A 144,179-nucleotide genomic window follows, 5' to 3' on the forward strand; every position below is an offset into this window, starting at 1 on the left:
TGCGTGTCCTCCCTCCACACTGTCTGACTGGCATGTCTCCAGTTTAATGTGGATTGGCATGATAATCCAGCAGATAGGATTAAGTTTTCAGTAAAAGCAGACTACCTCCAACTATGAACTAGGGCTTCACATTTTCAAAAATTCAAGTTTGAAAAAATGACAACTAACATAGTTTGTTTGAATGCATTCAAATGCGCCCCAAGTAGCCTAATCCTAAACTTACATTACTGTACAACTGATGTTCCTCCTGTACATTCATGTTGCCTCTGCTGCTTCACTTGAGTAACGAACCTACAGGTGACTCAGTTGTGTTGTGGTGATATTGTTACTGTACAGCAGTAGCACTATGAAGAGTTTGCAAACTGTATTACCTTTATCAAAAAAAACTCTTAAATGTTGAATCCAAAATGTTCCCTGTCATGTCTGGTTTCCTCCAGACATGACACTTAGAATTAAGACCAAACAGTTCAACCTTGGTTTCATGAGACCAGAGATTCTTGTTTCTAACAGTCTGAGAATAATTTAAGTGCTTTTTTTCTAGCTTTCACTGAGAAAATAAAATCTTCCGTCTGGCCACTCGGCCATAATGCCCCAATCGGTGTAGTGCTGCAGTGATGGTTGTCCTTCTGCATGTTTCTCCCATCACCACACAGGATCTCTGGAGCTCAGCCAGTGTGAGCATCAGGTTCTTGGTCACCTCTCTTACCAAGGCCCTTCTCCCCCGATTGCTCAGTTTGGCCGGGCGGCCAGCTCTAGGAAGAGTCCTGGTTGTTCCAAACTTCTTCCACTGAAGAATTATTGAGGCCACTGTGCTCTTGGGAACCTTCAACGTAGCAGAACTTTTTTTTGTAGCCTTCATCAGATCTGTGCCTCGGGGTATTGAGTGTAGGTTGACGAGGGAAAATGTGAATTTAAGTTAATTTAGCATCAGGCTGCAACATAACAAAATGTTAAAAAAATTGAGGGGGCCTTAATACTTTTTGAATGCACTGTATACTACCTAATTGGCATAATATTCCCACATTGTGTAGCCACAACTTTATTAAAGCGAGTGCTTTTGGACACCATCATTGTCATAGGGTAAAACACTTTGGTTTGACAAAAAGAAGGTATAAAGTATGTAGGTAATATGTAATGTAGAAAAGGACGTCGACCAGAATTCCTTCCTTATGCATTTAGAAATTTTGCATGAGTTAAGCCTAACCTCTGTATTTGTTCTTCGTGCATGATTTCAAAGATATATTCTTGATATATTTGGTGCAAATAATATGTTTTCAAAATTGTCTTAACAATGTATCGAAACCACAGCAACCATCAACAACAAACTAGTACTTTGTGTGCAACCACAACCCTGTAAAAAAGGGGAGTGGGAAATAAATTGTCTATTTCTCATTGGCCACAATGCCGGTGGTCGTTCATTTTTCTATTTCCATCTTTATTTTTTCCTTTTTTTTTTTTGTAACAGGGGAGGTTCGGGTGGGCATATCGTTAATAACGGAATAGTGATTCATCATTTAATTATGATTTGACAAATGCTTGCGCCTTCCCCATTCTCGGCATCCTCCTCCCTTTCAATTCTCCGCTCTGCCAAACTGTCACGCACTCCCCCCGTGGGATTAATTCGAGCTGTCTGTCTTTGTGAGGCTGCCGGCACTCTCGGGGCGGCGGGTGCACGACACTGTCAATGAACAGAGAGCCTGACACTTCCAGGGAGCCGCACACCGACGCACGCTCCCCGCTCCCCTTGTTATTGTTTTCACCTTAACCCCTTCCTGCCTGCTTCCCTGCCTGGGCGTATGTGTGTGCACCTTCCTCCCCTCCCATTTCCTCTCTTCTGTCTCCGTGTCCTGCCTCCTTACCTAGCTTTCTTTGCCCCTGTCTTTCTCTTTTCTGTCTTTCTCCTGTTTCCTGTCTACTGCTCATCATCCTCCCTCCCTCCTACCCACCCAGCCTCTCTCATTCTCTCCCAGCCCTTACAGAGAGAGGGACAACGGCATCAGGAGGAAATCTCACACAAAGGAAACGGGGGCTGTTGCTCCATTGGAGAGGCCATGTGAGCATCATGGGGAAAAGTTAATATAAATCAATTAAAATGTTTATCTTCATGCATATAAAATTTAAGGGACACACTGTATATATTCTAAGACTTGGTAACCAGCCACAGCAGGTGCAAACTAAAAACTCAACAGACCCATTCTAAACCACATCAAGCCTCCTGGTGACAAGCGATGCTAATGGGTGGCCATTAAAACAAGGCATGTTTGGGTCGAACTGGAGCGCCTGCGTGGCCAAATCCAGCAGGCCTTAGCCCCAGCTGGAGAGATAAGGTTTAATACCAGGCACAGGGCCTGGCCTTATCTCCCCTACTGATAGAGAGAGCACGGAGAAGAGGGGAGGAGAGGGGAGGGGAAGGCCAGGCGAGGAGAGAAAACAAGAGGGACAAAAACAAGTGTCTTGAAGGGACCCTGGCTGGCTGGCTGTGTGAGTGCGTCCTCTCGCCGTTGGCATAGAAACTAATCCACGTTCACATTTAGCACCTGACTCGTTTTTTTTCTTTTTTTTCCACCTCTCTCTTTCCATGGCCATGGTGAAGTGGGAGGTGGGGGGGAGGGGGTATCCGTGAGCTTTCTCCCTCTCATAATGAGGCCCGTAGGAGGAAGGGGGGGGGGGGGCAGCGAAGGAGGGAGGGTGAGGCGACTGGCTGGTTGGCTGGCTGACACCCTTGGCCTGGAGGAACAAGCTGTGTCTCTGTAGGACACAAACATGCTCACACACACCTAATTCCTCACTACCGCTGCTGTTCTACATCCTCTTGTTACACACCTGGAGGACAGAAGACAGTATTGGAAACGCTATTGATTGACGAGGATAAACACACATAAACTAGCTGCTGGGAATCACGAATTAGTTTTGGGGCAGCGTTTGATTTTCCCCAGTGGTTTGTTTACCCTGTCATGTTTCACATTCGTTCATTACAACACACAGTAGGCATTGCTGTCCAAGCGCGCCACACTTTACGCTCAACTTCACTTTTCCTCTCATGCACACAAGGAAACGGATTATTGTGAATACCCAGATCGACGTAATAGTTCAGTTAAGGTGCTCACATTGTTCACTGTAACTTAATTTTTCCTGTAACCCTGTAGTTCATATGATTTGTTTATAATCATATATGTGTCTGGAGGTATATCTGGTGCCATAAAGAAACCATAAGGAGAATTCGTTTATACAAATCTTCTTAGAATAAAAGAGTACTCCACTGATATAGCAAGTTGCCCTTTTAACATTCTCGGACTCACGATAGACAGTTTTAAAAGGTGCTATATGTACTTTTTTTTCTGCCGCCAAACGTGTTTTTTTTGTCGGGAGTGGGTGTTGGTGGTGGTGGTGGTCAGAGCTTTGACCATTGTTGCATTTACAAGACAAGAGGTTGGAATATGCCCTCTTGGCAGCGCCACTTCTTCATTCTCTCATGTTGAACTGAGGGCAGACTGGACGCTACGATGTCTCGCTAACACAAAGTAATGTGATGAGATGGGACGGGCTGGGGCTAGTTAGCATGCTGACTTCAGTAGTAGAAAGGAAGTGATAGAAATAGAAGCAAATCGAGTTAACATTGGCTTTTGTTTTTCACCGCTGGAGAAAACTCTCGGTGAGTAAAGGAAGGCAGGAAGTTTGATGCGGAATATGCAACTCCTCCTCTAAACTGGTAAGTAAACAGCTGTTGATGCTAAAATTGGCTATATAGCAAAAGCAAAAACGTACATATAGGTCCTTTTAAAAAAAAGGATCAAAGCCGATGGGGCAGAAGAAGAGATACCATTTTTCATATTCAGTGCATTCTTCTTCCTTGTCAAAACATGGACCCTATATTACCCCAAATTAGGGCTGGGTATTGTTCAAAAATTTTCGAAACGAATACCGGTACCCATACTTTGACTTGAAGACATGACCGGTTCCAGAACAATACTTTTTTTTTTTTTTTATACCAATTGTATAAAATTAATTTTAACAAAAAGAAAATGACATTACACATTACAGTACAAATCCTTAGTTTTATTTTTCAGCACCTTGGCATTTTTCCACTCAAAGCAGTTTTACAACATAAGAAAAAGACCGATTCACCTCAGTTTGAAATAGTCTATTAACATAATATCAATAAATGAAAATGGAAAAAAAAAAGAATCAAACTGGGAACCGTCAGATAACCAGAGGACTGCTGTACTTCCTGAACCACCAGCATTTCAGCTTTTGATTTAGCTAGCTATCTACCCACAAGCTAAAGCTACACACAAACAATATCTAGCGTTACATAGGGGTCCCAGTTTATGTAACTGCACCTATTTCACTGACCTTAAAATTAGTAAAGAACCATACACAAGTTGGCCAATTTTTTTTGTTTGCAAAAGGCAACTTTTTGCTCTTACATTTGTTAAATGGAGGTTCAACTATTTCATCAAAATCGCAGTGTTGTCGGTCTAGGCAGCAATGACCTTTTTGCAGGCATTGCATCACAAGCTATGGCATCGAGCCTGATAAAATGGAGCGATACTTTTGATCTCTTAGACATTTTTACACCTACTATGCAATGCACACTGTAGTCAAGCCTCTTAGAATCAACAGCCAACACAGCCACATCCCTGGCCGTTTTTCCTGTATGCTTCTACGACGTGTTTGTGTAACATTATGTATGACAGCCGATCACCAGAATTATCAGATTTTGATACAAGCATGCGGCATGCTTATCGGCTCACTGACGCTGATGAGATTTACTCCTTAGGTATCGAAATTAGGTACCGAATGACAAGGCTGGCTGTCTGGGTAAATGGATCTGTTGCAATATGATGACCTAAGCCAGCCCACTGGGCTGTGCGCCACAGTGCCAGTAAAGTTAGGACAAAAACCTTTAGCCGCCTCTAACTTTCTCTGTGGTTGTTCATTTTAAATGACAGAATAGCTTGATAAACAAAAGAAAGCTGTTGTCATAAACCTGATTTGGTTAGCTGGGCTGTCTGTCCCACTTCTTGCCAAATGTTGGCTGTGATGCGCAGCTTTGTTGTATGCCAAATGAAAAGGGCGAAGAAGTAGCAATTTAGCCGTTTTTATGTTGTTCAATTGTTTCTGTGGACAGAGCTCTGTATAAAAACAACATGGAAACACACTGTGGACACAAATTATTTTCACATAAAAGAGACATTTTCAAATTTAGATGGTTAATGTAGACATGGTCTAAGTGTAACTGACTTTTAAGCACACCTAATATATAAAATGTCTTTGAGTAAGGTTACTGTAAAATGTACTAATTTCTTGTAGGGGTTACAGGAGCTGCAGAGGTACCGCGTGCAGAACTGTATTGAACACAAAACCTGTGATTATTCAGCTTGGGCTGCGGCGTCTTTTCTTTTTCCAGTGCCAGTGGAGAATGTTTACAGTGAAGACGACATGAAGCATTTTCACGAAAGGCTCAGTGATCATCCCCTTTTCAGTAACATCTAGCAAAGCCATCTCCACTGCAAACCTTCTTCTCACCATGATCACTGTTCCATATCACAGCGAATAAAACAACAGAAATCGCAGTAAGCAATTGCACTGCAGTAGTCTCCTATTCATTGATGAAATAGAAATGACTTGTGTGTAACCCCACTTCTAATACACCTCACATGCATAGATCTGACACGATTTACCATGTAAATTAGAGAATTTAAACACTACTATGTGCGATACATCCATGTAATGTTGCTGTAGTGTTATCGACAGGTGAAATCTGATTTTCAAATATAAATCAAAACCTACAACATAAGCATCTACAGTTTGACTTCTTTTAACTCCCAGCATCAAGTATAAGCCCAGCTACTATACTGACCTGATCAACACTTTCATCTTAAGATGAGTTGCAATCATAATACCATTTTATAATCGAGGCCTGAGAATTTTCCAGTTCATCTGAAGGTGGAGGTCTTTGTTTTTTTGAAACATGAGAAAATCCAAATGGTTGCTTTCTGCCACAGTGTCTTCTTCCATATTACCACTGGAGGGCACCAAAGACAGAGATTTTTGAATTCCAGAAAATACTGGCTTTAACTGGGTTGTAGTTAAATTTATAGAGCACTTTAAAACAGATGGATATTTCTGGCCGAGAATGTCCAGTAGAATAAAATGGGTTTGAAATGGGTGCTTTAAATCAATCAATGTAATTGAACCACCATCTAACTTGATAGTCCGTCACCGAGACATATTTCCAAGTGAACTCATTAAGCTGCAATGTGGCGCAAAGACGACAACAACAGAATGTGACGCCGACATAAACACAGACCGATTTCATGTTGTGTATATACAATTGCAAGCATACGCACGTGAGCACAGCCTGATGGGCTTAGCAAGGTGTTTATTTTCTTCCCTTGACGTGGGTTGCACTCTCACGTCACTCACTGGTTTTTTTTTACCCCCCAATGGTGCAGCTCCCCCTCTCAGTCTCTCCCTGTGACATCAGTCAATGAGCTGGAAGAAGGATAAGAAGAGAAGAGGCAGCTGGAGCACCATCTCACTTCTACCCCCTACTCCACCCCACCTCTCTTTCATTTGTATGTGTGTGTGTGTGTGTGTGTGTGTGTGTGTGTGTGTGTGTGTGTGTGTGTGTGTGTGTGTGTGTGTGTGTGTGTGTGTGTGTGTGTGCTGGTACGCTCACACAACAATCTCTTAAGGTTTTTGGAGGATGCCATGTAAGAGGATCGTGAGGTGCTTTTCTGTGGCTGTCCTTCAACTCCTCACTTACCCCGCAGAAGAGCACTCTGCCTCTGCGCTGCCCCTTTCACAGCCATTGTCCCTAATTAGAGATACAGGACCCAAGCCCATTCAATTAATGTGCAGCCACAATGCAACACGGATTCACCCCACTCCTCACCCCTCCCTTTAGCCCTAAAAAGCCCTCTCCAACTCCTTTCTGCAGCAGCAGCACTTTATAGAGGCTGAAATAAAAAGGACATCAGTTTTGAGAGTACAGGGAAGATTTTTAGCAAATTCAAAGGATCAAACTAGAGCTAGTTTGGCAAAAAAAAAAAAAAAAAAGACGTTAAATCGAAAAAAAAGTAACATTCATGTCATGACTGACTGCAAAAGGCTACACAGTTACAATAAAATCATGACCAAATATGCTCTTATACCTGAATTGAAGGAGGATAATGACTTTTTCGCTTTTCTCACAGTGCATGATTATGACTTAATGAAGAGGTCTGATGTATACAGTCCTACTCTATTTGCATAAAGGCAGCTGAAGCCATGCTACACTGGTAGCACAAAAGCTTAGAAATAAATGGGCTCGCATCCATTATGTCACCAGTTTAAGTACCTGGACTGTTGGACCTGGAAAAATCTGGGCAGGGCGATGAGAATGAGAGAGTGTCTGCAACTACAGTGCCATCATTTCACCTTCCAGCAAGGCACTTAACCCCCAGCTGCTCTGATAAAACAGCTCAGTGGCCAACAGACTGTGGTCCTACTTAAAGCTCACCATGCTGTCTCACTCTGGCCGGCTCTTATATCACAATGGCAAATAAACCTTTCAAAAGGTACAATCAAAGTTTTCCTTAAGCCTATTTGGGAGTAAACATCAACACACAATGTATTACTCCAGATAAAGGGGTTTTATGGTGGGTAACATGAAGTCCGAAGATTTATTAAACTATTAATTTAACTTCACCCTGTCCCTTGGTGGTGCTAGAGGAAAAGTCAGGGGATCAGCAGAGTTATTAGGATTCATCCTCTGGGAACCATGAATGTCTGTATCAAATTTCACAGCAATTCATCAGACAGTTATTAAGACATTTCACTAAAAGCCAAAATTGTCAATCTCATGGTGATGCTAGAGGGAAATTTAGGGGATCACCTAAGTCAGACGGCTTAATCCTCTGGGGAACACAAATGTCTGGACAAAATTTCCTAACAATCCCCCAAATAGCTGTCAAGATATTTCAGTCTGGACCAATGTAGACAGACTGAAATATCTCCAATGGTTTGTCTATCCAAAATTGGCCAAAATATCTCACCATACAGTAGGTATACACTAAAATATGTTACCACAGACTCTCAGACTCTGTCAGGACACCGCCAAGAGAGTGATATTTATCTTTCTTCTGTGTCAAATGATTCAATTACTTGCACTCACCCAGACAGGAAATTAGGGATTTTATGTATGAAGTATTTTGCAGGGGTAGGAGGCGTGAACAGGCTTCTTAATGAAGCAAGCCTGCCTGAGTTCATAATGAACATATCTGAGCAGTTGGAGAATTATTGCCACCTGACCTGTAGACCTGCAAGACACACACACACACACACACACACACACAGACACACACACACAGACACACACACACACACACACACACACACACACACACACACACACACATGCACACACATACATACACAAAGGAAGGATCTAATGATTGAGCACAGGTAGGCAAACTCAAGCTTCAGTATTCAGAAATATTTTTATTAATTTACTACATTTTACTGACTCAAAAACCAAAAGTATGCTACACTGATCCCACTTTATCACTAAAGACACAAATAAATAAATAAACAAATTAATATATTATGTATTTTCTGTATTTACATGTACTGTACGTACAAGAACGTTAAAGGGATGACACGGTGGAAAAGTGGTCCAGATTGCATTTCTAGAAAATACGCCATCAGTGTGAATCTAATGGGTCTTCTTTGACCCATGAGATTAAAAGAACACCCATTAGACCATTTTTTCTCTCTTCCCACATTTCCTGTCTCTTTCTAAATAGAAAACACGTACAGTCCTTGAATGCTTGAATATGTTGTAGTTTGAGATGGACTGGGTGTTTTTTTTAGGTCTTTTTGCTTCCTTTATAACATCAGAAGCGCTGCAGCAGAAAAGAAGTATAAACAGTATTAGTGGTGAAAAACTACAATCTACTATTCAAGTTTTGTAGTTCGTGACGCTGTGGGATCTAGGAGGAGGTTGTTTTTTTTACATTCGCATGCAAGCTTTGAAAGTTGTGTAACTGTACTTAATGAATCTAGAAAAAAAACAAAAACGTAACAATGATTTATGCTTCGATTTCACATGAGATTTCAGTATCAAAAACTGTGTCAGTTTATGCATTATTTCAAAACCAGTACTAAACATGAAGTATCCATTGATGTACAGCATATGACCAGAAAGCACATTAAATAAATAGGATTAATAGATTAATAGATAATAGATAAATAGATTCTGACAGTGAATGCAGCAAAGGGAATATGATCGAACATACATACTAATGCCCACACTCATTGCAGCTGCTGTCATTATATTTGAAGCTTTTCTTTTATTTTCCACACAACTTGTGAAGGGTAATAGCTTAATTCTAAGTGGAATACATTTATCCTTCACAAATGTCAAACTGTTGTTGTCACGGCGTTGTTGCTACAACAGCCATGGTGTGTGGCAAGCAATTGCCCCATGGGCATATCACGCAAGCACACAAATGCAGAGGCATGAAACAGCCACGCATGCCCACACACATACGAACACACCTGTATACATATACCGTGTGCTGGTATGTCAGCAACTGTCTCCTCCTCTCATCACATCCATATACACATCTCCTCCTCTTCCTCCCTCCTCCTGCCTCCTCTCCCACCCCAACCTCCAATCCACACGCATAGCCTCACCCGATGTTGTGGCCTGCCCATGACAGTAATTGAGGGAAGCTGGCCGGAACAGTGCAGAGATGGGGGAGGAAAAACAGGGAGGATGGGAGGAGAGAGAGATGAGAAGAGGAAGGGTGGGGGAAACCATTCATCTGGGACCCATGGATGTGGAATGGCATATTACAGGTCTAATGTGTAATTAGATAGATAGGGAATAAGGTCAGTGTGCTCTGAGATGGGGAAAATCACTGTCGGCACAGTGCCATCTAGTGGTGCAGAGGTAAACAGGAAGCGTCATCCTCAGGTGGACGGTTGTGGAATGAATATGGATCAATTTAGAAGTTGACAAGGATTTATGACTATTCTTCGGCATCTGCAAGTGGACATTCTTGTGCGATTGTTTTCCTCTCCAACTGAGTGCAGTGTTGCTGTCACATGTAGTGCCAGACAATGAGGCATTTGTTCCTTTTGGTCATGTGAATGTTGCACTGTTGAAACAGCTGATTTAAAGATGATCAAATTTTGATCTCTCTTAATTCGAAACAAATATGATTCGGGTAAATTGTTTGGACTGGCTGAAGGAAAAGTGGCAAACACGTATTTTTATTCTAGATCGTGGGGCAGACAGACAGCCAGAGACACGTGAACACAAGAGACAGACGGGTAGACAGTGTCTTTGTATGTCTGCCTGCCTGTGTTCATGCTTGTGTTTACATGTTTGCTATGATAATGCTGCAGTCCCCAATGAGAGATCCAGGTCTCCCCTCCCTGCTTCCTGACAACAGGTGTTTTGGTCCAGACCTCTCGAAAACAAGCCGATCACGTGACAGGAAGCTGCTAAAGCTGCCGGGCCAGTAGTAAACACAGAAATAACTGCCTTGGGGACAGGGCAAATTCCCTCCCTGCATTTACAAGCCCCATGTAATACATGTTTGTGCACCTTTAAGCAGTCTGTCTGTAAAACTACAGATATGTGTTCATTAAGTTATTATTTCAGTAAGGATCATGGCTTTCTGATGTCATGGTGTGTACCTATGAAAATGATTTATTAGTGTGTGCACAGAAACCATATGTCGGTGTGTACCATTATAGACAGATGTTAAGATTTTTTGTTTGTTTCATGTGTCACTGCTGAGTAAAGCAAGGTCATATGTGCATTATATATAAACTCATGTTACTCTATAACATTAACACTCCACAACATTGCAGTGTGTACCTTTTCAGGCAATGCATAGTTACACTTTCCATATCCAATTCTACTACACATAATGCCTGTCCAACTCACAGGAATACAGCTTTTGTGAAGTCTTTTACTGAGCTTGAATGAGCTCATAGACTGTGGGCAGATGTTATGAAAGAGAAACTGAATAAAAACAGAGATTATTTCACACACTTGTTTAGACCATTAAGTTTTATTATTCAAGCATGAATGTCAGAGTGAAATGTAACCATTTAACTCGTTGTGGTTTCTGTTGTGGTACTTGTTGTTTCCTAAGTCAGTATGGATAATGCACTTGCCTGTTGTGTGTTGTGCTGACAATTCAGCTGACAGCATTTTTTTTTTTTACCTGATAAATCATTGGAGTTTGTTCCCAATCAAAAATGCTAAACACTTACCGGCTCCAGCTTCTCAATTGATGATTTGCTGAGTTTCTCTCTTTTATACCAATGCAATTTGAGTATGTTTGGGTTTTGTACTGTTGGTCAAAGAAAAAAAAAAAAACTATTTAAAGATGTCACCTCAGGCTCTGGGAAATTGTGATGGGCATTTTTCAAAATGTTTTCTAGACTTAATTGGTAACTTAAAAAATAAGAAGTCATTAGTTGCAGTCCCACTTGTGTCTGCATTGCTTTAATCATTGCTTTTATCATTTCTGTTTGAGCTGTATTTTCTGTGACACACTTTGTACTGTCATTTGGAAAAGTTATTTTATTACACTTAAATTTATCCCCCCAAAAATAATCATGTGGCAAAACACAGAGAGAACTAAAAGGAAGGATATAATTACTGCCAAAATTAATGCTCTGCTGTCTAAACACTGCCAAATCAAACCGCTCAGCATATTCACATGTAACTTACAAACGTGTGTGTGCATGTGTGTGTGCATGTCCATGTTGGCACACTCCTCTGTCGTTCTATTACATGGGCCAGTGACTGCGCCATCTCTCCGGTTTCACCCCTCTGCTCTCTTAGACGTCTCATATTGCCCGGAGGGATGGTGTTGATGTGGGAGGAGGAAGGGGGTGGGTGACTACACACATTATCTGTCTGAGAGCAACTCGAACCGCGCAGCCTCTATCTCCTCTCTCCTGCCTTCAACATCTAACATTTGGTCCCAATAATCTCACCACACTTCTTTCGTTCACTGGGTCCTGGTAATTATTCATCCTGATAGCCAATAACTACATTATTCACTGTGACAAAGTGAGTGAAATGGCAGTGAGGCAAGATACAAATGTGCAAATATCTCAGTAGCTTACAGTCTGGTATCATGTTCAATTATAAGCATTAAGAGGTTTAAGCCTTTTGAGATTATGTGGCAAACCTTATGCATGTGGGTCTCCATGTGGTGTTTGTCAATCTTACTTATCTAAGAAATATATTCACCCGCAGATCATTTTATGAGGACAATTCTTTTGTCTTCTATTTAACACAGTTGTGGGAAAAAAAAACAGCCGAACATTTGACTACAAATCAATCCGATGTCCTTCAATTTAGAATCAATTCTGCCCCCTGGTGGTGACATGACACAAACCCACAAACTCGACTACAGTTGAACTGAGGAGAAGATAAGGTATGCTGATTGTAAAATAATGATCATAAAGATAATTGCCATTTAAAATGTAATGATTGTTGTAAGGGCATTTTATACTCATCTAAACACGTGTCCTTATCAAAAAGCAAAGGTCTGCCATTAAAGTTACACAGTGCCGCCGCAATGGCATGAAACTTATGAGTCATAGTGCCTTCATAGGCAATCATAAAGCTTATAATTGGCTTATCATGTGATGTTATTTGTCTGATAGTTTCCTTTTTCTGTTCATCTTACTGGCCAAACAATCACAAGAAACCTTAGGATTATTTAAACGTTCTAAGGAATGTTTGTGGGGATGGAAACTATTTATTCGTGGTGTTTGTCAGCCTCTTATAGACCTTTTCTTCACACTTCCTCTGCGGCTGACAGCATTTTTAAGGGTCTATCAGGAACCGGACCACACTGTATCTCCACTCAGTAATCGTCTAAAAATCCATTCAGTACACCCCCGCACCACCGCCCCCCCAAACAATACACAGGAAGTCTTCATACAGTACTGGCGTATGTGTGGAACTGGATTTTCTCTGGGGCGAATATTTTCATGTGGTCAAAATTCACAGCGAGAAAATTGGAAACTTTTACTCCACGGGCTTCAAGATCCATCGGCCCAGGAGCAGAGTCCCAATTCTCAGGGCATGAAAAAACAACAGGGGCAGAGACAACTGACCTCACACTCTGCACAGAGCAAAAACACGTCTGCTGGAGCTCACCTTTTTATCAAAGCGGCATATTATCTCTCTATGCTCTGTTCTGTAAATATGAAAACACACTGGGTGTTCTTTTATATCTCTATTAAAAGTTGAGAGTATGATTACTATAATTAAACACGGGTATCAGAATTCTGAAGCATCATGAAATCTTGCAGTTTCAGCTTTCTATTAATTTTCAATTTTTTTTATTTTTACTAATCTCTCTTTTCTATAACTGTCACAGATTTCAATCAAGCTGGTTCTCAGCTGAGCGTGAAGGCATTTTGGCCACCCACACACCTCTGAGAGCAGACATGACTAGCTTCAGCCGGAACTCATTTAGGGGAAGAGCTGATCTGATGTAACAGAAAAAGAAAAAGCTCAAGATAGTTTTACATCTGTCAGACTGTGGAAGAAAATGCTGATTCCATGCACTACAATTATTTGAAAGGCATCCTGTGTGGATAATTGTTGACATATTAGGAGAACCGTGTCTTTAACTTCACAGTGTTGAATATAGGTTTTTAATGAATTAACACAAAATTATAACTTAGAAATAAGGTGAGGAACAGTGAAAAAGGTGACATTAGGGTCACATAGTACCAACATGAGACTAACGTTGCTGTGTTGAGTCACACATAACTTTTTTCTTTACGCACTTCTCCCTGGCGCTTCTCTGCTTAACAGCCTGATGACACTAAATGTCTGTATGCCCTAAAATCAACCTTAAGCAAGGCCATAAACCGACAACTCTGCCACAAACAGACGCCATGTGAGAATCGGTCTTGTTGTATTATCACAAATAAAACACAAAAGGAGTATAGTTTTTCCCCCAAAAAAATTTGCTTTCATGCATACAATATGTTGGCACAATATGAAAAAAAGACCTTCTCAAGGTGTTTCCACTAGGTAATAAAATCATATAAAGCCACTGTTTTTGTCTCTGTAAGCATATCTTCAGTTGCTGCCCGTAATCACTGTCATAATAAGGAGGAATGATGTCACGTCCTTGTTAATCATTATCCGACCATGGAAGTACTCAAATGCTGCCTTTATTACCCAGGCTGTAGGAGTGTGTTTTCATCCTGTCCACAACCTGGAAAAATAAACCGCTGTAAACTGACTATACAGTACATTTTAATATCTCCAGACAGAATAAAGGGACATCTCAGCATTAGCATGTGCCCTAACTCTGACCCCAGGCAGACACTTTTTGTCAATGCACAATAGAGTACTTGTTATAGCAAACTAAGTCAACTATTTAGCTGCTGTAAAAACTGTATGTTAGCCTTTTGACAGTTAATTCTTTCCCCTATGCTTTCTCATTGTTTCCATTTGTCTGTCTATTTTCCAATGACTATCGAGGTGGCCCAGTGGCTCGAGGCATTCATATGTATGTGGGCGGTGGCTGATCCATGTGCATGTGACTGGCACAACAAGAAAACGGCAGCGGAAGCAAAGCCTGAGTGCTCTCGGCTACCTCCCTCCCTCCGCGCTCTGAAGCCAAGTCCCTGAAAATCTGTGGCCTTGTATGCCTCTGACACACTCACAAACAGCTTATCAATTTCATGTGTGTGTGATGAAATGAGACCAAGGATTGTGCGCACGCACGCGCACACACACACACACACAAACAGCACTGAGTTGTTACAATCAGCAGTGCCCTGCTTACCAGACAAAATCACATACAAACACTGGGATGTACTGTGTTTCATAAGCGATCACCACACATACTATGTGGGTGTAGAGACTATGAATTAATATGCGCAATAAACTGTCAATACTTTATTATATTTAAGAAAGCAAGACCGGTAGTCATTTCAAAAGACACCACTAAAGCTAGCTTTCCTTTTTCACAAACACGATAATGACAGGCTTATTTTTGTAAGAAGTGAAAACACATTTCCAGCCAAACCATCAGAAACATTAAGACGTAATGTATCACACCACCACGTATTAAACCAAATTCATAAGAACGTGTTAAATTGGAGACGTTTACAGAAATGTGAAACCACTTCAGTTACCATGAGAGTATGATTCAGCATTTACCAAGAGGCCAGATAACCTTTCCATCATGCTCGGCATTAAGTGCCTAATGAGCACAACAGATGCAGGAAAATGTATACTAAAATATAACAGAATATCACAGTAGCGTCCGGTGGATAGTAAATGTGTCACTGTCGTTTACACTCAGCAATACAGTGTATTCAGAAAGTGTTCAGACCCCTTCCTTTTTTTTCACATTATGTTGCAGCCTGATGCTAAAATCACTTTTCATAAATTTTTCCCTTCATCAATCTACACTCAGTTCCCCATAGTGACAAAGCAAAAACAGAACTTTAGAATTTTTTTCAAATTTATTAAAAAGGCAAAACTGAAATATCACATTGACATTAAGTATTCAGACCCTTTGCTGTGACACTTGAAATGTAGCGCAGGTGCCTCCCATTTCTCTTGATCATCTTTGAGATGTTTCTACACATTGACTGGAGTCCACCTGTGATAAATTCACTTGATAGGACGTGATTTGGAAAGGCACACACCTGTCTGTATAAGGTGTCACAGCTGATAATACAGATAAGAGCAAAAACCAAGCCATGGGGTCGAAGGAACTGGCCCCAGAGCTCAAATACAGAATTGTGTTGAGGCACAGATCTGGAGAAGGCTACAAAAAAAAAAAAAAAAAAAAAGGTTCCCAAGAGCAGAGTGGCCTGAAAATTCTTAAATAGAAAGCAAGTGGAAAAGTTTGGAACAACCAGGACTCTTCCTAGAGCCGGCCACCCAGCAAGACTGAGAAGCTGGGGGAGAAGGGCCTTGGTAAGAGTGGTGACCAAGAACCTGATGCTCACTCTGGCTGAGCTCCGGAGATCCTGTGTGGAGATGGCAGAAACTTCCAGAAGGACAACCATCACTGCAGCACTCCACCGATCGGGGCTTTATGGCAGAGTGGGCAGACGGAAGCAGGGTGGTGGCAGCATCCTGCAGTGGGGGTGTTTATCAGCAGCAGGGACAGGGAGACTGGTCAGGGCTGAGGGAAAGGTCAACGGAGCAAAGTACAGAGATACCCATAATGAAAACGTGGTCCAGAGCGCTCAGGACCTCAGACTGAGCCGAAGTTTCACCTTCCAACAGGACAACGGCCCTCAGCACGCAGCCAAGACAACGCAGGAGTGGCTTAGGGACGACTGAATGTCCTTGAGTGGCTGAGCCAGAGCCCTGACTTGAACCTAATGGAACATCTCTGGACAGACCTGAAAATGGCAACTAAGTATTGAGTAAAGGGTCTGAATACATATGTCAGTGTGATATTTCAGTTTTTCCTTTGTAATAAATTTGCAAAAAATTTCAAAAATTATTTTTTGGCTTTGTCATTGTGGGGTATTGAGTGTTTATTGATGAGGGAAAACGTGAATTTAAATGATTTTAGCATATGGCTGCAACGTAACAAAATGTGAAAAAAAGTGAAGGGGTGTGAAGACTTTCTGAATGCACTGTCCACTGAATCATCAAGCTGATTTTTGTCATAAAGTATGAAAGCATCTCTCTAAATTGTGATAAAAATCCTAAGCATGTCATGAATCTCCTACTTAGATTTGAGTAGCCTTAATTAAAATGTAATGCATCACAAACACACACACAAAAAAAAACACACTGCGGTTAGATAACCAGATTTATATTTAGAGATATTTTTTCACAGAATGAGGCCACTCTGGTTTGAGAATAATTTGAGAGGGGATCTTTAAATCCAATACATGCTGTGGTTTTACTATTAGGTATAAGAAAAGCTTCTGCTTGTTAAAATTCTTTACATAAAATTGCATTCAGTATAAAACCTCTCGGATCCAGTGCAGTAACCAGTGGAAATGTCTCGCTTTTGCCAAACCGTTGGTGAAACTCAACAACGGTTGAGTTTCGATAAGCATAGCAAGGTCAAACTGGCCTCAAAAAAGCAACACAAAGCATTTACTGATCTGAGGCCACTTCCTCTTAGATAAATTATTTTCATCGGTCTACACTATTAGATAATTAAGAATTGCAACACTGCATTGTAAATATAAATTGTTGAGGGAATGTTCAATAAATTATTGAATTTCTGTTCAGCATATAGTGTGATAACCTCTACTGAACTTTTGTTTTGCAAGATGAGCAAAGAAGAGAGACTGCAAGTGTAGCTGCATATTATGACTGAATGAAAGGATCAATTATGAGGGTATTAAAAAGTAACCTCAAGTGTAAAACAAAACCCTACCTCTGTCTGGCTGTTCACCCTCTGCTGACAAGAGGACTTCAAAGCAAAAATGCCAACATAACAAAAGGCTTTATCAGCAATACAGTATACTGAATTGTGTGTATTTAACCTAAGTCACAGTTTGTGATGCGCCTTTGATGCAATGTGCGGTCTGCAAATAGTGGAGGAAGGGCTGGAGCAGCGCGTAGGTCTTCTCAGGATATATGAGTCAAACTGAACCATAACACGGCACTTCACCGAAATGTTGTGCAATTTAAACTGGTTGTGAAGATCACAGATACACCGCCGGTCTGAAAACAGTGTGTATTAATCGTTTTAATTCTCTGGGAAGTGTCAGAGTAGGATAAGACACAAATAACGTCAGGCGGGTGCAATTAGAAATAGAACAATGTGAAAGGACAGTGTGTAAGTAGGGCAGGGCCTCTATTCATCACAGCAGGGTGAAATACCACATATCGTGTAGAATTGCTTACCAGTAATGAGAGGCTATCAACAGAAGAGTGTTTCTACGTGACTTATAGAAAACTAGCTCCATAGTGGCTGCTGATACCACTGAGTGGAGGCAAAACTAAGTTGAAGTATAATAGCTATAGGCAAAGTTCTCATTTTGCTAAATTTGTTTACATACTGCTTCTCTGAAGAGGCTGAAATATAAAATTTCATCTCATACTATACTATTTGACTTTTAATAGTCAATGTGCTTTATAAAAATGACATTTTCTGTATCCACAAACCTTGTCTTTGATGTGGAAATGACAGAGAAAGAGTAAACAGAATAAGAAAAAAAAACACCCTATCTTACTAAGAATTGAAAGTGTTCTGTCTCTGCAATTGTACATTTTAAACTAGATTTAGTGGCACTGCATGTAATTACACTAATCATGTTTGTGTAAATCTGTGAAGTGCCAAGTATTAGATTCCTTTAGCAATCAAAAGGCCAGACAATAAAACCATTTAAAACAAGTAATAAAAGGGGAATTTCAAATGAACAGTCAGCAGGAGGTGATTTCATTCACTGGGAATCAGAGCGTAGGTATTCCCCTTCTCGGCTGTCGAGGACAGTGGTTTGGACGGCATAAAAAAGCGTTAGTATGCAAAGCCCAATTTGGTGCACAGTGAAGTGTGAATGATAAAAAAAAATTTGAAAAATAAGAGGTGAACTTCCAAATCAGGGTAAAGGTTTCATTTGTTCATTCTCAGAAGTCATAAGCTGCAACATCAAAATACCGAGCGCCCGACTGCTGTACTGAGGTATGTAACTCCGAGAAAGGTTCTGTGAGAAACACCATATAAATCTGACAGATTACAATGATGCCCACATTTCTATTGACCACTTTCCTCCAAACTAAGCTGCTAAATTTAGCAATGAAGAGGAGGACTTTCTTCCTAAAGCATTTTTCTGACCAAAAGAGCGTTCCAAATGCACTGATGTCATCAAGTCAAGCCCTACAAAGAAAAACCGCTGAGTAAGAGATGTTTGATGATGGCCTTGGTTGTTATTAAAAGCAAGCTTTAATTGTCCCCTACAAAGTCCCTCTTTTTCTGTGTAAGATTCTGACCTGTTTACTCTTCCATACTTTAAACAGAACATAAAAGCCCTAACGTCTGTAATCACTCGCAGTGCCCTTTTTCTCATACGAAACACACACACACACACACACACACACACACACACACACACACAAAAACACACAAGCACACATGCATGCGCACACAGGGGACTTCCAGAACAACACACCTCCACCCACACTCAGCCTCCATCGCTACAGGCTGTGAACCCCAAGACAAACACACATTCCACAAAGGTCTTCTCGCATTTACACAGATAAACTGAGAATTAAGACGACTGACACACAGCGCTACACACCGCACACATTACTTCCGTACGCTGTATGACCTAAGACACATAGAGCTGCAGCTCCATCAGAAAATTAGTGTTATATCAAGTCAGCTCACTGCTGATGAGCTGGGAAGTCATGTGACGATCAGTCATTTGCATAATTTCATTGCACTCCAAAAAATGATAACTATGTGTTTAGTATGAACTACCCAGCATACAGTATACAACATCTGTAGAGTAGTTAAAATTAGCTCCATCTTGACCAGCTTTAACATTGAATTCTGTTTATGTAATAATGTATAGTAATAATAATAATAATAATAATAATAATAATAATAATAATAATACAATAAAATAATATATAATAACCTAACTCTGACAAAGGCCATCCTGTTGCATAATGAGAACTTTTTTTTTTTTTTAATCTGATATTGCTACAATGTTGACTGCAGAACTATTAGGTCTACAAGGGTATTTCTACATTGTGGTAGGACTACTTCCGATTACTGCTTCCACCACTGGTTAAAACAAAATTTTAAAAAAGGAGCCTTCAGCATTTAGAAAAAACGCTGAATAATCAACATCAACCGTCAGAATCACACATCTAATCACAAGATGTGTTTTGACAGAAACCGGCCTTTTCCTATTCCTCAAAAGTTATGGGCCGAGCAGCTCAACTGGCATGACACCTGACAGCGGCAGACACCTCGCTAGCACTGCCCATGCCGAGTGCATACAGGCGAGCCGTAGTCAAGCCAGTGCAGGGTTGAATAAACAAGGTGGGGGGAAACATATTTGTCTGAAATTAATCCAGAACATCTTTTAACCCTGTTTTAGTTAAAAAGTAAGACGCTGCCGTGAATCACATTCAAGGTCCCAAATTTCCAGTCTAGCACTCTAAGCCCTGTGTCATCCCTTGTTCGATCTGATGGTTTACGTGATGTATCTTATTTTGATACAGGGGCATAGCTAGTGACCATTATTCCATCTGCGAGAGACAATCAGTCTATTTATGCTCACCTCACACAACACACATTTCATTTACTGATCAATTATAGGACACATTCCTAACAGAGGCTTTGCATACACAGTTTGTGTGGACGTCTCTCCTCCATCATTTACCGCAGTGGTTAAAAAAAATTGAGAAGCATAACATTACAGTTTCACTATGACGTGTTAACACACATTTATAACGTTTGCTTCTATATTTCTTATACATTAACACATTTAGCAGCCTTTTTTTTTTTTAACCTACAATAGCTGCTCTTCGGATGTAGTGACTTCCAACAAATAGCATTCCAGTCATTTGGTGAAAGGCATCTATTGACATGATGAATCTGATCCACTACAATGTTAATACAAATCAGCTGTCAAAAACAGGACCCAATTAAAAATCTATTTTAGTCTGCACAGCAAACACTGACCTGATTTTTATTCTCGATTGTTCCAGTTGTTCACAGATGATCTAAAACAGCTGCTGTGTCTCGTATTGTTCAGAATTTTGTCTGATGTTTTGCATATCTCAGGAATTTTGGAGAGGACACTGAGCCTTGATTACCAACCAAGCGAACCCTCCGACTGCCCAGGTCTCCAGGGGCCCCCGAAAAGCTCCAGGCTTTCTGTGTGTCACCTGGTTTTTATTAATTTAAATGAGAATATGTTTGTGAATATGCATCACTGAAGTGCAACTGACATGATAATGGCCTTAGGATGCGGCCTGCTTTACTACCTAAAGCACTGATTTCCATGTCAATATTTTTCCTCTACCATATGACCCCTGGGGGGACTCCGCATCATAGTATAAACTGTTTTGGTGCCAGATAAGCCGTCAAAATGATGGATGTGTTTTCTCAAACTGGCCTTTGCGGGTCATATTTCATCACCAATACCTGAAAAAAAATACATAAATAAATAAAAAAAAATGCGCTGCCATCAGCACCTGCTCTTGCGGTTTTTGAATCCAGGAAAATGAATCCAGCCATGGCAGAGTTTTAGGGAGACTCCTCCTGCTCGGGTCCTCACCCCTTGTGCCCCTACTATATAATTTCTGTTGTCATATTATCCTGTCGTTTTGCAATGAAAGTAAATAATTAATAGGCCTACTGCTCTCCTTACAGTTAGCCGTCACACTTCATCGACTTTACAAACAAATCATTTACAGTTGACAAAACAATCTCACCCAAAGGTCTGCTTGGTAGCTGTTCTGGGACATGATCTTCATCAACTGATTGGATTATGCCCAGTTGCCATAGAACCGTAGATGCTCAAATTTCCTTTTTTTTTTCCCCTGTGCCCTTTAAGGACTTCTTGTTAACGATGGATCAAAGTTCAGTGAAAAAAATGTAAATTTGAACATCTGTTCCATGACAACTGAGCAAACTCCATCTGCTGATAACGACAACGATATGATTGAAAGCTCCAGAACTGCTATTAAATAGACCTTAGGTGAGATTGTTTAGTCAGCTGCCGTTTCCGGGGTCAAGACTGAATTTTGAGACTCCAGATTGGTCACAATATCCATAGCATACATGTGCAGCTGCCAGTGGTGGAGGAAGTACTCAGATCTTTAACTCAAGTACAGGCAGCAATGCAACAGCGTAGCAATACTTTGTTACAGGTAAATGTCCTGCATTACCATTTTTACTCAAGTTAAAAACACAAAAATATGAGAATCAAAATATACTTACAGTACCAAAAGTAAATGTATGTGGGCCTATGCACAACCGCCCATTTCAGAATAATGTCTATTATTAGTTTATAGCCTATTAACTGATGCATTAATGTCTGCATCACTCTAATGTTGCACTTGGTCAAGGTGGGGCTCACCGTAATTACTTGGTCGATGCTGGAGAACTTGTGAATTTTCACCACCTGGATCAATAAAGTTTTGTCTTAACCTACAATAACACGACGTACTTTATTCGTTGGTGATATATATATATATTTTTTTATTGTTAATCTGAATCTGCAAAGAACTAAAGTTACCCAAAAAAAATGTAGTGGAGTAAAAAGTTCAATAATCCCCCCCCCCCTGAAATGCAGTCGACGTATAAAGTAGTAGAGAACTGAAATAAAGTAAAGTACAAGTACCTCAAAATTGTTCCTTAAGTAGGCTATAATACTTGTACCTAGAAACCCTTCCTCCGCCGGCAGACGCGTTCTTACAATAAAATTCAAGAAGCGGTTTGATACCGCTGGGATTTATTTTTTTTTGTCGTGTTTGGCTTCCGTCCCCTCGCGGCTCTGCGGAGGTAAATGCTCGCGCGGGTGTCCAGCGCCGGCGGAGGAAAAGCAGAGCGCGCTTCCACCGCCGCTGTCAAGAAAGAAAGAAAGAAAAAAAAAAAAAAAAACAGTTGCAGCAGCGCATGCGCACGATCGCGCCACTGCAGCAACAGACAATGACGTCACCCATTCAAAACACTGGCAAGCCCAGACACACACCAGCGACCGACCGCTGGCCAGCCAATGCACGGTTCACTTACCCGACCGAGACAACCGGTGGCCTGGACAAACTGACCAGCCGGGGACGGTTGAGGACCAACCGCCACACATCAGCACCAAGCAGTGATTGTCCAACGCGCACTCTCCGGCGTGTTTTGTCTTTCTTTTCTCTCTTTCTTTCCCTCTCTCTTTCTTTCTTTCTCTCTTGAAGCTGTTCCCTTTCCTCCAATAAGCATCAAGGCACCGGGCTACCTGTCAGAGCGGTCTGTCACCGGAGGTGATCGCTGCAGATTTTCTGGAGACGACAATGACTCTCGGGGACGATCTGACAACAGCCGCAGCGAAGGGGAACACGGCAGATGTGGAGTGTCTTCTGCAGGCAGGAGCTGAAGTTAACGGGGTGAACTGTTTTGGACAAACCGCTCTACAGGTCAGTGTCAACCAGATGCGCTTCCTCGGCCGATAAAAGCACCTTTTTTATTTTATTTTTTATTTTTTTTTCCACTTAAATGCGTTTCAAGGACAGAGTTAACATCATAAACCTCTACAGATGACAACCAGTGTCGTCCACAGGGAAGGAACTTTCAACCTGGCTATTTAGGGTATTTTTATTTATTTAGCCCTACTGCAAAAGCAACGCATCTCAAAATGACGCGCAGTCCCGTGAGTCCTTGTGCACTGATCAAATTTCGGCATTTTGTTGTTTTGTTTTGTTTTGTTTTTTTTAATCGGGTGAAAACACTGAGCAGCTTTTTCTGTCGAGTTAATGTCTTAGAATGTCTCATCAAGCTTAAATGACACAAAACCAGAGGTTTTTAATGGAGCCCTTAGATCCGTGCACGGGCTACAATACACGCCGAGTGTTGTGACTTTGGCCCTGCTCTTTCGTCGCACTTCATCGTTTTGAATCAGGCCAGAAACGATGCATTGAAATACTGTAACTACAGGTGGGGACCAGCCTGGTATTATTAGTATTATTGCTGCGTTAGAAGTGGAAAATCTATTTTATAATAATGCTCCCAGTTCCTCATAACTGACTCCCCAGTTCACAGAAAAGAAAAGAAAAAATCTCTCATCCATGTGAGACTTATCCTGTCCTTTCTCTCTAAAATAGGCTGTTACAGCAACAAATGAGCAACATTAACATCGCAAGAGCCGTGGCGCACCACCCTGAACCAGAATTCCCTCTGTTTTCTTTTTACATTTTCCCTCAATTAAAAAAAAAAAAAAAAAAAAAAGGCTGAAGCATCTCAAAATGCAGACGAAGTCCCTTTGTATCTTGTAGCAATCAGGCTTGTACCATACTGAGGAAAAAACACATCTCCCCCCCTTCCCTCCTTTCGAGACAGTTTAATCAAATATAATTTCTCTTTAGGATAAAAGAAAACGAAACTAAAGTTGTACCGAGCCTCTAAAAGCCTGCTGCGCAAGTCGCAGCAGACGTGTACCTGTGAGAGGCATTGTGCGCGGTTTTGGTTAAATGAGGAAAAGCAGGCCTGCCGCTTCCAGCGGACCGCCACTCCCGGTATTTCCACTCAAGAAATGCGAGTTCAGATCAAGTTAATTGCGGTGGACGTGGGACCACGTCCCAACCTTGTGCTGTGCTCCATTAAGTCTTTGATGCGGGGCGTCAGTTCCCTGGGTTCCTTAATGGCGAGTTGCTTCGGAGTGTGATTTACCGCAGGTTTTCCAAATGCGCAAACAGCCACTGGCCATATCTGAGTAAACATAATTATTGGGACAGTGTTTTTTATTAACATTTTATTGCGGGTCAAACCATCCCTCTTCTGGCCCTTGCTGCTCTTCTCTGATATCTGTAGCCTAAGGCTTCCATACAAATAAATTGTTCTTTGTGCTTTTTAAAGGAGTAGGAGAACCAAATTAATTCGATTTGGATCCGACACTCACGATTCCGGTTTTTTTTTTTAATTTCAATTTTATTTTTATTTTTTTCTATGAAGGTGATGATGATGGGGAGCACACCGGTGGCTAAGGTGTTGCTGAAGTACGGAGGGGACCCCAACGTGGCGGACAGGAGCACCGGGGCCACCCCGCTGCACGACGCGGCCAGGGCGGGCTTTCTGGACACTGTGCGGCTGCTGGTGGAATACCTGGCTGACCCAGAGGCCAGGGACAATACGAACTGTCGGCCGATTGATGTGGCCAGGGGAAACGGCCACGAAGGTGTGGTTGCTTTCCTGGAGTCTCTGTGAAAAAAAAAAAAAAAAGGAGGAGGAAAACCCCTGTGATGCTGTGTGATTTGTATTTCCTACTGCTCGCTCTGAGCGGGGATGCAGGGCTGAGGACCGGGGCCCGAGGAGGCCTGCAGCCTAAATTCAGCAACGACTGCTCTTCTGTAAAATGTACTTTTATTTATTTGTCTGCTTCTGGCGGAGTGGACGTCATGTTTTGTTTTGTTTTTTTTTTGTTTTGTTTTGTTTTTTGTTTGAACGAAATCGAGGTTATCGACAGGCAAAGAGTCGCTGCTGAGACAAATAACACGAGATAAGTACAATACAGTTACAACGATCTAAATGCTACCCAGGCTACTCACTACCGCAGTGTTCAGAGACCATTAGCGCGTTTTAATCCAGTCTCCACTTCCGTTGTATCATCGAAATATTCCGATAAGCCTATAAACAACCCGTCTCTCAGTCTATCGTGTACAGTTTTTTTTTTTACTGTAGTATTTCTACAGCGTTGTGTTTTTAGAGCAGGGTTCTGGTTCGTTTTCGTCAGGAAACTAACGAGATTGCCGAATTTGGAAAGTTTCCCGTGTCAAATATTTAACAACAACAACAAAACAAAAAAAAAGCCACTGAAATTTGTTCGTTTGCACGTTTGAACATTAGTGTCTGACCGATGCGTTGTCTCCACGCCGCAGAGACACGGAGTCCCGTTTCCGTTTGTACAAATGATGTCCAAGATCTCGGATCGTATGCACTTTAATAAAATGTCAGCTCTTCGAATTTGTTTTTAACCGTTTTTTTTAAAAAAAGGTAGGAAGCAGGTTAGAGGCAAAAGTTATCTGGTTGCGCTCCACATAACGTCTGAATGACTGATTTACTGTTAGGTACCGGAGGCTAAAAAAAAAAAAGAAAGAAGAAGAGAAAAAAAAAAGAAAAGGAATCGAGATATGATTTTTTTGATTTTGTGTTTGAGTTCAGTTGGGAGTTTAACCACGTTTGAAAAACTAACAATGTCAATCGAGCAATGTGCAACCCCCTGGGAAACTTTACTCTTTTTTTTTTTTTTTTTTTTGGATGACTTTTTAAAATATTTACAAACAGATCAGAAACAGAACAAAAACTTTTCCCGAGCAATGCACGGTGAATACCGGCTGAAGGTTCATCATCATATTATACTGAAGCTCTGGGCTCAGGGGGCTCCACTTTTAAAACACACCAGTCAGAACAATGCTGATGCAACCATTCATTGATTTATTTTCACTGAAATTTTTGAGGCAATTTCAATTCATGTGGGACTAAAACATGCTTCTACACATTTTTAACATTGTAATTCATGGAATATATTTGACATATGTTTGTTGAATTTTTCGGAAGGTACGGAAATGAACCACTGTTTTTTCTTTTCGTTTTTGTTTGTTTTGTTTTTTTGCAACATAAGTATAAAAAGTACTTTTCTACAAACAGGAAGTCAGGTTACATTTGCACATGGGACTGACTGCAGTTAGGAGTTAATGTGCAATGCATGACTGCCTTGCAGTAGTAAGAATATGGCAGAGAAAAAAAAATATTAAACATAGGATTCATGAAACAAGCAACAGTATGCATCTGCCGTTTCTTGAGTTAAACATTAGCTTAGTTTATTCTGAACCAAGCCATCTTTATGGCTTCATGCACCCAACGTGAGGTTTGGCAAAACACAGAAAATCCCCCAAAGTCATGAGGGGCATACCACTGCTGCTTCATCTCTTTTGAAGTGGAGGTTAACATCCTGCATGGGTCTCGTACACAGCATTATTAGCCTGATATTTTAACACTAGAATGGCAAACCGCTTTTGTAACAACGGTAAAATCATTTTAAAGTCAGTCCATCATATGTCAAACATGAGGCTGTTTTTAAATTGTAATTATATAATGAAATAAATGGCAAATTTATTTCCAAACAGTCATGCTTCAGCAATTCAGAAATTCAAATGTGAACTTGCAATGCAAGAGGCTATAAATACCATTACGTTAACCTTTAAGTTTCTTTTTTCTCATTTTTATTTTTAACTCTTCTAATTATCACTCTTTATAATACACTTGCCTTTTTTTTTTGTGCAGGCTCAAGAGTATGCCACCCTGTATTTCACTACACATATTGAATGAGCATGTGACAAATAAAACTGCAAATGGTGATATGTTTACTAACAGCTTCAAAACATGACCTCACCTCTTTGAATGTAAAAATCTCCGTAGTCTCTACTGAGTCATTTTATGTTATGTTTATAATTTTGAGACAAAGCAACAAAAAGGAAATACAAGGAGACAAATTTTTTTTTTTTTGACAGTGTGCAGTGTGATGAATTTCAGTTGCAGCAAATGCAGATAGGAAAAAAGAAACCGCATGGCCCAGCACTCCTACAAAAATGCTAATTTCATTAGATGATGATGATTCTTACAGTATACCAAACATTTTAGGTGTGCAAAAATGTATCTCGTCTGTGTCGGTGTCAAATGCAGTCAGTATGTGTTTCTCAAAAGTATTACAAACACTGCCAATTAACTGATTCGATGATAGCTAGAAAAGTTAGCATGTACCTCGCAGATCCGATCTGTAAAAGACATGCTGTTAAGTTTTGACTAATGAAGCACATAAAAAAGTCATGAGGAACAAATAAAAATGAAAGTACGCCATAAAATATAAGAAATGTGCCCTGATAAGCAAATATAAAAAATAAAAAAAACCAAAGAAAAAAAAAACAAAACATTCCCGGTAATGATAATAAGACTTTTATCCTAACTACATTTTGCTGAAGTGTATGCAGGCATTTCAAAGTGTTTACTTGAGCAATGAATATGTTCAAGACATCAGATTCAACCTTTAGTTATGACTAAAGGCAGTAACAAAGTATTTATGTGCTAAAGCAGCAAAGCATTTTGATTATATCCTGCATAAAACAGCAATACATGGTTTACTGGGAACAAAATATATAAATGTTTACAGACCACAAAAAATATAAATCCACAAAAAGTAATCCCTAGCATAATCATAGGAGGATTTGAAATCTTTTGTCGATCTTCTGAACTGTGTTGTACCTAAACATGTGATTGGATTGGTCAGTTATGACAGTGTTCCAGAGCAAAAGGGTGACGTGTTAATCAGTAGAGGGAGGGGGTTGTTTATACGTCTATTCTGAGTCAAGAAAAAACACTCAAAACTCCAGCTGGAGACACAGTACATGCATTATTTATGTGAGGCACTTTCTTGTGAATCACTGATGACAAATCCACAGGCAGCCGAGTCTGTTGTCCGTGTCGGGGTCTGGGTCGGTGTTGGTGGTGTCTGGGATCCGTATCCTTTCCTACTTTATTGATTTCTACACCCTTAGTGTTTTGGCAACATTACTGAAGATTGTGCCATTGACTGCAAGAGAAGGAACAAAAGAGTTTTGTTTTTTTTTCTCCCCCGTGTATGTCTCAGATATATACAGCGACAGTGACTGTGTTTAGATCATATGAAAGTTGTCTAGCCTTTGTTTCAGGCTAAACGTTTCCAGGAGGTAAGTTAACTTCCCTTAGAAGGTTGAAGAGAAAAACAGAGGACATAATCAAAAGTGATGTGGCTGTCATCGTTACCCAAATTCTAACACAACAAATGAAATATTAGGGAGTTTCAATGCCACACTTTTTCAGCAAGTGTAAGTGTTTCCCACAAACCAAGATACGTTCTGAATAGAAATTTAACTGCTTACCTTACTGCAAGCTCAAAGTACTTCAAACAAAATTATTGTTGCAAATGGATGCAGAGGCTGCACCCAGTATAAATACACTCGTCACGTTAGACATGTGGTATCATACCTTTGAGCAAATGTGAAATGTTTATTATCGCACATATAATATGTTTATTACCAAATATACTGCGGTGAGACAGTAATATGCGTTACTGTATGTGTTATGGTGCATATCAAGTTGGAAAGATGAGTAATGACAGTGTCTGAGCCAGCCTCACATTCGAGGTAATTGTCATTGCTCACTTCTGGCGCTTAGACCTCATGGCAATAATCACACCTTCATAAAATGGATAGTGTTCTGAAAGTGGTCACGCTCCAGACGGTTTGATTACTCTTTTGTTAAAGACTTTAAGAGGTGGTGCAGTGAAACAGAAGACATTATAAATGAGATGTCAGCTCAGGATAGGCAGCTAGAAGGTAAACAGACCCTCTTTCACAACTTCTCCTGAGACTTGCTGAGTGGAAATGATTCATCATAAAAAGATGACAACTTACTTTCAAAGTCTTCATTGTCTGAGCCCAGTCCATCTGACTAAGCTGGGGTATTGCAGTTAGCAGGATACTGCTGGCTTTGTTGGCGTTCTCTTTCATCGTCTTCATTACGTTGTCAACACAGACCTAGGACAAGAGTAGAAAAACAGCTGTCCTGTGATAAGAATCACTTCATAGCGATGCAAATTTCACTTCCTATTGTAACAGTCACTTTGTATTTCCCAATAATGTATCTTTAAATATATCCTTCCTTAATTGTGCTAAGGAGAATGTTTGCGCTGTGAATAACATTGCACAGAATGGACATATCTGGCAGCAATGCATGATGTAAAGGAAGACATCCTGTGAATTCAGAGCTGCTGCTGCTGTGAATACACTATCAGATGTGTTTATACTATTTTATATATTCTACATGCAGTATTCCTCTCAATTACTTTCAAGGATAAAGATGGTGATATTCTATACTGTATATTTGTTCTAACAAAAACCAAAACCAACAGTGTGTTAGTGTGTCAATACTTTCCGAACTCCCAAGCTTGTCGGTGGCAATCAGCCACAAGCCCACTGTGTACTGAAGACTTAAATACTTGAAAATGGGTTAATGATACGTACATTTATTTTTAAATAATTTCCTAAAGCAGCTGGGCACTTTAGCTTCTAGCAAATGACAAACCGCAGTAAATAGTGCATTTGTTGGGGAATTTTATCCTCAGTGGAATAATACGCATTAGTGAGCATTTGCAGCGGTGCCCCATCATCATCGTAATCAAGGAGCATATCACCCAGTTAAAGGGTGTGGCTCCTTCATGTGTTTTTAATAGATTGAAATGAAAGTCTACAGCACAGAGGAATAAGTTATTTATTTGGCTACACAAGGAGTCAAATATGTATATTACATATATTTGAGCCTACTAACAAGTACAAGGAAGTACTTGTTCTTCCTTGTACTTAATACTTAAAATTAGGGATTGGCGATATGGTTAAAATCATGAAAACAATATCAATAATGAATAATAAAATGAGTCGATCATGTCATCATTTAAAACTCCACAAAAAGCTGATTAATGATATTGAATTATCAGTCCACGCTGAATTTCTATTCAAGAAAATACAAACACACCGTACTGCACATGTAACATGTCAAGTTAAGTTACAACTCAACCCTGGACGCCAAGGTGAGCACGTGAAAGTGAAAGTTTTATCTCGAGTTTATTCAAATCACCATCACAACAGGACCTGTGAGCAAGCGACAGAAATAGTCGTCAAATTCAACAACAACTCACCCAAGTGCAGATGTAAAGAGCAGGTTATTGGTTTTCTAGCAGCCAGCTGTGCCCTGTAAGCCCGTGTCTCATTAAGCGGTATTAATGAGGCACTGAATGTTAAGCTATTTCATCTGCCATGTCTAGGAAACTGGCAGTTATCATCATCATCATCATCATCATTTACATGACTAGCACCACTAAAAGATTGGGTAATTAAAAATCATAATGTGAATGCGGCCTCTGCTGTAGTCACAGCAGATAAATAAGCATCAGTCACACTGAGAACTCAGTCATAGAATATTTGTGTGCCTAGCGTGACATTATGTAATAATATCTAATAGATAATTTTATATAATTACTCCGTGTGTTTATAATGTATATTTAATTACACATTACAAATACACGAATGTACAGTGTACATTACAGTAAGTTACAACATCATTTTCATCCTGTGCTCATTTTTACCTCCTGTAGCCTTCATTAACCCGTCCCTTGAGTGCTTTGTTTTCATGCTACACTCAATGACTAGGTTCATGTTTTTGCGGTGTTTGCCAGGATGAAGACAGTGAAGCTGATGACTCAGGGTGAGTCAACCTCCTCTGGCAGGGCTTCCACCGGAGGCTGGCAGGCAAGCTGCCTGGGGGGGGGGGTTTAAGGAGGGGGAGGCCAGGAGGTAGTATGAGGCTTGGAAGGAGCAAGGGGGGGGGGGCGGAAGGATGTGGCGAGCGTTCTGCAACAGGAGGGGGAAGAGGTCAGCTGCAGGAACTCGGAAGTTGAGTTGTGAGTTGGGCTGGATCGGTGACAAATAAGCCAAAACTCGCTCCCACGCAGTGTATCAACTTCATTATCCAGAGTGCCTAACAGAGGGTAGGTCACTCAGAAGTCATAAGAAGCCACAGATACTCTAGTCTTCTTATGGAGCACGGATTGCAACGATCTCTGTGGAGAGCCCATCATACTAATAAACATGAACAATATCTAGTCCACAAACATTTTTTTCTTAGTGATATTAAGTTTTAATAATGTGTATCTTTAAACAAAATAGAAAGTTCAACATGGTATTTCAGGTAACTGAAATTCATTACGATTATAAATGCTCTTCTGTTTCCACCTACAAGTTAACACTCTTCTGCCAATCAGCTGCAAGAGAAAGGCAGAAAAGTTCAACTTCGAACAGGACTGCCTTGAATGTGACACAGCTATTTCATCAAAAATGTTTGTTTTTGTTTTCCTGAACACAAAAATTATGTTTATTATTTACGTGTTTTGTTAAATATTCTGGAACAATATACTTATCACCATATAATACTATATATTATAAATTTTTAACAAAATAAAAGCTGTTTTTCGCCAACGTGTACTAGAACAATAGGTAATTACTTATTTAATCAATAGATTTACAGTGATCAAAAAGTAGCATGCTCTGTGGCAAAATGTAAGGAGGATCTCACGTACCCAAACTTTGTTGCCTTTCCTGTTATATGAAGACACTGAACACTGTCGTTTACAGTAAACAAGGTCCTTTTGTGAAAAGCTCAGCTCAGAAAACCTTCCAGTCATATTAAGTGAGAATAAAAACAAGCTCGTGATTACTGTATGCATCAAAGCACCAAAGTCCATCTATGTAGGTTCAATATATAATCAAATAGAGAAAATATTTATGTTCATTCTTTGTTTGTTTTAAGAAAAAAATTAAAAGTCTTAGTACAGCAACTAAAGAAGATGTCTAAGTTTTGTTTTGCTCATAGTAAAGAGACTTTCGGTCTGCTACGTGTTTTTCAAGATATGACCATCTGGCTGACATCATTTTTTTATCCATGTGACCAGTGATTATTAGCTTGATGTGCTGTGTCGCAATCATATCAGAGCATGGAACAGCTCAGAGCTACGTGGTAGGATAGCATTTAATTGTGCAATAATTATTTTATTGCAAAGCTTGGCACAAGTGGACCACACCTGCGCATTTTAATGACACAGCACAATATTATCTGAAGGAATTACTATGCAGAGCCAAGTTATGCGTCATAGGCTTTCGGGGGTTGCCGGACCCGAAATTGGGAACCAATGGTATGAAGTGGCCTGGCTGAGAGTGTGCCAACAGTTTAGAAAATCAGCTGTGTGTTTAGAGAGAATGGAGTAAATAAATCCCTCAGAGAACTGGTCAACCGTAAAGTTTGGTAAATACTATTATCCCTGATAGCAGTTATGAGAAGTCATCAATACTTTGGCAATTTTTCTGTTGCCATTTCTCTGGCTACAGCACAGAAGGATGATGCCCCCATTCTTAATTCTGCCCACAAAACTCTCATTGGCTCAGTTTTACCAGTAACAGTAAATCATTACTGGAAGAAAATAAACAAAAACAAAATGATGTGGGAAGTGATTCAGTGGTCTGGAACCTGGTTACAATACTCCATGTGGAAAGTTGGGTGATTGCTTAGTAAAGATGAAGTAGAAAACCAGATGGCCAGTTGTGATGACATATATAGCCGATATGCCATGTTTAGCTAACATTATTAGCATCCTGGTACCCTGCCAATAGCTTTTTGCCCAAATGTTCTCCAGCGAGTTTGGTAAGTTTAAGGTTAAAAATAAAGATAACTTCAAGTGTGATGCAATTAAAAATTTGACAGTGGTTGTTGTACAATAAAACAAAGATCGGGAAGGATGCGATGTCACCCAAAGTGCCCCAACACTGCATCCCCCATGGCCAACACTGACTCGCACAAGACACAACAAGGACACTGGAAACACAGTAGTAATAGAATTGGCTGTTTGGGCCTCCAGGCTGCCACTCACCGCCTCCTCATGTTCCTTCCAACAGTCGTAGTCTGTCGCCATGGCGATGCTGGCGTAGCACAAGCCGGCCTCCTTGGCGAGGACCACCTCTGGCACAGTGGTCATATTGATGACGTCAGCATCCCACTGACGGAACATCAGGCTCTCTGCCCGTGAGGAAAAGCGGGGCCCCTCGATAGTCAGCATGGTCCCTCGCACATGGCACTTGATGCCCAGACTCCGTGCCACCTCCACCAAAACCTGCACCAGGATAGAAGAGCTGTTCACATGTTTTGAATAGGGATTTATCTCATCTTCTAGACTGTGGTGTGGTCATTTTTGCAACCAACAAATACTGTTTTCAAAATAAACAAACTGGAAATTGAAAAAAAAACAAAACAAAAAAAAAAAACTGTAGCTCAACTGTAATCTCACTTTTGGTACTTTATTTTAAAAATGGAAAAATAATAATTTACATCATTATGGTAGTAAGAAAAGAAATAAAATCTGTATAATAATCACCACAATAATTTACGTAGTCATAAAACACAAGCCAAAAAAACATTACTAAATGTGTTTCATATGATGTAAAATACTTAACCAGTTCATATATTTTATTTATAAATGTCTAAGATTTTTATTTTCATGAAATGAATCCTGTTTGGGTATTATTACATTTTGCTTGCTACATCCTGAACATGAGGTCTAAACTGTATGAATGTTTCATCGTTTACTATTTCTGACACAAGGCCCCAGTGACATTTTTTTCCATATGTTTCATGTACTGTATGTATGTATTATGAACTTAACTACCATTTGTAATTTTATTTTATCTATTTATTTTAATTATTTTTTGTAAAATGCATCCGTTTAATGTTGATCAGAGGTGGTTCAGCTGTCAGCCATTTTGACTCACTGTTTCAGTGTCCACAGGCTGTGTGAACTGCGCAGCTTTTTTGTCCTCCCCACTGACTCAAGCAGAAATTTTGGGTAACACAAAATTAGAAGTAAACAAAAAAATATTAGAAAGTCAACTAAAAAGTTTAATTTTAGAGTAAATAAATGTACAACAGCTCAGAAAGTACAGGAAATGACATCTACGAAATGTGATATACAGGTACAGGTATTTGTGGACTCACCTCTCTGGTTCTGTTGCAGAAAGGCTCAGCCATGGGGATGTGACACACACCTGGAGGACTGGTTGGCTGTCCATCATACAGCGTCTGAGCTCTCTTGGTTGTCCTGGCAAAAAGGAGCAAAAAGAAGTACTGAAAGTTATTGTAAAGGCAACCCAGGCAAATTACAGACACTCTTGTTGGATTCAGTTGTTGCAAATTAGCCAGATCAATATAAAGTAATGATTTAGTTTGATTTGTTTTGAAAATATCTAACTAATGCTTATGTGAAAATAAATAATGGACCATTTTACATTTTTATGAAAAACATCCAGCTTTATTTATTCAAGATGAGCAACTAAAAAAAAAAAAAAAAAAAAAGAAAGAAAGAAAAGAAAAGTTGAAATAACTACCTGAGAAGACAGAAAACTGACATACAGAAACAGTAAAGTAGTAAAAAGCCTGAGTGGACAGAAAAATTATAGGAAATATAGTCAAGCTGAACACTAATGATATCACAAACCAAGCAGCAACATCAAAGTAATTTGTGTGATAATTATAATTTCAGCCACAGTTTTAGTGATAAACTACACGTTTACTGTCTCTATTATTAACCTATTTAAAATGTGAACAGGCCTTTCACAGCTAACTAGGACTATAAAAGCATTAACAGTGAACAGCAGCACCATGGTCTCTATCTTCATGCCAACAACTTTCCTCCAGTTTCCACCCCTGCTGAGTCAGTGGGGTTCCACCAGGCTCAGCGCGAGCCTGTCTCCCCCCAGCTCTTCATGGAGGCGGGTCAAGAGTACACAAGAGACTGACTCACTTATCCCAGTGACCTGAGAGGATCAGGTTTTCCTGCAGCCTGCAGCCTCTCAGCTTCTTTTTTTTTTTTTTTTTTTTTAAAAACACTGAATTCTATGAGGGTTTGGTTATATCAAGGTATATAGATCGTTATGTAATCGGGATATCAAAAAAAAAAAAAAAAAAAATGGTGCTGTGTTGCTGATTCGTGCCACAACTTTGTATTCCTTATAGTTTCCCAGGGATTAGCAAGTCATAGCAATTACCTCAGACATCCAAAATATGCATCTTTCCGTCGACAGTAATCTATTAAATTGTTGCCCAACCCTATCTCTTACTCATAACCCTGGCACTGGAGGACTAAATCACTCACATATTTTTAGTAAGATGCAGCTCCACCCTGCTGAACAATCAATAACAGTGGTGTGTGGGATAAACCATGAGCTGAGTACAATGCTTGTTTATGCTATAAAAGAGAAGTTGTTCTGGCCTGGCACTTCATTAGCCGTGTCATTTCAGAATCACTGTTGCAAAGCATGGCTCCCACAGCCTATAATTATCCAATATTTAAAATTATTCCTAAAATGCAAAAAGGATTTGCTACAGAAACCTATGTATTAGATAAACACTGCCAATCCTCCAGCATCCATTTCAACCACACTTCCATGTGTCAGATCGCAAGTACAGCTTGTAACGTGATAGATCTACAAGCTTTGGGAAATCAAAGCACTATTCAGATTTTATTACCAATGACTACGGTTTGTAAAAAGGATATTACCCATGAACCCATGCTGGATTGAATCCTTGTCTTTGTTTTGGTTTCCTTCAGTTTTGTTTTTCGTTTTGTGACTATTTTGACGAAAGGTGCTATGTGCACGTTGTTTATTTAAAGAATAAACTGAGATCACTATAAGATGTAAGTAAAGTGGATTGAGACTTTTAAAAATGCTTTTTAAAATGAGAATGTACAAAAAACATTTTACTAGATGAGGTCAATTTGGTTTATCTAGAATTTAACCCAGGACTACTTTAAGTTATCTGAAGTCTTTAATATACATTATATTGTTTACTTTTTTTAATTACTTACATTCTTTTAAATAGAGATGTTGACATGAAAATCAGATCAACTAAATGTCAGTGTTGAGATGCTACATGACCAATTCAATTCAGCACTTTCTTTTGATAGTACAAAGCAAAGTGAAAATGAAAACCAGAGAATCGAAATCTAAGGTCAAACTAGGAGGATTTGGAACCTCTGTGCAAGCAGCATTTTAAAGAGGCCTGTGTGTGAGACTGTAAAGCTTAAAGATCAACAAAGCTAGTAGCACTAACCTACATATTTAGTAATCAAGTGTTTGGTTTGGGGTAGCCAAAAAAAGACAAGTAAGTAGAGGTGATGACAACAGTTGTGGCATCAATAAAGTGAAGCCTTCAGAAACATGCTGTAACATGTTGTGGGACAAGTCTGAGCAGGTCCCAGAAAGCAACTTCCTCATTTCTGATAAATAGATCTTGTCTGTGCTCGATTCTGGTAGCTGGGCTATTCATTGCCTTCACCAAGCAAAACCACAGGCAACGTGACAAACTTGTGTACTAGTGTACAGGGCAACACACTGACACAACTGTGGGAAGGCAGTGTACTACTCAATTCAATCTCAATTCAGCCAGTCGTATGCCTGCAACTCATTGGTCACGAATTAGCCATCCAATTTAAAAAGAAACTCTCACTGCACATATTGAGTTATTGAATGGAATTTGTGCAATCAGCCGACGGAGGGCACAACACTCCCACAGGCACATGCTCCTTGTATGCACATGACACATAATAACATATGGGTAAGCGCTGATGTCAGGTACTGCTGAGAAAGTATGCTTTCCCATGGAAAGCTGTTCTCAGGTTTAGCAGCAAGTGTTTTTAACGCTAAGGAGGAATTATTCATCTTCTGATGCAATCTGAGCCACTGAGACAGAAAGCCTGGTGTGTTCATGTCCTGTGATCACTAGAAAGCTGTGAACGAGTGTGGAAGCACGGGATTATTTCTGAAGGTTTTATTGTGACTGAGGAAATGGTCAAAAACAACAACAACAACAACAACAACAACAACAACAAGGGGTATTCGCGGCAATCAGTCAACCTGGTAAATTTGTGGTCAACCCAACATTAACTTAGACCTCCACTCGAGGGCAGCAGAAACAACATGTCAACATAATGTTCATAATGTTTAAGTTGATCTGGCGAACTTGTTGCTTAATTACATATCCAGCAGTTATGGAGCAACATTACTATCCATCTGGGGTCGCAATTGTGGCCACGTAGTAAACAGAAAGTCCAATATTCACTCTCTTAGCTCTGGTTTTTGGTCTTTACCAACTCCTGAGGTAAATACCAGGCTCTTTAGCTGCTAAATGTTCCCCTATGTTGTTATGTTCACCAGCTGTGAACATGTGGGTTTTTAGTCCTTACTGAAAATGGCTGTCTGCTACAGCTAAAAATGACACTATGAGAGCAGTGAGAGTGAAAACAGTAAAGTCGCAGGTCAGACAGCTAAACAGTGAGCATTCTCTAAACACTGTCAGATTTTCATTTGATATATTGTAATAAAAAAAATATAAATTACAGCCAGTTTAAGTAGTTAGACCATAACAGCAACAACATAGTCAAAGCCCATATTACATACATTAAAAACAATTCATTTTCAAAACTGAATGATTAAAAATTTATCAATATAAACAAAAGTTCACATGACAGCCATTAACAGATGATGGTGGATATTAGCTCAGTAAAAAGAAACAAATGAGAACTGATGGCTCACAAGCCAGATGGTGATATACTAAATAGAACATGGACAGACAGGAAGGAACCCCGACTGTTCACAAAAATATCTCTGTAGCAAAGTTCATGCTCCAGACGCTCTGTCACCATATTGGTTTTAACTGTTTCCATAGGTGGAATGTCACAGTGACTACAGTTTTAATTCTCACAGAAGCCCTGAGCACATTGTGACACTTGAGAGCTCAACAAATATCAGAAGTTTACGGCCTTCCCCACTGAACAGGATAGCAAACAAATATTGGCTTTGACAACTGTGTCAAAACACAGTGAGTAAAGCTCTTCCCCCTTTGGTACTCAGCTATCTGGACACTCTTGTCACACGGTAACATGAAGCCTGTCAGTGAGATCCGTGAGAAGTAGCTTGAATTTTTGTACAGTAGCCCTCTCGTACCACTCTCACGGAACAACACCCATTGACAACTTTTGACAGAAGTTCAAACTAATTAAAAAGTAACACAGTTAGCAGTAACAGCTTTATTTTACAGAGTTTAATTCATAAAAGCAAACAATGTAGCCATTTTATTCACATAAATAAACTCTTTACTCTGGAAAATTTCTAACCAGACTGAAACCCTCAAAATGTCAATCTGTTTAATTAAGCAGTTAACACATTTATGGCCGTTCTGTCATGTACATTATGTTATGATGCTGTATTTTATTGTAATTTTACAAAGACCAAAGCAGTTGGATGAGAATGCCAGTCACAGGAAATACAGCTCTTAAATAATTTAACAGAGAAGTGTGACTGGGCAGACTGAAAGTTCCCTTAAATTCCCGTTCTCCTGCTCTTTCACATTTGGACAGGGGCGGTCTGCTTTACGCAGTTTCTGTATATTTTACCTGGGATTGGCCGTATGTGCACTAGTGTGAAAATGAACAGTGTTCTCCAGCTGCTTAACAAATAATTTGCCCTCAAATCAGCCCCAGTTCTTCATGTCATGGATTCGTCAAGGTGTTGGGACACATTACTTTGAGATTCTGGTCCATTTTGACATGATTGTATCACATAATTTCTGCACATCTGTAAGCCAGTCAGTCAGTCTGCAAATCTCCCATTCTACCACATCCCAAAGGTATTCTACTAGATTCAGATCCGGTGACTGGGGAGGCCACTGAAGTACATTGAATTCATTGCTATGTTCATGAAACCAGTTTGAGACACTTTTGCTTCTTGACATGGTGCATTACCATGCTGGAAGTGACCATTAGGAGATGGTAAACTGTGGCCATAAAGGGATGCACCGGGTCAGCGACAATGGCGGCATTCAGCAGTGCAGTGGCGTCTCCAGCTCCTGGTTATGGTGTCAAGTTTAGTGTTGAGTAAGTGTGCAGATAATGCACAAGTACGACTAGGCACTAGTGCAACTGGTCCAAAAAGCTACAGTCAAACCGAACTTCTGTATCTCAACAACAACTCACCCACCTCACTTCCACCGAAGCAGAGGTCAGCATACTGCAGCTCCTGAAGCAACAATGCCCTGCGGCAGCGGTCTGGTGTAGCAGACTATAACGGCTCAGAGGCAAGAGGAAGCAGTCTGCATTAAGCAGAGGATGGGCAAGCGGGCCTGTCTGTTAGCCAAACTAAAAGCTAACACGAACACCGCAGCTATTTCATCGCTCTTTCTGGCCAACATTCGCTCTTTGGATAGCAATGTTTTTGGAACTATTGTGTTTTTCCTCCTGACTGAGACATGGCTAGATAACAACATGCCAGAATTGGCTTTTCACTTGACAGGTTGTTACTCTTCTGAACAGATTGGAATCATCTGTCGGGGAAAACTGAAAGAGGTGGTCTCTGCACATATATTAAAAAAGAAAAAAAAGGCTGGTGCACAAACTGTTCCCTGGTTATCAGCCATTGCTCTGAAACAGCAGAATACTTAAAATACCGGTCGCACTATTTGCTGTGGGAGTTCACAGCACGGTCCGTCATTGCTGTTTACCACCCCCGAGTGCAAATGCTAATGACCCGCTAAGGGATATTCATGACAAACATCTCCTCACTACAAAACAAGCACCCAGAGGCACTCTACATGTTTGTGGGTAACTTAAACCATACCAACCTGACAGATGTTTTTCAAAGTTTCAACAGCACATCACCACTGCCATCCAAGAAACGAACAAGCATGTACACAAACAAACAGGGAACATACAGGGCCATTCCCCACCCCCACCTCTCCGACCACATTTCCATCATGTTGGTCCAGTAAAAAAAAACAAAAAAACAACAAAGACCACTACTGTGTGGACCGGTGATGCTGCATCCATGCTCCGGTACTGTTTTGAATGTGCTGATTGCCAGATATTCAGAGAGGCAGAAACAAGCGAGTGCTGGTGATGTCAACCTGGAGTATGCGTCATCCATCATTGGTTAAATCAGCGAAGGGGTGGATGATGTTACCACCACCAGAAAAAAAAAAAAAAAAAAAAAATCACCATCCACCCCAGCCAGAAACCCTGGCTGAATGCAGAGGTCCGCTCTCTGCTGAGAACCTCTGACTCCCCTTTCAGGTCAGGTGACACATCTGCACTCAGAGCAGCAAGGAGAAACCTCACTGCGGTCATAAAGAGGGCCAGAGCTACCTGTACTCTCAAAATCCAGGGTCGCTTCTTCACCAATGCATGGGGACAGGCACCAACTACCACCCAGGATACAGCATGCCATAGGGGTCCCATTCTTCCTTGCTCATTTACCTTTTTGGATTTACCTCTTTTTATGCTGGCTCTCTCCTCCCCCACCCCCCCTCCCCCCCCAGCTGCCCCCCAGCCTCAGTTCAGCGCAGCAGCAGCATGACCGCAGCAAGGCACCCAACCTGGGCTGCCCTGCAGGCAGGCCCAGAGGCTGACAGGCCTAGTCCTAGCAACAACACTCACAAGTCAAGTGTGCTGACGTGGACTTAGTAGTCCCCAACACCACCCAACCTGCCCCCTCTACTTTTTTCCCCCCCCCAATCAACAGCGAGATTTGACTTTTTAAGTAGCACTAACCCCAAGGTCAAAAAAATTGCTCAAGTGCTTCAAATGGGCACACATTAAGAAACACTGGCGTTAGAGGAGACCCCCAACAGTACACATACAGATAGAACCGCTCCACTGCAGATGATTGGCTGATTGGATAATTGCATGAATAAGCAGATGGACAGGGTTTCTTTAAGTGCTTTGTGGTCAGTGTAGTAGTGTGTAGTGGCTCATGTTACCTCCTTAAAAAAAAAGAAAATTTTCTTTTTTTTTTTTTTTTTTTTTCAATCAATCATCTCAGGTCCTTTTTTTTAGCTCTTAATGAGACTTACACTTCTCAACTAGTCTGTGGCCTTCTGCTCTCTTCTTGCAGACTGCTCTCTCTCTTCTCAGGGATTGATGGATGCCTTCTCCCAACTGCGAGTTTCAGCTTCTTTCACAGATGTTCAATTGGATTAAGATCAGGGCTCTCAGCAGGCCACTGCAGAGCTGTCCAATGTTTTCTTTTCATCCATGCTTGGATGCTTTTAGATGTATGTTTCGTGTCATTATCCTGTTGGAGGAGCTTTGACCGGCGACTGAGACAGAGCCTTTTGACACAGGACAGCATGTTTCATTCCAGAATGCCTTGATAATCTTCGGATTTTACTTTGCCTTTTACAGATTCAAGAAACCCTGTGCTGGATGCAGCAAAGCAACCCCATAACATAATTGAGCCTCCATTTTTCACAGTGGGGATGGTGTTCTTTTTTGGAAAGCTTAATTTTTTCTTCTGTGAACGTAGAACTGATGTGACTTATCAAAAAGCATTAAATTTGTTTCATCTGTCCGAAGGACAGTCTCCCAGAAGCATTGTGGCTTGTCAATATGCATTTTACCAAACACCAGTCAGGCTTTTTTATTTTTTCTCTTTCAAAACGCGGGGTCTACTTCTGTGGAACCCACGCTCATTCAGAAATCAGCATATCGCTGCTGTACCTTGATCTTGGAGGTCAACTTGCATCTGTTTCGCAGTTTTCCTTGGTTCCTTTTCCACCATTCCTACCATCTTTCAGTTCAATCTGAGGACAATTTTACTGTTGAGGCCACACCAAGGGAGGTTGGCTATGGTCTCATGGACAACTTTACACCTTACACTCAAACTACTTGGAGATGGTCTTGTAGCCTTGAACATGTTTGGCAAATATTTTATTCCTTATCTCCTCAGACAACTCTTTTCTTTCTCTTGTCCATGTTCAGTATAGTGCACACAATGACACCAAACAGAACAATGAGGAATTTTCTCAGTTTAAATAGGGTAAATGACTGGTTGTAAGATTAAAGACACCTGTGATAATAATTGAAGACAACAGTCTGCCTGAAATATCACTATAATCCACTTGCTTATAACAACATCTAAGGAGTACCAATCATTTTGTCCAGGCTATTTTAGAAGAAGATCTTTGTAGAATAAGCAAGAATTTGCTTTTTTTTCCCCCACAGCTTTTTTCATGCTATGGAAAAACCAAAGGTATGCAGGCATGTATGACAAATGAGATTTTATTTTCAACACTTTCCAGGAATAACGGAGTTTTGTTTCAATGAGGTATAAGGGTACCAACACTTTCAGCCATATCTGTACCTTTAGCATCCCACTTAAAAGAACTTCCTTTCATGTATAGCCAGGTGACAGTGAGCCAAAAAGATCACAATAAAATGCACATGTGAGTGTGTTAGTCTAACAAGGCTGTTATGTTCTTATAATAGGTTGTTTTTAGGTTTGTTTTTTTTTAAATATGGGGAACATGATGATTGGTTAAGTTTATTTTCAAAATGTGTATAGAGGAGAGTTCTACTCTAAATTGCTATCTGAAATCTCTGCAATGTCTTCAGCATTCAGTATACTAGCAGGCGACATTAACTGTGCCAAGGATCCTGAGACAGACCACAACTTCTAAGATGAGAGAGGCCACTAAGGAGGTATATTCAGACTTAGTTGTTTGACACAGAGTCCTCCACCCTGGAGCGAGGGATTACACATTTCTCACCCACATCAAAGCTTGTCCTGAAGAGATTACTTTTATATCTCAAGGATGGTACTAGATAGAGTGGAGGAATGTGCTATAGGCACTCGTCTGTTATCTGACTACATAGATACATATATCAAATTTTCCCCACCCTCTCCTCACCCACCTCACACCACTGGCATCTAAACCCTTCATTTTTAAATAATCCCTCACTTGTGTACCTTATGAAAGACCAAACTGAACTTGTTCTGTCAATCAATGATAGCGAAGACATAAATCCATCAACACTTTGGGATGCGCTTTGCTTAAGGCCTACTTGAGGGGAGCCACAATAATCCAAGGCTGTCTTCCTCTAAAGGATGGAGCTGGAAGAAACCATTATAAGACCCAAATATTAATAGAGATAATGAAAAACCTTTACTTAAATAAATAAATAAATTAAATAAAAAATAAAAAAAACCTCTATACCTCAGAGTTCACTGCGCCCCTGCACTGTATACAGGGTTTTTTATGAAAAGCTTAAACTTCTGTCACTTTCAGAGAAGGATAAGACTGCTAAAGAAGGCCAATAACCAGTGAGGAGATCATAAATGTAATTAACTCCCTTTAGAGTGGACCAGATGGATATGGCCCTGAGTTCTACAAAACATTCAAGGATTTATTAAGTGTCCCGCTTTTAAAAATGTACCTACATTTCAGTTGAGAAAGGTTCTCTCCCTTATCCTTGTGTTCAGCAAATATATTGTTAATTGATAAGAAAAACAAACCCCCTGACAAATGCAGCTGCTATTATCCCATTAGTTTAAGAAAATGTAGACGGAAGAACTCTCTCTAAACTACTGGCAAAAAAAGACCCTAGGGTTACCTGCTACTCTTAACTAGGCAAGATCATACAGGTTCGATCAGAAATAGAATCTCTCACCGACATAAGGAAATTGCTCATCATTCAGCACACAAACACTAATCAGGTTAATTTGCCTGTACACAGCAGTAACTGAGAGATGGTCAGGATAAATGTGTCTTGACAGTGTAAAGAAATGCTAATGTATACAAGTGTATATATTCATTGATTCATTGATCTGTTTTTTAATTTTTGTTTATTCCCTTCTTTGCTTCATCTTTCAGTTTTATTTTTGTTTCTTCTCAGTAGCTCAGGCCCATGACCAATACTGAATGGATGTATGCACTACTGTGATGCAAAATGATGAAATTAAAAATCTGATTATGAAAAATACACATGTGAATGGATTTATGACATTTTGAAAACAAAGACATTTTTTTGAAAACTATAATAATAGAACAGTTGAAATCCTGTGAGAACCTCAGTTTATTACCCTGTTCTTTCCTGTTTCTCTTCCTATTCCTTTTCCTTTTGGACAACACATCTATCCTGGTAAGAATATCAAGTGCTGGGAGTAAATGGAAGAAAAAGCAAATATCTGAACCTTAACCTGCTGATGCGGTCAAATCACACTCACCTGTCAATGAACTGATCGATTATGACAATGTCTCCTGGCTGAATCTCCTCCCGGAGTGAGCCACAGGCCGTGGTGACCAACAGATGTGTACAGCCCTCTTCTCTCAGTGCCCAAATGTTAGCCTGGTAATTCACATTGGATGGCATTATGGTGTGTTGTCTCCCATGCCTAAGGATAGGAAAAGGCAGCGTTCAAGATATACAGGTTTACAATGACTTTTAGGTCAATTTCAGAAGCTTGGCTTTAACGTGAACCTCATTTTAAAATGGAGTGAAATATTGTGTGAAGAGATGCAGATAATGCACATTTTCCAGGATATTTGACAAGTGCAAATTTTTTCCACTAGATGGTGGAAACAGAACACTGTCACAATTCACATTTTAAAGTGACTTGTGCAGTGGCCTTTCAAAATGTGCTTGTTACTCAATAGTTATGTAATCATCATCATCATCATCATCTAATTTCCATGTCACTGCTGTGTTATGACATTGACAATAAGAATCAGATCTGACAATTTTGTCAGATATCTGAGCAAGAAATACTGGATCACAAATTCAAAAGGACTGCTTTGACACATATGCTCACTTTCCAATTTATTAGGTACACCCAGATAAGACTAATACAGTATAATACAACAGGCCTGCAATAAACCCTCCCTTCATGACAGTTATAGTATTCTATTTTATTGAATCTGTTTGAAAGAGGCGTTGATTTATTTTAATGGTCATTCTGGAGTCTGTAATTTGTGGTGCGATTGAACTGTACTGGTTATACTGAGAGGTGTTCCTTATATTTAATCCATCCCATTTCTATGAATTCAGGATGACAAAATAATCTTTAAATAAATCTTTGCATCAACAATGAAAATATTTGAAACAATTTAACGACAATTTAAGACATTTTCTCTCTTATACATGGCCATTAAAGAAAACAGAAAATATACAACAGTCGAACAACAACGTCAGATGATGCGTTGTGTAAAATTACTTTACCATAACAGCTGCATTGCAGAAATTACTTGTTCCACCTGTTAATAATCCTAATATATCATGCTTGGGTGGGGATAAAAAGTAAACAAAAATGGTGCTGTCTTGCTGTCGCTGCATCTTAAACAAAGTACTCCTGGATGCTTTTGCTTCAAGTGACCATGCATATCAGTTGTACTGCTGTGATAAGTAATTTCCAATTGGCAGAGCACAGGTCTCTGTCTAAAATAGTCCCACATTGTACACGATCCTGTGCCAGGTTCTGTAGTTGCAGCTTGTTTTCTGGGGAATCGATGCTTTTGATCGGGCGCAGCCATCGTTGCGACACGCTGTTGTCTTAATCATTGACATCAGTTGCATGGATGACTCGCCCCAGCCCTTAACTATTGTTGTTTAAATTTTTATTTTATTTTATTTTATTTTATTTTATCTTTTTAGGTTTCTCAAACTAATCGAAAAAAAATAAAAAAAAAACGAAGTTTGAAGACGATCAGAAGAGGGGTTGTCAAGAAAATCAAGGGACAGGCAGAAACACAGAGAGACTCCTCCATTTATACTTAAAAGTAAAACACCCTTTCTTACCTTGCAAGGAGCACACATTCCACATTTTTTATCCTCCCCAGTATCAGCGCATCAGATGGCTGTACAAGAAGAGCAGGATAATCAAATTATACATAAAACAGTAATGTAAGGAATTAATTTACTAGCATGATAGGCACGAATGCCAGTAGAGCTTACCGTTTAGACTGCTCTGTTAGAGAAGCAGTTTTAAAGAAAATTTTGGTCTACAAATTCACTAACCTTTCCATACGGTGTATCAACATAACGCTCAGTCCTTCCCTCCAAGATGTCTGGATCATCAAGGCCTGAACCACCAATTATTCCAATCTAGACAAAAAAAAAAAAAAAAAAAAAAAGTCAGACTACCTAATCAGAGTTAATATCTGACCAAAAATGTGCTTTTCATACAGTATAGGGAAAATAGAGTACGGATAAAAAGACAAAATAGCAAAATAATCTAGTGTTTCAAATTATATGAGCACACATTCAAATCAGTCAAATTTATTACCAACTGGCAAACTCCTCCGATGACAAGACAAAATGCTGTTATTTTCCTCTAAAAGGGAGGAATCTGTCTGTATGTGTGCATACTATATTTACTGTTTATAGTCAGTTAACAGCAGTGCTAAAAGGTAATTCTATTTACTCAAGTAAAGTACTTATACTTAAGCTTCACTACCTTTCACAGGCAAATATTTTTAGGGTGCACCTAACGATTATTTTCATCATCAATTAATCAAATTATTTTCCGGATTAAATCGATGAATCATTTTGTCTGTAAATTTAAAATCGTGAAAAAAGTTACTGGCACAACTTCCCACAGTCCGAGGTAACGTGTCCACGTCTTTTTTTTTTTTTTTTTTTTGTCCTACAGACAGTGCAAAACTTTCATGAAAAGCATCGAATTCTCTCATATGAGAGGCTGCAGACAAGCAAATACTGAAATTTTTGCTTAAAAAAATAAATAAATAAAAATAAATAAATGCTAAAACTGTTATTCAATTATCAAAATAGTTGGGATAATTAAGTAATGGCTGCAGTTCTTGAAATAGTCTTCTTTTAATTTTCCTCCACTACATTTACACCCAGCTAAAACTAATGCAGTCTAATACAACAGTCCTGCAACTAAATCCTCCCTTCATTAAAGTTAAAATGTTCAGTTTCACTTGGAGGAGGTGTTGGTTCAACTGCGTGGTCATTTTGAAGGGTGCAGTTTGAGATGCTGTTAAACCCTATTGCGTTATAGGGAGGCGTTTCGGTCGTTCAATCTACCCTCGCCGATATAAGTGGGCTCGACGAAATAACAAACACCTGTCAGCACAACTCAATACAACTCAGCAGCAAAGTGATCATGGAGATGACTCAACACCTCTGTCAAACGGTTTCAACGACAAACTGAACAGTAGAGCCATCGTGAGGGTAGGGTTCATTTCACGACTGCTGTGTTACACCGCGTTAGTTTCAGCTGTTTTTAACCGGATCAACTGGCAGCTGCATGTCTGACTATGTAACACAGACAAAGGCCGATCTGCCAGTGCAATGCCTACTTTCCATTTCGGCTGAGTAGTTATGCAAAGCGTTCGGGCTTTGTTCAGTTTTCGCTACTTCTCCTGAAAGGGTAGGGAAATAGATGCTTCTCCCACCACTGGTTTAAAACCGCCTGCCGCCGGGCTGTCACGGGTCAAAAGCGGCAGGGCGAACACGTGCAACAGCGACCGCACTTGGGATGGTTCCTCAACGGTCGCGCACTTCCACAGAAACCTTGCGGTTAGCCTGCAAATGTTAGCTTCTGGTTCTCTCTTGGCTGTTGGCCATTTACTTTAGAGCCTTCACGCTCTACGTACAGCTTCGCTAAAACGATGCTAACATACAACTGCTTTTTTTATTCCCCCCCCGCCGCATTTCAGGTTTGTTACTGCTGCACATCTGGCATTGAATTACCCAGCTATGCTTTCTCATTGATTCCCCTCTTTCGGCGTGTTCAAGCACACAGTGTTCAGTGAGTAAGGCTCGCAATGAGACATTACATCGGAGTTTATTACCTTAACGGGCACCGTTGAAGCCATGACGATTGTATTCTTGTCTATAAAAGTGAAGCTTTAACCAAATCCTGAGGAGGACGCTTTATAGCCACTGTCGTTAATATCCGTCAGGACAACGGACATCAAACATTTCTCTTCCTGTCTGATTTTTTTGCTTTCAAAATAAAAGCATTTAACCGTTTTTCGTTTTTTTTTTTAGTTGATTATCCATTCCATTTCACTGCTGACCATTCCCCAAAACAAACTATTTATTTCTCTTTTTATTTACTTACTTTACTGACTACAATAGTAAATGGACCCGATGCTTGAAGTGTCCTGTAATCCATCTGTGAACAATCTGCTTATTGTTTGTATTTTTTTTGTCCAAGTAGTAAAGTGAAGATTTTTCTACTTAGTCTGCACTTCCGGCATTATTTACCATTAAACTATAACACTTAAATAACTGAATACTCTGTCCTATTTACGTGTCTAAGACAGGTTGACACTGATAGGATTCCAAAGAAAACCTCTCTCTCTCTCTCTCTCACACACACACACATTTGACTGGAAGTAAAGAAAATACTTTTCCTGCCTAATACATTATAATGGTTACACATACTTCAGGGATGGTAGAATAGCAATAAATATATATATTCACACACATACAGAGCTTTCAGAGATGTTCCCTGTCACAGTCCAAATTGAAGATATATTACATCCTGATTTGCTGACCTACACACATTAAAAATATCAAAGTGTGTCTGTATTTAACGTTTTTTTTTTTAATTCAATAAAAAATTAAGTTTTGTATCCAATAGGCCTACACTGAAGACGAGGGAAATCCGCCTAGCACTTGGCAAGTCTGCATTGTAGATCAGTAGAATTACCAGAAGAAAGAAAAGGTTTTTTTCTAACGAAATGGAAACTTAACTCTGGCCACAGCCATTGGCCTGTTTTCAAAGGTACAAAGACCAGACAGGAAACTGGAGTTTGCAATGTCATGACTACTTGTTTAGCTCATTATGCTAATAATCAATGCAGGGAAATTTATGTATATTTTATTTACTTCCTTCTTTCATATCTTAGCTCCATCTTGCTTTGCACCTTTTACTCGTTTGAAGCTGTAAAATGAGACAATAAAGGGGGTTGGATATTCTCTCCACACATTATACTGTGCATAACTCTCCTCTTTTCGCAGACGTCGTTGTAAAATTTTATTTCATGGCACATTTGTAATGCACATTAATGTCTTGCTTTGTCTGAATAACAGTCCAAAACCCAAAGAGTTCACTATTATGCATAACAAAGAAAAGCAGCAAATCCTCTGTTGTGAAGCTGGGACCAGCAAACTTTTCTGCATTTTTGCTTAAAAAATGATTACACCGATTATTTTATTATAAAAATAGTTGCCGATCGATTAATCAATGAATTGACTAATCGTTGCAGCTCTAATTGGAATACGTTATTTACCTAGGTTTTAGTACCAAAATATTTTTACCACATGAACTGTCTACAAAACACCATCATTCTGTAATTATTGGCAATTTTCCAATCATTATATAATTAATCATCAATGTAAACATGCTTACACTGTTATGTAACAAATCTACAGCCTAACTATAGGCCATACTTAGATAGGCCTGACCAACTCAAGTCTGGGCATACCTGAAATGAACAAAAAACCAACATTACTAAAATAAAACACACAGTTGGCCATTACAATTTATTTTTAAATAAAATTCAATACAAAAGATCCCATTATGAAACTTTAAACACCATCTGCAGATAAGTTCTACTCCATGAGCAGCAGGTAGAAATTGTTTTGTCTCAAGAATACAGGTGAGTTATGATACCAAAAAGGGAAAAAAAAATCACTGTACTCAACATTATCCCTGAGAGCACTTTGGAAATAAAATACATCCATTAAAAGAAAATGAATTTCCAGAATAAGAATTGACACTTGAAGAAGATGTGAGACTCTCGATATTATTCCTTTTTGCCTTGTTAAGTAGTGGCACGATGCACGTAAAATAGTATTGTTTTAGGTGTTAGTTAACACAGTCAAAAACTAAAACTTAAACAGTCATTTATCCAATGATCACCACTCTCCAGTTCAGCACGGATACCTCTGTCTGTCTGTCTGTGAGTCCAATGGGCAAATCACTGTAGCAAAAACTTGCCATGGTATTTAAAAGGATACATGTATTCACTATATCCTTCAGGGTCTGGTGACCTTCATGATATTAAACATTGTTCGCAGCTGACAGTGAATCCATCGGTTCCCACCACACACAGCGGGAATCTGGACTTCCATATAACTACGCCAGAGAGGCCAGAGCGGCAGGGTCTACTTGGTCATCTGTGGTACTGTCAATAGGGTTGTCTTTATTAGTGCTGCTGGCCTGAGTGACACTGTCATTAGCAAAAGAATCACTCTCACTGTCACTGTCAATGGTGATGACAGTGAGTGAGCACTTCTCTGTGCGCTCATTACTCTTGTGCCTTTTACTTTTCTTCTTGTGTTTCTTCTTTTTCTTATGGTGGCGTTTGCTTCGTTCATGTGAATTTTCCTCGTTGACGAGCTCCACACTGAGGCTCCTGCTAGTCTTTCTTGACATCTCTTTGGATTTTTTACGATGCTTCTCTTTGCTCTTTTTCTTGTGTTTTGTTAATGATGTGGAGGAGTCACCTTCACGATATGATTTTGAAAGTGTGTTTTCGGATGGTTCCTCCAAATGTCTTGTTTTGTATTTCCTCTTTCCACCGGGCTTGTCGTGGTGGGATCTCCTTTTTGCTGAAGGAGAGCGACTGGTGGAAAAAGATCGAGAATACCTCCTGTCCCGTCTCCGTGAGTCTCTGCTGCGGCTCCTGGAGCGAGAGTACAAGTGCCTATCTGAGTACTTGTGACTACTGTAATAGTATGACCGCCTCTCTGTATAATGCATCCCACTCTCATTTTTCTCTGGGCTGTAATGTCTGTATGACTGATAGCTCTGATAATTATCCCTCCTTTTATAATTACTGTCACGTTTTGAGTACAAGTCTCTGCTGCCGAGGTAAAAATAACTTCTTTCCCTTGAAAGAGTGCTGACACTGCTCTGGGAGATCGCTGGGCTCCTGCTAGAGTGCCTGCACTCTCTACTCCTTGACCTCCTTCTTCTCCTATGGTCTCTGTCCTTTGACCTGTGCCTCTCCCTAGATCTCTCATTACCATCAAAACCTTGATCTGTGTCTTTTCTGTCTGACTTACTGGATGTCTTGTGTCTGCTAGATGTTGAAGAGCTACTTCTTTCTTTTGAATCCAACTGATGATAGTAGTCTGTGTCTACATTTTCTGACCGTCCAGCACCACTTGGATCGCTACTCTGTGAAGCGGGAGGACTGAGACTGGAGAAGCGGATGTGTTGAGGTAAAAGAGGCACTTCCTTAGTATCTTCACTACCAGACTCATCTGAGTCAGAGGAGAGCTGAACCAGCTCAGGAGTCCTCTCTGCTGTTGGCTTGACAAAGCCTACAATGACACAGTCGTCACCATCAGAAGATAAAAACTCCTCGTTGTTAACTTCACCCTGAGTTATGTCTGTTTGGTTATGGGAACTCAGTTGGCGTGGAGAGGCCCCAAACTCTTGTGTCTCCTCCTCTAAACTGCTGTCTGAGTCTGAGTCAAGGACTGACAGACACTCTGCCCTCCTCTGCTCCGCTGTCGTAGAATACGATGGCCCAGGTGTCTCATCATCCCACACAGAGTGACTCAGACTAGACATGGAATCTCCAGGGGGGTCCAAGTCCATGGAGTGTTCCTCATCCTCTGAAATAGCTATTACAGATGAGTTGGAGCTGCTGTCTTCATTTGAGGAAGGGGCTGGACAGTCGTACACAGCATGCTGGTCATAGGCCTCCATATTGAAGGGGGACTGTGCAAAGCTGATGAACTCGTGCAGAAAGTGCTCCGTGCGCCCCTGGATGAACGGCCTAAGCTCCTCCTGAATAGCTCCATCCTCCATGTCATAACGTGTAATGCGTGACATGATGATGTGCTGAACTATGTTGACCAAAGAGCCGTGGGACCCATATAGCACAGTGAGTTCCCTTTTTAGCCAGGGGACCAGTCTATGTAGGCAGGCAGGATTTCTTCGGTAGAACTCAGCTGAGGTGTCTCGCGAGCGGCCACCATCCCGAACGGTCCGAACCCTAACTCCTCGGCGGTACAGTTCCCTCCTGAAGTTTATCATTTCCTGCTGTCTGACACTGTTCACTGCCCTGCCTTCACTTGCGGCTCTCCGCTTGGCTGCCAACCTTGTCATCATGCGCCAGATGTAATGGTCCTGCTGCTGTTGGGGAGTGTTCGTTGAGGCTTCAAACATTACTCCGTTGTCTGGAGGTGGAGAGGTCCTTCCACGCATCTGGCGATGGACTCCAGTAAGAGTTGTGCGGTATCTAAAACGCACCCCCCCAAAAGTCCCAAAGGAGCCATTATCCAATGGCTGCAAGTCATACTTCTTAAAGTCTTGCTCTGATTTTATACTGTGATAGATTGAATTAAATGGCTGTTTGCATAAAGGGCACTCTGCTTTGTTCTTGGACCACTCATGAATACAACGGAAACAGAACTTGTGCAGGCAGAGGTCCAGGTAAGAAATGTTGTTAAATATGTCTAAACAGATGGGACACTTGGAGTCTGGTGACACCTCTGCAGACATTGCTTCAGAGGTTTTCCTTCTGCCACTCTTCTGGCTCTGCTGCAGGGCAATCTTGATTGCTGACATGACCTGACATTAAAAAAAAGAGAGAAAAAGAAAAAAAAGGTTAAAATTATTTTTAAATGGGAAATTCTCACATTTACCAATTAAGAATGGTAAGGCAGCCATAGTAACCTATGAAGTTCTACTGAGGTGCTGCAGTTAAGTATAAAATCAGACCTATAAACCTAAGTAGCTTAATTCTACAATTTACCATGCTAAACCCCATATACTTTTCTGTTCATTGGAAAAGAATGCATTTCAAGTAATTTATATGCAACAGATTCATGATGCAACTTAAGAGTCTGTATACTTGCGACTTGTACAAAAAACATAACTAAGTGTCATATTAAATTGCAATAAAAACATAAGCGTGTTACTTCACATACACTGTGAATGCCCCAGTTTCAACCATACACTTTGTGGTCACTTTAAGTACAGCTGTACAATTTATTGCAATCCAATACAACAGATCTGCAAAAAATTTTACATTTAGGAAGATAATGTTCAGTATTTGTTGACACAATCGTGGAGCTGTTAGTTCAATTATAGTGTATGGTTTAGGACTGAGGTCATAGTTAGTGGTGGTGTTGTAGTGGACAGCATTGTATTGAGAAGTGTCTCTAATTCTCATACATAATGAACAATTACTCCCTTTCTTATGAAAACAATGAAGTATGATTTCCAACGAAATTCTTTCTCACACAAGATACTTCGATTCCGTAATGTCTTATTTTCTATTTTGTACCAGCTCATTTCGCTATAACATGTGTCCCTCCAAATGTGACGACAAACAGAAATGCATATCCACACTAATAACCTCACACACACACACCCCAAAATGTGTTCCTGCTCAGCACAAATAACCGTAAAAATTGTCATTACAAAGTTAGAGTCTCTTTTTAACGAGTAAAAAAAATCTTATGTAGCAAAGCAATGTTATCATGGACACAAAGCAGTATAAATAACAGAAATGAGAGCTTAAAAAGGGCACGGATAGAGACAGCGTAACGTTATGACAGTCCGTCATATGTAACTGTAACGGTCCTACCTCAGGTTTAATCGTGCTGGACATACCGTACAAGTCCCTGGAAATGCCGTAATAATCTATCTTTAATCTTGATAGGAAGGTCACCATTTAAAAGAGCACATGGGAATAAACCTAATATTAAATCGATGGTTGTTGTTGTTTGTCCTTCAACGTCGATTGTGTTGTTTTGGTTAGTTAGCTTAGCAGGTTAGGCTAGAACCGTACCAAGCGCGGTCGTCTGTTTGTAGGCTTCTCTCACATGAGATAGTAATGTCGCTAAACAGCTGGAAGTACGTCGGTTTAAGTGCTTACATTATATTAACAATCCTAAACTATTCTGTCAGACATACACTGATGCAACCGATGACCAAAACTGCAGATTCTAGTTTACCAACAGTCTGACTTGGTTAGCCAAAGTTAGCAGGCTAGCTAAGTAGGCTAAGGTGCTATCTAGCTAGTTGGCTAGGACGTTTGAGAAAAGTTGTGTAATATTTACCTCTGTCTTCCTCTTACACGTATATGGTTGGCAATTGATTAGAATTCTCTGTCTTGTAGAAACCCATCCATTTCTACCAGAATGTCATTCCCGAGCAACTGTTTAAAAGCCTCGACAGCCTGGCTTCGTAACAATTCCTTCATATCATAACCTACCATACATGTATTTTTTTTTTTTTTTTTTTTTTTTAAATCCAACGAGCCACTTCCGCCCTTCAGAATAAAAGCGACGTCTTTGCGTTTTAAAGACACCAAAAATTAGTTTTTACCCACAAAATCCAATCATAAAAATAAAAACATTTTAATTATTTTCTATTTGAATTTTCATTGATAATATTTGTTTTGCAATGTACTAGCTGTACTGTAACCCGTATGAGCACACATTCCTGTGGGGAATTAACAGAATAAGAGCCATTTAGGCCTTGTTTTCATGATACCACATACTGTACACTCAGTTGGCAGTTTATTAGGTACACCTAGCTATAACTAATGCAGTCTAATACAACAGTCCTGCAATAAATCCTACCTTCATGGCGGCTATAATGTTCAGTTAGTGTTGAAACTGTTTCACATTGATGTTGATTCAACTGGATAACCATTTTGGAGGATGTAGTGTATGGTGCTGTTGAACTGTATTGTATTATAGGCTACAGATAGGTGTTTCCATTATTGATCTTACCCTAACCTGACCGTATAACGCCAAAGTACCACCAACTGCATCCTCCAAGATGACCATTAAGTTGAATTAACACTTCTCTAGTACGATTTCAACACAAACAGAACATTATAATTTTCATAAAGATAGGATTTATTTCAGGACTACTGTATTAGACTGCATTAGTTTTACCTACATGTACATAATAAACTGTAAACTGAGTGTACACTTAGTGTTATTTACAGTGTCAGGGTTCTCAATCCAGTTCAGTAGCAATCTGAAGTATGTATGAAACATCATTTTAGTCATATTAGAATAAAACTAGCATATTTGGCCACTGATTTTCAAAGTCAAAATTCAACAGACAGTTCAACAACAGTTCATGTTTTTACGTGTATAATGCTGCGTTCGCTTCCTGACAATCCAGTGTATTTCCAGTTGTTAACTGGTGCTGTACCAGATTTGATAAAAATCTAAAATTCAAAGCCAGCATTAAATTTTAAACAATTTCACCTATCCTGTTCTCCAGAAAATACTGCAAATTGTTTTTCTACTTTCAACCGATAGCTCCTAGTTTATAGCTTTTGAGCGCTTTTTCTTGACATTACATCCCACCCCAATATCCTGCTTCAAAATTAAAGGTATCAAACAAGTGGTGTAATGCATTATCAGAATGTAACTAACTGCTGCCCTACTAAGCCCGAGTTTAAAAAAAATATTTTTTTCTCTAAACTGACATGATCTGGAGGTGAAGTGGAAAATATTTTTCTAAGAAATACTACAGCCTCTCACTGGGAAAGCATTAAAAACATTTATTAATAATCTCCACTTTAATATGTCGCTATCTAAAATAATTTGTAAAATCAGACTCTTACTAATAAATGATGTGACGATGTAATATTTTATTGGCATATACACAGTTTTTACAACAGAAACTCAATGAAATTATTGAAATATTTCAACTTCAGTGATGACCATGACTCTCAGGGAGATCTGGAACAACTTCGCCTGTCTCCAGAATCGTGTCACCCTAAACAAAAAAATCAAGGACAAAAACATTTAAAAAAATACTTATATCTTCCGTCAGGAAAGCTCAGAGAGCAGCTCTTCCAGGCCTCTGTCAGAACATCTCAGGCAGAAGTCTGTTTCCATGGAATCAGACTTTGGGACAATCAAATCTAGCTATTGCTGGTAAAGTGAGTTCATATTGTCTGTACATACAATAAAAGAAGGATGACAGGGATTATAGGATAAATAATGGTACAATGTTAGAATTAATAGATGAGTCATACTTACTGGGAACAGCTTGGGTTTCAATTCCACAATACCATATGGCCTTTGCTGTTGGGGACAATGACACTGTTATCTACTATGCCTACTTATCAACCGATTTATAAACTGAAGCTGACCCCTGGATTGAGCAATGTATGAAGAACATTGACTAAAGTTAATGCTGTATATCCGTCACTCTAAAGCGTTCCTGCTTTCTTTGCAAGTTATCCTATTATCAAACCTAAAGAATGAAATAACACTTTAGATACTTAAACGTGTGTGGAATTTTGTATCGTGGTTCTCTTATCGATTTCCTATAATTATTCAGGAACTTACATCTCTAAGTGCCTAAGAGAAATGCTCATAAACGGCATACACATCACTAATAAAATATCATCTATACAGTGGCTATACAGAAACTCAGGCACAACTGAAGCTCTAACTGTAATGCTCACAACTTCCAAGAGTCCTGTTGGTAGGTCTCTATTGTGTTAACTCCTTATTTGTTTACCACCCTGGCCATTTCATAGTGCAATATAACATCACAAATAATGTTACACATTTCTGTTAACTTACAGCAACATGGTATTTGACGTAGTAGTGAACAATCCAAGCAGGTATCAACAGCCGTGTTAATGTGAAAACTCCACCTCTATATGCTTTGTACGTCTGTAAGGAGATAAACAAATACATATCAACAAAGAGACGTACACAAGAATCACTGTGTTCATCCTGATTGCTCCAAAAAGATAATACATATTTCAACCTGGAGCTTGTTCTCCAGATTGTGTTTATCGTAGAAGAAAAACTAAGGAAGACGTCAATTAGTCTATTACAGAAGATAAATTTAGAATGATCTTTGCATCAAATTATCATTTTTAATCAGATCTCTTTATTTGCATATCTTTCATATACATATACTAAATTAAAGGTGACCATACGGTTTGGCTGTACAAAAACCATTTAAGAGCAGGAGACTGAGAAAAGCAACAGGCATGTTCAGCAACGGCCTTAGCACCACTTAGTGCTGTTCACTCTTATTTTGTATGTAAAACAATGTCAAAATTCAACAGATGTATTTGCCTTATTTAAAATGCACAGCAACTGCAGAATATGACATACTGTTAAGTGCTTTTTCAATGAGAAACGGTCAAAATGGTCGATCTAATGTAAGCAAAAGTTTATATTTTGAAAGAGAGGTTAATGTAAATTCTAATTGTCTTTACACACACACACACACACACACACACACACACACACACACACACACACACACACACACAACACCCCATTAAAGTGGAAAAAGTTAACCTCAGACGTTTCACCACGTTGGAGGCGAGTAAACAATTCACCGGGCTGCGCTGTAGCTGTCAATATGCTAACGTTGGCTTCAGTAAAACTTGCAGTGACAGTAGTTACACTACGAAAACCGTTCCCTTTGTTTCCTAATATTTCGCATGTAAACTATTATCAAAGGTGGATGTTTTGCTGGCTAGCGTAACTGTCCGTGAGGACTCACGTAAAGCCTCCACAGGCTCTTGGGCTCCAGAAAGCCAGCCCAGAACCTTGCGACGGCGCCGGAAGGTTTAGCTTGTACCACGGGCTCCCTCGGGCTGAGCTCCTGGTCCTTCAGCCACTGCCTGCGGAGCTTCGAAAGCTGCTCGAAACGGAGCTTCCCGTCTGGTGTGTACCCAGACATTGCTTATTTGTAGATGTTCAACCTCAACAGACCCACAATGACACCATGGAGGACACTTCCCTTAGCAGTAAAGCGAAGAAGAAGAAGCGGAAACGTGACCCAGATGGAACAGTTCGACAAATTTTAGTGCGACACCAACAGGACTGGAAGACGGTTGACATGATATTCATTTATTATTTATTTACTCTCCTGTTTGTAATGCAGTTATGAAACGCATTCAACCTTGCTGAGTGACGCCGAAATGCTTCGAGAAGAACACTGAAGTCTTTCTGACTGTATGTTAGTTGGGTTTGTCCACAGCTTGCAGGCTTCAGACAGTGGTTTCAGACAACTTGCAATGTTAAGACAGCGTTTTTGGTTTATGACATACTTATGACACAACGTTTTACGGATGTGAACCACACGTCCCCAGTAATAAGCATAGTGACAGGTTACATTAAAAAAAATTGTCAACAATTTAATATTTATGGCACGTTGATGTTTATGTCCAGTTTTATCCACTAGATGGCGAAAACCACAAGGATGAAAAGGAAACTGCACATTTTCATGAGCAACAGGCCTTCTACAGGGCCATCATCGATTTGACATGTCAAATTCATTTTACTAGTCCTGGATAGTATTCCACAGTCTTGTGAAATCAGTCCTATAATGTCTTCTGTGACTCTGAAGGAGGTTTTGTCAAGTCTGAGAAAATAGCCCGTGGTGACGCCATCAGGGTTTGGGCATGGAGACTGCCAGTTTCTAACAGAAAGCCTGTGTTGCAAACTTGGGGCTTGATTTTGCGAGGTGTGGGCGTTAACCAGGCCAAGAGGTCTAATAAAAGCCACAATCGATTCACTTTATGGGTAGGGGAGGATCCAGGGTTTTTAGAGGTTGCCCCCAAAAGGGCCCTTAAAGTCAGGATGTTTAGGCCTCTTCCCAAAAATGCCCCAACTTTATTTAAGTACAGTACAAAGTTGCTGGAGTTCCCCGTCAACAAATGGCTTTTCGCCATCTTTCCTGATTCTTGCTCACAGCAGTACTATGTGTTTTATGTGGTGTCAATTAAACAAGACTAGGTCAAAACCTAGTATGTGACTGGACCGCTCTTTATCTGTTTGCTTCTCTTCTTCTCTCTGTGCTCACGTACACAGTAATTTGTACGTGAGCACACCGACTGAAACGCGGCCCATTGAGACTACATGTTAACCAGCAGTCACTTCAAAGCCATTTCCAAGCTGCTGCTCTGCCCTGCTGAAATCCCGATTTTATAACCTTGACGTTGTCTGACAAAACCACCAGACACATAAGTTGAAGACAACGGCTGTACTCTGATTTCAGCTATATTTACTTGTAAAATGACCCCTCCGAGAGAAAGCTCATTCACGTCTATGCAGTTGACATGCAGCCAATTGAATTAGTAGCATAGAGAGGTGTGCCTGCGGAGGGAAAGCTTGACTTCATCTCTAGTTTTGTTGCTAGGTGTTTTTGTGAGGAAAAGTCACTAAATGGGTCTGAAAAGTCGGTAAATCTAGTAACAAAGGCGCTAAATCGGTAATGATGCCTGTAAACACCCCTCTGATGACACAATAGAAACCATTCACGCCCATTCAATTTGAAAGAGCAATGGCCAATGGGGAAACTCCAACACTCCGCCGGCCGACCAGTGGTGTAACTTTATCACTCACTCACTCAGTCAAGGACATTTGCGTTTACAGGGCTGTCCCTGCTGCTGCCCTCCAGCCAAAAAAGAAAATGCAGTAAAACTTATTGAGCTGTTCTGCCTCTTATCTGTTTTTTAGGATTACTTGAGTGCACTGCCTTTTTAATGCATGCAGTTCATGTTTATTTAGCTGACTGGCGTCTGCGCTGGTCACCTCGCCTGCGTCTGCGGACAGCAGTGGACTTTGCAGGTCTCCTGCGTCTGCAAGTGGGGCGATAAGTGTATCCGTGGCAGGGCATTGTCCAAAAATAATCTCCTGGACTCTATTGGGCTTTATTTAAGACCTCACTGAGGGGCTCGGGGAGGCGCACATGAGATGATGTCAGAATTCATTGAAGACAATCAACGACATTGACAGAGAAACCCAGGCATCTTTAACCCCTCCCTTTTGGGTTCAGGTTCAATCCAGCACCTGGTATGCTATTTATCTACTTAAAACAGATAATGCCCAACAATTTAATGTTTTTTTTCAGTCACTTAGTGTATTTCTGTGGGTGTAGTGGCAATTTAAAGCAAGGAATACACGTTTATTGATTATTTGAAACTGTCGAAAATAACCTTTTAGATGTCATGGGTCCTATTTATAATCTCACCATGGCTGACCCTTTTGCCTTACCACAGCCCTTTACTCTGATACCATTATCTGGCCTTTTTTTTCGTTGACTAAAGCTCAAAAACAAACTTTAGAGCTCCACCTTTGGTCAAATTAATTAATTATTTCCTTTTCAATGAGGAGTACAGCTAGGCAGAGATGTAAGGCTCTTTAGGACTTTTCTTCTTTAAAGCCTAAATAAGAAGACTGGTCTAATACTATGGTGAATTATTCAGATAATTAATATTCACATTTAATTTAATTTTAATTTTCCTGATAGCTTTGGCACTCAACGTCCCAGTCTGTAGTCTTGAGAAATGATTTGAAGATTTTCAGTGCAATAGTAATAATTTCTTAATACACAAACTGTCTGTATGTGTTTATTATCAATTGTAATTCATTTAGTATTCATTATTATTTTATAATCGACAATTAATTACATATTTATCAAAAATAATATTATATTTTAGATTTTGGGGGAGAACTGTGTAGATTCTTACTTAACTGTATGGATTTTTTTTTTTTTTTTTTTTTGATTTATTTATTTATTTCATTTAAAAAGCGGCAACGCATCCATTCGTCAGCAAGGGTTTTACTTTGAAATGTTTACCGGAAGTAGTGCCAAAAACAATCTGACCCCAGTCGGCATTTCCTGTCTGTCACATGTAGCATAATGGATGTTATTAGTTAACGTTGGTTAATTTGCAGCACAGGCAGGCCCTCTGCGGACATTTATCAGCGTAATATTTCATGAGCAGTGACTTCAGGTAAAAACGATCTTGTTTCCTAAAAGCCAAGAGCGTTTGACACTTCAGTCTACTAAGTATTAAGGCTAGTTAGCTAAACTTGATAAACCTAGGTTGGGGTATTGTTATGGTGAGGCTAGCTGTCAAATCCGTACAGGCGTGAATGAGGTGTAAAACAACTATAGATATAGCGGTTGACACTCAGCGTTAGATGTCAGACTACTGAATTAGTTTTTAAAAGCTAACCACGTAGCTTTTGGCCGTCCAGGGAACTATCATATGGTTTGCAGTAACATTAGTCAACGAGGTAAGAACAAACCATCAGCTCAGCTATAGCTCACTGTAAAGGAGTAGGTCAAGGTGACATATGTACAGACTGTGTAAGTACCAACTATAATCAGATCCCCTATGTGTCAGTTATTGTTGAACTGTTGGAGGAAGTACGACTTTCATGGAAGTATCTAATATGGTTTGTTGCGCAGAATAAAACATTATATATAGCATATGGCGCTAAGGATATATGCATATAACTTTAATTAGACTAAAAGGATGCTTCAGCACAGACCCCTTTAATTTAAATAGACGAATTCATAAAACACAGCGGGAACAACTATGTTCTACAGTAAAAAAAAAAAACGTTTTCTTGAAATCTCCCGTCTGCACATACACAGAACTGAAGCAGAATCAACTTCACTGGCCAAGTATGTTACAATATATTTGATTCCGACTTTTTAATAGTTGTCAGCGTAATTGCACACAGTGCCAAGACCAGTTGTAAAGGAACAAATAGACACGAGACAACCAAGATAAAGAAACATAAAAATAGTTATTATGTACAGGCAAAGAGTTATGAAAAGATATATGTATAAACAACAATGGACAACAATACTGTATATACAGGGTTGTGGTATGTAAACACAGTTAGTGCAAGAGTGCATGGCAGTGTAAGGAATGCTGGAATAACAATTGTATTGGGAATGAAATAAATTCATCTATATAGAGAGGTAGTTTTATGCATCCATTGATGGATGTGGAGCTGGTGTGGTCAATATGAGGAAAATCCTCTATAATGGTAATTTTATATTAGAACATTGATAAATATGGTGATAAAGAAGACTTTCTTGAAAATCATTTGAGAAACTTTTTATTGATTAAAATAACAGCAGTTTCTGCCTAATACAGCAAATTAAATACATACCAAATGAAGGTATGTAACCACATTGATGCAAAAATTACATAAAAATCCAATATTGCCATAAGCTAGTCAAAAATTTTTATGACAGTAAAGATATACAGCATTATGTACATTTACATGAACATGTGATCACATAAAACCGAAAATTTAACTTCGGTATCTAGAATTTCTATAGTCCATATATAATTTGTAAGAAGTCTTCTTGTGCTTCTTACTGATGGTCCTCTTCACTTTTGCAGGACTGTTTCAGACTTTGGATGGAGTCAGCACCCAAGTTTTCATCGTTTTGTACAGTCACAGCAAGGGACCTCAGGGTTCGGGATTCAGGCCGTACTGCACATCAGCGAGAGAAGAATGGTCAAGTATTTCTGTAATAACATAGACATCAGGAGCACGTGGGACCATGTTGTCTCTGCTTTCTGGCAGAGGTACCCTAACCCATTCAGGTATCGTAATATTTTCATGCTCAGTATTTTAACATAGATGCTCATTGTAAAGCATGTGGTGGATGTCAAAATTCCCCACACCCCTCAAGATATTCTAGCTTTTTTTTGGGCGGAGTTCCTGAAATGCAAACAAGAATATACAATATACTTGCTCTCGTTTATTTAGATAGAAGTAACCAGAAAAACCAAGGCAAACAAGACTACATTGTGAACTTTTGTTTGTTTTCAGTAACTGCCTCAAATGGGATATTTCACAAGCTACAGTAATTTGCAGCCAACCTCATAAATATGATGGGAAGTTATTATAAAGTGTTTACATGTTCAGATTAGTATTTAGTGTTTCGGGTTGTCACAATATGAAATTTTCACTCTGCGATTCTGATGACAAATCGCATCAATTTAATTTAAATATTATTAAAACCCTTTTACATTTCCAAAATCTCAATTCAAAAGAGGACCTTTGGGATCAATTGAAATTATTGGAGTGTTTGTAGACCAGCAACAATCTTGTTTTTGTACTGAGTTAGTTTAAATCCAACTTTAAAATTAGAAGAAACTTATAGAAGTATTGAATATGCATTGCTTTGCATTTATGTACCTACGACTAAAAAAAGCCCTCAGTCATGATTAAGATAGAGAACTGAAATAACACATCAGGGAAGTAAGACTAAGGTTAGCACATTCTTAGTTGCATGGTTCTATTTTATTTGCATTATGAGTTGACCTAACTACGTCAGAAACTTGAGAGGTATTTGTAATGTTTCACAAATGTGACAATGCTTTTCTTGTTTGTGTTTGTGTTTTAATTGATTTTTTTTTTTTGATAGTTGACTACTGTTTTAAACAGAACTGAAATGAATTACAGACAGATATGAAACGTGAAAGTTAATAGCAACCATCTGGCTGACATGGCGGTGTTTTTTTTGTTGTTGTTGTTGTTGTTGTTGTTGTTTTAAATCCACCAGCACCCATGTTCTCACAGAGGACGTTGTGTACCGGGAGGTGACAGCGGACCACCATCTTGTCTCCAGACGCCTCCTGACGAAGACCAATCGGCTGCCTCGCTGGGCAGAGCGGTTCTTCCCCACCGGCATGTCTCGGTCTGTGTACATCATCGAGGACTCCGTCGTTGACCCTGTCAACAGAAGCCTGACCACCTACACCTGGAACCTTAACCACACAACTCTCATGGTGAGGCAGCTGATTCTCTGTGGTTTTATGGGTTTTTTTTATTGTAACATTTCAATGACATTGTTATTAACCTTTAGTGCAGCTAATTTCCTATCAATTGTCTTTGAAAAGTGTTTATTTTCGAGTCAGTATGGCTATAGTAGTCAGGTTTTCATCTATGTCCTACTGACTTTGTGTACTAGGCCTACATTTTGGAAAGCTCTAATTTTCATTTGACTGAAGCATATTTTGTTCACATTGTGTGACTCTCTTTGAGGGTAAAAAAAAATACTTCCAGCTGAAAATCTATTTTCAGCAGACCTCCAGTTCTGGCCTAGCTGCAGTAATAAGAGTGAACTCAGGCTGTGGCCAATGTTAGATGTTGTTGGAGGAGAAAGCAAAAAACATTTCACACAAGAATAGAGAATCTTATTTTCTACAGTTAAAAATCAGAGTACTACTTAAAAAAAAATCTCTTCTGCTCTGTTATTTTTATAGTTTATCATGGCCTAATACTGCACAGTGCAGTCAGGTGTAGCTGCTAACCCCAGCAGGCAGGAGGAAATATTAATTCAGCCAGTCTGATCTTCAAAGGAGACGAGTGTTTGAACGCAGTTCAGATGTAATAATCTCCCAGGGAAGAAGGACCTTGACATGACTTGTACATTATGCAGCTTTAAGGTGTGCTTTTTTCAAACACTTAATGCTGTACACACCGCACTAATGCAGGATGGATTGATGGTACTCATGTTTTTAATCCACTGCAGTGTGAAACATAACTGGCACTAAACTGGCTGTCTCCTTCAGCTCTGAGACAAATGGTGACATTTCTTAATACAAAAAAAGATAAATGCGGTTGCAGATATTTAGAATTAGTAGATAGATGAAGATTATTTTCAAGTAGACTATGAATTTAGAATTTATTTGGATCCAGTCATGACTACATTAATCCAAATCAAATTGTAAAATTCCCCAATATTCCCACCTGTAATTGGTTGTGCTTAGTCTGATATATTATTAATTAAAATTTACTCATGTCTTAAAGCTAAACCTAACAAAGAAGCTCACGAGAAAATTCTGATTTATTTGCTCCCATTATGTGTTTTCACTATAAATCATCCCTCAAGCACCTGTATGTCAAAACTGCACAGAAACAATGTATTCAGTTCTTTTACTTCTGTTCCTGAGCTGCGTGAAAATTAAAACAATTCCTCAGCCTTGTCCTTTACCTTAACCTGCTGTCACTTTTCTCTCTCCCGTATTAGTCCGTTGAAGAGCGTTGTGTTTTCCAAGACTCAGCGGAGCAGCCAGCCAACACGCAGCTGAAACGGGAGGCATGGATATCCTCAAGTGTTTATGGCTTCTCCAGACCTATTCAGGTACATTTAACCTCTTTCGACAGTAAGAAATTGTGCTTAAATCAACATGGTGAATTATTCCGAGTGTAATACACAGTAGATTTTCATATGTTCTTCTTTTCTGTCAAAAGTTTTCTGATTTCGTTCAGTAAATTAATCAGCATAGGGTTATAATTGTAGTAGGATAGTAGCAAAGCACACTCAGTTATATATAATCACCTCTTACCTGGAGGATCTGTCCTGGGGAGTATAAACATATATACATATTTACGCTTCAGTTTAAGTAGATACATTTGTTTTTGCCGTAGACAGTGAAATATAGAGTTCTCTTCCCAAAGCTTTAGTTTGATTTGTAGGTCATAGTATGGGCAGCAGTGGAGTAGGTGCCTGTGCACAAATGCCAAAATAAAAAAGTGGGAGATTTGAGGGGGGAAGTGAAATCAGCGCCAAATATATGTGAGCCTAAACTTGTTATTATTAGATGTTGAAGATGCCAGGCTTGTGTTGATATCCCCAGAGAGAGGGAGAGAGAAGACTGTTAGATAAGGGTTGTTTTTCAGACATCTCCCCCATGTAAAGCCATTTCCTGTTCTGTCTTTTCCCAGGAGTTTGGATTGGCCCGCTTAAAGAGCAACCAGGTGAAGGCCATGAAAGGGCTGGAATACGCACTCTCCAACTTACAGGGTATGTGAACTTCACCAGCAGAAACGGGAAAAGTGCAAGGAAAAGAGAAGAGGGAAACAAAACAAGTTTATTTTTAACTGTTGCCATTTCTGGAAAGGAGAAAACTCATTCAGGAAGTAGGGCTTCTTTTCTCAAAACATTAGACCGTTACGCATTGTACACTATATATTATCATATATTATTTATTTATTTAAATAAATTAAACATTTTCTTGACTTTCAGTACATGGCTAAACATCCTGGAACAATCCTCATTATGTATTTTCATGAGTTAAATGACAGTGAAAACGGAAGTTGCTCCTCCTAGACAGTCAGAGCTTAACATTCATTTCCTGAGACCCCGACACAGTAAAACATTTTTCCTTTCTTATGTATGCAAAATCCATCCGAGTGTCACTAAGTAGTGTGTAGCAGTAAGTTATGTGGAATAGGAAAGTTGTGTCAGTTAAGGCCAGAAATGTACTCTTGCATGTTTCTCTTAGGAACAGGTTAATTTAAGCACCAGAAGCAGCCGAAAGGTCCTTGTTGTTGCTGTTTAGAAGTGGCATGTGACTGCAGAGGAATGGGAAACAACGACACCTACAGTGACAAACAGCTCGAAACAATTAAAGTTGTCGGTATTGTCAGACAACAAAAAGAGGGCAATAACATTGATACCTGATTAGAGAAAGTAGTATACTTCAGGCTAATTAAAGGTGCAGTCTGTAAAATAAGGATGTTCAGTAACAAATGGTGCGGATGTTTGTTCTCCATCACAATTAAGGCTGCAACAAACAATCATTTAAATGAATGGTTCATCTGTTGATTATTTTCTAGTCAAATTTTTGCTTGGTGCATTAAATTTTTTGAAAATAGTAAAAAAAAAAAAAAAAAAATTTAAAAATCACAATTTACCAAACCCAAAGTTTTCATATTCAAATTGCTTATTTTTTCCAGCAAATAGTCCAAAACACAAAGATGTTTAGTTTAAAAACTGACTAACTATTACTCAATTATCAAAATAGCTCCTAATTAATGGTCCTGTCAGTTGACCAGTCGTTTCAGCTCTAATCATGACCCTTTATTCGTCATGTACAAAACCTTTATCCTTCATCAGACCATGAAAAGTCACAAATTTTAGAGACAGTGTTTGGCTGACTTAATCAGTGCAGCACAAAACAAAGTTCGGCAAGTCAGTTTTAGTCTTCAGTGAGTGTATTTTCGGGGGGTGGCCATTACATGAGAAAGGTACTGATTGTTTGGCAGTGTATCCCGACCACTGAAGTTTGTGTTGTGCTGCAAACTGTGCGTTGTGCTAATGCAGCATACTGTTGTCTGAAAGGACATTCTCCCATTGTTGTGATTCTGTCCCACTGCCCCTTTGTCGATGGCACTGCAGGGATTGGCATCAGGCTGAGCGCTGTGGTAAGTATGTTAGCAGTGAGGCATCCATCTGCCATCCCAGGCCTCGCCCGGAGTTGTCACATGATGCCATATATGAGCCTCACGCAGTAGTTTCTGCAGCTGAAGTAGTGAATGTCTCCCCCTGTGTGGTTGTGTGTGCAGATACGCACCATATTTGTCTTGAAAACATCAGAGAACAGAACGTCTGGGTAGTAAAACTGAGAAAAGTGACTCAAAAGTTAATCTAGCATTGGTATAGAAGTAGATCCTACATAGTTTCGTTTACCTAAGTGCCTTTTTTTTTTTTTCTTGAGATAAAACTGAACTTTACTCATGACCTTTTTTATAGGAGGAAATGTGGTTTTAACTGTATTTTCCTTTTTCCCAAAATGCAACAATGAATGTTATCTTACTATAAATGATGTCTGATTAAAACAGGTTATCTAGTTTTACTACTGCCCACAGTAGTTAGGAAGATTTCTTCTAATTGATGTGTTGTTTTTTTTTTCTTACATTGTTTTAAATTACAATCTCTAAATTTTGATCTTCTTAGTCACAACCTAGCTGAATTCTATTTGAAAATTCCTCTAGTTGGATTGTTTACCTTTCATATTAATTTGATCAATAATTCATTTTATTGTTTTTAATTTTTTTTTTGGTTGTGTTTTTCTTTTATTTTTATTTTTTTTTTACCTGCAGCTACAAGCACGGTACCCAAACAGTAGAATACAGTGAAAATCCAGGACAAACTGTGGCACTGTATTATCAGAGTACAAAACCAGAACACAGTAACGTAGAGATGAAAAAGTGACATATTACATTTACACTAAACAAATAATATGTTACACAGCAGATGCAAATCTTTGACAAAATAGCATCACTTACCACATATATTACTACATATTGTCATTGAATGGCAGTATAGTCGATGACAAGTAATGGAGAACAGAGATGGTCTGAAGTGTTTTTGCTTTAAAAGCTTTGAAGGATGTCAGCAGTTATTTATCCGGTTGTTTGGCTGTTTTTATATATTTTGGAGCATCCGATGAAAACTTTTCTTCTGAGATTGGACATGTTGAGGGAAAGTGTCAGGTGTGTGATGGAGTTATGTGTTATTGCGTCCAATGCACCTGGGTCTGTGTGACTCTACTGTCTACAAATCTGGATGCTGAATTAAACTTTATGCTTTTAATTTTTCTGCCTTCACGATAGCTCGACTCTCAAGCACAATGCTACCACAAATAATGCATTTTAACCATTTACCTTCTTCTGATCCCTGTGCTGAGAATAAAGTGTCCGTTAATTAGCATTGCTGCTATCGTCAACTGCTAGAAATACCCTGAGTAAAGACTGATGGAAATCTATGAAATACATTGAGTGAAGTTTTCAGAGAAGCCTGGTACACAATTAACTATTTATACTATGTAACTAGAACTAAATTGCAGTTGATTGAAATGTGATTTAAGAAATTTCAGGCTCTTCTAGTGACAGTTATGTGCTCCGAAAGCACTTGAACAATATCACCATTCTGGCTCGCAGCTGATTAAGAGAGTTTGTGCTTGATTCAGTGTATGAGTTGACTGAAGGAACAGAATCATTATCAACCTGATTATCACAGTATTGTCTCTGTCAGTAGGCAACAGTAGTTACACTAGGGTTAAAGTCAATGAAATATCCAGTACAGTTGATTTTTTTTTTTTTTCCAGCAGATTTTTGTTACCTTGACTCATAATTTATTCTCCTGTTTACCTGTCTAAAAACAGGTATGCAAAGATTAATTTTTATGTAACTTAGTAGAACAAAATCCTGTAATTTAAAAAAAAAAAAAAGGTGTTGTTAAATATCAGCATTGTTTCATTCTATTACAAAGTTAGGGAAAAGTCTACTTTTTTTACACATGAGAACAGTGAACTTCAATTTGAGAATAATTCATAATATGGAGTATCACTGTCTGGCTTCCTCACTGACTTTTCATGAAGAAATGTCTTAATCTCATAAGTGAAATTAACAAATGTCAGGGCTTACACTTTGGTCATCTTTAATTTCAATGCTTGAGTCTTAACGGAAGCTTTATACCTGTAAAGCTATAACTAAGCAAATCCTAATCTTTTTACTCAACCCAATATACTGTACTCACTATATGTACCCTCTGAGAAAAGCCCCGTTCTCTCCCTTTATGCCTTCAGACTATTGCACTGACCTGCAGAGAGAAATCCAAGCAAATCTTGGTACCTAGTTTTATGAACCCCTGTGCAAAAGAAACTAGTCTTACCAATTTAATATTTATGGAGCTGGATGTACCTGAACAGCCTGTTTATTTTTTTAATGCCAATATCTACTGCAAAAATAATATTTTCAAGTTATTATTAGATGAGTTGACATGAGATACCAGAATTGATATAAACTATAAACCTATTTTCTAGCGACCCTGTATGGCAAATTGTATTCTTAAACACTGTTACCAATGGGTAATTTGTTTATAAATGAGAACAGTAGTGTCTGAGAAATCACCTAAGATACCACAGTACACAGATGGACAGACAGAGAGACGTTTCCCACCTCATTAGTAAGACTGCAGCACTTGTGTATTAAGACATTTCCTTCAGAGGAAAATAAATACCTAAAACACCATTAACACTGTCGCTTTAGCAGCTGTTGGTAACCCCATTAGAACATAGACTATAGGAATGCTTGGATTTTTCCGATATTATAAAAGTACTTGCAGGTAGATTTAAACTGGTTTTCTTAGGTGCTTTCAGACAGGCAGTGAATTCACAAGTAGTTGCCTCTCACTTTCAGCAAGTGTTGGTGCAGCAGTCTGCACTACACTTGACGACGTGGCCAAGAAAACAATCACCAGATAAATCAACTCGAGTGAGGAAATGGGAACAGGTTAAAACCAGTCGGACAGTTACAAGTGAAATCTGCTGCTTGTGCTTCGACTCTCAGCCAGTGTAATTTTAGTCAGAGCTGACGTCGGCTTCCACCAAAGCGTGCACGAGGAGCAGAAGATTTTTTTTTTTGTTTGAAACATTATATGATGTAGAAATCAACTGTGTAAGCAGTTAAAGCATTTGTTTGCTTTTGTTTTTTGGCCCCCATCGATTCCCAAAATCCACTCCCTCCACGTATTATCAGACTCCAAACATGTGAAGTGGTTTCTCCCTTGCCAGCACATAGGCGCCCTCCCAAGAAAAACACTTCTTCCAATATCCTTGTGTAAAAGCATGTAAGAGTGAAGGAAACAGCTCGTCACGTCTGTCTGACTCTCTTTCACGGTTTAGGGAAACCGCTAAGTTGTATTGTGACTCGGGTTGTTGTTCTCACGTGAGGTACTTCATGTTTGAGGGTTCGCGGTGAGGTCAGACACAAAAAGCCTCTGCAGCCCACGGTACTGGATCCAGCGGGAGGCAGTTCAAACCAGCAAACAAACACTTCTTCAAAATATGATGTCTGAAATGATTTGAATTTTGTCAACTTTCCATCTATCCTGGCCAAGTCCGTTCTAGATTAAAGTCACGATTTCAGTGTTTCTAGGGCAGACCTAATAGCATTTGCGTAAACCTTCAACAAGGCACAAGTCTGAATTGAATTCTGTCAGATTAACGTAAAAGCTGCCGCAAGAATGCACAATTTCACAGATTTCGGTCACTGTAATACATTTCTCACCCAAGTGTCATCTCTTATAAGAAATAAAATAAGTTTGATAAAATGTAGAAGACTGAATGAGCTGATTTACATTGTTAGAGAGATTCATCTTATGACAGATCAGACTCTAAATTATATTTTCATCCTCACAGTGCGACTGGAGCAAAAGAGCTTAGAAAAACCTTCGTACAACCACAGTAATAATCAGATCAATTTCCTCAATCCTTATATTTTGAACTGTCTTTCATGCCAGCTGTATCAATGAATAAATGAATATCCAGAAAAATGCAAAAACAAGTTCTAGCTTAACATATCGTCATTTATGTTTGCATTGTCAGACACTATAAAACAGGCAGCTGAATTCTCTATCTAATAAATGATGAAACTGGTGAGAAAATCTTTCACCGGAGAAGTGGGAGCAAATGTCCCACATGGTCATGAAGATCATTAGTTAAGGCTTCAACAGCGAAACATGTTTTCAAATCCATCACTGATGCATCCTATAGATGATAGAACAGAAAACTATTTCGTTCATATCATTATAGTTTTCAGCTCACCACTGTTTTCCAGCTGTGATGCACTTCCTCTCGCACACCAGGTGCCAAATATCACACGAGCACTGGCTCCCTCTACAAATATCGTGCCATGTCCGAGCACAGCCGTAAGGAACATTTATGTAAAAACACCTATGCGTGAACAACAAAAAGGCGTCACTTCGACAGCTTGATGAAGCCAGCAGTGCTGCGTATTCCGTGTCTGAAAACCGCTTAGGAAAACATGCTGCATTGTTGTCCTCACTTTCTGCCCGTCTCTCTCTGGACTCACAGGAGAGACGCCCCAGTGGCTGCTCAGGTACACGGTGAAGGATGCATCAGGGAAGGCCAAAGAAGCAGCCAAGAACCTGGCTTCAGCTGCTGCTGCCCCACAGAAACCCCAGCAGTACATCTGACGGGACCGTGTGTGAAGCACTGTTCAGGTGACATGAACTCAACACAATGCCTTTCGAGCATCTTGATCATATCAGCTAGACTGAGTTTTTGCTGGGATCTCACCGATCGCTGTTTTTTTTTTTTCTCTGCACTGGTTTTTTTCTATCGTATGAACCAACCTCTGTTGGATTAGCTCCGTTCTCTACAGTTACACTGACTTTTCTTTCTTCCTCTCTGCTCTCATCTGTCTGTCTTCTCTGTTTCCCCCCCTCAGCTTTCAGTAAATCTCAGGTCTTGTCAGGTCTTGAGCCTTTGTATGAAACCCACTGCCTTTGGGTAAACTCTCAGACCAGCAGCTCCTTTTAATGCTGTAACTGCTTCAGTGTAAATGCAAAGTTTGGCCAATGTGTCCAGGCCATTTACTTCATACTTTTCTGTACTCTACTGTAGAAGACTATTGAATAATTATATACTGATAATCAGTAATGTATACTTTCCTTTTTATTGTGCAGTTCCTGCACGATGTTAAAATTCTTCATACAGTTTGACACTTTGGGATTTCACCAGTTTATCAATTACTTATCAGCAATTCAATTAACTTATTATTATGCTTTAGGTGTTGGTCCAGCCTAAAGTTCACATTAGACCAAATCCTAATGCTCTGACTGCGTAGTTTTAATTTTGCTTAAGCAAGAAAGAACTACAACTTTAATTTAATGATTTTGTGTGCACATAGGGGTTATTTAAACAGTTAACCTTTTTGTATAAAGGTTCCTTTCCTTATGACATTTGACATTTTCTAGGTTTGCGACCGCAGTAAATGTCTCACTTTCGAACACAGCCCTCTGTATGTGTCACTACAGTAAGCACACAATGCGTTCTCTAATATTGTGCACATAAATAGAAAGTTTAGTGTAAATGCTACTCGTTAGTAATTCCCAGCACAGCTTGTACCAGAGCGGTGACTGTCACAAGATACCAAAGTGACTTATATCAAAAAGGACAGAATGAGTGGTTTTTTTCATCTTCATGCACAGATTCATTATGCAATGTGATTAGCCTTTAACTGTGTGACTGTGTGACTGAGGTGTATTAGTTAGAATAGATCATTTCAATCTTGACATGAAGCTGAACTAGTGATGAAGATGATGGTAGGCATCATATACTTTTCAATGACTGCATTCCCTTTTGGATGGAATTGACTGGATTTTTCTGCTGCAAGACTTGAATTATGGCTCAGATATAATTCATGGGATGTATTTTGAAATGTCATCTGGCATTGAGCATTTCTAGTATTGGGTTCACGCAGATATATTTCAAACAGGTAGCAACATGTCCAAAAATATGTAAAAACAGAATCCATTGGACTTTCAGTTGACGATATTTTGCAACACATCCAAAAACATTTTCAATCAGATTTTGCATTTATAAGTCCAGTGTTTGTTGTCTTGTATTTTCTCTCCTTGTCAAATTAAGCTTTATTAAAATATGACAAGTTACTGTTTAAAATTCTGCCTCTTTGTTGATTTCTTCAGGTAATTTGTCTCGTCTTTAACAGTGACAAAAGATGTACTATGACCTTTACAAACTAGTGAATATTCCAGACGACAGATCACAGTTTCACAGCTGCACAAACCAAACAGGAAGCCCCATAACATTTGAACATATTTATCTGCATATTCCTGCTGCTTTGTTTTTGGCAGTTAAAGGTTTGTCACAGTGCTCGGTTTCCCCCTCAGTAAGCGGCGTGTTGTTCCAAACAGTGTATCGTAAGTCATCTTATAGGCATTAATGAGGCTTTGGCGGTTTTATGTATAAAACATTTTAATTATTACAATGAGAGAATACAGAATACCTTCAAGTGTTTGCTAAATGTAGCCAGCACCAGGTACTCGTGTACACGCACTTACACACACAAAACACACATATTACACATCCGCTAAAAAGGAACATATTCACAGGTCTCTGGCACAGAACTCTCCCTACTCTGCACAGTGTGTCAGCCCAAACAAACTCCCCACCATCCTCCTCTCAACTAAATCCCAGCCAGCTCTCCCTTCTCTACAGCGGGAACAAAAGATGAACCACGATGTTGGCGTGACACCCATCGTGGAGCACTCCGACTCTGGAGTGTCACCTTATACATAAAGATGCAAAGTAAGAAGAAAAAGACATAAAGGCTGGGTAGAGAAAGCGGAAAGCTGAACTAAAGCCTACAGGTAGTTAAAGCTATTCTGCTGGAATTACATATACTCTTACTAATCATTCAACACGGAAAGTTTAAAAGTGACTATTTATTTGGCAGGAATACAATTTTCATGGAAGTCATTGTGTGGGTTTTATAAGCACCATTACTCAGCAGGCTCTGGGACAGGAGGGTGTCCTCTCTGAGCACAAGCTTCTCTGCCTTGACCCTGCTGTCTGTGCAGACCGTCCTTGGTCTTTGCTTCGCCCTGATTCCGTCCCACAACCCAACCACCCTCTCTCTGTGCCTCTGCCTGCTGACTTCCCCAAACATCACACTGTGCTTTTGTGCTCTTAGAAAACCCAACACACTGAAGTAAATCTCTGTGCAACAGCAATATGAAAGCAAATATCAAACCTTGTCTGCAGTTGCTCTGAAGTCAACAGTTTTTAAAACTGAGCCCCTGTCCCTCTGATGACTCTTAAATTACAGTTTGATTTTAATAGTTCAACAAAGAGCCCCTTCAACTTCTTGACATAAAAGTTTACCTTTTTTTTGCCATGAGGAAGGAAGCGGTAACATCTTCTGTTGCCACTCCAAGGGGTTAAAAATAAGAGCAACTGTGACTGATTTAACAGTCTTCATTAATTGGTACAATCTCTGCTTTTTTTTTTTTTTTTTTTTAAGAAAATAACTTTTTCGAAGGCACATCATTAAAGGATTTCCATAAACACTATCCATCCAGCATTCAAACAAAATGTTACCAAGTCCAGTCAACTGCTCAAAAACCCCTCATGCTGAGAGTGTGCTATGTACATTTGTCGATGCCACCGAAAAATTATAATCTCATATCTGGCCCTCAGCTCATCCCACTCACTCTGTCTTTATCCGTTGCGTTTCTTACTGGGAGGTTCTGTGCAAGAGAATAATCTTATTCCATTAATATGGTTCACTCAGTTGTTCATTTTGACCAACAAACTGAAAAAGGACATTTTTGCTACAAACTGTCATGTACAAATCCTTTGACATGAATGTAAACTCTCGATGACAAAAAGAAAAAACAGCGTTTCCAAAAAAAGGTTGTTTTTTTTCATCGCTAGTTAATTGTTTTTTTTTGCCCTCCTGCAGTGTATGGAGAGAGTGCAGATAGGAGGTAAAATTCATCAAAACAAAATGAAGAGTTGGTCATCAAAAGAATGCACCACAGAGTCAAAAGCAAAACCACCTGCTTGTCTTAAAAACCCTGCCCGCCCACCCTCCCTCAAAAAGCACAAGATGGTAATATTGCTGTGTGTCAAGAGGTCCCCTGATCAATGGTTAACACTATTTTTGGGATGGACCGCTGGGAGCGCGGAGGATAACACCTTAAGCTGCCATCGATTGGATTATTCTTTTATCGCTCCTCTCCCAGTGACTCCCACTGAACAAACACATAGTCAACATACAATAAAAGTAAAATGACAAAAAAAAAAAAAAAAAAGATAAACACGCTTCAAGCCTTAAAAGTTTTGAACCCCATTGGTGACCATTTGGGGCGACTGGAAGCTGCCATGGGAGTTAACCAGTGTGTGCGTGTGTGTGTTTGTTTGTTTGTTTGTTTGTTGTTTTCGTTTTGTTTTGTTTTCCGTGATAGAGGCGGAACTGGCAGATGGCTGGGCGTCAAGAGGGTGGGAAGTGCCTGGACAGGGTGTAGTACAACAGCGGCTTCTCAGTAGAGACCAAAGGGGCATTTCTTTTTTTTTTTTTTTTTCTTTATTCATAATGAGGTCTTCTCTTCACGTGCTCCTTGCTCATGGAAGTGTTTTGGCATTGGTAAGGGTTGAAATCAAAGCTTTCAGCCCTGCCAGAGGAGAGGAAGAAGAGGGAGGATACGATTAAGAGAGAGGGGATTGTGACCTGAGCAGGGACCGCAGGTTAGGGAGGGAGGGAGGAGGAGGAGGGAGGTTGAAGGCCCACCAAGGCACAGAATGACAGCGGGAGAGTCACCCAAGGGAGAGGGGCCAGTGTATCAGATCCCTGCCCCCACTCTCCCTTCAACAAGCCTGGACTCCTGTCTGTCTGTCTCTCGCTCTCTCTCACACACACAGGCACACACACACACACACACACACACACACATATATACATATATATATATATCTATATCTATATCTATATCTATATCCATATATATATAAACATATATATAGATAGATAGATAGATATACTCACTCTTTTTTGTCTTTTCATTACAAGAGAACATTTAGGAAAATATAATACAAAATTTAATACAAGAAATATAGACTACACTCGCTAGTATCACTTTTAGTGACAAGTAGCTTCTTTTGTATGCAAGTTTTTTTTGTTTTCTTTCTGAGTCTTTTGTAGTTTTTTTTTTTATTGTTTTGGTCAGACCTGCCATGGTGGATCGGCCCTTTTTGTTTTTGACATGTTGGGACGCCAAGCTCTAAAGACTGCCAAAGAGTGAGGCCTAATGATTATTAAAATGGTCAGAGAGCAACAGGAGTGCCTCCTCTGTCAATATCGACTATTGTGCATAAGTTACAGACGTTAGAGAAGAATTTCATCTACATTGGTCTTCAGCAGTGCCCAGAAGCTCCAGAAATAGATAACATTTAGCAGAGAGCGATAATAAGATCATTAGTTTTTTTTTAATAGAAATTAGAAGTTCAACTGAATGTGATTAGTTTTCTAAGTTAGCTAAAATGAGCGCCTCTACAGAGAACAAATCATTAGAGCTGGCCCTTTTTTTTTCTGTTAATTTTTTTTTTTCTTTTCCACATTTACAGCTTTGACTTGTTAATCAGAGCAACACAAAAAAATAAAAATCCAGACATACATGAACACGGCTTGAAAAAGTAACAGCGCTGTAGAGAAATTCAAATTCTGGTTAGATGACACGGGGGGGAAAAGAGAAGGATCCATTAGTGAAAAAGAAAAAGGAAGGCTGACCCTTATTCTGCAGCTCCACTCTCTGTAATCACCCACTTGCCATCTACAGGGTAAAAAGGTAAAGGAAAAAGTCTCCCATAACACATCATGGTCCACCAGAGTCATTGAGACACTCCGAGGAAGCACCCGCCTCTTGTATTTATTGCTACATCAATTAGCTACTGAGACACAAGATTTAGATCAATCTTTAAGGAATAGAGTTTTAGCTTTGAGGCAGCTCCTTTTTTTTTTTTTTTCTTCTTGACAGAGTAGTCCATCCACACCATAGGGTGGTATAGTGTAGTGGTCAGTAGTGTGGAGTAGTGGTTAGGCAACCCAACCAGAGGGAGACATGAAGGTTTGGACAGTAACTGTACATCTATTTACATTCTTTCTTCTCTGCTACAGCTCTGTAACTTTTTCAGTTTGTCTTTGGCCAAAAATTTTGGCCCCATTTGGTAATGATGATGAAATTATTACAAAAGTAGCTACTGAAAAGGTCCTATCTTTGGTGATGCAGTTGCAAACACACTGCAACCCATTGACAGTGTGGTACGAAGTGGAAAAATTAATGGAATAATTCCACATTTGGGGAAATATGCTTAATTGCCTTATTGCCAACAGTTGGATGAGAAGATTGGTGCCACTCTCATGTAAATAGGAATATACACCCTGCAGCAATTTTTTCTTGGCTTAGCATAAAGACTGGAAACAGGGAGACAGCTCGCGTGGCTCTGTCCACAGCTACAGAAATCCACCTACAAGCACTTCTACAGCTCATGTCATATCTCATTCGTTTATTCTGTACAAAAAGCTAAATATAAAAATGTCAAGTTAAAGTTTTTCTGGGCCAGGATCTTACACATAAGTCGCTATTTAACAGGGGCGTTAACAGTTTTACACTTGAATTTCTTATGGATTAAACAAAGAAGATATAAGGTGAAACTGAGTGAGCTTTAGACGTGCTGGTAGCAGATATTCAGCTTTGAACAGGCTATCTGTTTCCCCTTATTGTCTTTATGCTAAGCTACGCTAACTGGCTGCTTTCTCCAGCTCCATACTGAACGGACAGAAATGGGACTGGTATCAATCTTCTCATCTAACTCTCGGCAAGAAAAAGGATACGCATGTTCCCCAAAATGTCAAGCTACTCCTTTAACCTTTGACTATTTTTCAGCAGTCAAACGTTTCCAGGAACGAGCAGGAAATCTGCAATAGCTACTCCTGTAAATCTTATTGTGTAAAAGGAAGATACTGTATGTTGAAAATAACTTTCGAGGTCCCAATGTTGCATATATTGCAGAACAAACAGAAGTGCTTTACCCTTAACATCACAAACTTAGTGCAAAGCCTTGTCTGTGTATTATTGCCACATGAAGATGACATGAAGCTTATATTTTGTTTTTGACCTCTCTTACACTCCCGTGCTTGGTTTTTCTCTCCTGCACACACAAACAGACACACGCACACAAACACTCACAAAAAGACTCATTACAAAATCCTGATTAACAAGTCAAAGCCGTCCACCACACCACAGAAGTCCCCAATAAAAAACCACAAACTCTGCTCTGCTCTCTCTGAGCCTGCGGCAACACTAGGTAGGGGGTTGTGAGGGCAGTGAGAGGAGAGGGCGTGTCAGGAGGGGCAGGGTCAGGCAGGATACAGTAGGGTGAGGTAGGGTCAGTGGTCAGGGGGGTCAGGAAGGCTTGAGTGGCATTTCAGCCCCATGTGCTTCCTGGAGACCCGGGGCCAGGAAAGGAGGAACTGGTTCAGGGTGTACCGCCATTGTGGACTGGTCAGCTGTAGGTAGTGGGCGGCGCTGGCGATAGCAAACGGTCAGGGAAAGTAGGGTGAGGGTGGGAAAGCATGGGTGAGGGTGCTGGTTGGGAGACGGATGGTCGCGCGGTGTCTAACAGTGGTGCGGCTGCAGTCTGTGGGAATGTGTGGCTGTGTAGCTGGTGTCGCTGGAGCTGCTCTGGAGGCTGTAGTGGTCCTCCTCCTCGACGTCACTGATGCTGTCCACGCTGTCCGCCTCGCCGGGGGTGAATTCCATGCCCTCGATGTCCACCTCTGCGTGCAAAGAGAAAAGCAAAACACACAGGGTTATTTAGAGTATTGTTTAAAAACAGAGCAACAGAGAGGAAACTGTTTATTTCCACCGGACCGTGGGCATATTTATTAGGGAGCCTTCTGCGTCTGTGGATAAACCCGGATTTAGGCAGCCATTAACTCTGGGCAAACAGGCAGATCTTTGTGCTCCCACAGCTCATCCCTATCCATTGATAAATAACTGCATGTGTGTTCACCTCATCCAGGATTAGTAAACATACAGTACTGAACAGTCTCAATGAAGCATTTCAGGGGAGCATTTGATTCGAGTGAGGAGCAGAAGTGGGCGTGATTGTCGTAGAGTTGGTTTTGGCAAGTTATAGGAGTGGGCGGAGGATGTTTCAGACACTATTTGACCATCTGTAAAGCAATTCTGACAGAGTATACTGATGACTTAAGTTCTCGTGAGTCTAGCTTGGGTTTCAGGATAGTGGTATTCAAATAGTACCAGCAGTAGTGGACAGAAGTAACAGACTACAGTTTGTATTTGTGCAGTTTTTGCAGATGAAACCCTACAAAGCTGTCGAGCTTTACAGACCGCACTAACAAGAAATCCCCCACTGTTGGTAGCTTAAGGGGAGCTTCTGCTAGATTTCTTTATCTGCAACCTGAGGTATTAACCTGTGACCTCGGGCCATCACCTGCAAACAAGGCAGGGGCTAATAATCATGCGGCTTTTCACTGGGATCACAGAGTTTATCAGTGAACAACGAGAGGAATGCAAACAGCCAAACAGCTCTGACTGAGTTGCCATGTGGATGAAAGCACCAATAGAGTTGAGTTGACAGGTTATTCGCAAACAGATATAGGTTTATGTATGTGTCCAGACCAGTCTGAGCCATACCTTGGTCGCTATTGATTTTCATCCAATGTGGAGGTGATCCACATTTTATTTACATTAATGTCATAGCTAAATAAAGCCTTGGTCACAACAAAGCCCAGAACTGACCATATGGCACAGTAGAGCCTGAGAAATTCAGAGACGTAACCTTCTCTGGAATTAATTTAGATGTAAATTTTTTGTTTTAGAACATACGTCTTTACGCACTCCAGAAAGGTATGTATGAATGTGCTTGCCATCACTGATGACAGAACTCGAATTCCCACAATGAAAATTGAATGTACTGCAGTTTCTCTATCCAGATTTGGAACAAACAAGGTTCTCGGGTGGGTTGATCCTCGATTTAGCACCACTGCTTCACTGTTTACAGCCAGCGCACCTTGCTCGGAGTCGGTGGAGATGGTGGAGCCCATGCTGTCAGTGCGGATGCGCTCAACGGATCCCGACACAGAGAGCTGCTCCAGGCGGCGTTTGAGGTAGCGGTGCTCTCTCTGCAGCTGCTCCTTCACATTCAAAGCCTTCCTGTCCTGCTCCTCCAGCTTCTGCAGAGACACAAACAGAACGGCAATCAATGATAGTGTTCGCTGGACCAAAATACATCCATCTTTACTCTCTCTTTTAACTGTATATCTGAATACTGTGTGATTACTATTTATTTAGCTCGCGACACATTTCGCCTGACCTTGCAGAATGAGTCCAAAACTTATTGTGAGGGAACACATATGTGGTTCATGAAAAAATCCCACACACATGAATTAATATTTTTTTCAGCCTTTGAGTCATATGTAAAAACAAGCAATTTTGGCAAACCACATCATATTTTTGTTTCCTTAAGAAAAGAAAAGAGAGTAAAAATGTTGTTCACATTAGAGTCTGACAATATAAAAGCTGCTACACCACAAATTTTTTCTTAGCATGCAAGTGTTATCGAAAAAGTCTGCCTATGGAAACATTTCTGTTTCATGGGCTTTTCATATTTTGTCTTTGTCTTCTTTCAAGTTTTGATATACAGTAAAAGCCAATAAAAAACCAGTACAATATGTAATAGAAATAAAATTTCTTTCCTATTGTGATTACTGTATTATTTTAGAATAAGTGTTATTGTTGTCTATCTTTTTCCTAGAATATCGATTACAGAGCCTGTTACTGATGTTATAACATATTAATGTGAAAGATTATGAAACCGGTTTTGTTTTTTATCATCTCCTGTGAATCACACCTCTGCCAAAGTTACAAAACTGTGTATTTAACGACAACAAAATTTCAACATGTAATGGGGAAGTGACTGTTTGAGGTTTGTAGGTTAGAAAGTAAAAATAAACGTAAACTCTTGTAAAAGTTTGACTCACTGTGGGATTAGATTTCATACTTCTTTGCATATTAAAGTTTTCGGAGGATATTCAAAGCAAAGTGTAAAACATATGGCCCCTTCTGATACGAGAAGACACAACACAATGACGAGAATTTGTGCAGATCGTCTGAGCAGAGAAGACATGCATGATAAACAGGAAATGAAGGGTTAAAACTCGCAAAGTCTGGATTTTCCACCAACCACACTGTTGCTGCTTGTAAACAGCAAGATCAGTACAGCGTGTCCTCAGCTGTAGTTACAATTACAGCTCATCTTCTACATGGCAAGGTTAAGAATCCAATGATATTCTGCACGCACTGAAGCACTTTACAAGGCCTCTTCTGTCACTGGTCCTGCTGCACAATTTTTTCAAGTATTTTTTATACCACTTCTGTGTGTGAGCTGAAACAGTTAATGAACCATGGAAGAGGAGTTGGCATTAAGCAAACTGAACATCCAATTATCTCTCTTCACATATCTAAAGATCAGCCACCAAAGGTCCCATATATTCCACTTTGTTGACTCATTTGTAAAGGGGTTTTTCCTCCTTTCAGTCTCGGGAGCAATTTCTTCTGGCAGTCCCTGAACAACTCTGATTGAACGATTAGACAACAATATACCACTCAAAGAAGGCAAGGGAGAAAGCAAAACAGCTAGAAGAAATGGGAGGAATAGAGCATGAGTTTGGTGCTTGTGAAGCTCAAGAAGAGGACAAATGAAGTATGCTTCTGAAAGGCCGACTGCAAACAGAAACAAACATGTTGTGAACACATGTCTTTTAGTACCTTGATGTGCATCTTGGCCCTTTTCAGCAAGCTCAGTGTGGTGTGTCTTGTGCTGTCTGGACCCAACGGCACCAGCTTCTTCAACTGCTCCAAGTACAGCCGTAGTTTGGCACGTCTGCAAACACACAAGTGCGGGGTGAGTCAGCACACTTCCACCAGCAGAAAAGTGAGAAGGTACCTACACAGCCAGACTGACGAGAGCTTATCCACGCATCCCTGAAGAGCTGAAACAAATACGGTTTCTTGTATACTGTGACTTTCGTGTCCTTTTCTTGTACTGGAAAACGTACTAGGTAGTGAGAATGGTGACTGAATACAACATGACCGGGGCGTGATGCTCTGAGGGACTGGTTTCAGTTGTGACTTTGGGCTAGACCTTGAGATGCCGTATGTTTGAAAGGTTGAGGGTAACCAGTCTCGCTGGTTACGCATGTTCAAAGCTTGCAGTGGCTCCAGCAAACCACTTTCAAATCCCTGTAACGACTGTCTGACAAAATGTGGTAAATGTTGTAGTGTATTCACATACTTGCATTGCACAAACTACTCACTGTTAATAATGTGTATGCGGACTATTAATGCAACATACTGACTTCAGTGGTGCTTTACCATTGTCCAACTCAGCTATCTGGCAATTTTTGTGTTTGGTTGATGCACAAAATGGAAAACCCTCCTGTACCCTAAAACCGAGGGCGAGTCCTTTAAACCCGCGGTCACCAGGTGCAAAAAATAATTATTGAAACACTGCAATCCTGCCAAAACCCTACAGGCCAATGACCCTGGATTGACAAGTAAACACTCACTGGATACAGCATTTGGATGTTTGATTCAGTGATAGTGACGACAAGGCAAAGTTAATCTCTGAGTGACTTTGTATGGATATTGTACATTATTTCAAAAGGGACTGCTTTTATTCACAACATTTTAATCAGCAGACACTCCCCCCCCCCCCCCCCGTACTTGGTCCATTCAAATTTGTTCATAGAGGCCTTTCAATCCTCCATTAGTCAAGCTAGTCCATGAACCGTTTCTTTGTTCCGAGCTAGCCTTCCCCCTTTTCTGCCGTTCCTTTGGCTAACTCCGGCTGAACGGTAAACAAACTCCAACAATGCAAGGTCTCCACTGGCCATCGCTGCAACCACAATAAACCTAATCAGAGAAATGAAGCTCTCTGGGGCTGGCTGCTGAGCCGAGGACACAGGGGACCACAGCTAGTGCACAAGAGCACACACTTTACACACGCACACACACACACAGTCTATTCCCTGTTTTTTGTTTTTTCCAGGAAGGGCGTCACCTGTGTTTTTCACATAAAGTAAGACCCTCTCACTAGCGCTGTCTGTTTAAATTAGAGGTCAGCCAGAGACAGCCTGTGGGCAACAAGACAGTCTCAGGGACTGAACATAATAAAGATAAATGCATCTCGAGTTTTCAGGGATTTGATTGTAGCTATAAACACTCAGCTGATTTTTAAAGTGAATTTGATTCGATTGATTTTTTTTATGCCAAAAATACCCTCATAACCATCTCTGCCTCTCTACAGGTGCATATAGGCGTTCCCCTAAAAAAGGGCGTGTGAAAGTGCAGTCGTTCTTTTATTTCCTCCTCTCCCAGGGGCCAATCCTGCCCCCCCCCCCCCCCATCTGCTGAACCCCTCCACCCCTCTGCTCCACCCTGCCAACACCAACACACCCTTCATCCCACTGGAAAACAAGTGTCTTCTGAGGACAGGGTTGGGGCCCACCTCCAACCTGCCCCAGTCAAGCCACATGAAGCACTTGGAGTCCAGCCAGGGGAAGCGGGCAGGAAGGAGCTGGGGGTCTGCAGCAGAAGGGGGAGAGGGGTGTTTTTTTGGAAGGGAGTGGGGTCCGAACTAGTGGATGACTTTCTCTTGGGTTGAAAAAAGGGCTCTTTGAGTGCAGTGTGCTCAGCTGCACCAGGCAGCACTCCATACACATCATCCAAAGGGTAACTTGAGCCAATGGGCAACCATCTTGCACCCCCCACCCCCCTCCTTGTAATGAAAAACAAAAACAAGGCGTTCCCCAAATACTCTGCCTGACTACCCCCCCCCAAGAAAACTGGCATTTTTACTGACTTGTTCATCACAGGCCCCACCTGTATGTTCACCACATATTTTAGCTGGCATGCAGACGGGCAGAAATGTGCACAGATGCACTTTCACCATTATTTTTACCAAATAAAAATAAAATGAATGTCTCCACTGCTTGGTATACAACTCCTCAGATATACCGCTTACTGTAATTACACCCTAAATCAAAGGCAGACAACTTGCCACTCGCGATTAAGACAATGATAATATGTATATGATATGATATAATGAAATTAACAAATTAACAAAAAAAATTCAATAAAAAAGAAATACCACTTCTTCAGTGGCACATGTCTCTGTAACTGTTGACTTCACATCAAACGGGCTCCTCCCACTTGAGCTTCAACAGGATCTGGGCAGAGCCTCTCTGGTCCTGCGTCGTGCACTAAATGACACACGTCTTCTTTCAATCTGTCTTTATTATGACTGCCTAAGAAAAGCTTCATGGTTCTGGTGCATATTGATAAGACATGACCTGGTTAAACCTGGCAGTGTGTCCCTGACAGCCCCCCCCCCCCAGCAGCACGTGTTCCCCTGCCGCAAGACACACTCGCTGTTTTTCTTCAAGAGTGCACAGCTGATTTGGAGTTAGGACCCTCCCTCACTCACATTTGTTATTCCTAAGCCAAGCCCTGGTCACGCAATGTTTATCAGATTGCCTCAGACAGCCATGCAAAGTGCTGCACCAGAAAAAACGTGAATGTTGACGGAGAGCAGACAGTTCGCATGGTTCTGAATCACATTACCTTTTCCAGTTTGTCTGGGTTGAAAATAGGACCATCTTTGATATTCCAGTCATGAACAGTGTCACACTTTGAGACTACTGGTGCGGTGTCACATAAGGGTTAAGGCAGATCTCTGTTTCGTGTGTCAGTAAGTGCAAACATAGTGCAAATGTTAAGATTTCATTGTACAGTGCGAGCAATACTCAGTAAAAAACAGAAATATTATGCTTTACAACTTCTGAAAATGAAAATTGCTAAAACTGCAAAAAAACAAATGGACTGGAGGAGGATTTAATAGTGAATCTGCAATTTTATTTGCTCTGGAGTCATGTCTGCAGGGAAATGACAACCTGACCATTCTCACGTGCCGAGTACCACGGGATGATTTGTGTCTGATCTCTGGCCTTCCCTCCCCCCTCCTCTTCCCTCTCTGTGAGGGGCTCAGTGCCAAAACAAAGCAAAGACGGAGGAGAAAATAAAAGGAACTTTTGCTCAGAAAGCTGCATGCTGCTGACACTGGAACAAGCTATTTTAACTGCCGACTTATGCTCCAAGGTTAGTGGGTACAGCCCAGCACACATTTCGGGACTTTATCTACAGTAGCCCGTTTATGTCTGATGGATGCATGCTGAAGGATATGGATGACCAGTTTTACACTGTCCACGCACACATAAGGGTTCACACACACTGTTCTGGTGACATTAGTGTGTCCTACAGCCGTCCAGCGCTCCGGGATTGCGGATCTATCAGCACAAAAAGAGCTGCAGGGCCTGAGAAGGCAAGCCAGTTCAAACAACAGGCCTTCACTCACTGCACTGTTTAATGAGCTTGCTGCAGCCCAGCGCATTCCTCAACCCATATGCACAGGACTGAGTGGCTTGTCTGGCACAGAGCCAAAGCCGCTAAACTGAGGTCAAAGGTCATCAGGAGACACCGCTGCAATGTCTCCTCTCACTGCCGGAGCTGACTCGGTACGCTCCCTGTTGTGTTTGAGGAAAAAGAAAATGCAATACCAGGCCTCTGGTGTTGTTTTGACTTGAGCCCACAAGACATCGGCTTGGAGGATGCACAATAACGCAAGGCTTTAATCTCAAAATGCAATGTATCAGTTTGGAGGCTTTGTCTCTAAATTAAGGATGATCTAATCTGCTTAAAGGATAATTCCAGCTCATTACAACTGGATCTTAGTTTTACTGTTTTTTTTCCATCATTCTCGTCAGTAATAATAAAACTGCAGAGATCTGGACACATAGCGACATCGCTAAAAAAAGTCTGACCTACTGTGTTCACCAGTGTTTTGTACACAGAAGTGCAATCAGGGTGGCAAAGTGGTTTATTTGAACCAGGGAGCGAGTCTGGGTAATGACTTAAACATTTGCCTTTGTTCTCTCTTCCAAATAAGTTAACCTGACCCGACTGCTTGTGTTTCTCACCGCATCAAACTTATTTTGATGATTCTACAGTGTTAACTTGGTGTGTACAGTCTTACCATGACTGATAGGAATTACAGCAAAAACTACCAATAAAGACGTTGTATTAAACTAGAATTAGACTTATAGTTTCCTTCTATCTCTAAAAACTGCCAATGTTATTTGTTTATCCTGTATGCGCAATCATTTAGTAAGACTGGTTTTAAACTTTCAAGTGTTACATATATTATTCTGTAAAAAAACACTTTATATGAAGCATCAGTCAATTAATGTTTTTCTAACTTTAGGGAAGGACACAAAAAAATACCCCAAAACTTTTCCAAAGCAGAAACTTTCTGCATCTGGCCCCCCTGTTTACAGTGCTGCCCTGTTATGTGAAGTGAAAGTGGGGGCTGCGTTGCGTGAGTGTGGATCACCGTGGTGAGGTTGTGGAATCTGGGGTTGCCAGAGAAGTGGCTCCACATCTGGCTGGCAGGTTTCTGGGGAGTACGAGGCAGATGGAGGGAGGTTTGAGGTGGTGAGGGGGGCCCTACCCAGGGGCCGCCGACAAACACAACACAGCCAAACACACACAGAGACACTAGGCCTTTCAGCAGCCCACTTCATCAGTCTCACTGTCACCCTCCAGCCCTGCCCCGAACGTGTTTACATTTAACAGAGATCTGATGTGCCGTCTCTGAAAAACAAGTGGGTAGAAAAATAAGACAGCGTTAAAGCAGCTCATGTGAAACTGGTAGGGTGGTTTGCCACACTGCTCACGCCAGCGAGACATGAGACACACAGGGAAGCACAGGGAGACATGACAGGCTTTTGTCACAATGATATGAAATGCCAGTCGTCTGGGACAAACTGTGTTTGTTTTCTGTCATCGAGGATGCCACACCCACCCACTGTGTGCAGTGACAACTGCGAGGTTAGACGGAGGGATATAAGTGCCTCAAAAAACACATTCTCCTGACGGCAGGGACATGGAGCGTGCACTCACATGACTCTGCCCTTGCACGCTAACAGAAACTTGAAAACACCACAACAGCAGCACAGACAGAGGGAGGGACCTAGTTACACTACTCATAGAATTTCTCTAAAGAAAGAGGAGCATGCTTAACCGGTGATTAAACAACAGGAAACTGCAGAATTAGGCAGTTTGTTTTTCACGCGTAGTAGTAGTATTCCCACAAAAGAAACTGGAATTTCCACTGGGTGTGTTAGGGAATGCCTAGTAATTAGGCAATTTTTTTTTTTTCGTGTACAGAAACAATCCCTTCGGCGAGCACGGATCATTACAAAATCCCTTCCTCGGCACAGCCAGCTTACAGTGGTGTTAACAGAAAAACAGATGTCAAATAGAATTTAAAGAGGAGCGCGTGTGAGCAAACGGGGGGGGGGGGGTTGAACGTAAAGAAAGGTGTCCCTGTGCATCTCTGATTCATTTCAACATCATTTCAAATGACAGACCTGGACATTAGTTGCCTTCCACTGTGTGCATTGACAAGTACATCTGCAAATGTTGGACAGACTAGCAGAGACAAGTTCAGTGAGCTCAATAAACACATTCCCCTGACACGAGGAGCTCTGGTTTTATAATGAATCCTTGCCAATGATTTACACAGGAATGAGAGAAGATTCCAGCTTCCACGCTGACTATAAAAGCTTGGCTGTTTACTTCTAAGAGGAGGTTATAGAACAGCGAGGTGTGGTCCGGTTTTTTAGGATCTGCACCCAGCTAAAGGGGTCGCAAGATAAATCTGAGATGTTGTGAAATGATAAACAGAAAAGGAGACTTTTTTACCACACAACAAAAGACTGGTCTTCAGTTGCCTCAAAAGTTATTACAATAAATAAAGGGGTAAAAAAAACAGTCTTTGGTTGAGCTACTCACAACCTGTAGACTTATGCAACTTTTGGCAGGGAGTCATTTAAGGGGTCACAAGCCAAAAAGATTGACAACTGCTGTTTTAGAAGACACACACAAGAGAAGAAAGACAAGAAGAAAACAGTTTGACGAATGACAGAGTGCCTGCAGCTCTTATCCACTCTATCAATGCATGATTAAAAAAATGTCCGATTGTGATCCCCTGCCTGCCAACAAAACAAGCAGCACCGAACTACGTGGATGCGGCTGCGGCTTCGGAGCATTCTAGTAATACTCGATCTGCTAGTTTTGTGACCCCCGTCCACCCCTAAACTCTTCCCCCTAAACTGCTGCTCTTACTTAACTCTGCATTCCAGTGTATGTGTGCATACTCTGCTGACCTGAATTTCAGGCAGCCTGCTCGACACACAGAGCAGCCACGTCCTACGCTGCCTCCCATCCCTCCCTTCGACAAAACTCAAGAATGTCCTCGCCTCCTCCTCCTCCTCCTCCTCCTCCTCCTCCTCAGGCGCACAGGGCCTGAACCAAACCATGAATGGTTCAGTCAACACACTTTCATCCCCGCTCTCCTCCTTCTCACTTCTTTCTTTATTTAAAAAAAAAAAACAGCCGTGCACACACCTTGTTAAAGTGCGCCCTGAAGTGTCTTTATGAGCATCAGCTGCTTTGCGGCGGTGAAGCAAGTTTACTGACACAGAAATGTGGTCTACACTGCAGCAGCAACACCTGAGAGGGAGCAGCAACGTTCTCACCTACATGTAGGTTTATGGCGGTTTCCTTCACTTGCTCAAATATCTCTGTGAGTGCACAAGCGTACAAAAAGCCAGTACACATTGTCCACAGATAGCTGAAGTGCAGCGACCCCGGCCGGATTTGACCTGAGAAAGTTGAAGAACCTCTCAGCGCCCAGTGACCTCAGGGTGGAGAAATTCCACATGTGACCTCGGCCGCTGACCTCCAGCTGTACTAAGTTCCTTATTCTTTGCGCACGTACAGCCTTTCAGCGGTTGCAACCCAGACTGTCCTAAGCCTGTAGGACGGTAAGGGCCTAAGATTGGGCAAATACGACAAAAGATATCAGGAGATGACTGAAATGTAAAGCTGGACCACTTTATGGCAATTATGCTGTAAACTAAATGGATTGGATTTTTGTCAAATTGATTAAATACAGGATTATAGAGCTATTTTATTCACTAGATCAGACGGACACAGACATTACCATTATTTTATCGGCGAATGGATTGGAGCTTAAACCATTAGTCAATTAATCATTAGCTGATTGGTCAAAAATGAATCTGCAACTATTTTGATAATAAATTAATCATTTAAGACATTTTTCAAGCACAAAATTCGAAACGCTCTCTAGTTCCAGCTTCTCAATTGTGATTATTTGATGATTTTTCTCTCTTATGTAATAATAAACTGAATATCTTTGGCTTTTAAATTGTTGTTCGGACAAAACAAGCTATCTGAGAACATCACCTTGGGCTCTGGGATATTGTGCTTTACATGTTTCACTATTTGCTGACATTTTTTAAACTAAATGATTAAGAGAAAATAATCCGCAGACTATTCAATTATCTCGATAATCATTAGCTGCAGTCCTACATGTATTTATATTTCAATATAAAATTACATATACCATGGTAGAAGATTTTATCCATGTGGCACAACCCAAATCCACTCTAACATTAGGTCAGCATTCACAGACTGGATGTTGAATATACATACTGCTACGAATCACAGCATGGCCTACATTCGTTTTAATGATGAGACCATATACAGTATATCAATCATTACTCGGGTTATTTAGCTGCCCGTGCCAGCCTAATGACTCCAGGTCACCACACATGTATGAGGAATGTAACTGACAGTGTGACATTTGAAGAAGTTAGCCACGTGCAATCATGTAAGCACATGAATGCCTCGCTAAAAACGAAACTCAAAGGAATAAAGGATCTTTCTATACTTTATTTATGTAGCAGCCTGTAAGAGGCAAACATGACATTTAACTGCTTTAAAAAAAAAACAATTCATATTGAAAAGCAGGATGTGGACATAATATGACTTTACAATGGCTGTGCCGTTTACAATCCACATTAAAATGCAGATTAACAGGCCCATCAAAACCTCTCCACATAAACTCAGTCACAAAAGAAGATTTACACCTCAAAAGAGTAGAAACGGGGACAGACGGGTTGGCAGGAGGATCAGTAAAGAAAGATAAAGGCTCTCTGTGAGAAGGGAGCCCTGCGCCTCTCCTCCTTACTGCCTCAGGTTTCTGCTGACTCAGACACTTTTAGGGGGGGGGGCGAAAAATTAGAGCAAGAGTGAGGAGAAAGGGAAAAACTGATAACAGAAAAAACAGATGTGGTCTCTGAAGAAAGAGACAAAGAGTGGAAGGTGCAGGGTTGAAGTAACAGGGCTGTGGACGGCTCTCCCTCCCACTGCCGTAACTCCAATAGCTCAGTGAGGTCCCGCTGCTGCCTAGCCTGGCCTATAGACACACACACACACACACACACACACACACACACACACACACACACACACACACACACACACACACACACACATAGGTGGGCTTCACTCAAGGGGAAGGAGTTCCTCAAAGCCAAATAAGCCATTCATCACAGCTGGGAGTAGAAGACACTGGGAGAGTAAATTTAATTAGAGAGAAGATTAGACTGTGGTAAACTGAGAGCCTACTCCTGTGTCCATGAAGTGCGTGTAAATTTAAAGTTAAGTTCAAGAGGTGTCACACAGTTGCTGCACGTCATCTGCAGTGGGATATACACTGTAGAGCAAGAGAATATTGTTTGTTGAAATCAATCTGCAAAGTCTGAGTAATCTCAGAAATGGAACTGAGAGCACCTGACGGCAATGGGTGGTGTTTTCATCTGCAGAGATAAAAATAGATCTGTAAATCTTGTTCTCAATTGGAGTAAGCACTGCAAACATACCGGTTGCCCAGCCTTACACGGCTGGACTCAGATTTCCTGTAAAGAGGTGATATGTGGGAAACGAAATGTTTGTAGTTTCACAATTTCTTGCCATTGCTAGAAAAGGAAACTTGTGGCATGGACGAGTCGTCATAGGTGTGACCAAGAGCAGCTGAAGTAAGCAATGGGAAGGAAGCAATACCATCAGAGACAAACCACACAGTAGGGTTTGGTTTCACAGAAACGTCTGAGCTGGTGCTCTGCAGCTCTGTCCTGCGCCAATGCAACGATGAGAGAAGAAAGAAAAACCTACAGAGTCACCCTTTAGATGGTCTATACAGGGCTGTCATGGCTGCACTCAGGCTGCAACCATGTCAGGTTGTGTAACGACAAACAACCCTGTGGGACGAAGCAGGCAACCACACAGACGTCTCACGCTGATAACAGGACACAAATATATTCAGGGTGCCCAGAAGTAAGTTTCACTAGAGACACCTAGCAAGCATAAGATCACTGAGCAGCAGCAGGTGAGCCGATGTCCACAGGAAATGAAAATATTCGGACAGAAACATATTTGAAAACTGTCACATTATACTTTGACGTACTGGCTTAAAAAGGCTTGGTATCAAATCTCAATGATTTTCTTTTGTTACCAACCAAAATGTGTCCATAGAAAAGGGTTTAAAAAAACAGAAAGCCAGCATGTCCGGTCAGATTTGTAATCCTGTTTGTTATCAGATAGTTGCTGATTTAAATCAGACTTTTCCAAATGTAAACTATTTTTTAGGCAAAGCTCTTGAACAGCAGCTTGTATTTAGACAACATTTAACTTTGGCTTATTTTGTTGAAAGACACAATGGAGTTTTTGTAAAAATTTGTTTTATATTTTTTCGAAAGTGGAGACTTGAAAAATATAAGTATAATTTTGGTATTCATACTGAAAATTAGGCATCAAGAAATTCCAGCTACATCTGTACGCAGCACTACTTGCTGATGACCTGAATTAACTACTCTTTGACTATTCGCCATAAAGTCAAGGCCTTCTGGCATGTAAAGCTGACACTCATCAGTCACCTTGTCTACCTCATGACGATACAGTAGACGGATGTCTCTGTGATGCGCCAGCGTGAACCAAACCCACCAACACATGACCAAACAAAGACAGTGAGTCAGGGCTCCAGCAGCACCACCCTGGAGTGGCATTTGAGGCCAGAGGAATGTTTAACTTTAAGGAAACAATACTGCAACGGCTGTAGATTAAACAGGTCTGAATCTTTAAGCGATACTCCAAACTAGTCACGCGGTCATTAGACTGGTTGCACGGGACAGCTGAGGACTTTTGGTTTCCTTATGAATCGGCCCGCAGGTAGACAATGTAGCAATCAAGGTCGCTGATATTGTTGGATTAATGCACACCAGCAGGGTTGGAAATAAATGTTTTATTCCTTTACGCTTTTCTCGATTATTTCTTCAGTTATTAATTTATCATTTGGTCTAAAACATTTGACAAAATTGTGAAAAAGGCCAATTGCAAGTTCTGATAAAACAAAGTGACGTCTTCAGACCAATAGACCAAAACCAAAAACTATGTGATACAAAACAGAGAAAATATGCAAAAATCCTCACATCTGAGTAGCTGGAATCAGCAAATGCTTTGCTTGAGAAATGACTTAGCGGAGTGTCAGAACTGTGGTTGATTAATTTTCTGTTTGTCGATCATCCAATTAATCATTTCAGCACTACAGATTAGCTAAACAGCTGCAGTATGTATTGGTTAATATACGCTACATACAGATGCACTGGATGATGATTGATCGTGCTGAAGCCTGAAGTCACAGTCTCAACCTTCAACACATGTATGATGGAGTAAAGTTAGTCAGGGATTAAATCAGGATGCATTGGGTTGCAAAACGATCACAACGACACCTTGCCACTGCAGGACGTGTCGTTACACATAAGTAGGTTGACATTTCTCCTTAAAAACAGTTGAGGGTGGAAAAAAAAAACTGGAAAAAAAAATAGAATAAGGCTTCACTTGTCACCAAGGACAGTGCGGGGGGACTTGCAGAGTTTTTTAAAGCACAATTCCACTTATTATTACATCATGACCAAAACATTACTAAATAAGTGAGAGAAGTCACATGTTTTAACATTACAGTCATGACACTGCACTGGATGTCTTTTTTAGAAACTTGTGGCCATAGTGATGACAACGGAAGTGAGTAAAGTGATTAAGCAAGACTTTACTGGCACTTGCATTTGTCAGTTTGACTGGACGTCACTTCAATGGTAACCAACCACACCCCATCATCGGACATGAGGTAACTGTTGTGTCTCAACACCTGCGTTGTATTCAGCCGGGGCCTTCTCTGTGTCTCAGGTCTGAGAGGAATATGTCCCCGCTTGTTTCTCCCTGCTCTACACGCATCCATTACTCACTCCCAGGCATGTGACTGGCAAACCTCCACCCCCCGATGCGGGTGACAGTGTGTCACGCACATGCACCCATCTCAGCCTCTGCTCACATGCTGACAGTCACATCAGCTGTTTCCTAAATCCTCTGGGGCAGGTATTTTTCTAAGAGTCAGCTGAGATGACCTCAATGCAAAAAAAAAAAGCACCAAAAAAAATTCCCATACTGTTTTACTTCTTCTGCCAAGCATTTTTCTCTACAGCAGCTAGATTTTATTGTTCTCAAATAGGGGTTTTGCTTCCTGACAAGAAATCCCTTCGGATCCGTGGAGTCAGTTCCTCTGTTAATGGAGTCATAACAGACGTCCTTTAATGAGCAAGGGTATCACGTCACCACGAGCTGAGTGCTGTACTCCGAAGGGAGGGAAAGAAAGAAATATGTTTCTGAGTTGCAGGGAGGTGCATGCTGGGAGTAGTAGAACGGGATCACCTTGTGTGTTTGTGTGTGTGTGTGCCATCTGGGACTCAGTTTGGAGAAATGGCAGGCGAGGGCCAGATTAACCCCGCCTCCGCTCACAGCCTCAGTCTGGGCAGGATTATCACATTACTGACAGGATTCCCCGTCCATACAAGGTAACGAGCTTCACCCGTGAAATGGAGACAGACCTGATCAACATGAAGGTGCTCTTTGAAATCAGCTTATTATCCATTTTCAGACACAAGGAATTAATTGATTAAATCTCTGGCTCTTTGAAGATGACCTGATCCAATCTGGTGCTTTTGACTGAGAGAAATCTGTCTGACGTTTACCTGCAGCCAGCATCCCTTCACTTAACATGTTAGGAATGCCGTGGTGCTGGGGTAAAGATGTGTGCGAAAATCAGACAAACGTGAGAGATTGGGTGGGTCAAAGAGAACTTTAGATGTCACCTTACCTGTGTTTCTCCAGCTCATTGTGCGACGATCTGAAAGGGGCAAACAGACAAAAGACAAAGATGAGTCTCAAGACAGCAAGTACCAAAAATACTTCACAAACTTCAAATCACAAGATCATGACAGTGAGGATACGATGTAGTGAATAATCCCCAAGTGAGAGGCTTGGTTAGTAAATGTGATCTAAATGTAAAACAGATTACAGCAAGACGTTTGGAAGACAGTGTCAAGTAACAGCAGATCTGAGAGACATTCAGGAAAAATGTGTCAAGAGATCAAAGAAGGGGCTCGATTCTTCTCAGCTTTTTCCTTTCTTTCAGGTGGCTCTTGGGCTTTTGAATGCTGTAGCTGCTATACAGGAAGAAATGCGATATCTTCATACTCTAAAGCAGGCCTTATCTGTTACATAGTCTTTCTGATTCGGTGAATTAAGGGCACAGACACATGGAAAGTTGGTCACACATTCTGGAAATAGACATCAATGACAACTGTGCAAAAATAAGGCCCGATTTTTAAAATCTTTTTCCATGTCTGTGCGACATCTGTCAGATGGCGAAAAAGGCCCGGAGAGGGAGCAGTATCTGTGACACTGCAAAACCTCCCCCTCCCTGCCCGCTCAGCACACACACAAACAGCATGCACGCACTGCTGCTGTTGCTGCACGCTGGCTGAACAGCAGCGTGGACATAGGATAAAAACACACCCAGACGTCTGGAGGCCGAGACGCTGGAAGAATTCCTCAGCGTGTGGGCTATTCCGAGGAGACTCTCTATTATGACGTGCAGCTGGGAGCAGCGAGGGCACCGCAGACCATCTGAAACAGGCCCTCTGTTCATGAGACCGTCATGGATACCAAGGCAATAAAAACAAAAACAGCAACAACAAAGGGCCAGACTGACAACAAGCCTTTTCAGATTTTCCACTGTTTGAGAGCCCTTGAGCTCTCGTGAAGCAGTGGTTCACACAGCTGTGCTGGATGAGGCCAAGCATCTGCACAGCAACGCTGTCCGCTGCACCACAAGGGTTACAGTTGACCGTGCAACTGGGATAATGTGGCTCTTGCACAAAATCATTCAAGGGGGAGCACAGGATGCCGCACTGCTGCTAATAACCTGATCCAAGAGGCCAACAAAGAGCTTTAATCCATCATGGAGGAAGTTCAAAAACGGGGGAAGGTCCCAGTCAAAGCACAGGGCATGACCAGGATATCATACAGCACATTTCAGAGGAAGAGAATGCACACGGACCTGTAATAACAGCAGGTTAACACACACCTTTACATGTTATGTAAAGGGACAGTGTGGCATGCAAAGGACTATATGATTTGATGTCATAAACTCGGCCCTGATGGTCAAAGGCCAATAAATTAGCCTTACGTCACCTTTTATATGGGATGTGAAAGTTGCCAAAGCTCATACTCACAGCACCCTGTGTACATTTTCCCACATTCAAAGGGATCACAGATTTCGCGGATGCAAAACAAAAAGTTAAGCAGGCTTTTTCTTGTCATCTGAGCTATTTATATTTTTCAGATCATATCTAATGTGACAGAGCACTGAAGCAGGAAATCTCTCACCAATAAAATTCCAGGTCTCACACTTCTTTTTTTTTTTCCCCAGAAGATTTTTTTTGATTTAACAACAGCATATGAGTAAACAAGGAAATTCCACCAGGGTTTCTTCTTTGTGTGTGCAGAAATAGACTCCCAACTGATTCTTCCACATGCCGCGCATATTGTACCGGTGCAAAACAAGATACCTGTTTAATCTGAAGGCTTGATCGTGACATCAAACACTTTTAAGACAAAACATTTCGCTTTTTAACTAACAGCCAGCCTCTGTTAAACTGAAAATTTGAATTGAGTTCGCACATGAAACATGTTTTAACTTCGATACTCCCCCCACACACCGACACACAGACACACACACACACACACACACGAGAAAAAGGAGGGAAAAGCAAGCCTGGTGCATGAAACCCAATGGGATGCTGCATTTGTCACAGTGTGTAAGTGTCTGTTTTAGCCACCACACCCACCTGCCACATCCCCTATACACTCCCCTCACCAACGCACAAACTTAATTATGTTAGTCTGTAAGAGATTGTGTCCGAGGAATGAGGAGGGAACTGCATGAAAACAAACTTTCAAATTTACAACAACTCTACGCCTTAAAAAGGAGTGAGATTACAATAGTGATAGTGATACCGCAGGTTAACATGCTGTATGTGCAATGATGTAACTCTGAGACTCATTACTTAAGAAATCAGGCTCACTGTGCTTCCCCAAACTACATTAGCCAACAGAGGTTGTTTTTTTTTGTTTTTTGTTTTTCATCAGTTCGTGGGAATTAAACGGGACATCCTGCAAATGTTTCTGGCGAATTTCACCAAAAACATATCTACTGCAAATCATAGATATTTGATGGACATTTGGACAAGAATAAACTTGCACGTAGTCCAGGGTGTAAAAGTCTCCAAATCTGGGTACGGACTCAAGAGAAAAAGGGTTCCTGGTGAGGGCGTGTCCCACACTGACTCTTATCAACTGAAACCCTCTTTTACACCAACACAGTGAGGGGCCATCAGGTGCCTCGACCACCTCAACAAAGACTAGTGCTGACAGCACGGGTCGATTAAACCAAAGAAAATTAATAATCGCCTATTTCAGGTTTTAGATTTCCCCCCACACTCTCTGGTTTAAGAGATTGGTAGCTTTTTTTTTTTTGTCATACACGGCAGTAAAATTGAATAGAGTCAGGTTTTGGACTGATGTTTGGATGTGACGAGGACATTTTAGGGACAAAACAATGAATCAATTAATCGATTAGTCAAGAAAATAACAGATTAACTGACAACGAAGGTAATAAATAATAACAGCCCCAATAGCGGCTCTCCTACTGAACAGGCCTTTTCAATTTAGAGGTGAGGATTGAACGTTAATCAGCTGATGTTTGAACGGCCTTTAACCTGCTGTCCACCTGGTGTAAAAAGCGCGACAGCCACAGAGAAAGACTGAACCGAAACTGAAACTTAAAAGCATTTACTCACGTCAAGTCATTCCGTGTAATTTTTCTGCCCCTGCCGCAACGTCAACATTATTTGCAGGCTGCGACCCATCCATACAAATTGGGTCAAACTCGGCGTGAACGCGCGCTTATGACCGTTTCACGGGGAGAGCGTGAAAACCGGTCGATAACTCCGCTGCGGAGCCTCGGTCTAGGTTGTCAAAGTCTGCAATGAAAACCTCCGTGACCCCTGCGCGTGTGGAGGAGAGAGTGCAGGACATGGGGATGGGGGGGATGGGGGGGGGCTCAGTAAAGACCACGTACTTTCATTTCACATCAGACACACGGATACAAAACACACTAACCACATGAAAAAGGGGGCACTTCAAAGCTTTGCACAGGTGAAAGACAGGGTGCAAAAGCGAAAGGTTATGTTTCTGGATGTCGGGTGGGGAGGGGTTTTGTTTTTGTTTTTGTTTGTTTCTTGTTTTTTTTGTTCGTGTGTGTGGTGTGTGTGTGTGATACAGAGAGAGAGAGAGAGTGGGAGCAGCGGGGTTGACAGTGTACGCGTGGCAGTGTTTATTGGAGAGACCAAAACAGAGAGCCCAGCCCAGGCAGCAAGAAAGCTGGCAGCGTGCGTGAAAACAGCCCTCCTCCACTGTGTGTGTGCGTGTGCGTGCGTGCGTGCGTGCGTGCGCGTGCATGCGTGTTCCTGTAAGCTGGCACGGACACAAACAAATAAAAAATAGGGAAAAAAAAAAGCAAGAAATATATTTACCTATTGTTCTGAGTTTTTCTGGAAATTGGCGGGGCTTTCGTTTTCTTTCTGGAAAAGTCGCTACTGTACGGTAAAACAGACGCATAACCGTGTTCTGCCTCTATTGACACAGAAAACAAAAAATGAATCAAGTTAATTCATTGTGGCGTCTGCGAGGATAAAAAGAAAAAAAAAAAAGTGCGCTGCCAATGAGTCCTTTAAGGAAACTGTGAAACATGAAATAGCCACAGGGGCTCAGGAGGAACAATACATTCATGTGGCATTGTACAGCCGTCAGCAAGGTTGACATTTAATCAGCCAACATTACTCGGCCGTTAAAGAGTATCTGTCGTTATGATACTAGCTATTATTTTCAATGTCACTCTTGTTTACGCATTTCTCTACCAAAAAAAATAGACTGCACTCTTGAGTACATACATATGACATCTGTCTTGAATCAGAAATAATGCGCACACAGTCCACAAATACATGAGATCCTGGGAATAATACATTGCAGTTATTCTTTTCTAGCATACAGGCTAGCGGGTCCAGTTTGCACCCATCGTCTGGTGTATGTCCCATTGTCTTCAAAGTGACATCATACCTGCACTGTGGCAGGGCACGTAAAAAACTTCACAGATGACAGACCGTGGAGGTAGCTGCCACCCTAATCCTCCATTCACAAAAACAATCGCGCACGTAGAAAATGCTGTCAACTTGTCAGTTTAGCTTGAAATACCTCTGTCTCTTCTTTCCAAGTACTCTGCAGCCTCCAGCAGAATTAAAAGAGAATTAAGTTCCATCCTGTTGTCGTCTCGTTATAAAAAAAAAAAACAGAAATCTATTTACACAAATATACAAGTCATAAAAATAATAGAATGGGAAAAAAAAACTATTTCAGGGCGATGTAAGTGCGCTGCTATATTCTCTTCTGAGTCTCGGTGACTCCAAACTACACTATCAACAGCACCTCACTATAACTCAGTGACGTGAGTGATCGCGCCTCTGTCCAATAAGAGAGGCCTGCGGGCGGGCTCTCCGGCTGTGTCTTAGCCAATGAGCAGGCAACGTTTGGCTGAGATTTTGATTGGCGTGACGGTGTAAAAGACATCAGGGACATACCCTAGCAACAGCCTGAGCAACCCGCCCCCTCCGTAGCCAATTGGTTTGACGCGCGGATAAGCGGCCTCTGATTGGCTGTGAGGAATTCTGGGCGTGTGTCACCGTCGAACTTGGGGGAAAGGCAGTTATAAACAGATCAGCTATTTCTCATAAGAGTGTGTGGCATGGCAGAGTTACTCACACTGTTTGTGTGCTGTGTTCATTTCCTGTCCAGCTCATTATGAAAGCGGCGTATGAGGCAGCATAAACTGTATTGGGTTGTGAGTGAGAAATGGGGTAGTGATCTTTGCGAGTGGGAAATGTAGAGTTGTGAAAGACACATTTTACTCGAAAACTGTAATTAATATTATACGAGCACTGTTGGAACAGAGGTAGCAGCAGGGATGCACTGCAAGAGCTCTCTCTCAACCAGAGCCAGAGCTGGGACAAAGTCATTATTTTGCAGGTCACAAATAAGTCTCAGGTCTTGGCTATGAAGTGCAAGTTAAATCCAAGTGCTCAAGAGGTCATTATGCACCTTTGACCAGATGTGATACCATTTAAAATGTACGAATAGAATAGTGATTTTGTAGGAATAATAAATGCTTAAAAAAAAACAACGTATTTATTCATTACAAATCAACTTTAGAACTTCAAAAGCAAAATTTCAGATGTTATTTCTGTGACACAGAGCTGAAACAACTAGTTGATCAATGGTCCATTGACAGAAAGTTATCTACAATAATTTTAGTTGTCAATTAGCCGTTTAAGTCTGTTTCCAGCTTCTCAAATGTGAGTATATACCGTTGGTGGGACAAAACTATTTGAATGAGTCAACTCAACAGCTTTGGTGAAGTGTGATGGACATTTATCACTATTTTCTGACATTTAAGAAACCAAACAATTAATTAATAATGTAACCTTGACATTGTTCGGTAAATGAAAATAATAGTTAGCTGCTGCTCCATAATCAGTTTATTCACTTCCCTTGTCATCACTATTGCCACAAGTTTCTAAAAAAAAACCACAGTTTTGATACGTGTTTAAAGTTTTGGGCCAAATGTTTTGCATGGTGCCGTGCATTTTTTTGTTGACCACAGCAGAAATTACATCCAAGGATTTAACTGTTCTCTGTCTGCTGGTTTGCAGTGCCAAAGAGACCTTTCCCCTCTGCTGTCCGACTGAGTTGCAACACTTTTTTGATTTTTGTCTAGTCCAGTCTAAAGTCATTAGAAACTACTTTTGGCTTCGGATTAGTACTTGTACTTTATTTCAGAGGGAAGCTCCCAACAGAACCAAGCCTTAATGTTGCTTAATTTTCTCTGCAACAGCTCAGCTGTGTAATATGCTTGCAGCTGAGCTGTGGGATCGAGCAAGATGTCACAACTGCTGGAGCAGTGGAAGAGTTATGAATATCTCAGCAGAAGTGCCTACAGAGTATAAATGTGGTTTGCTCTGCATGACAGGCAGTTTATATGCTAGCTGCCAGATGTTTGTGCATCAGTTTGTTGGAGTGCATTCTGAAGAAATCACAAAAGCGTTAAAATGGAGCACGTGACTTTGAAAGTGAATGATGAGGAACAGGCCCCTGAAGACCAGATCCACAAACATTGTTTTTGTTGTAGTTTCTTGGTAATAAGTGTCACGCAGGATCCTCATGGGGTTTATACTGCAGACAGTTTATCATAGAGTGCAAGATTTCAAACATTACAAATTGCTGGTGAAGTCTGTTGATGTGAGTTTTGTAAATGTGAACAAGTGGGATGTTTGATTGAAAAATTACCTAAAATTACCTAAAATGTGTAAAGCTGTGTTTGACTGCCACTCGCAGCCACGCAAACACAGATAGAAATATACCAGTGGTGCTGAAAATGTACTATATTCATTTGTATACAACATATTGTGAAGAGATTGAATGCTGTAAATTGTTTGTATATACATAGCTGCCGGTTTATTTCTACCTAGCTAAGATTAATGCGTTAACCTTAGAGTTGTTTCTAATATCTAGTCTGCTCTCATTGATATTACTTGGGTGGACAAAATATAGGAAACACCTCTCGCTCTCAACACTACACAATTCACAATCTGCAGCCTCCAAAAAGGCCATAAATTAGAATCAGCACCTCTCTTGAAAAATGTCGACAAAAACTAAACTTCACAACCTTAACGGAGGTAGGATCTATTCCCGGCCTGTTGTATTATACTGCATTTGTTTTAGCTAGGTGTACCTAGTAAACTGGCAACTAAGTGTATATGTTGATTGTGTGTCAAGTAAAAAAAAAAACAATTTTAATCCACTCAAAATTGTACAAGACATTCAGGATGCAGGTGATTCTAAATGCGAATTGACATTTACGAAAATTGTGATCATGTTTGTTTCAACAAGCTGAAGACATACAGAAACCGCATTCAGCTGCAAATGAAGTTGTATGAAGTCATGTATGTCAAGAGTTATTATTTCCTGTGTCTTGCCTGTGGTCGTTGTGCGTGACTTAATTTCGGTGTCTAATTCCTGTTTACTGTAATGTTTACAATGCATTTTCCCGTACAAAATCTATTGGTGCCGTGATGCAGATGGCTGTAAAGGCCATGATGATGTGTGATCTGTGTTGTGTTAACTATTTTTTGTTTGTCTTTTTAACACCTACTCATGAGGCAGGGCTGCCTGCCCGTGAGATGATTAATGATCCCTCCTCCCATGTAATTTTCATGCACTATATACAGATCGGAACAGGGGAGATGTTTGCTTTTTTGTGTCACTCCTTAAGATGAATAGTACGATGATTTATTTATGAGGCAGTCTGATATTTTTTCCCAGAAGAACGGCATTGGCTGTCCTGCCTGCATGTACGTTCTTCGTGGTGATGTGAAGACACGGTAAACAAGAGACCAAATTAGCCTCAATACATCCTTGTTTGAAACTGTGCACCCGGTGTAAAGTCATAGTGAGAATATAACCCAGTTACAGATACAGTGCAACTCTGTCTCTGTCAGTTATTGCATTTTCTCTGGTTAAGCTGAGGCTACACCTCATGACTATTCCTGGGGTAATTATAGAGGAGTTATGCAACTTGCACACTTCTTATCATAGGCCTACATATGCAGCGAATTCGATGCACTGTGCCACTGAACTCTGGACATCTGCAGCTCATTTCTGATTGCAGAGGGCCACAGGTTTATGGAGTCACACAGGGTGTTTGTCTCTAGGTTTTGTCGTGTGAGCATTTGTTTGGCCTCACTGGAGGTCAGTGCAATCAAGTAAAAAGCCTGCAAGAAACTCGACCTTGACCCTGCCAGGATTTTTTATGTGAGCAAGCATTCAGCGATTTGTGCATGTTATCACTTCTGTGGTCTTTACATGTATACACTCTACACCGAGATCCTCTTTCCTCTCTTACTCTAGCGGTCTTCATTAGAAAGATGTGGCAGTTTGCTGCTGTATTTGCTGCAATTATTCAGTGACTCGGTTTGACGATCATCTCAGTTACGGCGGCAAATTAGGCCAAGAATCGTTTTAAAAAAGGGTTAGTATGGTTAATGAATGCTGATCGAGCTGACACGAAGGAAAAACTCAGATCTTCTGTTCATTCAAAATGTAAAAGGCTTGAAAAATAACATCTGGTTTTGTAAAATGCCAGCTAATCTATGTGAACATTTTGGATTTCAGCCTGTAATCACAGTTAAAATATCTTTTAAAATGGCAACCAAACCACAGTCACATGGACATCTGCAAATTTTTGGCTGCAAACCCAGAAAAAGTTGCTTTAACTTTATACCAATTGTCTGTTATCTATTTTCATGGTATGCATGATAAAAAATATTGAAGTAAATTGCTTGTTGTCATCCCAGAAAATGTGTTTGGCAATTCTATCATGTGCGATTTGAATTAATGGGGAAAAAAATGCAATGATAACTGGTAATGTCCTAAAGTGCTCATTACAGTAAAGATATTCAACCATCCTTTTGCATCATATGAAAGGAAATAGCCTTTGTCCCTCCCGCTGCATGCTTCTATTTATAGACTTATCATCTGCATGCTCTCTGATCATAGTGGCTCAGGCCTTGCATTGCTCATTGCCTCGGGCCCGTCAGCTTAAAGACTACTCTCTCCACTCTTTCCTTGTTGTTTTCCATTTTTCAGAAACATCTCGATCCTGCTGACCCACCTGTAAGCAGCTGACCCCAACGGATCCTTCGTGAAAAAATCCGCACAGTAAATAAGAGCATTATGGCTCTTTTTTTTTTTTTTGGAATCATAGGTAATAATGTCAACACTCCTGCACCTGCACTACATTATACTATTACAAATTAATATTTGCTTAACTGTGAGCAAAAAACATCTGTTGCTTATGCAAAATGAGTTTTGTTGACTTCAGATATAATTATTTTCCAGTCAACTGAAAGTACAGGCTTCATCATTGCGGTCTTCAGTGTCAACTTCACAAACTTCTCATTGCCCTTTTCCGTTGATTATTTTTTTTGTATTGGGAGAACTGTTTGGAGTCACATTTAATACTTAGCACACCAGGGCCTGTGCTAGATCTCTGCAGAAGCCTTCAATATTTTATCAGTGCAAACTGAGACTAGTAAAAAATTCAAGTTATTTAGTTTTAAAGATGAAAATAAAATTATATTCTTCAATGTGCAGTTCAGCCCTATGCAATTGTCATCAATGATAAAAGGAATCAATTTTGTGAAATGAAAATGTAAGGTTTAATCCTCCTGCTTCAGTCAATTCCATTTTTAGGCATGACTGAGGAGCAAAATATCAGCAACATGTGTTTTCTGCTTCCTCCACTGCAGCAGGCAGTTTCAAAGTGATAATCCCCCAATCAAAGTGATGTTCTCAGGAAATAACACAAATTTTTTCAGTATGTGACCGGAGGGTGGTTCCTTTTTTCATGCAACTCCTCTGTCAGTCTCGTTGCATTTACAGTCATGCTTGTGGCTCATAAAACCTCTCTTGATGATAAATAGTCTGGAGGCCTGGAGCCAAGACGGAGAGTGAGGACAGACATGCCAAGTCTGAGAGCGATCAGTTCGTCTCAGTTATTTTTTATGTATCGACCTTTCTCTATCCAGGATGGACTCTTTAAGATCTAAATCAAATCACCACCATCTTAATAAAGAAATGTTGTGCTTTTAATGTGTGATGGTGGGATTATCTTGATGCATTTTTTTGCCTAAAAAAGGCCTACTTGCTGAATGTCAATATTAATCATCCTTTTCCTGCAGTGTTTACTATCTTGTTAGAGCCTGATATTGTTAGGGTATGCTTGCAGGAACTCACAGCTCTGCTACAGTGTGCTAATTTGGCTCCAGAGTGATCATGATTTAAGTAAGATAATGAGAGAGTTGGGGTTGGGGAGTTGTTTATCTTGTTGACACTGATTGTTTACTGACTACTTTCCTCCCATTTGCAAGTACCCTCAACCTCCCACCCTCCACTTCATCCTTTAGGCCAAAGGTCACTTACTGTAGTCTGCTTTCAACCATTTTGGTTCCACGCTTTAATCAGGATTACGCCTGTTAATGCCACTCCACTCTAGTGTGACCGGAGAAAGGGCTGAAGTCCAGGGATACATTTTGCATTTTTTGTCAGCAGGCCTGGGATCAGATTATAATTAAAGGGGTAAAAGCATTTTTTTTTTTTAAATACAAAACGAGTCCTATAGGCTGTGTCAGCCCTGAGATCGATGCTAAAACCCTGAGCTGATAGAGTTAAAGTCCATTACAAGGCTAAGATCAGAAAACCAGTGTTCATGTGCGTTCTGAACAAAGGTTATATCGTATTTGCGTGAGCAAGCTCTGATTGGTCTCGAGCAACATCTCACGATCACTGGACTAATTATGTCCTGTCAGAAGAAGGTGCTCATGCGTGTTTGACTTCACAACCCTAATTCAGAATTTTCCACTGAACTTTAGCTTGATGCAATACACCACAGTATTTGCGTAGCAGACGCTGACACAAAAATCCTTAGTCACTGAAATTACAATTCATGTTCCATCCCTCCCCCGTGCATTTTCAGGAGCATCCGGTGTGTCATAGTTGTTGATGTTCAAGAAAAATACAAAACTGTCTGGAAATATTCCTAAGGGGCGGGGTGGGATGCGCCCACAATAGGGGCTAAGTCTGTGCACCTTTTGTACACTCATGCACTAACATAATCCAAACATTCAACTGCATGATGCAATGTTTGTTACTTATCTGGCTTAAAGTCTTCATTTGAAAACAGCTTGTACAAAGCAAAATGGGAAAATGAATCACGTTGATTTGTCTTTAACATTTTGTCTGTGATAGAGAACAAATGCTTCTGCACCTACAAACACAAAGAGGTACTGTACATGTGCAGAACTCTCCTGTGTCATGTTTGTATGATTTTAAGGCCGGGCGTTCTCATGGTATAGTGAAAAACGCTGAAACCTTTGAGGCTGCTGGACTTCAAACCTCAGTCTGTGGGCTTATATTTCTTTCTCTCAGCCAGAATATCTCGGATGTATAGGGCAGTCCTCACACAGTCACCAGACAGGGGAGGCCCCTGTCTGATGACTGTGGCTGGCTTTCATGGCTGTTTGAGTCATATTTAGCACAACCAGGTTTTTCTCAGCATCTGTGATTGAGCATATGATGTGGATGTTCTGGCTGTTTTCAAGGGGAAACATGTATAGACAAAATAATGTTGGCCAATGATAAAATAGGCTCAGAAGCTACTAAATGTTTTTGATATTTTATGTGGTTTTGAGGCAGCTAAATCACTCAGCAGTGCATATGATTGGGTTGCATACCTTTTAGTACTATTTGTACAATTGTATGTATTTTTATACATGAAAAATGTCCATTAAATTCTTGGCTATTATTACCAAATCTTTCTCTTTTGTGATTTCATGATTTTGAAGACTATTCCACTTGGGATTTTTCTTGCTCCTGAAATTTTCATATCGCTGAATTGGCATCTTTGCAACCCTCTGTTAGTAATTTACTTGTCACCCTGGCAGCAGCGTGCTCTGCATGTATATGTCGACATACAGACCATCTGAAAGACTCTTTCCTCCCCTTTCACCCATGCATTCTCCCATCTGTGTCCCATCAAATGTCCTGCTTTCTCCATGTGTGTGGTTCTGCCAACAGAGCTGACAGCTCTTCACACAGGAAGAGCAGTCACACTATTTGGCTATCATTTGCATTTTCAGTCTTGTCGCCCGACCTCTTTTCTGTGGCACTAGTGGTGGCAGCACCTGGACTGTTTTCTGTGTCTGGCACTGCTCATCTGGACCCTCTCCAGGTTCCTGGGTTCCTCAGTTCCTCTGCCTTCCTGGCATCAGTTCTGCAGTCGGACGACTGTCACTTGTTCCTTCCCCTCTTGTGCTCAGTGCCACATGATAGCACCATGTTGCTGTGGCATATGTCCTCCATGGGACCTCCAGGATCTCAAGCAGTGTTGAAGCATGAGTGCACAGGCCTTCTGCATTCATGTTATGTTGTGTAGGATGTGGAAATAATAAGAGATTTGTCAAAGAAAAACAATGAAACTCATAGAAACACACTGTAATCTGTATTTTCTGCCTTTTGTTTTTAATGTTTATGTTCAAGTCACTGGTTCAAGTCAACCAGTGAGGAAAAATCAGACCAGGCTGAAACACAGACACCAACACCATCTTAAAAAGTCATACAGCCACAGAAACTCAAGAAAGCCTAAGGGGGGCAGGGATGTGTGTATGTGTGGTTGAATGGGCTCAAATAAAACAACCATATCCGTGACCATGGCAACTGGCGAACTTAAGCTAATTCATACACTCAAACAGCGGGTCTCTAACAACAAACATCCTCCCTATAAATATGCAAACCAGGCCTATCTTCTCTTGTGGGTGGGCAGCAGAGAAGGACGGCGACAGACCACCCACCAATGGATGTGATTCTCTTCTGATACTAGATGAATATTAGAAAATGAAAGCGGTCTCTTACTGAGAGCAAAGCTGAAGCCCATGTCTCATGGTTTGAGATTTGAGTTTGTTTTCCCACTGAGAATCCTTGTCAGGACGTCTAGACTTACAAATCCCTGGTGTGCCGTTGCTACTAGCTTCTGCGACTTGTTTACCATGCATTTCCGTGCATTCAGTTGAAGTGATAATCCACCCAAAATCTGTCTTTTGAGTGTCACCCCCTGTAGGCTTGAAAGGTGTCTTTAAAGGTTTTTAAGTTTTCTTCCAAAGCTCAACTAACTTTAGTGCATTTATTAAAAAAGAGTTTGACATTTTGACAAAAGTAGCCTATTTGTCTTCTTACACATTTACAACTCTCATGTCTGTACATTAAGTATGGAGCTGGAACCAGGGGATTAACCTAGTTTAGCATAAAGACTAGAAGCAGGGGGAAAAGCTGGCGTGGCTCTGTGCAAAGTTAAAAAAAATACATATATATACCTAACAAGACTTCTAATGCTCACAAATGTGTATATCATTTGTTTGATGCATACACAAAGATAGACATAAGAGTGGTATTGATCCTCTCATCTAATTCTTGGGAAGAAAACAAAAATGTCAAACTATTACACAAAATGGTCACAGAAACTGCAGCATAATCCACTTTTAAACTGTCAAGTCTTCTAAAAATATGGCTAAATACGCTGCAAGACAGAACAAAGAACAAATTACAGATACAAAACATTACAACAAGACAGTTCAGTCACACAAACCAGTCATCACAAACAAACAGAAACACAAAGGAAAACACTCAAAGAAGAACCTTTGGCTGGAGTATCACTCAGTTTCTTCTCTAGGAAACTAAGCAACTGTTGGAAAAAATAATAAACGCACATGTGCCCCACCGATAATTAGTTGCGTGTGTGTGAATACCTGCGTTGCTCAAATGTGTAGCTTAAGCTTTTCATCAGCCAGCTCACAAGTGGTTAAAGGGCGTGGTAGGGACAAATGTCAGAGACAACACGACAACATAATTACCACCATGTAACGGGGTCATACATACAGTATGACTTGTGTTTTTGTGGCTGATTGCATGCGAACCTCTGTTTGTACTCTGTGTGCTTGCATGCACACTTGCATTGTGAGCGTGCTATATGTGGATGTGTGTGTTTGGGTGTCTGCGTTCCTCTGTGTGCGTTATTTTGCCCATCTGGCATTTTAGTCCCACAGCTGCAAGGTACAGGGGTTGGTTCATATCCGGTGCTGAGCTGGCAGTGGAGGGAGGGGTGTTAAAAGGGTCCGACGGGTGAGGAGTCATCACAGCTCCCTTCCTGCTGTACTCTTCCACTGCTTCGCTTTCTTCACACACAACTTCATTGGTGTGTTTGCTTGCTTTGGTTGGTTTTGTCTCTGGCTTTGGGGAGGGTTCTCTATATGTTGTTGTGTAATACTAAATGTAATGATTTATATGCAAGGCCCTCCTCTTCTCAAAAATAAGGCATCTTCATTTTCTCCACACACACACACACACACACACACACACACACACACACACACACACACATGCGCTAAGGCCCCTGACAGGTGGCATCCCCATGGGCCTTGACTAGTAATTACCCCCAGGTGCTCTGTGTGTATATATATTTATATATATATATATGTGTGTGTGTGTGTGTGTGTATATGAACCCGCGCTGGCGATGAGGGCAGATGTGTAGGGGCATCGAGGGCTAATCCAGACATGTTAGTATTGGTGTCACCTTCAGGATCATCCCAGATTTTGATTGTGAGTGCTCAGGTACTCGCTGGTTAATTCATGCTATACATCAGTTATTGCCCAGAACAGCAGGAGGGAAACACATTCCGCAGCTGAGCATTGTTTTCATCTGAAAACAATAGGCAGAACCAAAGCTATGCCCGGCTGTTTTGAAAGGGTTAGAGAAAAGGAGGGCAAAGAACCTCCAGGGGTGTTTTTATGAGGGAACCAAAAGAGCAACAAGAGAGGAGACATGCATGCTGGGAGTGATTAAAAACATGCTAACACGTTTTTATTTTTCCGCAAGCACAGAGATCAGTAGGACAGCAGTGGTTAGTATCATTCACGATATTTGTTTGCATTTAAATCCAGGAGCGCAGTTCTTAAGAGCTCACCAAAACTGAGATGCTCATGCGATCCCCTTATTTATCGTTTTTAAGCGAGAAAAGTGGAATGAAGTGTCAGAGCAGGGGGGCATTTGAACAGTGAAGCTATAGCTCGGGACGGCTCGGCGATGGCTGCTGGCCTCAGCAGACAGAGAGAATGGCCCACAAACGCACAGCTGTTTCTAATCGGTAACTCAGCTCCGATGGCTGACCTACATTCTGGTGCTTGCACGTCTTTGAACCCGTGGCCCTGCCAGACTCAGCCATGGGGGAAGGTAGAGGGAACGAGAGAGAAAAACAAGAGGGAGGAGAGCCTGGAGTCAAGAGGGGTAAAAGAAACAACAGGGAAAGAAAGAAAGAACTTTTTTAACTTTTTTAAATTTTGTGTTTATGTTATAATGGATAGTGCAGGTACAGGTCTAACACAGGTTGTATGGAGTGCGTGCATGCTTAATGACAGAGTACATCAGGCAGCCAGAGCTCTGTGTTTGCCTGCAAATGTTTCCACAGCTCCAAAGTGCAGCTGTGCACACCTAAAAAAAGAGAAAAAAGGGAAAAAAGAACTCATAAAAACCTCCTGACCGTCAATTTTCTGGTCCTCTGGATGGACATGTTACGCTTGGAAAATCCTCATTTTTCAAAATTGTTTTTCTTTGTCAACACCCTGATGTCTATCAAACTTTAATAAACTTCTGCTGTCTGCATCTGAATGAGTGTCCCCTTTCATTAAGGGCTGGAGTGCAACTAGCTAACATTCCTTGCATGCAGAGGAGGGGTACAGCCGAGTGCCAGGGGTCCCCTGGTAATGACTCATGGCAAAGATCCCTATCCATTCCCACTCCCAAACAGGACGCTTCCCCGGGTCATGCAGAGAGAGTGAGTGGGGGTGGGTGTGTTGTATGGGAGAAAGAGAATGAGTGTGTGTGTGTGTGGGGGGGGGTCTTTGGAGCAAAAATGCTGCAAAAACAAAAACCGTTAGCTTTAACATTTACACACACTCCGCTTTAGAGAGAGGAAGGAACTGGAATTGGGTCACTGTGTCTCAGGACTCCAGAAAAAAAGGAAAGAAAATAGACAGCACCAGAGCGGAGGAGAAGAGAAAACGGTCAATGGTGTACTCAGACCAGCTAAGAATTCACTGGATTGAAAGGTGCAGCAAAAACTCTACAATGAAAGAGGGACAAGGAAGGCAAACTCAGACACCACATTGCTGGAGAGGTTATCTACTGCAAGTCAGAAGGACAGAAAATAACAAATTAGTGGTGTGTGCAAAAGCGTTACTCCTCATGGGCGCACTTTCATCTAGTGTCACCAGAAGCAGGTGTGACAGAGACAAGTGCAAGTCTCAAAAGCTGTTTGCAATATGGCACAAAGAGGCATGTTTCAATTTGCTGCCATGGTATGAAATGTGGCTGCAGCAGTAACACTGCGGTCCTCTATTAAACAGTCTAATTGAACTCAAATAAGACATGCAGCTGGGGAAACAGACCCATTGCAAACCTGCACTAGGAACCAGCTCTTCTGCTTGTGCTGGGGTTTCCACCGCTTACTAGCTTGCAGTGGGGAAACTCAACTTGGTGCACTTGTTTGTGTGTGTGCTCGTGATTCTCTGTTCCTCTCTGGGCCCTGATGGTCCTCGGGGTTCCTCTTGTTTTTGTGCCAGGCTGAAACAAAGGCCTTATGTCAGCAGCAGTAGCGCCAAACAGTGAAGAGAGCCACCAAGGTCCTATGGAAGGAGTGTAATCAACAGGGGGGTAAAGGGAGGAACTGCACTAAAATGGAGGCCTTCTATCTAACATTTTCATCTTTTGTCCTTCTCTGTTTTTCATATGCCAATTCTTCCAGTTCCCCTCCACCACTGTTTACTCCTTTTCAAATCAGTGTTGTCCTATATATTTGTTATTCTAGACACAGTTTTGTCTCAGTTAACTTTGGGCCCAAACCTGACCCTTCCATTAATAATTCATTTGAAACGGGTAGAAGCTTTGGATGTGTGCCCCTATGGTGGGATTCATCCCCATTCTCTTTTATATATATTCTATTTTTCCATTGCTCAGCTGGGTAAACCATTGTTGTCTGTGTCACTGCTGTGTGTACATTCAAGCAAGAGCATCAGAAATTAACTGAGGTGAAGGGGTGGCTGCCAAATAGCAGCATAAATCCCATGGGAGAATTTTAACTCCCATTTATTACACTAGGGAATCACAAACATTATTGCTTGCTATTCTTGAATTTGCACATGTTGCTTTCAAACTAACATCTTCAAGTTTTCAATGCAGAGTCATTACTCATTACTGTTGATGGTTTATTATTTTCTCCTTAAATTATTTATTACATTTTTTAATGTCCTTAATGCACCAGTCTTACTTCTGTGTCTGTGGTATGTGAGAAAAATGACAAGGACTTACTTAAGGATGCACAAGTCTCGGTGGTTAATTCTTTTTAGTCTGAAAGTAAACAAAAATATAATATATATACATATATATATATAATAGATATTTAAAATATACAGTATTTTGTTTGTGTTCTTTGGTTATGATACTCTAATGTGTAGCTATGGATTTAAGATTGCAAAGTGAGTTAACCTGATTCAAGTCGTCTCATACAATGTTTTGGTTGTTTCACTCAGCAGTATGATAATCATGTTTAATAGCGTGCACTTGTGTGTGTGTGTGTATGTATGTGTGTGTCATGGTCTCTACTACCCTCATTAAGTTAACTGCAGTTGACTTGCCAGGACTTGTCATGAACCTCTGTTTGGCCTGTGGTTCCAGACTGTCAGTGTGTGTGTGTGTGTGTGTGTGTGTGTGTGTGTGTGTGTGTGTGTGTGTGTTTGTGTGTGTGCTGAGGAGGTGGGGGCTAAGTGGGTTGGGGGGGTCTGTCAGTTTAATCTGCTGTCAAAGAGAGGAACAGGAGAGTAGGGGTGCAAAACAGCCTGTCAGTCACGTGCGCTTCCTCCAGAGTTTGTCTCCTTGTGAATGAGTTCAGAGTAATCCATTATGTTTCCCTGAACTTCCTTCATGTGGAAACAATACTTTCATTAACAAAAACATGCAGGGGAGGAAAAAGAAATGTTAGAACAGGCAGCTGTTTGTGTCTGTTAGAGTTGTGAGTTGAAGTTTGAGCCCAAAAGCAGATCTTTACTGCCAGCTCGCCATTGAGCAGAGTCAGGGCGTGCTCTCTTTCCGAAAGATAGTGACTCACATGAATACAACTGTCGTGTCTCTGTGGAACCAGACTCCACTCACTGATTGGGCCCACATCAGCAAAAATACAGTATGTTTCCCATTGAATATCACATGATGTCAACTCACATTAGGCAAGATGTGAATGCATGATGAGGTGATCACGCAGAGCAGTGTAAAAGCAAAAGGCGTGTTTGTGTCCGTGTATTGACATGTTTAACATTGTATCGTGTTTCTCTGTGCTTTTTTGGCAAGTGGTTGGTGTATGTTTGCACCCAGATCCTTCGACAAACATCAGAGGAAGAGTTTTGTCTACCTGTCTCCTCCGGTTTGCGGTATATTAGCACAAGGAAAGCTGATTTACAATGATGAAGATAACACACTGCAGCCATACATCAAACAAACAGGCCGAAGACTCTGATCCAGTGACTTGGTCTGTCTTAACCAGTGACGGCTGGTAGAGGATCTTCTAGTGGGCATAGAAGGCCTAATGCCGAGTGTCAGGTATCACTGACTGGTAAGTGATGGTCACAGAGACATGTGACAAGTTTTAAAGCGCCTGAAGACTTGGATTCAAAGGTTGAGTATTTCTTTATAACCTTAATTATTTAAAGCAGAGATCAACGATAAAGTTAGGTTAAAAAAAACATTTGCTACTTATCATAAATAAGATGTAAGCACTCAAAAGTTCTGCTAATCAGCTCCATCAGGACTGTCGGGGTTTGGTTAAATCCGACTTGACTGACAGTGCCATCTCCCTGGACACAAGGGCAACACACCTAAACAAAAATGTCACACTGTGCCCGAAATCACTCCCTGTTCACTATACAGCACACTTAAATCACCTTAAAATCTGTGGCTGAAATGTATGCTCTATATATTCCAGCAAAATTCCCCAAAAAACATTGCTAACAATTTCAAAGGCACTTTCACAATGTCACATTTATACAAGTGAAAATAACAGTCATGCAACATGGAGGACATAAAATGATCAAGATTCATTTGTCTCCGAAAATTGTACTGCTCACTATAGAGTAAAATACTGAGTTTCTGTTATATAAGGGCAGTGGAACCAATCCCTTTTGGCTACTCATGGCTCCTCATTAGAGATTATGGACATGTGTAGTAATCTATTTCAGATAGTTTAATTTGAAGAATTTGGAGGCCTCTCTCAGATTTATCTCAGGTCCTGACCCCGAGAAACCATTGGGAACCATTGATATCAGGTATAATGAATGAGTGAACGAGGGAGTGATTTCAAGTATAGCCTTATTCTTCCTATTCTATATTCTTAAATTCTGACTGGTGCATGTGGAAATATGCTTGGGAGCAGAAGACGTTGGATATTAATCTGTTGACAGTCAAATTGTCTTGGTGTGTTTAACCTTAGCACAGATTGAGTTTTACCTGGAGATCTCTTCTTAGGCATCTCAGCAAATAAAGAACCTTTGCCTGTTTTAGAATAACAAGTCAAAAGGGCCCAGGGAGACATGCCCACATTATCAAAGGCACATTCAGAGAAAAAGACAAACATACGTGGATATAATTTAACATGCAGGTTAGTAAAAAGCTCAGGGCTCCTTCATTACTTCAGAAAATGGCTGGTAATAATGCAAAGTATATGGAATTTTGCTCTTCCCTTCAGGGACCCATCGTGCACTGCGCTGTCATTTACATTGGCATTTTTAAAATGTCACATGTCCACAAGGCTCAGGATGTGACTTGACAATGTGGTAAGTGCAGGCAGCTCCAGACCATGTTGCATTTTCCCAGCATTAGCAACTTATTAAGCTGTGGTGGTTGCTTTGTGGACTTTCTGTTGGGCATTTAGAGAGAAAAAGAAAGTTTAAAGTTGCATGACTTGTGTTTTTTCATTATCTGCTTTCCAGAGTGACATCATTTTTAAAACGTCTGACTGTCATTCGATGGGCAGGTTTCAGGTTTCATAATAACACAGCAACCATGTAGCCAGAGGAAACATTTATTACTATCATATAAGAGCTTTAATTCTGACAAATGTGTCAAAGTCTACAGTATGGGCTCTTGTATTTGGGCCCAGGATGCATCTGAATTCTTACAAAACAACCTGTGTTTTGTCATCCCCCATGCTGACATACAGCATCCACAATATGTTGGTTGTGCAAGTGAGATTTTATCAGCAGGTGGAATGAAAAGGGAACAAACTAACATTTGTTGTATATTTCAATGTATAATTAAAGACATTTTACAACTACAGATGAATAAAAAATGCTGATATTGTGCATAATTTCGTAACTAAGCTAAAACATCACAGCCATATCAAAACTTTAGAGGATGCAGAAATGTAAGATCTGAAAAGGTCTGTCACAGATCGAAAGGGTCTCTTTGTTTTAGCTCTCAACACTTTATTTTTTCTGAAAAGCAGAAAATAATCACCCTGTGCCAAGAAAATGGTTTAGTGGTTGTAACCATGTCTTTTGAATATCACATGTGCCTGCTGGTTCAGGAGGATCCGGTGCCAAACAACCTTTGATCAAAGTGTCCCCTAAACTGTCACTTTAAACTGTTCCTGATTGAATGTAAATGGTGAATTTGTGAGGGTGAAACTACTGCCCATTCTAAAAAACAAAACAAAACCGTCCTTTAAAGAAATATATACTTTTTTCTGGAGAAAAAGTATATATTTCATGCATTTGTGGATGTGTAGTTCATGCTTTGTACAGTAGCTACTCCCCTTCTGTGGATAGAAAGGGGTTGATGACTCTGATATGAGATAAGAGAGAGGGATAGAGAGAGAGAGACGTGCTGCAAGGCCACATCTCACATAGTTTCTGCCAGTTTGCAGTTTGTGTAACCTATAAATGCCCTGGGTTAAGGAGAGGGTGTAAAGTAATTAGCAGGATTAATTACTGCATACTGTAAATCACATGTCTAATCTCACCATGGAAATGAAAACAAGACATAAAGTGAGTTTCATTTTGAATTTCCTCAAAATGTTACTGCAGACTCTATGTCTTCTTTTTAGCGTACTGCCAAGTGCTCTTGTTTTCTAACAGTCTCACTTAACCACACATTGGCTGTTGACTAGCCTTGTGTGACACAAAAGTCTGATATAGCTATATAACTGTTCTAAATGAAATCATTCTTAAGTTAGTATGCTATATGCAAAAAACACTGTATATTTATCTATGTACAACAGCATGGCGTATTTATATAAATTAATGTTCACAAAAACTAAAAACATAACTTCATATTAACATTTACAATGGGTTTGTTTCTTTTCTGTGACAGGTCAGAGGGAGTGTGCTTTGTCGCATTGTGTCACTATGTGGCTGAACAAAGCAGCTGACAACCAAATGTCTTCTCTTTAATGCTTGAGAAAATTACAGGAAATCTGGGTGCAGCAGTACGGTGGACGCAACTGACATAAGTGGAATTTTTAATTAGAAAAACGTAGGATCCGAGGTTTACAAAGAGAGGCAGCTTTTCAGATCGCATTCATCTCTTACTTCTCACAAGCTAAATGACTGATCTATTTTAAACCAATTTAATTACACGGGATAAAACGAGATCAAATGTAAGACTACTATTTTCAATAGTCTTAAATTAAAACCCAACTAGTTGTTTCAAAAAATTGGTCCAGTGCCCATAATGGCTTCCTTGGTTAATTCACTTCAAGTTCCTAGTGCAGAGCTACTAGCGGGTGCGAATAATGATGAGCAGCATTTCACATATTACGGCTGCCAATTGTAAATTTCTGTCTGCATGTGGTTCATCGACATGGTATGAAACACGGTGTGGTTACTAACTAACACCCCTGACTGGTTGAACACAACTCCTCTGAAAAGCTAACAAAACCTGATTATTAGTGCAGCATTCAATCCAGAGAGTTTGGTGGTGTTTACACTCAAATGCACCACCAGAACTAGTGGGCAAGCACAAGAAAAAATGGGGAACACAATATGGGCGGGGGCAGTGGAAGCACTGTGGGTAAACAGTACGACTGCAACCGTCTACCCACGTCTTCTGAGCTGAAGTTTTATTTTGCTGCTAAAGGTCATTCATCCTACTTCAGAGCCGAAGTGCAGAAAAATTACTCAAAATGTGAAAGCCTATAGTCTGGTGCCCTCTTGTGACCAACACACACGCACACTGTCATTGATGCACTCCACTGGATTTGTATCTACCCTGGTGGGTTTCGGCTATGACATTGATCTACATGCTACTATTTAAAAAAAAAAAAGTATTACACCCATACTTCTGAAATGACGAAATAGATTTATTGATTTTATACTTTAATTTTGCCAGGAATATTTCAATTGAAATTAAAAACTATTTTACAAGGGTCCTGGTCAAGACAGCAACATAAAATTCTAAATACTTAAAGGACCTCTCAAGACATGGAGAAAAAAAACTTTGCCCTCAATGATAATTCATAATTTAATTTACCGGTATGTTTCAAAATGTAGGGTATGAACAATGGCATTTTTGTTAGAATAGCTATGTCAAATGTCCTGTGCACTGATGGGAAGCTAACGAATATTAGTGGTAGGCAAAATGTGACCCGTGGACCCAATCCGACCCTCCAACAGAAATATTTGATCATAGGCTGCAGTCTACTACACATGGCATTATAAGGTAAGGACCCTTTCCTTCAAGATAAGAATTTTCCAAGGCAACAAAAACATTTGTATTTTCATTAAACCGTAAATAATTCTGTCAAATACATTTTAAATCTCGTACTGCAACACAAAGCATACATTTGTGTACCTCAGTTAGAGCTGCAAATTAGTCAGTTAATTGATTAGTCGATTGAATAATCATTTTAGTCTTTTTTTTTCAGCATAAGTGGCAAACTTTCAATAGTTCCAGCTTCTAAAATGTGAGGGATTTTCACTGTTTTCTTATATTTTATAGACAAAACGAAGCTCAATCAATTGAGAAAATAATCACTCGATGATGAGTCGATAATTAAAATAATAGTAAGTTGCAGCCTTAATATGTGTCTTTTTTTTTTTTTTGCCAAATGAGTTTTACAGTAGTAGAACAGCTGTAACTCTGTTAGCACTTAGTAGCTATTGGGAAAAATGACATCTGCCCTCAAATTCAACCATAAAACAACCAGTTTTATAAATCTGTTATTCTTTAGAGAAACATAAACATCTCCACCACACCTGTAAAACCATGTTGGCCTCCTCACAGAACTTGCCCATGCTTAATTGTTGAACCTAATCAGTGACCCCTGCTCTACGTTGTCAACGATATGTTCTAAATATTGTAGGCAAAAATAAAAAGAGGCCCCCCAACAAGGAGCCCAGGGATCCCCACCAAGAAGGGTACCGAGGACTGACCTGATCCCACGTCAACTGGACCTGCCTTGTTGATGCCTAGCACCAACGTGAACCCTAATTTTAACATGTAAATTGATGAGGAGTTTAAGTTAAAATGAAACCCGAAGAGGAGACTAGTAACAGAGCAGCGGTCCAGGACGAGAAGGTACCGACTTTTAAGGTCAAGTATGATGACAACAACCCCCAAAGCTTGTCATAATAAGCACATGCTAATGGTTTATTAGCACATATTAGCTTAGCACCGCAGGCTAGACTGTCTGTACACAGAGACCTACAGCAAGCAAAGTCCTGCTTTGGATGTATGGCCTTCAGCCTGTAGCTAAGTTGAAAGTTGTTTGACAGTTATGGCTACAGCATTGACGGCTAACAGCTAGCTAGCTAATATAAAAGTGCAGTTTCTTCCCTTTCTGTTAAAATTTGTATGATTAGATTTACATATTTAGGTTTTGGAAATATATAAAATAAAAGATGGTCAGAAGTATTTTCTTTCATATGGCATCATCAGGTAACAAACCAGACGTGGTTACCTGGTGTTCCTAGCAAAGTGTTAGGAAAGGTAGCCCGGTTCAAAAACAAAGATCTTACGATCTTCAGTCTACACGCCAAACCCCATGCAAAAATAATGCATTTTAGGGTTTATGGGTGATTAACACCAGGTAGAAATATTATATATTGGGAAGACGTTGTGAGATATAATCTTTAAGATGTGTTTTTTTTTCTTTAATGTGGCAGACATCCACTACACTTATATCAAAGATCTATAGTGTTATATTCATTATTTAACCAACAATACTGAATCAGAGTGAAGCTTCAAATCCCCGAAGCCTCACCCTTTACATACATAATCCACTTCCCACAAAGACTTCAGCATCTTTTACTGTCTTCACACCAAACTCTGTGGAAAAATAATGCATTTTAGGATTCATGGACGATTAACATCTTGTAAAAAAAAATATAATACAATGAAAGAACATAAGGAGATGTAATGGCTGAGATTTGTTTTCTAATATGGCCGACATCCACTACATTCATATAAAATGTCTATAGTGTCACTTAACCACCAATAAATCACTAGGTGTCACCATCAGGTATGTAGTGGCACTACTTTTTGTGCATTTCAGGTAATTATAGTTAAATTTTGAAATAAATACAAAACCTGATACAAAGCTCATTTATTTATTTACTTCAAAACATGGTTTGCATATAATGCAGCAATAATTCAACGCCTTGAGGACACAGTGGGTAATAGTATATACAGCAAGTACTTTCACCCTACACACTTCTGCTGCCTGTTCACTCGTGTCTGATGCAGGTGGGCTATTCCCGGCTCATACAAACCACCACTGAGAAAAAACCGGCCGCGTGGCTAACCTTTGGCTAACCTGCAACACAGCCCGTGTTGCGGAATAGCACGGTTGTGTTTCGCCGCAACTACAAGAGCACACGCGCGCGTCGCGGTTGTACGGCCGGCGGTCGGTTGTTAGAGCCGCGGCGCGCGAACAGAGCCCGGCCGAAGCCGCCTCTGCGCGGCTGTTGCTGGGAGCTCCGGCCAATCAAAGCCGCAGCGCTCCCGTACAAGTAGTTTGGGGGCTGGAGAAGCATGACATCATGCACAGCTCCGACCCTCTCTGCGAAAACAAAGAGTGAAACATCTTTTTTTTTTTTTTTTTTTTTTTACACCCCACCACAGCAAAACAGAGCCGACGACACAGCCGTCTGCACGGTGATATTCCGCGGGTGTCTGGCGCTGGTGCCCGGTGTGCGGAGCGGAGTCTGGGAGGCGCATCCGTCCGACCGTCCGTGGGAATGGCGGACGGGGAGGCCGCCGTGTGTGTGGAGTGGGACAGCGGTGATGGGAGTTTGACAGAATAACATCCCACCTCTGCATCTCCATTTCCCCTTGTTTAGCTCCAGCTCTGGCCATGGATCCTGACAAAGAGTTGACATTCTGCCACGGGTTGAAGGCTGAGGAGGTAATGCACTGCACAGCTTCCCTGTGATACACACACTGCTTTCAGCAGCTGGGCTTCAGTGGCTCTGCAGAGCAACATGCTTCCCTCGGCCTGTCTTCTTCTTCTCCTTGTTGTTGTTGTCGTCGTCGTTGTTGTTTTATGTTGGCAAACAGTCGCCCTAACTTGTTCTGTAACCATCTGTCTTTTCCTTTCCTCATCTCATGACTTATTTCTCGAGACAGTAGCTGCATTTTTTTTTTTTTTTTTGCACCACTGCATCAAACGGTTTGTGTTCAGTAAAGTCAGTCAGGCATGGTTCTTCTTTGACTGTTTGTAGTGAGTGGACTGTCTGTGATGCTGGGATCAATGCAAAACATCTAACAATAAGTTGTAGAGGTGAGGGCCTACTGAGGCACAACAAAATATCCAGAATATCATGAAATAGTTTTACAAATACTTCAAAATTTACAAAGTCGACTAAAATCTTCTTCTAAATTGACAGGACACAGGGATACAGTCAACCTTCTCTGGGAATATTAGGTTATATGTTAGATATTATTGATTTCAGTGGTAGTTTGTGACTTACTGACTTGTTTTGCGGACTCTGCAATTACATTTTAAGTTGAGCCCTTGTTTCCAGCCTTGAAAACCTGTATTAATACCCCAAGGATTTAACCCTAATTTATGCAGGCGTGATTAAAAGAGCTTTAAGGGCCAGACCCTTCTAGCCTCATAAATCTAATGTACAGTTGTTTGTTCAGCGGAAGATCAGCATACTGCTGATTCAGGGGTCTGCTGGTTCACTGAGGATGATGCTTTCTTGTCTCAGGCCTGTTGTCTGAAAGTATTTAGGCTCACACGACTGTATTTACTCACCGCTGAAAACTACATGGCTTACACGGATGTGTTTGCTGAAAGGACTCAAGTACACAGAAGTATCCTTCAGTGGCTTCAACATACATGTAAGATGTATGTTAAAAGTACTCGGGGATACCTCTGTTTTCATCCAGTCATTGTCACATATTAAACAGCTAAAAAGTAACGTAACGTTTTTCGACTCTTGAATTCACATTTGCAACGTTGGCATAATTAAGTATAATACTGCCGAAGCAGTTGGTACTACATTTTACGATCTAAGCCTAAGAATTCAGAAAGTAAGGAAGAACAGTTAACAAATGGTTGACGTAGTACTACGCGGGATTGCAAACAAATATAAATATGATGAAGTCAGATATAGTCGAACAGCTCAATTAACATTAAAGATGTAGGAAGATTTTGAAGGAGTTCAGTACAGTTTCATGTACTGCTGAATTGTTGTTGGCTCCGACGTGTTCTCACATACAAAATATGGTTGCCTCCATGGCAGTGTAACTTTTCTTTCTCCAAGTAAATATTCTATTTTGTTTTGGTCGAAGAGTGTGGTGAATTTTTTTTCTTAAGAAATTGGTTCTAATGTTGTTGTAGAGGCAACCCAGTGGCAGAAAGTGTTGCCCTGTCTTTCTTGAATTCAGTCTGACAGTGACAGTGAGTCACACCCCGACGCACACGCTGACAGCAGTTTACTTCAGAATCAAAGAGTGAGACCTGACCTTAATAAATATTTATGACAGTATTAAGGTTTAACATCCTCGGTCATAGTCTTGACTACTACAGATAAAAGGTTTTCTGTGCAGGTTGTCACACTCCTGTCACCAACTTGCAGCTGGCAACAGTGAAGTGTACCATTTTGATCATTCATTAAATAGTCTTTTTGTGGGAGTTTACAGAATTTTGCATATCACCATACATCCCGCAAATCTACTTTTTCCCTTCCGTGGTGACATTATTTGCCATGCTGTGGAGTCCTTTGGGTTAGTCATTGTGGTGAACCCGAATGATCTCCCCACACCGGTGTGTGCACTCAGTGCTGCGTGGTGGGCTTACCACAGGAAGTCAGGCCGACATCACTGATACCGGAACATTTCTCCTCTTGACTCCAACTTTCATAACAGTATCGAAACTTGGTTATGAACTACTTGAGGTTGAATTTGACAGTTGGATATGCGGCAGGATTTATCTGTTGAGCTTTGTTGCTACATCACATCTAGTGGTCTGCACATATCAGAAACACACAGTTTGCAGGATCTCTTATTTATCTGTAATTGGCGGTAGCAAAGTAGATGGAAAAATACCAAACAACAAATATTAAATCATCTTAAATCTTGAAATAAACAAGGATCGCCCCCCGGGTTGTCTCCTGCAGAACTTAGAGCTCGGTATCAAACCTCTGTAATTTTTTTGGTATCTTCCAAAATGTGTCTGTCGCACAGAGTATCGAAAACTGTCAAGTGCTGACATTAGTTGTCATTAAATGCTTGCACAGATTTGTACTCTTTTCTCTTTGATCTCTCTGATTCTCTGTTAATAGCTGTGTATGCACACACACACACACACACACACACACACACACACACACACGTGCACTGCTGTCTAGGGCCCACGAGGAGTTGTTAACAAAAGAGGTCTCATTTACATGACTGCAGGCCCGGTGTTAAATAAGGTAGCGAGCCCCCATTGTCTCCACATTGTTTTTGACAGTGGCCCCACATCCAGCAGCACACAGACAGACATTTCTTCTTTTTACTCCCAGTGGGCCCGTGTGGCATTTACAGAGGCGTGAGTGACACAATGAATTTTGAAATCTGAACAGTGACAGAATTGCACTTGAGTACATACGCTTTAGTATTCATTACCACTGCAGATCATGTTTGGACACAAATTATTATGTGATCATTCACTAAGGATGCCTCTGTGCTAGCTTCCATCCTTATAGGTGGGACAGTCTGCGTGATAATTGAGGGTTTTACTGCCTGCTGAAATGCTACACTCCCATGAGCAAAGTTAATATTCTTTAAAAATGAAAAGATGTTTCATACATATGTTGCTTTTTTTTTATTGCTGGAATGCTTTGTTGATTAGGTGATCAACAGATAATTGGTTTATTTATCAAACAAAAATGTAAATAAAAAAAAAAAAGTTGCTAATTTCAGCTTCTCAAATGTTGAAATTTTGTGTTTGAAATCATTGTAAAATGAATTTTTGTAACAACAGTTTTGGACTCAGACAAAACAAGCAGTTTCAAAATGTCACCTTGTGCTTGGGAGTTTTTCTCTGTTTTCTGATATTATATATACTGAACAGTCAGTTGGTTGAACAAACAAAACAAAAAAATCAGTAATGAATATAACTGCACCGGTTAAAGTAATCACAATTTTAGAGGTGTATGTTTTGCATGTGGATATGCGTTTGAAAGAAAAGAGGAAAGAGAGACGTAGAGAGCATACAGGGTGTTTGGGAATTGGTGCCTTCTGTCTGCTACCTCCACCCAGGAGAAGGAGGAGAAATAGGTTTGTTTAAAAAGCCATTGACCTTCCCAGCTCCTTGAAGGACCAGGAGTGTGTGACAGCCGGCGTCTCCAGACTGGAAAATAGTCCTTCAGTGGCCTTTTTTTGTCAGGCTCCATCACTAGAATGAAAACCCAGTGTCACTTGTTTCTCGTGAAGCATGTGCCCTTGTCAGTTGAAACACGTAGTGCCAGTCTTCTGTTTATTCTTGCCGTTTGCATCGTCGGATTTCTCTTCCTAGATAACTGCTCCAATCCTAACCATTGCGCGTCTCTGTCTTTTACCAGATGACCATGTCCCTGCAGGGGCTGGACGGCACTGAAGCTGCTACGGTAGAGAGCTCGACCTTGAACCACAACTCAACACGCCACGCCACTGGACAATTTAAAACATTGTCAACATGAGTAAAAAAAGCCTCCAAGCGTAACCACAGTGGTTGCTATGGCAATGCATAATTATTTGTTAGCACTTCAGAGTCTCATGTGTCGTATCTATGTGCATAACAGATTTAGCAGCCTCTTCTTGCTGCATTATTATTGTGAGTTATTTTGATATGATTAATTAATGTCTGGGTTTAGTTCTTCACTTGCTTGTGTCCTTCACGGTGACTTGCTAATGACTAAGATGTAAGTGTGACATTCACAGACATCTTTTCATTTCTTTTTTTAGGTGGCCGTTTCTCAGAAGGAGGCTGACGGGATCGCAATTAATAAGGTGTGAGATTTGTTTGGGCTGATTTAGCCTTAACCTGTAAATCATAGGAAGGAACCCGTAGAGAATTATCACCCTCTACAAAGCGTTTTAGCAGCTTTCACTGTATCGCTTTGGCTCTGCGGCCTGCAACTGTACAGCGTTGGTTCACTTTCAGGCTCACTCCAACCGTGTCAGTAGCTGCAGCAGACAGCGTTTCGCAGCAAAACAGCAGACGGACACAGTTATTGATTTGCTGGTGAACATAGTGGAGCATTTAATAGCTACAGAGCAAGGTTATCTTCTCAGAAGGAGACAAAAACAGACTGAATATTAGACCCAGTGGATGGATACTAATACGACTCCGAATGAATGCTAATGTTACTTTGTCTACTTGTTGTGTAAATATGCAAATGTTTGCTAACGTGACCACAATAACACAGTGATGAAATGTCAGTGTCGTGTTTATGGCTTGTTGAGCTCTCCCCAAGTGGCCGAAAAAACCAAACAGCTAAGTGAGGTTTTAAGATCCACCTACTAGCTTTTTCTGGAGCTTTCAACTGTCTCCCATGGTTTTCATCAGCAGATGGAGTTTGCTCGTTTGTCATGAACGTGACCGAAGTATGAAAATTCAGTCAGGTGATTACAGGTGATTAGTCGTATAAAGGGGGAGTTTGTAACCCCTGTCCCTGTCCGAAGATTGGCATCAGATGTTAATGGCCTCCCTTTCTTTCTTGACTTTATCATCTGGTTAAAAGCTGTGAAAGAAAAGCTAATAAGTGGACCTTGAGTTAAGATTTTGTTGCCGAACTCATTTTTGCCAAGGTCGAGAATGAACTGTCACACTCGTCCTGTGGCCTGTCTCAAAGGGAAAACCATAGCCACAACAACCGTAACAACTATCTGCCTGCAGGAATACTATTTCATCTGTGGTTATATTTTGATGTGGTGTTTTGTCCACTAGGTGGTGAAGCAGCACGCGGGCTCAGGTAGCCAGCCTGTATTCAGCCCCAAGTACTGTCCTGGAGTAAACAACAATCCCGGTTACTTGTGTGAAACAGGACACTGCTGCGGAGAGACAGGCTGCTGTACCTACTATTATGAACTCTGGTGTGAGTCAACTGACTGACTTCTTGACCACTTTGTCACTGTGGACAGGGTCCTGAGGCGATGGCGGTATTTTAACTTAAGGAACTCTGACGACCATTTGGTTAAAAATACATTTTCATTAAAGTCTTGTTTCAAAAAGACTTAAACCGCTGTTGTATGACTTTCTTTTTTTACTCACAGCTTATGAATATTGTTGGGAATATTGCTATATAACATTTAGGTACAGTATATTTAATGAATAAGCTTTTTTTGGGCTTTTCCCCTCTCTGTGTACATTACTGTTATTTTTATGTGATTTGTTTAATTTTAACCTTAGACGAAACTCAAACTAAAATGCTGCTATAGATAAAGATTTTAAATTTTCTCCACTAGGAATAACATTACACAGTTGTGTATGTTCAGGCTAAATATTCCAATGCTATCTAGTTAAATTTGAATTTGAAGTTTTTCTTGGTCAGATCGCAGTATCATACAACACTGGACATTTACAGATAAAGTTTAAAGGTTTAAGTAAATGCTTACATTGATATCAAATGATTTATCTGCCACTCCTACAACTGTGAGCTACTTAAAAACCAGTGCATTCATGCACTATCCTTAAATGTTCCAACCGGAAGACTTGTCAGAATGTGTATACCCATGGTTTTAAAAAGAATAAAAGCAGCAAATTCTTAACTGGAATTAATTACCTGCTTCAAGTATGCCGTCCGAAAGTTGATATCGGGGTCAGATGAATGCAAACGAGGCAAGGAAATAAATCTGAAGTCGTAGGATATGCTTTGGAAAATGGACAATGTCAATAATTTGTATGTTATAGGGTAAAATGTCCCAAACCACTGATGTTGTCTTTTTATAACAGTTTATGCCACTGTGTAATCTGAGTAGCTGAGCGATGTAATTCAGATAAAATGACAGAACTTTTTTTTTGTTTTCATAATGATAAACGTTGGGTTCATTTGCTGTTTTCTTCAGGGTTCTGGCTTCTGTGGACGGTGCTGATCCTCTTCAGCTGTTTCTGTGCTTACCGCCACCGCCGGGCCAAACTGAGAATCCAACAGCAGCAGAGACAGAGAGAGATCAATCTGATCGCCTATAATGGAGCCTGCAACTACCCTTCCTCAATGCTGGATCTCAGTATGTGTATTTCATCTCAAATATTTATTTTTTTTAAGTGTAGTTCTACAGCCAGGTTAGCGGCAGAGTCTGAAAAGATTCTAGGGTACCTGGGTCTTGAATACCCTTAAATATACAGTCTCTTTTATGTCTTGAAACCATTTTTTTTTTTTTTTCCCAGATTTTGCACGTTGAACTTAAGCACACCTACATTTAGATGGGTCTTCACTTTGGTTGTTTTATTAGTTTTTACCTCTGCAAAAGCGCCTCTTGGGTTCATATAAATAAAAACAGTACAAGTAACAATGCTTACACTTAAACTGCACACAGTACATATTATTGTTAAAGCATTAATTTTCACCCAATGAGACAATATCGATATTTCACCAAACACAATAAAATTATATTTAATATTACAATAATATTACATCAACCATATTACATCAACAGAGGTATTAGATAATTGATTTCCATTACATAGAAAATAAATTAGGAAATTAGGAAATTTAAAAAAATTTTGACCACCCATACCACAAAGAACAGTTAGAGAGCATATATTTCAAGTACATCCTTGGTCCTATTTTGCTAATTCTCCTTAATAATAAACACAGTTGTGTAAAAACCCAACTCTGATGGACACATGATGCTAGAAAAATAGCATCATTTGCTATTTCAGTGTTAAAGAATAAGGCTGGTGTTATTCTACATTTTTCTTATCGTGAACAAGTTCCACGAAGAGACCAAAACCTGCAGTGTGCTAGTTTGTCTCCCAGTAATTGCGGACTTCCACGGCCTGTCACTATCAGCCACACAACCCCAAGCCCATTTGTGTCTTCTGAAGATGTAAATCTTAAAAATCGGTTACAAATATATAGCTTCATTTAAAAAAATCACTAAATAGTTTGGTAAAACAGCTGCGCTGTTTTTAGTTTTTTTTTTTTTAGCAAACATAACTAAAAAACATGAAATGGTAGGTTTGTTGGGGACTATTTTCAGCTGAGGAGTAAAACAGTAATACAGTAATACGCCCAGTGCAACAGTATGGCTTCTAGATGTGTTCTTAATAGTTTTTGGACAACAATGGAGGTCTATAGCAAAGAGGAATAAGGTATATCAGGCTTCTTAGTAGGATTAACTTATTGTATGTTTTAGTATTTTCAGGTGATTTGTTGACAATTATAAAAATATAGAACCTTGACAGCCTTATCTTAGTAAGCAAGGGAGCAGATGCCACATCTGAGTTGATGTTTCTTTTGTCGCAGGTTTTCTGGCTTCCTTCAAGTTGCCCTCCTACGAGGAGGTGGCTGCACAGCCCAGCACACCTCCTCCGCCTTACAGCTCTGTCTTTGCCCTGCAGGGAGGTGCCATTGGGGGTCCTAGCTCCTTTTTCCCCCATCATCACCACCACCGTCACCCCTGTCCGCCCTACCTGGGCCCCAGCCCCAGTGGCCTGACTTCCTCCCAGAGCTCTGACAACTACACCAGCTGCTCCTGCGAGTCGTGCTCCCTCACCTCCCCCTCGAGCACCTCCTTCTCTGTCCAGGTAACAGATGAGATGTACGACAGCAGCCGCATCTCCACACCCAGTGAAGCAGGGGGCGACTGTGCAGTCATACCAAGGGTTGGGGCCACCTTCACACCAACGCCCTCCCCGCCACCTCAATCACAGCTTCCACCTGATGTTATACCCGTGGCTGCTCCAGATGTCATACCTGTGCAGAGACGTTCCTCTAATGGCAGCGAAGGAGTCTCACCTCCGCCTCCAACACTTTCTCTTCCTTTACACTCCCTTCCTTCACACCCTTCTCGCCTCCCACTTTCTCCCCTTATCCTGTTATCTTCCCTCCCACCTGGTCAAGTCCGTCCTTTTGTCCTCTCAAATCCGCTTGGAGCCATGGCTGTTCAGAAAGAGAAAGAAGAAGAGGCCTCACCTCATGGTCCAACACTCAGGCCCACACCGTGTCCCCCTAAACAGGCACTCTTCTCCTCAAATGTGGCTGTTTTCACACATTGCAACAGCAAAGAAGAGCAGAAACGAGAAAAAGAAGAGGAGGAAGAGGAAGATGACGAGGAGGATCACTTCAGGCATCGGCGACTTACCGGTGACTCGGGCATTGAGGTATGTCGCTGCCACGTGAAGAGAGAGGAACAAGAGGACGAGGAACTGCAGAAGGGGCATTTTGTTAAAGGAGGGAAAGAGGCTGTGAAGCGCCAGGAGAAGGCAGACGTGCTGCGTGACAGCGTGGACTGTTCCCTCCGAGCGAAGGCCAGCGGGCAGCCACCACTCCTGGATGCCTGCGCTGAGCAGCATGGCCACGTCTCCTCGTCCTCCAGTGTCATCCAGTAGACAGGCGAGGCCATCATCACTGTGGAGTCCTCGTGGGCTGACAGCCAGTGAGCTGTAGTCAAACAAGTGGGGAAAAAAGTAAGATGTTTATGCTGTATGGCATCCTTACAGATCAAGACTAGTAGGTGAAAAGTTGAATCACTTAAGAAAAGTCTTGCAGGTCTTTCTGGTTGCAGGCCAAGGGACAGGATGAGAAAGAAATCCATGTGTTTTCTCTGTGTTCTAGTTCAAATGAGAACCCTACAGCTGAAAGTCATGTTTTGTAGTTAGTTTAATTTGGTTTGTGGAGTCGGCATATCTTGTTCTCTAAAGTGATTAAAATACCAATGAATTGTTCTTTCTCTTTCTCCTTCATCTTCCCACATACTAACCAAATGCATTTTTACAAGTGGCTGAGTGTCAACATACCAACATCCCTCTACTGTTTACTTGCTATCCCTCTTTTCTCTGCAAGACGCAACATTGCTAAAATAGCATTTTTGCTCTTTGCAATGAAATCCCTCATAGTCAGTGGTTCCCAACCACGGGGTCAGGACCCCTCAAAGGGGTCTAAAGATAAATCAGAAGGGTCAAAAGAGGATTAACAGTGTAAAAAAAAGAAAACATAGTTCTGCTGCACAGAATTACATGTTAATTTTCTGATGTTTCTCTAATCTTTGCTTTTTTTATGTGAAATAATGGATAGTTTCACAATTAAAGATCATTCAAATTAAAGAATCTGAGAAGCCAAAATCAATCTTTGGTGGAACTGCTCACAACTTATTACATATGCAATGTATGATGGATATCAACAAAATATTCTTTCAATTTAAGGGGTAATACGGCAAAAAGGTTTGGAACCACTGCCTTATATAGTATAGCAGTTTGATCAGCATTTGCAATCACATTTTCTTAAATGGGGCAAAAAAAAAAATTCTAGGAGTATATGAATGAAAATCATGGAACAGTTTGTTTGCAAAAGAGGAGCTCGAAAACAATCGTCATATAGTCCAGATTTACTGGCTTCCAACTTTTGAAGAACTCAAGAGTTCAGAGATGTTGATCAATGAAATATTCAGAAAGTTTCTATCTTGTTGTAGGGCGAATTTTTGCTTTCACCAGCCGACTCCCCTCTGTTTATCAGAAGAAATAATGACAGAAGGCAACTAACATGACTCATTCAAGGGGTGTGTGTTTTATACATTATTTCTTATGTGGTTTCTGCAATGAAAAGGGGAGCAAACATTAATTGAAATGTGTGGCTGGCAAAGCTTTACAATGGTACTATGATTATACATTGTTGTTTCAGACTGTTACATGAATATACTGTATAATTAGCTGACTTTTTGACTTTGGATGTAATGTGCTTGAACATGTTCCCGGTTGGTCATTGCCATTTTTGCAAGGCAATGCAAATCTGATTCCTCCATGGATGGACTGTTGAGTTTTTACAAGGCAGAAACTTTAAGCCTAATCTCATCACTGATAATGAATGTAAAAGGTTATGTGTCACAAAAAAATAATTATATATATATATATATATATATATATATATATGACACACACACATTTAAGTGTTTACTGAGAAGTTTTATAGCATGATGAGCATCATGCTTGACTGAAAATGTCTGGAAAAGTGTCCAAAACTGCAGCAAGGCAATACAAACTGGCAGGTGTGGGCTTTGAGAAGACACTTTGAAATGAAGTGCCCATTGTATTGTCTGTCCCAGCTGAGTGATGCTTGTTAAACATCCAAGGTGTAAATGTATGACGTGAGGGGTTTAAAGTCACAGTCAGTGTGATGCTTTTTTGATTACTGGTGTGGCCAAACACATGAGTCACTAGAGTGCTTTTCTCTAAACGTGTCCTGGTTGATCCTGTTTCTGGACGTAAAATCATTCGTCAGTTGATGTCCAGTTGTGCAGCGCCCGTCGATAAGGAACGGTCTCTGCCTCAGTGGTCGGAGTGTGATACCCTCGATTGATGCTCTGTACTACCTAGGATTATGTGAGGTTAGTCTCTCTAGTTAGTGGGAATAGCACACAAGTATTCTCTTGTTATTGATCCTAAGTACAAAATGTACTCAAGAGTAGAACAAGTTGTAGAAGGAGAGAATGTCTCAAATCACATTTTGTACACGTTTGTCTTGCTGTAGTTATTATTATGAGACAAATGTATGTAGTTCATCGACTAGAGGCCACCTTGTTGCGTCCTTGGCTCAGTGCAAAACGGACTTAATTGTCCAAATGCCTGAAGGCAGTGCTTTCAACTCATTTATAGTTCTGTGGGCAGGAAGCTTTGCCTTGATTCAGCTCTACAATTCCTTTATTTGACGAAGACAAATCACGCGTGTTCGTGTGAACCTTAAAAAGTGTGTCTATGGAGTGCAAGTAGGTTTGTATTACAGTTTGTTTTTCTTTTTTCTTGGTTTTTTTCATGAGGGACATTTTGACGTCCTCGATCTTCTCTGTTCAAAGTTCTTGTGCAGTGACTCACAGGCGTGTCTCAGAGGGGACGGAGACTGTTCATCCTCTGGACATAAAAGCCTTTTGGCTGCTGTACATTTTTTTTTGGCTGAAGTCAAAGACAGTCACTATGTTCATTTTAACTGGTTTCGAGCTGATGTATGTTTTCTTTTTTTTTTTTTTAATCAAAGTATATGGTGCCTAGATGAAAATAGACTTTCTGTTAGGCATTCTATAGTTTTATGCTGCTATGTGAGTGTGTGTGTGTGTTTTCTGTAAATTGTGTATAGTCGTACATCGAATGGGCAAACATTTTCTAGCAGTGCTTAGCAGTCTCTATATAAAATATACACAGTACATGTGAGACTTACAAAAATAGTATTTAGCAATAGTATTCACACTTTTTTTCCTTACTCTAGTTAATGCTGGTTGACAGGAAAATAACTGTTGTGAAAAAAGACATTTACCTCTTCATTACTGATCTGTCAGCTGTGCTGGGCAGGGGCCCTTGATTGTACATAACACAGCATTTTTAATGCCTTTGGCTTAAGGTTTCTCCCAAGTGCAAACTCAGATAATCTGGTTTTACTTTAGCCCCAGTTTGTGCCCCTCGTGTATTACCATTACATTCGAGTCACATAGCTAAGTGTTGTTGTTTATCTGAAGGATAACTACCGGACGATCTTTGAAGAATTCTAAGCTATTTCCAGATTCCTCAAAAACACCTCTGTCCATCTTGATAAAAATAATTAAACATCCTTCCACTGTGTTACATGAAAGATTTTTCAACCATTTCCCAAGTTGCAACGGTATTTTTTTTTATTCCACACATAGATGGTAGCTGGACATAAGGTATGTCCTTGCTCCATTTGAAAAATTTTATTTTCTGTTATATTTTTGTTTTTTGTTTTTTTGTTTTTTTTTAAATATTTCATGGAAAACAAAGTATTTGTTTGGCCCTGTTTCATATGTTACATTTTGTTTAGCCAGGGGCCAAAAATCTTAAGTTGCACATTTGATAACTGGTATTATTCCTCTGCGTATTGAGGTGGGTAATAATATTAAGGAGCAAAACCATGTTATATGTGGGGAGATATTGGAAGTCCCATTTTCCTTTGTGCTGTACTTACTATTATGAATTAAGAATGTCAGTACATTAAATGTCTCCACAAGACCCTTAAATATTCTTGTGTGTAAATTTTCAAAAATTACAATGTTTTTCTTTTCTAAAATTTTGATGTGTTTATGTTTGCTTTTAATTAAAAGCCTAAATAAATTACTGCAGTATTATACAGTACATATTTTTACAGTATTCTATTAATCAGTAATCAGTAATCTTTATGTAGACATGGAGGTCAGAAAACCGTATTGTGAAAGTGCAATAATGTGGATCTGGCCTATATGAATTTGTAGTATATTTTAAATCCATATGGGTTGGGCATAGTTGTATTTGTAATATATAAAAAACTTCATTCATTCACATGTTTTTCTTGTTTGTACTAAACAATAGAACATACCTTAGAAAGGAAATAAAGTTGCGACTAAGGAAAAGGGCTAAAATTCTCTTATTGTCCAGATGGACAGAATAGTTGTTGAAGATTCTGAAAGTGTTGCTGAATGACCCTCTGGGTTTTTTAAAGATTGTTTGAAATTGCTTTTTCAGAAATGTGGATGTTTAGCTCTGTGACTTGAATATAACGGTAATACACGAGAGGCCCAACCCGGGGCCAGTTTTACCCCGACTCTGTCTTCACATCGAAGCCAGACTGAGTTCAGTGAATATAGAACTAGTTCAGCTTAGTATAGCAGCTAGTATGTACAGACAAAATGCCCAAACTCTACCCTCATTGCCACTGTAGGCCAAGGCCTGATAAAAGACTGTTACCTCGCTGAGTCTTGACTGCAAAGGACTGTTTAATTCTCCTTATGAAGATAGTATTAACTCTATATTTGTACTGACTTTATTTTGTAATGCCAAAAATTGATGAATTGAAGAAAAAAAAAACTAAACAAAACAAAAAAAACCACACAGAGCCCACAGTGGTACGGCTGAACTAGTTTGCCAGGAAGAAACAAAACATTAAACTGTGTTGATTCAAGATAACTCGAGACTGTTTGTCTCCCGGGAAACAAAGCATTGTCCAACTTACTCCTGCAGCTATGGGACAGCACGATTTATAGCAGTATCTGTATGTGATTGTATGTGGAATAGTTCAGATTAATATTACTGCAACACGTGGTGTTCTTTGAGGGTATCTTTGTGCAATTCTACCCGCAGCTCTTCAGTGTGTTGTACGCATGTGTGAGAGACTTGTTGTTGTTGTTGTGGTGTTTAATCATTGTCGCTTATTATGAAGCCAAAGTCGAGTGTTGTGGGTATTAGTTAACATGCTATTTGTTGATATAAATATCCAAACATTTTTATGTCATCATGAATATCAAGTTGATTTTGTATCTTGGTGTATAGCATAGAGATTTCCGATGCATACTCTGATGTAAAATCCAAACATTTTTAAATATATATTTGGTTTCACATTTTTGGTGCTTTTTCAGAAGGTGTGGGGTTGCATTTACGTTTCTTCCATGTGAGGTTTTTTCATTGATGCTCATTGGGATTCTATCATGGTGGACAGCGCCATCTGCGCTACTGTATTCAACAGAAACTGTGGATTTTGTGTCAAAATAAATGCTAAACAAGTGCTACCAAATACGCGTCTGCTCTTTTGTGAACATTATGCACGTCTGTGGTTGGAGTTGCCGGGGGTACCAGCAGTGTTCTGCTTCGAAACACAGCAAATGTCTAACTTGTACTGAGGCAGGGAATGAGCTGCAAACACCCACTCATGAGTAGCTGTCACTGTGACTCGGGATGAATCATCAGGCTGCACTCACTCTGAATGATTCAACTTTTTGGAGTAAAACCACAAGAAGAAAAAACGAGTATGAAATCTGTGATTATGTCCAGCTGATATTCACAGCATATAGTATGAGAACAATGACAGTCTCCTCTAGTCATACATACTTATTATGTACCAACTGCTGCCGTATGCCTCGACAAGATATGTTCGTTCTTATTGTTCCTCTCAAATTGAATAATTTGCCGCCCCACCAGAAATATTACTTATTATCCCCGAGGCTGGACAACCAACCAGGCAAACCAGGCAATTGACCCGGGTCCCCAAACTCCAGGGGCGAAAAAAGCTCCACAATCTGCTGTGTGTCAACTGGTTTAATGTAACCGAAAGTTTCCTTGGGAATAGGCTTGACTAAAGCACAAGGTCTACTAACGTGACTAGGGGCCTAAAAGTGGGTCCTGCTTTATTGCCTAATCTTGAGGCTCATCTTGCAGAGGGTTCCTGTGTCAAAATCTAATTTAAAGAGCTTCATTATTTCAGTCTTGGGTTAACATGTTGCACAAGAGGAAACAGGTGCTCTACTTCAAAACACAGCAATGTCTGCATTTCCCACAAAACACAGAAGGGAAACTCTGGCACTCCAGAGGTCAAAGGCAGCAGAAGAATCACATCATGTGTTGATCTCTTGTCTGATTTTTTTTATTCACAATCAATAGGTTTACCTGTTGCAAATTGTATGAAGAGCTAAAGGACCAGAGGTTTGGTAGGGGCACATAAACTCATGGTTGCACTCGAGGGGGGCCTCCTGCAAGTTAATCCAGCCTGTTGCAGATGAATAGGGGAACCAGTAGGTCCAGTTCAGGGGACAAAGCAGCCGAGAAAACAGTGTAAAAACACTGACTGTGCCCCAGCATTTAAGTGAGCTTCGTGTGTGCGCAGGCATTTTTGTCAAAGCCATCAACAAACGTAGCTGCACTGGTTTTTAGCACCATCCGGTGGTGTGAATTTGGATGACAAAAATACTTACGTACATGTTTATGTTTCCTTTAAAATTCTGTTAAAAAATAAATAGATGAGATCTGAGAGGTAATGAGAGACTGAGATGGGGGAGGACATGCAACAACATACATAAGTCCACAACCGTACAGTCAAACCAGGGACAAGGACGATGCCAGCATCTCAAAAAGTCCCACATCACACCACAATTATTTATTTATATATACAATTCACGAGGGTGTATTGTGCGAAAGCTCACCATCCAAACAGCGCAAGCACCGCTTTGAACAGGCTGACTCCGAAATGAATAAATAAACCACAGAAAGGCCTAGAAAGACGGGGTTGAGGTGAACACGCAAACATCTGTAATAGCACCTGCAGTTTTCCATTCATCCGGCAGCCACTGTTTTTTGCAACAGCCCGCATAAAAAAATAAAAATAAAATAAAATCGAGCATGATAGAGCTTTAACAGACAGTAATCAAAACGCATTGTTTGGCTTCACAAACGGACATATATCGTGTTAAACTGATCCAACTTGATACAGTTTGATGTAATGAGTCTTAATTGTACATCAGAGCTTGAACGAAGGGAAGCAGGGTTGTATAGGTAGGTAATTAAATACAATCAAAATACCTCATAGCCACGACAAAAAAAAACATAGATATACTGAGAAAGCCATACATTTTGAGGGATATTTTACAGTGATATAGTCAGTGGTAGATATGACTGTGGACGAATTTTTTTTGTTCCTGCGCTGTGATTGGTCGGAGGGGACCAGCACCCACCCCCTCTCCTGACCACTCCCCGTCCGCGTTTTCTCCACGTGACTCCGCCCGGATCGCTTCGCAAAGTTAAAAACAGACTTTGTTTATCTTGTCGCCTGTCTGCTGAAATGCTCTCCGACTAGTTTTGCCCACCTTCCTCTGCCCCCTCCCTGCGCTTCGTCATTTAACGCTCCCCGGGCCGTGAACGCTGAGAGGAGCGCCACACTTTTGCATTTCTCTCCTTCACTCTCCAGCACTTCTGGCCCCTTTGTAATTGATTTTCAGCCTTTTTTTTGTTTTTTTTTTTTTGTTCTCTGCAGCTGAGACCGTGCAATACAAAAAAAAAAAAAAAGGGGGGGGTCGGAAGGGACCTGAGTTTTTCCCCCCTCCATCTCGGGCCATCTGTCAAAAAGACTGTTTTACAAAACGCAGCTTGTCCCGCAGACGTTTGGGTTGCAGTCTTGGGGGGGGATTTGTCGCAGCTGAAGGCAGGAGGAGCGCACCGTGAGGATTTGTGATCGAGCATTTGGACAGCGCCATGGCGACCGAAGTGGATACGTGGTCCACCGCTGCGCCAGCCGACGGTGAGTGAGTGAATTCAGCCGCGCGTTGTGGTGCCCACTTCGGTGCAGAGTCTCGGGGGGCTACCGCTGGGCCTGCAGGCGTGTTCTCCCCGATCCATTGTCCCTGCATGGGATGGGCTGCTGCGCCAGCCATGCTCCACCATGTGCTCCGTTTAAAACCAGGCACACACACACACACACACACACACACACACACACACTTTCGCTCTCTCTCTCTCCCATACACACACACACACACCGAGCACTGCTGCAACAATCGCTGCGCACTGACGCAACGTTGCACATTTCGACGACGCAACCGGAACCAAACTCCATTTGATGATTTTAAAAGTTCAGTATTTATGCATGTACGTATTTATTAGGAGCTTTGATGCTGGTGTTTGTTGTTGAAGTGCTTTCCCGTTTAACCCTTTCGCGTTTCTGATTGGATGAGGCCAGAGTGCTTACTTCCGCTTTGACAAGTCGTCGTGTGCACACACTGGCCTGGCTGCCGAGAGCAGTACGGAAAGACTTTTCTTTGCAGCTAAAACCAGTAAATGCAGGAAAGAGAACAATCTGTTTTGGTTCCTGATCCCCCCCCCCCCCCTCCATATGTTGTTACCGTCACTCAGTCTCGTACACATGCATGTCAGTGCATTTTCTTTCTTTCTAACCTTTTTATTTAGACCGAGACGCAGTGCAGATCCCATTGGACGCCGCCATAAATGCATCTTGTGTGAGAATAATGGTTTCTCTCACTGCACAGTGGCTTTTTTTTTTTTTTTTTTAAATCATACTTGAGCTCGTGGCAAACTGGGTGCTCTCCTCTCTCAGCCTTGCAGTGACGTCGACATGTATAGCCTACTATGGGAGCCAATAGGAAAGCCTTCCTTATATAATCTATGCCCTGTTGTGTGTTCTAAGGTTACATAAGGTTACATTAGGACTTGTATCGTTTGCACTGTCCACAGCAGGTTGTAATGCATCAAACTTAGACTTCACACTTGTGATAATCATTTAACCTTAAACATGTGTACCTGGATTTGTGTTTTTGTCTGGAAAGAACACACCACAACTGATTGACCGGAGGTCACACAGAGTTAAATCTGTGCATGTGAGACACCGCATGGTCGGTTACTTGTTTGTTATGGTTGTGTGTGCGCGTGTGTGCGCGCGCGTGTGTGCGCGTGTGTGTGTGTGTGTCTGCTTTTAAAAAAAAAAAAAGCAGCAGAGCAGATGGGCTTTCCTGCGTGAACCTCACTGGCCTTTTTTCCTGAAGGAGGGTCAGCCACGCTTTAGTGAGCAACACACACACACACACACACACACACACACACACACACACACACACACACACACACGTGGTCAAAGAATCTATTGTTTTGAGCTGGGAAAAAAGTGGGAAAACAATTCCTCTATATGTTGTAGGTCAGACTGGACGCCAAACTCACCCAGTGCTGTGGGAAGTATGTAAAACTAGCATGGTAGAACACAGGTCTTATTAAACATGGATCTTCCCAAATGATCGGTAATCCAGGCTTTAAAGACCTGTCTGTGCCATCCATTTTAGGGGCAAACTAGATGGGACATCACGGTTGATTACGGTTTATCAATTGATCTACCAAACTACCAATAAGTTACCAGAGTTGAAAGTAATGTCTTAAAATTACTGGTCTGACCAGCAGCCAGAAAGCCCAAAGTGTTTTGATTTTAATAGGATAATTTCCTGTGAAAATTTGTCAAAATGGTTTGACAAAATAATGTCAACTAAAGCTCCACTCACCAGCTTGTTCAAAGCTTTTCTTTTGCATTTTATGGTCTTCATCGATAGATGAGTAGAGTTTGCTTGGTTGTCAGGTTTGTTTTTTGTTTTTGTTTTTTTTTATTAACTTTTTTTTATTTATTAAATCAGCTCAACACATAACAGGTGCAGATTTTAAAGCCTGTGTAGAGCCCCACCTGTGCGAACAATTAAACAACTCCTTGGATAAATACATGCTCTAAGGGCATCATGGAAGAAACCTGCTGCCCTAAATGTCAAGCCAGATCTCTTCGTGGCCTGCTGAGTACACATTATGTTATGGTCTTGCCTTCTTTCCTTTTGTTAACCCTCCTCCCCCACATAAGTTCATGACAACATGTGTGCACACACCATCCGTTTGCATTAAGTCCTTCAGTTTGGAAACGGAACAAACCGCCCGTGCAAAGTAGTGTTTTACAGTGCACAAGCGGAGTCGGTTGACTATCAAAAAAAAATTACAAAAAACACCTTATCTGACTCTTAACCGTTTATCTGAGTGGCTCTAATCTTTTTGTACGCACCTCCCCTTGTACTTTATCTGTGTTGTTGCTCTGCAGCTGTAACAGAGGGTGACTCGAGAAGCACAGTCAGCAAAAGTTTACAGTGAATGAAGTTGATCCTTTTTCTCTCACTGCATGAATATAAAAAAAGAAAAAAGAGACATAACATTGTTTCACATGTGGCAACCCATCTGCCTTTATTTATTGAACTTGTGTGCCCAGTCCCTAATCATCTGTTGTTACTGTTGTATATTTAAACACACATCACCATATGCACACAAGCTTAAGCGACATGTCTGCAACGTGGTTTTAAACAAAATTTGGCCTGTGTCCTTTCATAAAATGAAATGACCGTTAAACCACTAGGACATCCCCACCCTTCTCTCACTCTGATAGATTATCACCCCAGGACCGTATACAGTAGGGCTGTTCTCCATATCATTCTCTATATCATTGTTCAGATGCTTGTTTAACCTCAGGGGAAATCACACATGGTTTTGCTCATGTGTCTCTTTGCGTGGGTTAACAGAGAAAGCTCTCTCTTAGTAGATATTTACCCGTTGGACCTGTATTTAACCAGATGGTTGAACTGAGATTGGGCCATTGCTAAAAGCCAGGCTAAAATGGTGCTATTCCTAGACTGATGTAGAACCATGAAACAAAAAGGAGAGGAATAAAGGAAAAAAGGAAATGTTTAAAAGCATTGCAAGCGAGTACTAAAAACTACACCCAGTTGTCTAAACGCACTGCTTCTCTCTTTTATTGTGTGCAAACAGACGAGCTCAACATGGTCGTTGGTTTGTGATTGATAGAACAGCCACCTCCACCTTCTGACTAATAAACAGGTTACGCAAGAGTGTCATCAAAAGTTAATACATAATGCATAATATTAGTGCATAATGTGCTGGCGGTCTTGGATTTGTTGCTATATAATTCTCAAGATTTATAGGGATTTATAAGACCTGGCTCATTTCCTCAGTGTTTTGACTGACTCTAAATCAAAGCTGTTTTGTAAGTCAGTTGAGGCTTTTGAGAGTAGAAATTCAGTTCAGATCTGTGTCATCTGCGAAATAATGGGTTTCAGTCCTTACTTTAAAGATTCACTCCAGATATATTTTAAGATGTATGGAAATACTGTGCTCATTTTTGAGGTTTTTTTTTTTTTTTTTTTTTTTGAGTGTACTGAGACTTTAAAAAATGTACTGCATTTGACAGATCATACTTACAGTTCCATTTACAGTTTCAAAATTCAGGTCTGTCCCCAGGGAGGTACGTGAAATCTCTGCTCTACTGACCTCCTTCTCATTCATGAACACTGCTGGTGTTTGGATACCTAAAACTAAACGCCCAAACACTGCTGCTCAGGCTGCTCGCTGTCTGTGGAAAGCTACCACACAGTTTGTAGAGCAGAGGTCCTCTGCTGGCCTGCATTTGTCTGTGTGTTTTTAAAAAAAAAAAAAAAAAACTGGTTAGCTGTAGGGGCGGTTTAGAAAAACCATCATGACAGTGCCTAGTGGTTTGGTAAGCATTTTGGTGTAGTCTGGCCGGCGGGTTCACGACAGGAGAGGGACTTTGTTGCTGCAGCTTTATGAGACTGTAACAGTGGCACACAGACTTACCTTTGTCAAGTAAAGACAGTCAACCTCCACAGTTACAGAGTCATATGATCTTGCTGTATTTAAAAAGTTAATTTGCTTGGCTGCATTTGTTATGCTTGTTTTGCAACTCTTGTCTTGGCAAACACCTTCGACTTTTTCTGCCTTCTCATTTTTCTGCTCTTTTCCAGTTGGCCAGTTGTGTGTCTGGCGCGCTGCCATTGGTTAGTTCCTAATTTACAGGGCTGGCAGGCGCTGTGGCCTACATGAGGCAAGGAGGAGGAGCAGAAGGCGGAGATGACACATGGTGGGCTGTTTACCGATTTTTGAAGGCCAAGGGTGTGGTGCTGCTTTTTCTACAACAGGTTAATTCAGGGAGGGGGGTCCTGTTTTTGCTCAAAGGTGCTTCCTTTCATTTGTCATTCACATTCTTGAGCCGACCGGACTCTGCAAAAGTTTGAGATCTTTTGAGCACAAAAAAGTAGCTTGTAAGTTAGTTGATTTGACTCGCAACAGAAGTATGATCATTTCTTCAGTTGCAACCATTTGGTACATTTTCAGCACACAAACTGCTGCTGCTTTTTAGATTGTTAGTTTCATCTGTGGCTTAAACATTTTCCCCTTTCCTCGCTCTGTGTGTTTTCTACATCTCCTGTAATCTATAGGGCTATAACTCCTCAAACTGCCATTTGGGCCCATGCATAAGGGATCTAAGTATTCATTACACCCTCACATTCCTCCTCCTCCTGCTTTCCTTCTCTCCTGCAGCCCCGTCATGTGACCAGTCATGGACCCAGCCATGCCATATGTAGTCAGGTCGGCTGTAGCTGCTGCGAACAGATCGCGAGAAGACGGGAATAAAAAAAAAATTCCGATGTCAGCAGTTCTCCTGCATGTGTTCCCCTTTGCTCCCTCCCTCCTCCCAGGCCTGCAGGAGCACTCCAGTATCTTGTTGTTGTTTCCTTTTTGTTTGTTTGTTTGTTTTTGTTGTTGTTGTGTCTCTTTCTCTACACCTACAAGAAACAACCTGAGATTAGAGTCATAAAATCAGCATTTTTTTTTCTACCCAAAGAAGAATAGTATATAAAGCACTTGACACATTTGACCCATCTTATATCTGCCAACTCTGTGTGTGTGTGTGTGTGTGTGTGTGTGTGTGTGTGTGTGTGTGTGTGTGTGTGTGTGTGTGTGTGTGTGTGAGAATTTGTGCTGCCATCTTCCTCTGTTCTGTTTTGGCTTTTAAGTGACCTTTTGGCTTGATGTGCAAAACACGGCCATGACATACAGAGGTGGCTGTGGCACATGCAGTCAGGATGCATTGTTTTTATTCTCTGGGCTGCTGCTCCTGCTGTAGAGTGAAGGTGCTGATACAGTTTGTTGAATTCACACTAGATAATCGGTAGTGTTTGCAGTGCAGGGAAATCTAAGCCAAACAATAGCGGCAAGTTAACCATCCAAATGTAATGTGTCTCTATATTCTTGAGCTGTTTGGTGCATACCAAATCCTGAGCCATATTTTTTTGTTCAGCAATAATATGCCAAACATTGCCTTATCTTTTCAACAGAATGCGTCCCCCAAGTGCAGCTGAGTGACATTAAACAACCTATATTCCCTAGATTTTGTTTTACGTCTTGTTGATGGCACATCCTGTTTGACTGAAACTTGTTAGGCTCACAGCCAATCTCAGCCTTTGTGGCAGAGCTGTGCCATAAAAGTTTACCGCAGTTTTTATTAACATTGTTTCTGCAGCTGTAAAAATGGCATACTTTGAAATGGATTTACTAGTGTAGATACAATAAAAATCTTTCTTTGAATCATTCAAATATTTATATTAGTTTTATATTTTTTTGGACACAGAAATGAACTGATCTCTGGAGGTACACAGATTCTGACTAAATATTCCATTATTATTTCCTTTTTTTTTTATGGTTTACATTCTTGCCAATTAATGTTTTGTATCTGGGAATAATGTCACCTGAGTAGAAATATACACATTTATGCTACTTGGCCAAAACTATGACTGTACAAAGTACATGGACACTTAACATTACACTAATATGTGACAGTTGACCATATAAAATCCTTCACTCTTTTGGGAAAGCAAAGGCTGTCCAGAACATTTTGGAACGTGGCTGCAAGGATTTGCTCCCACTCAGATTTTGGCGTGACTTCATCCACAGCAAAGTCAGAAAACCATTTCTTCCAGAAAATGAAAATGACCTTCTCCATCCTGTTGCCACAAAGTTGAAACCACACTATTGCCTTTGTTTAAGCATTATGATTGACCTTAATGTGAACTCAGGTGGCCATACAGTGTACTTATAAACTCTCGTATTGTCTCAAGTGACTCCAGTACTTTGAGGTATTTGTTACCTTTCGGCTCTGGTTCAGCGCAAACAAAATTGTTCACAGCAAATGAACTGTTCCAACTCTCTGATCACAGGGATGTTCTCTTTCAACGACAACCTGGCAGAGGCTAACCGTCCCTACAGTGATGACGATGAAGTGCTGAATGAGGCCGAGGTGAACGGTAACTGGACGCCCCAGGAGAAAGCACTACATGAGGCGCGGCTCAAAGCCAAAGCCAAGCGTCGTCTGCGCAAGTCCTCATCCCGCAACTCAGCCAGCGAGTCCGTCTCTGAGTCAGGAGATTTGGCGGGAAGTGACCCAAACAGTCCAAAAGGCAAAGTCAACACCAATGACCGCAAATCCAGGACGGGCAAGGGCAGAGGCCTGCCAAAAAAAGGTACAATTTGCAGTTGCATGCTTTGAAGCAGAGCAGCACATTTTATATAGCTGAAGAAAGTTCAGCTTTGTTAGAGTAGCACTGAAGACATAAGCTTCCTCTTTTTGATGATCAGAAACAATTAACAGATAGTTTACAGTTTGAACGACCAGATATGAAATGGAAAAGGCACGGATAGAAATATTGGTCATAGTTATAAGGACTCTGGTCCTTCAGTGTTGAGAATTTCTGATGTCTATGGTTTGTATATATATGTACTGATTGTTGACAGTGATAACTAGTTTGGCTGGAAACGTTGTGTGTTTCATGACCTGCCTTTCATTAGCTGCACATAATATGTTGGGAGAAATGCCTCTTCAACAAGTTATATTGGCCGGCTACCCTTACGGTTTGTTTGCTGGTTGTCTGCAGGTGGGGCGGGTGGTAAAGGAGTTTGGGGGGCCGCTGGGATGGTTTATGAAGATGAAGAGCCTGATGTACGGGACCCCAACTATGATGAATCTGCCCAGGTGAGTGAGGATGGCAGACTGTGTCTCCTTTAAATTTTGGACTGTTGGTGCAGTTATATGCATGTTTATCTAGAAAACTTAGGAATCGACAGCCATAAAAACTTAAGATGTTGGGTTCTGTGCTTTTAGTTGGAAAAAAAAAAAAAATCCATTTAACAGGATCAGCAAGTTCTCGGTGAGAAAACTTGATGTTTTCCTTTTGGACTTAATGGATACATTACACTGAAAATTAAGAAGTGGCAGCAATGCAAAAAAATTGTGGAATAGTATTTTGCCACATAATCCAAGAAGGTATTGTCATTTTGACAATAATTAAAGTAGGGTTGAGACTACCATTTATTTTCAGTATTGAAGATCTACCAATAATTTTCTCAATTAATTGCTTATAGCACTATACAATGTGTACATGTATAAAATGGAGGATTTTACAGAATCTAAGGTGATGTCTTCAGAAAGCTTGTTTTCTCCAATCAACAGTCCAAAACCCAAAGATATTCAATTTACTATTATATGAGACGAAGAAAAGCCACACATCCCTAAATATGAAAGGATTTTTTTGCTTGAAAAATTAAAGATACATTTATTATCCTAACAGCTGCAAATTAATTTTCTGTCAACTCGTATCGCTACATAGCCAATGTTAGCATTAACAGCTGTTTATTTACCAGTCTAGAGGAAACGTTGTGAGTTCAGCATCAAACCTCCTTCCTTTACTCCCCAAGAGTTGTCTCCAGCGGTGGAACGCAATGCCAACGTTAACTCTTGTTTTGCTTCTATTTCTATCACTTCTCTTCTTCTACTGAAGTTAGCATGCTAACCAGCCAGCCCCAGCCCATCTCGTAATATCACTTTACGATAGTGAATCACGGTAGCGTTCAGTCTGCCCTCAGTCTAACATGAGAGGTTGAAGAAGAAGCGCTTCAAAGGAAAGAAGTTTGATGCCGAACTTGCAACATTTCTGCCTTGACTGGTGAGTAAACAGCTGTTGATGCTAATGTTGGCCATGCAGCGATACCAAAAACTAAAACATAGAATGTTTTTTA

The 144,179-nt window shown here is 40.7% G+C and overlaps 8 protein-coding genes across 13 annotated transcripts in view; 4 read left to right on the top strand and 4 right to left on the bottom strand.

The window, feature by feature from the left end:
* The first annotated feature begins 22,921 nt into the window (after positions 1-22,921).
* On the top strand, positions 22,922-24,926 carry cdkn2a/b (cyclin-dependent kinase inhibitor 2A/B (p15, inhibits CDK4)). The gene is made up of 2 exons (XM_040146674.1): positions 22,922-23,128; positions 24,660-24,926. The coding sequence occupies exons 1-2, from the start codon at positions 23,006-23,008 to the stop codon at positions 24,909-24,911; spliced, it is 375 nt and encodes a 124-aa protein (XP_040002608.1). The 5' UTR covers positions 22,922-23,005; the 3' UTR covers positions 24,912-24,926.
* A 2,808-nt stretch (positions 24,927-27,734) lies between these two features.
* LOC120799996 (methylthioadenosine phosphorylase) lies at positions 27,735-48,108 on the bottom strand. 2 transcript variants are annotated; one of them, XM_040145676.1, is made up of 8 exons: positions 47,979-48,108; positions 46,177-46,263; positions 45,958-46,016; positions 44,390-44,557; positions 34,332-34,434; positions 33,214-33,453; positions 29,153-29,275; positions 27,735-28,290 (listed from the first exon to the last, which is right to left on the bottom strand). In XM_040145676.1, exons 1-8 carry the CDS (start codon positions 48,000-48,002, stop codon positions 28,252-28,254), a joined length of 843 nt encoding a protein of 280 aa, XP_040001610.1. In that variant the 5' UTR covers positions 48,003-48,108; the 3' UTR covers positions 27,735-28,251. The 2 variants fall into 2 exon arrangements, with proteins under 2 accessions (XP_040001610.1, XP_040001611.1); XM_040145677.1 differs by lacking the exons at positions 27,735-28,290; positions 29,153-29,275 and adding an exon at positions 29,993-31,353.
* A 1,543-nt stretch (positions 48,109-49,651) lies between these two features.
* On the bottom strand, positions 49,652-54,389 carry toporsa (topoisomerase I binding, arginine/serine-rich a). The gene is made up of 2 exons (XM_040145675.1): positions 54,223-54,389; positions 49,652-52,726 (listed from the first exon to the last, which is right to left on the bottom strand). Exon 2 carries the CDS (start codon positions 52,721-52,723, stop codon positions 50,276-50,278), a length of 2,448 nt encoding a protein of 815 aa, XP_040001609.1. The 5' UTR covers positions 52,724-52,726; positions 54,223-54,389; the 3' UTR covers positions 49,652-50,275.
* A 1,369-nt stretch (positions 54,390-55,758) lies between these two features.
* ndufb6 (NADH:ubiquinone oxidoreductase subunit B) lies at positions 55,759-57,954 on the bottom strand. Its single transcript, XM_040146388.1, has 4 exons — positions 57,668-57,954; positions 56,725-56,817; positions 56,173-56,217; positions 55,759-55,906 (listed from the first exon to the last, which is right to left on the bottom strand). Exons 1-4 carry the CDS (start codon positions 57,845-57,847, stop codon positions 55,841-55,843), a joined length of 384 nt encoding a protein of 127 aa, XP_040002322.1. The 5' UTR covers positions 57,848-57,954; the 3' UTR covers positions 55,759-55,840.
* A 2,840-nt stretch (positions 57,955-60,794) lies between these two features.
* LOC120799853 (PRELI domain-containing protein 1, mitochondrial-like) lies at positions 60,795-80,209 on the top strand. Of its 4 annotated transcripts, none has more exons than XM_040145296.1 (7): positions 60,795-60,908; positions 62,322-62,528; positions 63,494-63,719; positions 64,964-65,077; positions 65,662-65,740; positions 71,598-71,746; positions 80,136-80,209. In XM_040145296.1, the coding sequence occupies exons 1-6, from the start codon at positions 60,892-60,894 to the stop codon at positions 71,717-71,719; spliced, it is 765 nt and encodes a 254-aa protein (XP_040001230.1). In that variant the 5' UTR covers positions 60,795-60,891; the 3' UTR covers positions 71,720-71,746; positions 80,136-80,209. The 4 variants fall into 4 exon arrangements, with proteins under 4 accessions (XP_040001230.1, XP_040001231.1, XP_040001229.1 ...); XM_040145297.1 differs by lacking the exon at positions 80,136-80,209 and adding an exon at positions 80,068-80,089; XM_040145295.1 differs by lacking the exon at positions 80,136-80,209 and adding an exon at positions 71,974-73,161.
* On the bottom strand, positions 77,058-99,035 carry mxd4 (MAX dimerization protein 4). The gene is made up of 6 exons (XM_040145298.1): positions 98,828-99,035; positions 98,110-98,209; positions 94,329-94,358; positions 81,902-82,016; positions 80,145-80,307; positions 77,058-78,885 (listed from the first exon to the last, which is right to left on the bottom strand). The coding sequence occupies exons 1-6, from the start codon at positions 98,889-98,891 to the stop codon at positions 78,725-78,727; spliced, it is 633 nt and encodes a 210-aa protein (XP_040001232.1). The 5' UTR covers positions 98,892-99,035; the 3' UTR covers positions 77,058-78,724.
* A 20,415-nt stretch (positions 99,036-119,450) lies between these two features.
* On the top strand, positions 119,451-129,815 carry LOC120799716 (proline-rich protein 7-like). 2 transcript variants are annotated; one of them, XM_040145019.1, is made up of 6 exons: positions 119,451-119,738; positions 123,388-123,432; positions 123,770-123,814; positions 124,755-124,902; positions 125,873-126,034; positions 127,276-129,815. In XM_040145019.1, exons 1-6 carry the CDS (start codon positions 119,688-119,690, stop codon positions 128,358-128,360), a joined length of 1,536 nt encoding a protein of 511 aa, XP_040000953.1. In that variant the 5' UTR covers positions 119,451-119,687; the 3' UTR covers positions 128,361-129,815. The 2 variants fall into 2 exon arrangements, with proteins under 2 accessions (XP_040000953.1, XP_040000955.1); XM_040145021.1 differs by lacking the exons at positions 119,451-119,738; positions 123,388-123,432 and adding an exon at positions 123,446-123,638.
* Positions 129,816-135,765: 5,950 nt separating this feature from the next.
* pdcd4a (programmed cell death 4a) overlaps positions 135,766-144,179 on the top strand; it is a 17,842-nt gene continuing 9,428 nt past the window's right edge. Inside the window, exons 1-3 of the mRNA XM_040146914.1 lie at positions 135,766-136,005; positions 142,325-142,627; positions 143,039-143,136. Coding sequence (XP_040002848.1) covers positions 135,960-136,005; positions 142,325-142,627; positions 143,039-143,136 — 447 coding nt within the window. The 5' untranslated portion in view covers positions 135,766-135,959. The remainder of the gene's footprint in view (positions 136,006-142,324; positions 142,628-143,038; positions 143,137-144,179) is intronic.

Source organism: Xiphias gladius, chromosome 15 (genome assembly GCF_016859285.1).
Source record: "Xiphias gladius isolate SHS-SW01 ecotype Sanya breed wild chromosome 15, ASM1685928v1, whole genome shotgun sequence".
Lineage (NCBI taxonomy): Eukaryota > Metazoa > Chordata > Actinopteri > Istiophoriformes > Xiphiidae > Xiphias > Xiphias gladius.

Bases quoted from the DNA above. Each gene is read 5' to 3' on its own strand.
- cdkn2a/b (XM_040146674.1), top strand. From the start codon at position 23,006: ATGACTCTCGGGGACGATCTGACAACAGCCGCAGCGAAGGGGAACACG. The intron at 23,129-24,659 runs GTCAGTGTCAAC...TTTTCTATGAAG, and splicing joins TTGGACAAACCGCTCTACAG to GTGATGATGATGGGGAGCAC.
- ndufb6 (XM_040146388.1), bottom strand. From the start codon at position 57,847: ATGTCTGGGTACACACCAGACGGGAAGCTCCGTTTCGAGCAGCTTTCG. The intron at 56,818-57,667 runs GTGAGTCCTCAC...ATCTCCTTACAG, and splicing joins AGAGCCTGTGGAGGCTTTAC to ACGTACAAAGCATATAGAGG. The intron at 56,218-56,724 runs GTAAGTTAACAG...TGTCCCCAACAG, and splicing joins ACGTCAAATACCATGTTGCT to CAAAGGCCATATGGTATTGT.
- LOC120799853 (XM_040145296.1), top strand. The intron at 62,529-63,493 runs GTATCGTAATAT...TAAATCCACCAG, and splicing joins AGGTACCCTAACCCATTCAG to CACCCATGTTCTCACAGAGG. The intron at 63,720-64,963 runs GTGAGGCAGCTG...CTCCCGTATTAG, and splicing joins TTAACCACACAACTCTCATG to TCCGTTGAAGAGCGTTGTGT.
- LOC120799716 (XM_040145019.1), top strand. From the start codon at position 119,688: ATGGATCCTGACAAAGAGTTGACATTCTGCCACGGGTTGAAGGCTGAG. The intron at 123,815-124,754 runs GTGTGAGATTTG...TTTGTCCACTAG, and splicing joins ACGGGATCGCAATTAATAAG to GTGGTGAAGCAGCACGCGGG. The intron at 124,903-125,872 runs GTGAGTCAACTG...TGTTTTCTTCAG, and splicing joins CTACTATTATGAACTCTGGT to GGTTCTGGCTTCTGTGGACG.
- LOC120799996 (XM_040145676.1), bottom strand. From the start codon at position 48,002: ATGGCTTCAACGGTGCCCGTTAAG. The intron at 34,435-44,389 runs GTGAGTGTGATT...CCTTTTTGCCAG, and splicing joins ATCGATCAGTTCATTGACAG to GACAACCAAGAGAGCTCAGA. The intron at 29,276-33,213 runs GTGAGTGGCAGC...CTCTTGTCCTAG, and splicing joins GGAAGGAACATGAGGAGGCG to GTCTGTGTTGACAACGTAAT.
- toporsa (XM_040145675.1), bottom strand. From the start codon at position 52,723: ATGTCAGCAATCAAGATTGCCCTGCAGCAGAGCCAGAAGAGTGGCAGA.
- mxd4 (XM_040145298.1), bottom strand. From the start codon at position 98,891: ATGGAACTTAATTCTCTTTTAATTCTGCTGGAGGCTGCAGAGTACTTG. The intron at 82,017-94,328 runs GTAAGGTGACAT...GTGTGTTTGCAG, and splicing joins AATGAGCTGGAGAAACACAG to ACGTGCCAAACTACGGCTGT. The intron at 80,308-81,901 runs GTACTAAAAGAC...GTGTCTCTGCAG, and splicing joins GGGCCAAGATGCACATCAAG to AAGCTGGAGGAGCAGGACAG.